The 144,179-nt window shown below is 38.3% G+C and overlaps 3 protein-coding genes and 1 pseudogene across 11 annotated transcripts; 3 read left to right on the top strand and 1 right to left on the bottom strand.

Moving 5' to 3' along the window:
* The first annotated feature begins 10,680 nt into the window (after positions 1–10,680).
* On the top strand, positions 10,681–94,056 carry CRY1 (cryptochrome circadian regulator 1). The gene is made up of 13 exons (XM_004743077.3): positions 10,681–10,838; positions 63,393–63,501; positions 76,440–76,582; positions 82,834–83,018; positions 83,399–83,487; positions 84,064–84,204; positions 84,286–84,597; positions 85,936–86,087; positions 86,323–86,525; positions 86,625–86,720; positions 92,215–92,286; positions 92,362–92,465; positions 93,417–94,056. The coding sequence occupies exons 1-12, from the start codon at positions 10,681–10,683 to the stop codon at positions 92,463–92,465; spliced, it is 1,764 nt and encodes a 587-aa protein (XP_004743134.1). The 3' UTR covers positions 93,417–94,056.
* Positions 94,057–96,175: 2,119 nt separating this feature from the next.
* Positions 96,176–110,185, top strand: MTERF2 (mitochondrial transcription termination factor 2). 8 transcript variants are annotated; one of them, XM_004743080.3, is made up of 4 exons: positions 96,176–98,105; positions 99,835–99,957; positions 100,720–100,807; positions 107,653–110,185. In XM_004743080.3, the coding sequence occupies exons 3-4, from the start codon at positions 100,740–100,742 to the stop codon at positions 108,866–108,868; spliced, it is 1,284 nt and encodes a 427-aa protein (XP_004743137.1). In that variant the 5' UTR covers positions 96,176–98,105; positions 99,835–99,957; positions 100,720–100,739; the 3' UTR covers positions 108,869–110,185. The 8 variants fall into 8 exon arrangements, with proteins under 8 accessions (XP_004743137.1, XP_044939908.1, XP_044939910.1 ...); XM_045083973.1 differs by having other exon boundaries at positions 100,725–100,807; XM_045083975.1 differs by having other exon boundaries at positions 99,848–99,957.
* Positions 110,186–111,727: 1,542 nt separating this feature from the next.
* TMEM263 (transmembrane protein 263) lies at positions 111,728–128,276 on the bottom strand. 2 transcript variants are annotated; one of them, XM_045083979.1, is made up of 4 exons: positions 127,922–128,276; positions 126,435–126,568; positions 119,173–119,239; positions 111,728–115,536 (listed from the first exon to the last, which is right to left on the bottom strand). In XM_045083979.1, the coding sequence occupies exons 2-4, from the start codon at positions 126,435–126,437 to the stop codon at positions 115,250–115,252; spliced, it is 357 nt and encodes a 118-aa protein (XP_044939914.1). In that variant the 5' UTR covers positions 126,438–126,568; positions 127,922–128,276; the 3' UTR covers positions 111,728–115,249. The 2 variants fall into 2 exon arrangements, with proteins under 2 accessions (XP_044939914.1, XP_004743133.1); XM_004743076.3 differs by lacking the exon at positions 126,435–126,568 and having other exon boundaries at positions 127,922–128,232.
* Positions 128,277–128,330: 54 nt separating this feature from the next.
* Positions 128,331–144,179, top strand: part of LOC101674556 — a 17,142-nt pseudogene continuing 1,293 nt past the window's right edge.

Genomic DNA, 144,179 nt, shown 5'->3' on the forward strand with positions numbered 1-144,179 from the left:
TATTTTTGCACCACACCCAGTGCTCCATGCAATCCGTGCCCTCTCTAATACCCACCACCTGGCTCCCCCAAACTCCCACCCCCCACCGGCTTCTAACCCCTCAGACCCTTAAACTGTCCCTGCTCCCCTTCTCCCAGGGGAATTACTTAAAAACAAGTCCTGGAAACCAGCCCCAGGTAACAAAGCCCAGATTCAAGGGTGGATCAGGCCAGGAGGAGACATCTGATCAGTGGCGGGATGCATACTGTCTCCCTAGCTACCAAGGAGTATGGGCCCCACCCTTTGGGAGCCTTTTCGGTGCCAATTCTAACCAAGGTGATAGGGTAGGTCAAATGTCTACTATAGGGTAAATTGTAATTCAATTGGTCACTTATGTGTGACCTAACATGACTGTGGAGTTTCCTCTGTGTGTTACAATCTCATTGGCCACCTGTGCATGGCTAGGCCCAACCACATGGCCTTTGCCCTTAAAAGCGAGTCCTTGAAACAGAGAAAGTTCACCCTCTCCTGTAAGAGGTATGGCCCCCAACGTTCGGTCTGATTCTTGATGCTTGGTGTGGAATAAAGCTTTGCTTGACCTTCACTTTATATCAGTCTTGCTCCTTTAATCACGGATCCATTATTGGGGGGGGGGGCATATCAAAATAAATTAAAATCTTTAAGAAAAATAAGAGGAAAAGCACTTGATGAGTACTGATGCTATTATTATTGTTACCAGTATTATTTTTTCTCATTTCAAAATGTCTCGTTTATCCTTGATAAGTCTCGTTAGCATTACCCTTCCATTTATCAGTAATTACCAGAATTTCTTTGGGGCTTACATGTGGTGTTGCAGTTACCACTGTTGTTCAAGAACAAAAATTCAGCCCAGCAAATATGAAGATCTTTCTTAAGCCATTCTGGGATTGGCAGCATCCCTCCTAGCGAGCAGAGGGGATGTCTGTGGATTTGTGCAAAAGGAGCAGAGGGGATGTCTGTGGATTTGTGCAAAACGGAGGGTTTTGATAGGACGGAGGGTGGGACCAGAAAATTATTAGCAAAAGAAAAAAAAGGATTGTTTCAGGCAAGGTCACCGTTCCTTAGGCAGAAAGCCAGGGCATTTTATAAGGTGACTACCCTCAAGCTTCCCTTGGTGGGGGCAGGGGGTTGACTGATGATCTTGGTGCTGATAAGAAAACGCATGACTCCCCTCTGTAGGTATACATTTCTGGAGGTTGAAACTGCAATTAGGTTAGGAATTAAGCCCCAGGTCTGGTGACTTGGCCTAACAGATGCTATTTTGGGCCAAATGTTTCTGTACAACATGGCAGCTCCGCAGGGGACAGAGGGCCCTGCTTGCTCACTCTTGTATTTCTGGTGCTTAGAACAGGGCCTGGAAGAGGTAGATAGGCATGAGAGAGGAGGGATAAAGCAGATTCTGGTCACCCCCAAGATTAACAGTGACACCTTCAGAGCCTGGGCTAGGGAGTGATCCCAAGTTTTTGTGTTAAAATGCCAAGGGCGATGTCCTCATTTTCCTGGGCATAAAATTGGACAGTTTTGGCTGGATTGGGTTAGATCAATAACAGTGGCCCTGCTTAAGAGGCTTGTTATTTATTATTATTTTTAAAATATTCTATCTATCTATCTGAGAGATGGGGGGGGAGCATAAAGGGAGAGAAACAGGGAGAAGGAGACGCCCACTGAGCAGAGGCGGAGCCTGAGATCATGACCCCAATGATATCATGACCCAAACTGAAGGCAGACCCTCAACTGATTGAGCTACTCAGGTGCCCTTAAGAGGCTCTTTAAATCGTCCATGGTTGACTGTTGTGAAGGTCTCCAATTAAGGGGAGTGGAGTCTGATCTACCTTTTAGAACCTTATGAAGAGGTTGGGCAAAAAGTCCATAGCTGGGAATCCAGACTCTGCAGTAGCCTAGTTAGACCTATGCAGGTCCTCCTCTGCTTATCAGCAGTTTGCTGGTATGGGTTTGGATGGGTTCATTATGGCTCGTTTCCGTTCGGGGGTGTCTCCCAGAGGCTATGGTAACTCCCAGGTAGGACACCTGCTGCTGTATCCATTGAGCTTTGGATTTGGATACGTCGAGACTTTTTTGCCAAAAAGTTTAGGGTTTGGACAGGTTGTAAGTCTTGTAAATCCTTAGAGAGGGCTTGGCCAGACTGATGGGGTGATCCCTGAATCCCTTTGGGCGTACCGTCCATGTAAGTTGTTGGGTAGGCCCACAACGGGGTTTCCATTCAAATGTAACAGAAACTGGGATTGTTGAGCCAATGGGATGCAGAAGAAAGCATCTTTAATATCCAGGACCATAAACCAGAGACTGTTAGAAGGAATGGCGCCCTGGATGACAGACAGATTTGGCACAGTTGGGCGTAGGGGTATAACAACAGCCTCATCCATGGCTCATAAGTCTTGGACTAGGCGATAACTATTTCCTTCTTTTAACTGCTAGGATGGGCGTTTTGCAGGGTGAGCTTGTGAGGAGAAGAAGTCCATGATTATGGGCTGTTTAGCTTCAGGTTTGGGAGGGTATTGTTTTTTGTGAGGGTCGTAATGGGGGTCCTTAGGTTGAACCATAATGGGTGTGGTTGACAGTCCTCTTCCAGGGATTCCCTGATCCCAGATGTTTGGGTTGACTAGGGAATCCCAGCCTTTTCGTATTTGTGTTGGAATGGGTAAAGGTGATGTTAAGAGAACCACAGCAGGTTCCAAACACAGTTTTCAGTATAAGGCCCGAAAATGACTTCAGCCCTCCATTTTTGTAAGAGGTCTCTGCCTACTATAGGGCGGGGACATTCAGGCACAGTTAGGGATCTATGGGTAAATGCTTGTCCCTCCCACATGTAGAACAGGGGATCAGTGCATTGTTGATCATAAGCCAGGCACTCCCATGATGGTGTAAGTTTTAGAGGAGTGGGTTCCAGAGAAGGAAGTCAAGACCAAATAGGTGCCCCCAGTATCAAGTAGGAACATAGCTGGGCTACCTACCACATCCATTTGCACCCTCAGCTCCAGTCCAGTGACGGACTGGATCCTTGAAGGTGGGGGGCTGGAGGAGGCCTCCTCTTTCTTAGGCAATCATCTGGAAGGCTACTGGTGGCTCTTGCTCCCTGCCTTCCCCAGATCAAGGGACAGAGAGCAGCCCAGTCCCCATGTTGCCTGTATTTGTAACAGGCAGTTGAGGGAGGATTGTGTTTATTAGGGCAGCCTTGTGCCCAATGCCCTGTTGTCATCAGCAGATGGCACCCGAATCTGAAGGGACCGTGTGAGAGACATTAGCCATCTCTGCAGAGATGCAGAGGCCAGAGTCTGGATAGACAACTGAGGGCTCCCAAAATGTGGGCCCCACTGCTTGAGGCCACATATCTTGACAGGGCTCCCAGGAAGTGAGAGGAAAACTCTAAGAATGACTAGGATGGGTTTTCTGCTGACTTGGCAGAGCATGACAGGTAAAATTAAGTTGATTTATCATTTTTAAAAAAATATTTAATTTATCTATTTGAGAGAGAGAGAGTAATAAAGAGCACTAGAGAGGGAAGGGGCAGAGGGAGAGGAAGAAGCAAGTTCCGCCCTGAGCAGGAACCCCAACCTGGGGCTTAATCCCAGGACCCAGTATCATGACCTGAGCTGAAGGCAGATGCTTAACTGACTGAGCCACCCAGGACCCCCTTAAGCTAATTTATTTTATTATTTTTTTTTATTTTTTAAAGATTTTATTTATTTATTTGACAGACAGAGATCACAAGTAGGCAGAGGGGCAGGCAGAGAGAGAAGAGGAAGCAGGCTCCCTGCTGAGCAGAGAGCCTGATGTGGGGCTCCATCCCAGGACCCTAGGATCATAAACCAAGAAGGCAGAGGCTTTAACCCACCGAGCCACCCAGGCGCCCCAAGCTAATTTATTAAAAATGATCTTTGTGAACTGAGAGTCACAACAGCTAAGTAAGAATTAGAAAGAGCTTGCTTGAGGTAAGATTAGGTTTTGAAGACTGGAGGAAATGTGAGCCTGGTGGTCAGGGTGGGCGACTGCTGGAAACTGGATACAGTTGGCTCTGCAGGTCAAGGTCCCATTGAGACCTGGGAAGGGAAAGTGACTTACAAGCTCTTCTGCTACAGGGGTTTCTGATATGCAAATTAGTCTGTCTGTGATTGTCTAATAGGGAAATGATGTCGGAAAAAGGCAAAAGTTGTGTTGATTCATTTGCAGTTTTACCCAATAGCTTAATGTTTTGTTCCACTAAGTAACAACAGCTGAATGTCAAAGTGGGTGCACACCGCTGAACACAGCGAACTGCTGAGCTGCTGAGGGATACAGTGCTGTGTAGAATACCCGTAATTCATCCTGTATTACTCTCTTCTTGTGATTTGGCCATGTCCCCTGTCTTAGAGTTGGAATCCTACCTGATTTTTATTTATGGAATTAATAGCCTCAACCTGTTCATATACCCTTTCCATGAAGTTACCTACATTTTTAAAGGTAAAGCCCTTTATTAATTACTTATTTCTTTATTGGCGATTGAACTTGTCTTTTTAATTGTACTGCTAATTTATTAGGATGGTCATTTTTTGTTAACGATGCCATTATTAAGTTGTATACATTTTAAGGGGTCTGTCTCAACTGAATGCTTTCCACAAACCTTATTGTTTTAACAGTAGCTTTTTAAAAAAATTAATATATGATGTATTATTTGCCCCAGGGGTACAGGTCTGTGAATAATCAGGCTTGCACATTTCACAGCATCTACCATAGCACATACCCTCCTCAATGTCCATAACCCAGCCACACTATCCTGCTACGCCCCTCACCTCCCAGCAACCCTCAGTTTGTTTTGTGAGATTAAGAGTCTCTTATGGTTTGTCTCCCTCCTGATCCCATCTTAACAGTAGCTCTTTGCAGTGGTGATTTTTTTTTTTTTTGATATATTGTATGGATTTTTGTGGAACTGCTTGTACTTCTTGCGCTAGCCACCAGGTGGCATGACCAGCCCCAAGCGACTTCTTTGCTTTCCAGGAATTCCGAGAGGTTGGGTCAGGGAGAGTAAGAAGCAGGCAGGGCAGTCGCTGGTCTCACACCAGCATGTATGCTTTTCTTCCTCTACCTTGTTCTTTCTTCTTCTGCCTTGAGTTAATAATACTGGTCATTTATGAGTATGTTCTCTAGAGAGTTCCTAGGGGTCCTATTTTCTATAGCTAAACTTAGTTTGTCTTAATATCTCAACCTACACCCTGGTTGAAAACTGGGTTAGTTTCTTGGTCATTTTAGAATTTTCCTGTCATCCCAACTCAGTCAACTGTGAAAAATCATTTCCTTTCCTCAGCTTACCTTCAGGGTAGAATTTAAGTTCCCAGATGTTTAAGGATCATCACATCTTTAGAAGGAAGCCTGTGACCAGGCTGTCATTCCTCGCTTGTCTACACTGCCATCTACTGAATGTGTGATCCTGTGCTGGCCTCAGGTGTTGCTGTCTCTCTAGGATGGCATCCGTTGAGATGCCCAAGTCCCCATTTGGTTGTTGGTTATAACCTTTCTTCCTTTCTTTCCTTTTCTTTCTTTCTTTTTAATTTTATTTATTTGAGATAGAGAGGGAGAAAGAGAGATCACATACAGTGGGAGAGGGAGAAGCAGACTTCCTGTTGAGCAGGGAGTCCAACTCTGGCTCCATCCCAGGACCTGAGCCGAAGGCAGATGCTTAACTGACTGAGCCACCCAGGTGCCCCAGGTTATAACCTTTCATGACATTTTGTGTAATACTGTCCCCTCTCCCAAAACCCCTTAGATGGTTTTCTATTTCAGCTAACCTTTGCAGTCCCCTGAGGAAGAAGGAACATGTAAAAAAATCTAGCTGTTCTCTTAGCCAGTTAGGAGGCTTGGCAGGGCTTTCCAGGCCCTCTCTGACCAGTGGCATCCTTCATAGGCTTTTGTTCTGGGCCCCAGTAAAATGATACGGGAACTCCATGAGGGTCAGCCTCCAGATCTCAAATGGGAAGTTGGCATAAATGTCTTCTACTCTCTGAACACCCTAAGCTCATCTAGGAATCTGGAACTAATCCTAGACAAGGATAGGTGAAATACTATCTTCTTGTTTCAGAAAGATCAGTGCATATCTGTCTAATTTTCCTTATACCCATAGCCCATGTCAGCTTAAAGAATTTTTGTATTAGTGTTGGGGAGAGAGGAGGGGAACAACAAATTCTTCCTGATTTACATCTTTATCTAACTAAGCCCTTGAATTTAGAACAAAAACACTGGACTACCTTTGTCCTCAACTTCTGCCCCTCTGAGGCAACAGGGGACTCACATCCAATGATCGGAATGGGAATGATCACAGGACAAAAAAAGATCTGTGGCGTAGAAATGTTGGCTGATATTTCACAATATCATGTTGCCACATTTGTAACTATTTACACTTTCTAAATGCATTTGGGCAACAAAAAGGGGGTAAGACCAACCAAGAAAACTGTTCACAGGTACATCTGTGTGTGGACTCAATTGGTCAACAGATTGTATCAGTCAGTGTCCAATGAGGAGACAAAAACCACACAGTAAATCCAACAAGGAATGTTTCATTAAAAATTTATTAATTATCACTGGGAATTTATAATTAATGATAATGGGGCAGGGAGGGGACCATGATGAATACCCCAGGCCTGAGGGAGAGTACCTAAAGAAGGACAAATTTGGAAGAGTGTCAGGGGTCTTTTCCAAGGGTGGGATTCAGACCTCATTGGAGAGGTGTGGTTGTAACTGAATGAGCTGAACATATACTCTACTCCTTCATTATTTGTGTTTTGGGAACATATCCTCAGATCACCTCTGCCAGATGGGGTCATGAGAGACTACAAGTCTTCACTTTAGAGGCTTACACACTTTTGTCAAGTGTGCTCATGAAATTGAAGAGGTATTGATCCAACATTGTTGGCGGTTAAAAAGTCTAACAGGACTCTTGGTAGGTGTTTTTGAATCTGTGTCAGGTTGTGCTCATAGAGGTCTAGCATTTTTACATAGTAGAAAAAGCTTAGAAATCATCTGGTCCAATCTGCTGGTTTTATAGATTAATTAATCAGTCTAAGAAAGCATAAGTGACTAGTTTGAGATCACCAACTAATTACTGGCTAGCTGAGGTAATTACCTAGTCTCTTCTTCTTAATCCCATACTCTTTCTACCCCATGATATTGGAGCCAACCAGAACTTCACACATTTCTGACAATGCTCTACCCCTTTAAACATAAATACTCACTCTGAAAAAGAAGGGGAGTGGTGATATCAATGAGGGATAATATACATAAACAAGGAGTTTGGATTCTGAAACAGTCTTGGTTTTTCATCTTGTTTAACTAGTTGTTTGTATTTCTGAGCTTTAGTGTCTTCATCAGGAAAGCAGGCATAAATTAATAAATAATAATAATAAGTTGCCTCAGAAGATTATTATGAGGGCTAATAATAACCCAATGTGCGTGGCACATAGTAGGTGCTCAATAAATCACAGTAGTTATAAAATGGTTACTCCTTCCCTGTAATCGCTACATTAAAGTAACCACCTGTGTGTCATAAAAACCCTTAGTCTTTGAGGAATGCACAGTTGACGGTACTGACATTTTTAAAATCAATCAGTACTTTTCTGTACTGAAAAGTTACACACACACCCACACACAGCTGCCTGTTAAAAAAAAATCCGTCTTTATTAAATGAACAATTGGCAAACATAAGTCCATTCTACACAAATCGATATTCTCTCTCCATTCTAATTTCATCTGATTGCTTGAAAACAATTCTTATGTCTTTAGGCATAATCTACTTACTTTAAAACTGCCTAAAATGAAACACAAAACACTGTATTTTAAAAAATACAAGAGACCCTGGAGAACGAGGCAATCCAAGTGAGGGCACAGCTCTGTGTGCACATCCTATGCATAGAGGATGGATCCTTCAGAGTAGTAATCACCCAAGGCTCATCTCCACTGATAAAAATAACAAATATTTAATACTTTATAGTGAACAAAGGGTTTCGTATATATAACTTTAAATGCTCTTAAAAAATCAAGGAAGGGATGCTATGCCTTTTTTATGACCATAGAAGCAGGGTTAGAGAAGACTATCCAGATATTGGCTCACTAGATGATTGAATTTACAGTATTGTTGTATTAGTTTGCTAGAGCTGCTATAACAAAGTACCACAAAATGAGTGACTTAGAACAACGGGAATTTATTCTCTCATCATTCTGGAGGCTGGAAATCTGAAATCAAAGTGTTGGGAGGGTCATGCCCCCTCTGAAGGTGCTAGGGAAGGATCTGTTCCAGGTCACTCTCCTAGGTTTGAATTGTTCTTGGCTTATGGTAGCATGATACCAATCTTCACATAGCATTCTCTTTGTCTGTGAGTCTGTCTCTGTGTCCAAATTTCTAAATTTGTAAGTACACTAGTCATATTGGATTAGGGCCCACCCTAATGACATCATCTTAACTCGATCATCTGCAAAGACCTTATTTCCAAGTAAGGGCACATTCACAGGTACTGGGGGTTATATGAATTTTAGAAGGACACAACTCAACCCGTAACAATTGCCATAACTTCCCTCCTTTTAACCTTGGTGGCAGAGAGCATTCATTCATTCACTAATTCTTTCAATGAACATTGCAATGCATATGCGTCAGGCTCTAAACTGGGTATTGATGATTCAGAAAACAAGCTGGACAGCCACCCTGTCCTTGAGAGGAAATCAGAGACACATTATTATGATAATAAACACCATTATTGAACACCCACTTCACTCTAGGAATCAAAGTAGGTACTTTTCATTTAATCTTCACCACATTATGTTAATGTTTCAGAGACACACCTGGAGAGAGGGGTGTACGTCCTAAATCTGCTCTGGATGACAGGGGTATTTTCACAAATTAGGTAGCACGTTCATCTGAGTCTAAAAGGATGTATAGAAATATACTAGGTAGCTCAAAGGTTGCTATGGTGAATAGCACATTCCAAAGAAGAACGTTTTATAAAGGAAAAAAAATAGCATGTTTGAAGGTTAAGAGATGTAAATTCCACCGGGGCTGAGATTTTTGTCTATTTCTCTCCTGTGCCTCGAGCACTTTGAGCAGTGCCTGGCTCATTCGGTAATCGCTTAATCAATAAAAGGGCATCACACATGTCGAAAGGAATGACCTGGCCTGATGCTTCACTGTCGCTCTGCCACACTAAGGATGAGAAATCCCGGCTGACAGCTTGAAGATACATACATAGAATTAAGGAATTCCAGGTGCCTGGCACCTGCCATGCCCTTATCCCTACTCCCCAGAGCGCGTCGGAGGGAGCCACACCACGAGGGCCGGAAGAATGGCGGGGGCCGGGGGGAGCGCGAGCTCCACACACTCCAAAGTCGGGCTCTTTAGCCAAAGCTGCACTTCAGCACAGGGCTGGACTTGAAGTCTGAGGAGCTTTCTTCTCTCCTTTCAACCCATCCCGCGCTCATTCCCCGCCGAACTCCCTCGCCGACTACTGGATGGCACCCGGCTGCATCCAGGCCTTCCCGGAACGCCACAGGAGGAATCCCAGAGCGCGCTCCAGATCGCCGGCCGCGCGCTCCAGCCCGCCGGCCGCGCGCTCCAGCCCGCCGGCCGCGCGCTCCAGCCCGCCGGCCGCTCCTTCCTTCCCTCAGGAACGCAGCGAGAGCGCACGCGCGCCATCTCAGCCGAGCGCGCGCCCGCGAGCTCCCTGCAGCCCCGTGCTCATCCGGGTCTCAGAAAGCCTCAGCCAATAGGGGATGCTCACGGCCTCCAGAGGCGGGGCTAAGGCCTCCCTCACATGGGGCCTGCGGTCACCGGGCGAGCTTGTAGGCGACCAGTCGGCAAAGAAAAAAGGCAGAGGAAGGGAGTGTAGAGTCTTAGCGAGGGTCGACGGCTTTGAGACCAAGCAGCTGCCGCCCCCTAAGAGCGACTGCCTAGCGAGCGGATTCCTCAGTCAGAGACGCTGTAGTAAACACACTTCAGAAACGTGAGGTGCCGGGGGTCACGTGGGGAGCGCGCGCTCCAATGAGGACCCGGGGGCGGGGCCGAGGCAGCTGACGCGGCGGTGGCCGTGGAGTCACCCGGGCAGCCTCGGGACCGGTCACCGGCCGGCAACCGTCCAGCGGCCTCGACCACAGCCTCCGTGCTCACTGCTCTTCCCCGGCCCGAGAGACAGCGTGGCCGACTGTGGCTGGATCCCCTCTCATCCCTCTCGGTGGCTCGCCTCAGGCGGCCCGTTTTCGCCTCCGGGGCTGCCTCGGTGGGGCGAGGTTTCCGTGACGAACCTCCTGGGGCTGCCGGGGCCGGTCGGGGCCGTCGTGGCGGCCCGGGCTCGTGGAACGTACTCACTCCCCGGGCTCCGAGGCCCTCGGAGCGATGCGCCTCGTGCCGGCGGTTGCTGCGGGCGCCGGCTCCTAAAGGGCGTCACACCCGGACTCCGCTGACGGCAGCCTCCATTCATCTCCCAGCCGCGAGTCCCGCGCCCCTTCCTCCTCCGGCCCCCTCCTCGGATTCATTTTTTCCTTTTTTCCCCCGTCCGCCGCCCTCTCCCCTCTCCTTGGGTGTGGCGGCTCCCCTGGAAGCAGAGGTGTCGGCTATGAGCCGGCCCTTCCTTCCTTGAATTTCTCGGTGGGGGAACTGGGCGAGGACACGCCGGCCGCCGCCGCGCCCCCGGGATGGGGGTGAACGCCGTGCACTGGTTCCGAAAGGGGCTCCGGCTTCACGACAACCCCGCCCTGAAGGAGTGCATTCAGGGCGCCAACACCATCCGCTGCGTCTACATCCTCGACCCCTGGTTCGCCGGCTCCTCCAATGTGGGCATCAACAGGTGGCGGTAAGTCGGGAGTCCCGTGGGAAATGGGGATTTCGGGGCTGCATGAATCAGGACTTGACCTGCAGTCGGCGAATCCGAGAACTCAGACCTGGGACCGCGGTACTCGAGCCATTTTCAGAATTAGAGGTGCCTTGAATAGGAAACGGAATTGATTTAATAGTTCTCTGGCCCGCGAGTCCCGGCAGCCTGGACCACGTCGGCCTTCGTGTGTGAGGTACGTGCCTCTGCGCTAGTGGGAACTCTTCCCCTGCGTTCGTGGGGAATTCTTAGCGGTGGAGTGAAACACCCTCCCGGTTCTCAGTGCCCGGTGGATGGGTTGATTTTTCTTGGCCTCTTTGTGGCGTTGGAAAGGATCGCGGCTTTGCGTGTTTACGTTTGTGTGTGTCTAGGTAACTCCCAGTGTGCAGAAAACCTTTCATTCAGTACAGGCGCCTCCACATCCACTTTTCTTCCACCTCGGGGTTGCCTAGGAAAAGCAAGTGAAACATCTGTTTTCTCTTTGCTCAGCTCTTCCTCTCAACTCCTCCTTGTGGCTGACTAGAGAAAATACAGTTTTTCTTTCTAGGCAAAGTATAAAGCCTTCTAGGGATCAGAGCACTGAAAAAAATTTTGGAGAAGCTTTATGATCTTTTCCTGAAATCCCAGGCTAGATGATTATTAGGCCCCCTGGTGGAAATGAAAGCATTTGTTTAACAGATAGCTTATTGAGCACTGCTGTATACCAGGCACTGCTTTTAACACCAGAGATAGCGCAGTGAATGAAACAAAAATTCTTAGCCTTTTCCAGCAACATGTTCCAGAAAGTCAGATATATAGGAGTTGCTGGTGATAAAAGGTGTAGAGAAATACAGAGCAGCGATAGGGGATATAGAATACAATACAGTGGAGGTGGGATTATCCTTGCAGTTTTTGTTTTGTTTAATTTTTAAAGATTTTTATTTGAGAGAGTGAGAGTGAGCGAGCAGGAGCCTGGGGCAGGAGCAGAGAGAGAAGCAGACTCCCCACTGAGCAGGGAGCCCAACTTGGGGCTCCATACCAGGACCCCAAGATCATGACCTGAGCTGAATGCAGCTCAACAGACTGAGCCACCTAGGTGCCCCTCCTTGCAGTTTTAAATATGGTGATTGGGGAAAACTCAGAGAAGGTAGCAGTTGAACAAACTGATGAAACAGGTAATGGATTGCGGATACCTTAGGGAAAAGGCATTTCAGGCTGGGGGAACAGTGAGGGAAAAGGCAGGGAAGTGGAAATGAGTTTAACCTTTGGAAGAAACAGCAAAAGTAATATAAAAGGAGCAAAATAGTGGTGATAGTAGGTGAGGCCAGAGATACAACAGGGCCAGACTGAAAAGAGATAAATATAAGGCAGTTGTCAAGATCTGGGCTTTTATTCAGAGCAAAGATGGAATGATTGCAGGATTATAAGCAGAGGAGTGGTGTAATCTCTGATCACAGTTCTGGATTGGGAGGAGAAGGTGGACAAGAAAGAGGAGGCTGTTGCATTCTTCCAGGTGAGAGATGGTAGTGGCTTGTACCACAGTGATAGTGGTGGATGTAGTGAGAAATAGTAAATTCTGAGTATATTTTGAAGGAAGAATCCATAATGTTGGGTTCCTGGGTGGCTCAGGTTAAACGACTGCCTTCGGCTCAGGTCATGATCTTGGAGTCCTAGGATCCAGTCCCGCATCATCATCAGGCTTCCTGCTCAGCAGGGAGTCTGCCTCTCCCTCTGACCCTACCCCCTCTCGTGTGGTCTCTTTTGGCAGATTGTATATGTGTATTAGAGAAAGAGAAGGAATTATGAATTATTTCAGAATTGTTGGTTTGGGGAACTAGGCTAAAGCTGCACATGGCAAAGAAAGTGAAGTCATTTGCAGAAGCCAATGAGAGGGTGATTGGGATTCTCTTTTGGACTCATTGAGTTTGAAATGTTTATTGTACATTCAAGTAGAGATGGCTGTTTGACAGTTGGATATATCAGGAGTTCAGGAGAGAGCTCCCGATAGGAGGTATAAATTGGAGAGTCATCAGTTTGTAGATAATATTTAAAGCCATTTATTCATTCATCCTTTCGTTGAACAAATATTTGTCATGCATCTACTACATGCCAGGCATTGTTTTAGGTTCAGGACATTCAGCATTAACAAAAATAGCTAAAAAAAAAATCCCTATCCTGTTAAATTTTAGTGGAGTCATGAGACTTTGTGAGAACATAAGGAAGTGGGTGTAGATAGAAAACAGAGCAGGTCCAAGGACAGTTATTATTACTATATTATTTTAGGATATACTAGGATACTCTAATGTGTAGAAATTGTGGAGCTGTGGAAGAATTAGCACAGGAGATTGAGAAGGAGTATCTAGTAATATGAGAAGAAAACCCAGAAGAATATGGCGTCTTAGAGGCCAAGTAAAGAAAGTATTTCCAAGAGTGTGCTTTATCTATGTCAGGTGTTGCTGATAGGTCAAGTGAGATGAGGACTAAAAATTAAGAATCTTATTTAGGATTTTGAGGTCATTTATAGTCTTGACTGGAGTGGTTTTGGTAGTGTCAGAGGCGGAGCCTTTCTGGAATGGCGAAGAGGCTGAGAGGAGAGAATTTGGGGGACAACTTCTACAGATAGCTCTTTTAGGGAGTTTTGATAGAAGGGGATCAGAAAAATGATGAGGGGCCTGGATTGGAATGTGAACTCAAGAGAGGATTTTTTTTTTCAAGATTGGCAAGATTACAGAATGTTTGTATGTTGATAGGAATGATACAGCAACTGTATATTGAAAGCACTCAGCAGAATTGATGTCATTAACATTGATTCTGGGAAAAGATAAATGTAATATATTTTAATGTATTAATAAATATCCTAAAATAATATAGTAATAATAACTTTTTCATAAAACTGTTAAAGAGGATTAGGTTAGGTAACAAATGTAAAATGCTTAAAATATGACTGTTAAGTGTTTTTTTTATTTGCTACCAAATTGAAAACCCTAGGTGAATAATATCTAATTACATGTTTGTGGTCAGTTTCTTCTAGAGTATTTGATACATTTATAAAATCTAGACTATAAGCTTCTGTAGGATAGGGGTTATATGATATCTTTATATACCCAGCAGCTCACATTGTCAAATGAGTGAAATAAAGCTTGTAGGCACAGTAGGAGTAATCCCATATTTTCCTTTTTTTAATTCCCATATTTTCCTTTTTAAAATATTATTTTTAACTACTAAGCATTGCCCTCTCTGAAAGATGGATAAAGATGTCAATAATAAATAGAGAGACTTTTTTCTTTTACTAAAGACTAAGTTATAAAAATTATTTAGTCTGTTTTTATAGCACTGAATTCCATGCTTTTTATATAGTTGTAGATCAGTTGCTGTTCATTGTATGAGATGACATCCAGAAGAAGTTATTTTATACTTAAAAAACTTTATTCATTTCCTTATTGACCATAGGATAATGTGCAGTCTCCTTAGTTGGCATTCAGGCTATCTTGTGGATTTCTACCTTCTTACCTTCATGCCATTTCCTTTAGTTAACAGAATTTCCTAGATTTTTGGATTAGATTTAACGAAGTTTATTTTACCTAAGTAAATTAACAAAACTACCTTACCTTTTTTTTGTTTTTTGCTTTTGTTTTTTTTAAGTAGGCTCCATGCCGAGCATGAAGCACAGTGCAGGGCTTGAGCTCACAACCCTGAGATCAAGATCTGAGCTGAGATCAAGAGTCAGACACCCAACCAACTGAGCCACCCAGGCACTCCCCAAAATTACCTTTCAACACTGCCATCATTTCATTTAAAAAGGATGCTTTAACATTTAAAAAAAGAAATTCCGAAGGACATTTTTGGAGAATAAAGGACAGTCCTTTGACATGAATAAATTAAGCTTTATGAAAATTCACTTTGCCTTATCAGTGAAAGTATTGTCTTGAAGATGTCACATTTGGGATTGAATGATTCAAAATGTTTCAGTTCTGGCTCAGTTGGTAGAGCATGCCACTCTGATCTCAAGGTTGTGAGTTCAAGCCCCACTTTGGGGGTGGAGCCTACTTAAGAAAGAAATTTCATTTCTATCCCTTACTTATCTATTATTAAAATTATACCACACAAAAACTTATATATGAATGTTAATAGGACTATTCTTTTAATAATTTACTGTTATTCATAATAGTGAAAGGGTAGAAACAACCCGAATGGCCATCTACTGATGAATGGTTAAAATATGTTATATCCATACAATGGAGTAATATTCAATCATAAAAAGAAATGAAGTACTGATACAACATGGATTAACTTAAAAACATGCTATTTGAAGAAGCCAGTCTCAAAATTTCACAGATGATTTGATTATATTTCTATGAAATGTCTAGAATAGGCAAATATGTAGAGACAGAAAGTAGATTGGTGGCTTCTTAGGGCTGACTGGGTAGTTAGGAGGTGGTAGCTAAGGGGCATAGGGTTTCTTTTTGAGGTGATGAAACTGTTCTAGAAGGTGATGGTTGTACAACTCTTTGAATAGACTAAAAAAAAGAATTCTACAGTTAAAAATCTACCCACCCCTTTAAGGTCCAGTCCACATGCTGCCTTTTCCATAATAAATTTTTTATCATGTTGTCTGGATTTCATAGTCTTGTGAACTCTTACGTCATTTTTTGGTATTGCTTCCTATATCACCGTTAAATACCATTAAAAAGAAGTAAATATTTCTTTAATTTGTAAATATTGATATAGTCCTTGTATATTCATTTCTCCTTCATTTAACAGATTGCAATTCTTTTTCCTGAAGAGAAGGTACCATTTCATTCAAACACAAATTTATTTTTCGTTCATATTTTTGGCAGGCACTATTTTGTTACTGGAGATACAACAGTGAATAAGAGAAGGCCCCTCCCCTTGAGATCCTTCTAGTCTAGGAGGACAAACAGGCAATAAAACAAATAGAATATGTCAGGTGGTGGTAAGTATAATGAAGGGAAATAAAGCAGAGTGTGAGAACAGAGACCTAAAGAAAGAGAGGTGACAAGGCTGTACAGATATTTGGGGAAAGAGCTCTCTCTGTGTTAACAGTGTCCTGTGCAAGTAGATATTTGATAAATATTCTTAAAATTTTTTTTGTTAAGTCTAGCATTTAGGAATGTGATAGTTACTTCATTTAACTTTGATGCTAATGTGTATCTTAAACTCGTAATTTAGAGAAATAATTTTTAGTGAAGAAATTATTTTTGACATTTAAACTTCAATGTGTTTAAAACACAGTTGACATTATCACATGTAGATTCTCTTAATTTTTAGTAACCAAATCTATAAATGTACCTACATCCTTACCCATTCTTTCCTTCTATAGTCTGATTTCAGTGGAAGAGATATTGCTTTCCTTATTCAAAACCAGTGTTTTCAGCTATACCCCATTTTAAACTCATGTTTTTAACAGCTTTATTGGGGTATAGTTGACAAAAATTGTATATATTCAAGGTGTGCTGCATGATGTTTTCTCACACACACACACAGTCACTCTCATTTTGATGATTTATTCTCTTATCCTTTCTTTAACCTCTTTTTGGTTTATTCCAGTCAGCACTTAAACATGCACAAGTCCCAGTTCTATAAGAACAAGAAAACCAACAGGGGAAGAAAACCTACCCTTGAGTATGTTCTTCTCCTGTAACTCTGTTTCTCAATTTATTTATATAGCCAGACTTAATGAATAAGATGTCTAATATTGGCTGATTTCATTTTTTAATCTTCTACTTACCCTTCTTCAATCCACTCCTAGTCTGGGTTCCACTGCATCTACTTCACCAAGGCAGTATTCATCCAAAGGATACTTTTAAATTTTTCATTCCTTGACTTTTTACCATGTTTGACACTTTTAACCATACTTTCCTCTTCTTCCCCTTGCATTGGTTAGAGGGCCCTCCTCTTGTTTTTGTTTTTTTGTTTGTTTTTTTTTTCTGCCAAGCTATTAGTGTTCTTCCTTTACTTCTCTTTTTCTGTTCAGCTCTTAAATGCCCCTCACGTCTCTGATCACCCTTTTTTTCATTTTACATAATTCCTAGGCAGTCTTATCTCTTCAGAAAGTCAGTTAGCATCTGTTTGCTCAGAATTCAAATCAGCATTTTCAGCTCATATCTCTCTCCTGATCCCCAGATATGCATCCATTATATATAGATTCCCTGTCTATTTGAATGTATTATAGGGTCACCTGGGTGGCTCAGTCATTAAGTGACTGCCATTGGCTCATGATTCCAGGGTCCTGGGATCCCACATCAGGCTCCCTGTTCAGTGGGGAGCCTGCTTCTGCTCCTACTTCTCCTGCCTATGTTTCCTCTCTCACTGTGTCTCTCTCTGTCAAATAGTTAAATAAAAATCTTTTTAAAATGTGTGTATTATATTACCTTAAACTCACCTTGTTCAAAACAGAGATCATTGGGGCACCTAGGTGGCTAAGTTGGTTAAGTATCTGAGTCTTTTGGCTCAGGTCATGATCTCAGGGTTGTGAGTTGAAGCCCTGTGTCAGGCCCCATGCTGGGTGTGGAGGAGATTTTATTCTCTCCCTCCTCCTCTGGCCCACCCCCAACCCCCTCTCTAAAAAAATTAAAAACCACAAAGATCATCTTCTCTGTTATCTCTATCTCAACAACAAAGGACTTTTCCTGTGTGTCCTATCTTCATAAATAATAACACCATTTGACCAGTTGCTCAATTATATATTCATTTAACAAATGCTGAGTTTATACTGTGTGCCAACCACTTTGTTAATTTCTATGGCTAAATGGAAGTCAGATAATTTCTCTGCCCTCAGAAGGTTTACAGTATAAAGAGGGATTTATTCAGAAAAAAATAACCACAGAAGTATATTCTTCTGTCTCCACTGTCAGTTTAGCCCATACCACCATCCTTTTGGCTAGATTATTTGAGTAGTTTATGAACCATTGTCCCCCTTGCCCTTCTCTAATTCATTCTGTATACAGCAACCAGAGTGATCCCTTGAAATTGCTTATCTGTTCATGTCCTTTACTCTTTTAAATCCTTCACTGACATTTGTTTTTCTTGGGTTAAAGTTCAAAAGCTGTAGCATAGTTTAAAATCCATGTGTAATCTAGTCCTTTGCTTCTTTTTCTAGCCTTAGAGGATTTCTTCACTGAGGCATATGAACTGAGGCTTGAAGTATGAGATGAATCTTAATAAACACAGAATAGAGGGAAGGAATTCCATCGAGGATGAGGGGCGAAAGTTTTCAGGCTAAGGAAATACCATGAGGGAAGGCACAGTATTCTGATACTGGTATAGATGTTGGTGTAACTGAGTAATATGGCGCGTGAAAAGACAAGAGGTATTGTTTAGTACTCTGGATGGTTTTGCCCGACTCAAACAGGCTTAAGCAGAAAGAGAGTTTATTGGTAAATATAATTGACCAGTCCAAGGGAACGTGGCTCCAGACAGGAGTTAGTGCTGGAGCTCAGAAGATGTTACCAGGATCAAATTTCCCTCTTTGCATCTCCAAACTTCACTCATTCTGGGTTGGCATCTCGGGCTTTCCTCTGGTGGTGAAATATAACAATGGTAGTTAAGGTAGTAAAAAGCATATGCCTCTGCCCCAGAAGTCTCAGCAAAAGTCTGTGGTACTTCAGTGGCTCTGTTTGGACCAATTTATGAACCAGTCATTGTGAGCATCAATGTGAGCTGTTGTTGTGTGCCTCATGGGTGGAATCAACTCATTTGGACTGAAGTAACTGAAATAGAATGAGTAGAAAGTAGGTAGATGCCCTAAGAGAGCAGATGCCTATTATGTAAGAACTCAGATCAGAAGATGGGCCCAAGTCAGAAAAACTTGGACTCCTGTTTGAGGAAGTATGCTTTGGCAGTTGAGTGAATGATAGAGGAAAGAGATAGTAGAGCAGTATGGAGGCTTTATCAATAGTCCACTGAAAGATAATATAGGCCTTAATTAGGGAAAAGTCTGTGAGGAAGGGGAACATGCAAGAGAGTGATTATAAAGGTGCACCGGACAGTTTAGGTGACTGTCAAAAAGGCAGTTTCAGAGAGGCAGTAGAGTGCAAGATTCACATGCTTTGTGCCTCTTTGACAATTAGCTATTAAGTTAGGGAACACAGGAATATACCATATTTAGATGAGGAAAGAATGAGTTTTGTCCAGGTCATTGCTGAATCTGAGGTACTGCAAAGATATCAACATGGGAAATGGAGAAAATAGAAGTTCAAGTTTAGGGATTATAGACATTAGAACTGGAGATGGGAATATATATAATTAATAGGTGAAGCACGACTGGTGATACTGGGTAGCGTAAGATGCATCAAAATCTTGGTGGTTACTATATTTAAGATGAATAGAAACTGGTGAAGAGGACTGAAGAGAGGTAGAAAGAAGAGCCAGGTGAGTATCATGGAAACCAAAAGTGGCAAGAATTTTTCTTCATTGTGCTGAAGATGGCAGATTAGGATGAATTCTGACAGTTATGTGGGAAGAATACTCAGTGACTTGGAAACAGATGGAAGAAATGACTGCATGTCATGAATGCTGAGTGGTAGACCCTCTGGGATATAAAGGTCCCTCCAGCAATTACATTATTCTAATTTAGGGATGTGTTCTTTTGTTCTTGATTGACTAGACTGCTTTACAACTCTGTAGCAAAGTGTAGATAAAAGTTGTGGTGCTGGACAGTCAGAATGGCTAAAATTAACAACTCAGGTGAGGATTTGGAGAAAGAAGAACCCTCTTACACTGTTGGTGGAAATGCAGACTGGTACAACTCCTCTGGAAAACAGTATGGAAGTTCCTCAAAGAGTTAAAAATAGAGCTACTGTACAACCCAGCAATTGCACGACTAGGTATTTATCCAAAGGATACAAACATAGTGATTCAAAGGGACACATGCACCCCTATATTCATAGCAGCAATGTCCATAATAACCAAAATATGGAAAGAACCCAGATGTCCATCAATAGATGAGTGGATAAAGAAGATGTGGTGTATATATACAATGGAATATTATGCAGCCATTCAAAAACCAAAATTTTGACATTTGCAATGACGTGGATGGAACACATACACATATACACACAGTGGAATATTACTCAGCCATCAAAAAGAATGAAATCTTGCCATTTGCAATGATGTGGATGGAACTAGAGGGTATGATGCTAAGCAAAATAAGTCAGAGAAAGAAAAATATGATTCCATTCTTATGTGGAATTTAAGAAACAAAACTGGTGAACATAGGGGAAGGGGAGGAAGAATAAAATCAGATGAAATCAGAGAGAGACACAAACCATAAGAAACTCAGAACTATAGGAAACGAAATGTGGTTTGTTAGAGGGGAGTTAGGTGGGGGGGTGGGGTAATTGGTGATGGGCATTAAGGAAGGCGCTTGATAACTTGGGTGTTATATGCAAGTGATGAATCACTAAATTCTACCTCTGGGGGAAGGAAATTTACGGTGCTGGGAAAATTGAACAACTACATGAAGAGGAATGAAACTGGACTACTTTTGTACACTATGCACAAAAATAAACTCAAAATGGATTTAAGACCTAACTGTGAGTGAAACTGTAAGATAACCTGGCAACAGACAGTAATTTCTTTGACATCAGCAATAGAAACATTTTTCTAAATGTGTCTTCAGGCAGGAGAAAAAAAGCAAAATTAAACTATTGGGACTACACCAAAATAAAAAGCTTTTTGTGGGGCACCTGGGTGATTCAGTGGGTTAAACCTCTGCCTTTGACTCAAGTCATGATCTCAGGGTCCTGGGATTGAGTCCTGCATTGGGCTCTCTGCTCAGGGAGCCTACTTCCCCCTCTCCCTCTGCCTGTCTCTCTGCCTACTTGTGATCTCTCTCTCTCTCTTTCTCTCTCTCTCTGCCAAATACATAAATAAAATCTTTTAAAAAGGATAAAAATAAAAAATAAAAAGCTTTTGCACGGTGATGGAAACTATAAGCAAAACAAAAAGGCAGTTTGTGAAAGAAGATATTTGCAGGTGATATATCTGATAAAGAGTTAATATCCAAAATATATGAAGAATTTGCACACTCGACACTCAACAAACAATTCAATTAAAAAAAATGGTCAGAGGACCTGAATAGGCAGTTTTCTAAAGACATACAGATGGCCAACAGGTACATGAGAAGATGCTCAACATCACTCATCATCAGGGAAATGCAAATCAAAACCACAATGTGATAACACCTCACACCTGTCAGAAAGTCTAAAATTCAAAACACAAGAAGCAAGTGTTGGTGACGGTGTGGAGAGAAAGGAACCCTTGTGCACTATTGGTTGGAATGCAAATTGGTGCAGCCACTGTGGAAAACAGTATGGAGATTCTTCAAAAACTATATGATCCAGTAATTCCACTACTGGTTATTTACCCAAAGAAAATGAAAACATTCATTCAGGGAGATGTGTGTACCTCTGTGTTTGTTGCAGGATTATTTGCAGTAGCCAAGACATGAAGCAACCCATGTGTCCATTGATAAGATAAATGGATAAAAGAGATGTGGTACACACACACAGACACACACGCACAGTGGAATTTTACTCAGCCATAAAAAATAATGAAATCTTGCCATTTGTAACAATATGGATGGACCTAGAAAGTATAATGCTAAGTGAAATAAGTCAGTCAGAGGCAGAAAAATACCATACGATTTTACTCATATGTGGAATTTAAGAAATGAACAAAGGAAAAAGAGTCCAACAAAAAAAGTAGACTTGTGTGCCTGGGTGGCTCAGTTGGTTGAGCAGCTGCTTTTGGCTCAGTTCATGGTCCGAGAGTCTCAGGATTGAGTCCCACATCAGCCTCCCAGCTCCGCAGGGAGTCCGCTTCTTCCTCTGACCTTCTTCCCACGTATGCTCTCCCTCTCTCTGAAATAAATAAATAAAATCTCAAAAAAAACCACCCCAAAACAGACTCAGTTACAGAGAACAAATTGTTGCTTGCCAGAGGGAGGTGGGTGTAGAGGTGGGTGAAATAGACAAAGGGAATTAAGAGTACACTTATGTTCATGAGCACTGAGAAATTTATAGGATTGTTGAATCATTACATTGTACACCTGAAACTGATATAACACTGTATGTTTAATTAGACTTGAAATAATTTTTTTTAAAGTTTAGATTTTAAAAACTGGTGACAGAACAAATGTTTCCTGTCCATACCAATGTAAATTATTCCTGTTCATGTCATGCAAATGAATTTTGTAGCATGAGCATTGTAAAACTCTGTATGTCCAATTCTTATTTGAACCAATTTTAACATTTTACTGGTTCCTTTATTATAATGAATTAAATAAAATCTCTGCCATATATGCATTTAATATTTTTATGAGAATCATGGTTTTACTGTTTTAGAAATTATACTTTAATTGTTATAAAAGTCTTTGGTAAGCTTTGAATGAGTAGCTTCAATGACATTTTAAGATCAGAAATCAGATTATATAGGGGGTTACTGATTTTGTGAGTGTCACTGGTGTGGAAGAGGAGGGCAGTGATTGAGGGATTGGTGAAGAGAGTTTTTATGGGAGAGGTGAGACATAAGTTGGTTGCACAGATTCCGAACTGGCTGAAGAAAGTGGATTTTGGGCACATCACCAGACTTACAGTCAAGACAGGATAATAAATAGGAAATATATCCAATGTAGAGTTCTTTGAATGACAGACTAAAGTGAGTTTAAAATATCTGGCTCTCTAGATTCTAATCCCTACTCTCCTACTGGGTAGCAGTGGTACTGGTTTTGGGTAGGTCACTTACCCTTCATTTTATTCATTTAGGAAACATTCATTAAGAGCCTGTTTTACGGGGTGCCTGGGTGGCTCAGTGGGTTAAAGCCTCTGCCTTCGGCTCAGGTCATGGTCTCAGGGTCCTGGGATCGAGCCCCACATCGGGCTCTCTGCTCGACAGAGAGCCTGCTTCCTCCTCTCTCTGCATGCCTCTCTGCCTACTTGTGATCTCTGTCAAATAAATAAAATCTTAAAAAAAAAAAAAGAGCCTGTTTTACAGGGCACTGGGGATACAAAGATGAAAGTCAAGGTTGAAGCTTTCATACCATTAAAGGACAAATGATTAGAATATAGAATGTTAAATAGGACCTCTGTAGAAATATCCAAATCTTGGGAGCACAGAGAAGAGACAGCCCTGAGGGAAGGAGAAGGAAGAATTAGGAGTAGAGTGATTAGTGTGTGTATTGGGGGAGAGGAGGTGGGAGGAAGGAGAGTATGAAATACTGGTTTGAGAGAAGAGAAGTTCTGGAGATTCTTGAGTCAGTGTCCTAATATGAAAAGGGAAGTACCAAAAAAACCTCTAATATCTGATACATTGGCAAATAGTTCTCTAGAAAAAGCATGCATAAAAAAAAAGAACATATACATAAATGTATGTTAATTTGGCAGCTTTTGATGTAAGGCGAAATTCCAGATCTCAGTTCTCCTACTCAATTCTTTTTTTCGTTTTTTCTTTCTTTCTTCTTTCTTTTCTTTTCTTTCTTTCTTTCTGCCATGAAACAACAAAATTTTATTCTTTCATAGTTCTGGAGGCCAGAAGTTCGTTCAAGTCCAAGATGTAGGCACGGTTGGTTCCTTCTGAAGGAGAATTTGTTCCATGCTTCTTTCCTGGTTTCTGGTGATGGCCAGTCTCCTATTCACTTCTTTATCCATATTTATTCCCTAGGTGATCTCGTTACAAACTTGAATACCTCATGATTTCCTATCATGCATTTCCTGCCCTGACCTCTGTCTTGAGCTCCAGGCCCACATATCCAGTGTTTTTATTGGATTCCAAATAAGTGTCTTCAGCTTGGTTTTGCCTCCATCTTCCCCACCTATCATGGTTTCTCAGTATCACAATAAATGGCAACATTCACCTTGGTGGTCTGCAGAATCATCGAGCCATCTTTTATTTCATTTCTTTTTTCCTCACAACCTCATGTCTAGTCCTTCAGCAGTTATTAGGCTTTTCCTTAAAGATAACTTTCATATCCTTTCAAATCTCACCCTTCCATTATGATCATACTATCCAAGTCACCAATATTTTTTTCAATATTTATTTACAATAGCCTCCTAACTCTCTACTTCCATTTTTATATCTGCCTTCCTGGTCTGTTCCATGTAGAAGCCAGAGGAATATTTTAAAAACCTTAATCAGATCAGGTCATTTCTATGCTCAGAATCTTCCCCTGGCTTCCAAGGTGTTTTCATTTTCTGCTTCTTCACCTGGAATATTATCTCAAACCCTATTAGCGGGGCTCATTCCTAAAGTAGGTCTCTCAGAGAGACCTTTTCTGACCATCCTATACTTCTGACCAAGTAATTTCCCCTACTGTATACCTCCCACTTTTCTCTATCTCCTTGCCCTGTTTTAATGGCATCTCTATCACTACCTAAAATTATGTATTTTTTGATTTACTTCTTTACTGTCTTGCTCCTTCAGCAAATTTCACAAAAGAGGGATTGATTCATTGTTGCTTCCTTGTTATTTGTTATTGGTTCTTCAGCCCTATAGTGGTGGTTCTCATTGGTTGGTCCAGAGATGCTTATGGGTTCCTGAAACTTTTTAGTTAAGCCCAAACTGTCTTGGTTCATACTAGTGCTAAGACATTATTTGACTTTTTAACTGCCACTCATTTGTGTATACAGTGAGTTTTCCAGATGCTGATAAGTAATGACATTATTGCTGTGATGGCTAATGGAATGCATGCAGGTATAGTCTTGCATTTTAAAATTTGCTTAGTTTCAGTTTCTCACATTAATGTTGGTAGATATTACCTATAAGACATAGCTCTTTGGGGCTATTCAGTAATTTTTAAGAATGTAAAAGGTCCTGCAACCAAAAATTAATATAGGTATTCAACATGTACCTGTAGGTTAAGTGTATAAATGAATATTGTTCTGCTGATTTCATTGATGGAGTTTCATGTTGGCTTTCATGGGTAAATTACCCATAGTCTGATACTGCCTGTTATTTTTTTTTAAGTTGATTAAAACCTTAAAGATCCTTGTGAAGCAGACTTGAGTACAACATTTCCTTAGTACATTTTTTTCTTATGATTTATTATAAGTAATTTCATAGTAAATTAGAAACTTTTTTAGTGATTCGCCTTTTATTGAGCCATTTTGAAGCATCCAGTTTAGTTTTCAATAAAACAGCTTTTGTAAAAAAATTGAAGTATACTTAACATAGTGTTACATTAGTTTCAGGTGTGCAACATAGTGATTGGACAAAAAACTGCTTTCATTTTACACTCATTTAATCAGTACATATAAAATGTAATTATGTGAGTACAGTTCAGTTTAACCGATATAAGCAGGTTTGACTCTTGATATGCCTAGAATTTTAACTGAAGCAGGAATCAGGTGTGCTGGAAAGTGATAGCTTGCTTTTTTCAACCTGAAATTCATCTTGGCTATCAGTGTTTGTCTTTGTTTTACAGAGGATTTGGAGAGATTGTATGGTTTCTGTGGTAGTAATAGGAAATATAATTATTAGTACTATAAAAGATGTAACTACAGGTTTTTAAGATTTGACATTTTCTTTTAAGATTTGACATTTTAAAACTCTCACATATATTTGTTTCAGATTGCTTATTTGTTTTAATTGGAAATTAGGGTTTCCTAGAGATGAAAGAAGGAAAATTGCTATTTTTTTTTTTTAAAGATTTTATTTATTTGACAGACAGAGTTCACAAGTAGGCAGAGAGAGAGGAGGAAGCAGGCTCTCTGCTGGGCAGAGAGCCCGATGCGGGACTCGATCCCAGAACCCTGAGATCATGACCTGAGCCAAAGGCAGTGGCTTAACCCATTGAGCCACCCAGGCACTCCCTCCCACCCCTTTTTTTTTTAGAAGTTTTTAATTTAAATTCCACTTAGTTAACACAGTATAATATAGTTTCATGTGTACAGTGTAGCAGTTCAGCACTTCATGCAACACCCAGTGCACATCACAGTAAGTGTACTTTTTAATCACCATCACCTGTTTAACCCATCCTTCTCCCTCCCCCACCTCTCCTCGAGTAACTACCAGTTTGTTCTCTATATTTAAGAGTCTGGGGATCCCTGGGTGGCTCAGTGGGTTAAGCTTCTGCCTTCAGCTCAGGTCATGGTCTTAAGGTCTTGGGATCAAGCCCCGCATTAGGCTCTCTGCTCAGTGGGGAGCCTGCTTCCCCTGCCCTCTCTGCCTGCCTCTCTGCCTACTTGTGATCTTTTTCTGTCAAATAAATAAATAAAATCTTAAAAAAAAAAAAAGAGTCTGTTTCTTGGTTTACCTCTCTCTCTCTCTTTTCCTCTTTGTTCATTTGTTTTGTTTCTTAAATTGCACTTACACCTATAAGTGAAATTGTGTGGTATTTGTCTTTCTGTGACTGATTTATTTCACTTAGCATAATACTATCTGGTTCCATCCATGTAATTACAGATGACAAGATTTCATTATTTTTTAATGGCTATATTTTTATGGTAATATTTCATTTTATACACATACATACACCCCCCCCCACATATTCCTTATCCATTCATCAGTCAACAAATATACATTTGGGTTGTTTCCATAATTTGGCTATTGTAGATAATGCTGTTATAAATGTAAACATCAGGTACCTGTATCCCTTTGAATAGTGTTTTTGTATTCTTTGCTTGATTTATTTTTAGTTAACTTTTGTATAAAATGTGTGCTGTGTGTCAAGGCTCATTTTGCTACATACGGATCTCAAGGGATTTCAGCACCATTTATTGAAAAGACTATCCTTTCTCCATTGAATTGCTCTTGCACCTTTGTCAAAAGGCAGTGTGTGTACGTGTACTCATATATATGTGAATTTATTTGTGGTCTCTCTTTTCTATTCCATTGATTTATGTCTCTGTTCTTTCACCAACACTGTACTGTCTTGAAATCAGGTAGTGTGAGTTCTCCAACTTTGTTGTTTTTTCAGAATTGTTTTATCTGTTCTTGTTTCTTGGTCTTTTCATTTAAGTTTCACAATTAATTTGTCAATATTTACAAAAGATCCTCCTAGGATTTTGATTTAAATTACATCGAATTTATAGCTCAGTTTGAAAAAATTGACAACAATATTGAGTCTTCCAATTCATGAACATAATGTATCTCACCATCTATTTAGGTCTTTGATTTTTAAAATATGGTTTATAGTTTCAGCTTGCAGAGCCTAGGAATTGTTTTGAGGCTCTCTGGTGTGTGTGTGTGTGTGTGTTTTTTTTTAATTAACATATAATGTATTATTTGCTTCAGGGTTACAGGTCTGTGAATCCTCAGTCTTAATACAATTCACAGCACCCACCATAACACATACCTTCCCCAATGTCCATCATCTATCCACCCCCCAGCAACCCTCAGTTTGTTTGAAGCTCTTTTGAGATAGTATGTGTTATGCTTAACTCCAGTCTGAGACCTTTTAAATTTTTCCCTAGAAACTATACTTTAAGCTAAACCATTGCATTTAATCTGCTTCGCTTTACTTGAGGGTATTGATGTGTGTGTGTTTGTATGTGTGTTTTGCCGAAAGAATAGCTCCATTAGATTATACCTTTTGCTTTAGAGCTGAGTTCTGCACTGTGTTAACTTGTGTTAAAGTTCTGCAATAGGGTTCTTTCCATGTTGACTGAGAATTACTCTTTTCTCATGGGGGCATATTCTCAGATTTCCAGTGTGAAGCTTTTATAGCATGGGACTCTGGAGCTATAATTTGAAAATGAAAGTCTTTCATGGTTATTTGAATCTTTAAAAAAGTTAGTCACCTTTATTTCCCCAGGGGCATTTATGTCTCCTCAGGCTAAAAATGATAAGGGTTCCTGTGAATTTTGGCCCTGTTATTGGTAGTTGGTGGAAATGGGACTAGTGAATTATTAGAGTTTCACCCTGGGATTTTTGTGTACCTTTTCAGGATCTTAACCATTTTTTATTTTATTTTCAGTTCTGCTGAGACTTTGTTGATAGAAGTAAACAGCTCTATCGAGTTATAGTTAGGACCACTGAATTTTTCCATTGGTATTTTGTCCCAGTAGTCTAGAAGGGACCAAAATGTCAAGCCCTGATAATTCTTCCCTCTTCTGCAGAATTCCTGCAGTTCTGCAGTAGTTAATAGGAATTTCTTCTAGTCCCAGTAGTTGTGTGTATTTCTTTACAACACTGATGCCAATAAAATGTTATTTCTATGACTGCTAGTGGCTTAATTATTAAGTGATGTGCCTTAATGACATGTTACAGTTTCTTGAATAGGGCCAAAATGATCATTTTTTTAAAAAGATTTTATTTTTTGTTTATTTGACAGAGAGATCACAAGTAGGCAGAGAGGCAGACAGAGAGAGAGGAAGAAGCGGGCTTCCTGCTGAGCAGAGAGCCCGATGTCGGGCTCAATCCCAGGACCCTGAGATCATGACCTGAGCTGAAGGCAGAGGCTTAACCCACAGAGCCACCCAGGCTATCCCAAAATGATCATTTTCAATGTTGAAGATATATAACAGGATTTCTAAAGATTAAACTATAGTACAGCTGGCTTTGATAGTAAACTTTGAATCTTTTCTAGCACTTGCTGATTTTGCTCATTTGTTTAGAGAAAGAAATTAACAACATAGTAGTAGCCACATTAACAGAAAGTGTGTATGTTTTGTATAGCAATAGAATTTGAAGAAATACCTTCTGAGTCCAAATGCAACTAAAAAATGAATTAGGAATCCATTTGTCATTGTTTCTCAAATTGAAGCATTCAACTGTCAGCTTTTTGTGGGGATTCATTGAATTGTTTTCTGAATGCTTAAAGAAGTTACCCATCACTTAAGTAAGGTAAGGAGACCTTGATAAAGTATTGCAAACAATAGCATCCCTCTTAGTGGTAAGAAACTATTATTATTGCTATTATTAATTGGGAGTCTTTAAACTTTGAATAAATTTTCTCTGAGTTTACCTGAAATTAGTGATATGTGTGTGTGTATATATATATATATATATATATATATATATATATATATATATATGCCGAGTTGTCATGAAAGCTATGGATGTGAATAATTTAATAAAAAGTGATAAAAAAAGGGGCACCTGGTTGGCTCAGTGGGTTAAAGCCTCTGCCTTCAGCTCAGGTCATGATCTCAGGGTCCTGGGATTGAGCCCCACATCAGGCTCTCTGCTCAGCAGGGAGCCTGCTTCCCTTCCTTTCTCTCTGACTGCTTCTCTGCCTACTTGTGATCTGTCTGTCAAATAAGTGAATAAAATCTTTAAAAAAAAAAAAAAGTGATAAAAATTAAAAGGTCCTGGTTTGTGTTCAGACAGACCTGGGTTTAACTCCTGACTTCATTTATGTTAACAATCTGTGTAACTTGGGTAGGGTATTTAACTTTTATGAGATTATTTCTTAATATTTTATATGGAGATAAAACTAACCATCTCATGGCGTTCTTTGAGGATTAAATTAGGTAAAGTAAAATACTTAGCACTATGTCTAGGGAATTATACTCAGTGAAAAGAAGTATTATTTAAATATGTAGGGACATCTGGGTGGCTCAGTCGGTTAAGCATCTGCCTTTGTGGCTCAGGTCATGGTTCCAGGGTCCTGGGATGGAGTACCACCCCTGCTCAGCTGGGAGCCTGCTTCTCCCTCTCCCTATACCTTTCCCCACTGCTCATGTGCTCACTCTCTCTCTCTCAAGTTAATAAAATCTTAAAAAAATAAATATTGTAAATGCATGTAATATTAGTAGTACTTTGTTCTTGTATATCACATGTAATAAAAGATGGAGTTTAGACCTAGTAACTCTGATCCAGATTAAACTTGATCTCATATTGTCTTTGGTCTGCATGATACCAACCTATTTATAACACAGTATTTATTAAAAACATATTTTATTTATAGACCAAGATTGGGTAAACTAATGGATTCCTCTGATATCTCTTGATAAGCTTGTAGTTAATAAAGCCTCCAGGTCTTATAGTCTGATTTGCTGCAAGGCTCTGTTTACTTGTTGAGGATATTTCTGAACCTAATTATAGGCCCTTACCTCTGTAGATTCATCCTGTTTTCAACCCAGTATTCATCTATTTGGTATACTTCTGAATTCCATCATGTAAATTCATTGTTATTTCTGTCAGACATATATTGTCTACTAATTTGATATATATTTTATGTCAATATCTAAATTAGAGAATCTAATCGGTTGCTTTGGAAGTCATCTAGTCCATTTTTTCAAATTATAATTCATACCTCATTTTTTATTATGAAATTAATTTTGTGGGTTGTAGTCTACACTAGAAGTAATGATAGAGAATAGAAAATATCAGGGGGTGCTATGTTGTAAGGGTGAGTTACTTTATGAAACTCGTTTTAGTTACACTAACACATACAGGATTAGTTGTTCTTAATCATGTTTATTATTGTGGATCACTGTTAAAAAGTTGGAAAGTCACTGATTTAGACTACTTACCAGTTGGAGAAAATGGTCCAGTGAGATTAATTGACTTCTCCTCAGCCACATCTGTGCTGATAATGTCCTAACATAAAGCATGATTATTACATTCAAAATCCTTCCAGCTTCTTTACATAATTTAAAATAATGATGAAGTTGTCAAGAGATATATGAATACAGACCACTTCATGGTATTTCATATTAGTGTCCTCACTTCAGCTTAACATTAAGTCATTCAAAAGTACTCTATTGAACATAGTTCATATAATTAAGAATCTTATCAGTCAATTTAGAATTTTTAGTCTTGTCCACAAAAACCATTATTAACTTTGTCGTATATCTATCAGAGTAATAATTCTGTCAGGGAATGAAGAGGTTATCTTGATATGAAGTTATCAATGATTGTATTTTTGTTTGTAGAACAGGCTTTGTTTTCTAGGTCTTTCTAAACTTTATGTTTAAGTAACCCTTTCTGTTATTTTCCAGGGGTGAATAATCAAACTTACTAGCTTATACTTAAGGAATCTTCCCTATGCATACATACCTTTGAAAAAAAAATTAGAGTTGGGGTGTCTGGCTAGCTCAGTTGGTGAAATGTATGACTATTGATCTTGGGATTGTGGGTTTAAGACTCAGGTTGGGTGTAGAGATTACTCAAAAATAAAATATTTAAAACAATTAAGTAAGAAAGTCAATCAGTCAATCAATCAGGTTTATTTTCTCAACTCTGGTCCTCAGACTCTTTTCTCAATTTGAGCTTCTTCATTATGTCTTTGCTGTTATATTACTTTTGCCAGGATTTATCTCTTAGATTTCTGCTTTCTCTTTAGATTTGTACATTCCTATATAGTCTTTTTGGGGTATATGTGTATGTGTGTATTTAGTAGGGGCTTGTGAAATAGGACATTCTGCTTTTTCTCTGTCATCTATTACTATTATTATCCTGAGTATAGACTTCAGCTCATTAGTTTTCTTGTCATGAGTGTGATTTTTAAAAAAGGATTGTGTTGTCATCTTTAGCGTTTTTTTCCCTTAATTTTTGGCTTTAACATTCTTTGTAAACATAACTTTGTAATTCTTTATACTTGCCCTTTTTTTGGGAAGCGTCTTTCTTAATATCATTTTCAGTCTTGCCCATTCAGTTCAGATTTTTTGGGTCTTGTCTACAAAAGGATCACTAAGTATTGCCCAGTACTTCCTACAGTATATTATGGTGTTTATATAACTATTTACCGTGCTATATTATAAACACTTGGAGAGCACCTAATTCCTTGATTCTAAGTATGTATTTGAGTTGGATGAGGAAATTCATAAATATCAGTGGTTTGCACATTTCTGTAGTTTGAAGGGTTGGAAGTAGAACCCACAACGTCTATTACTAAACATGTATTCCTCCTAAAATAGGAATAACTTGGTATCTGTGTGGAAAAAAATAAATCTGGGTCCCTACTTTGAACCAAACCATAAAAATCAATTGTAGATTGAATATGAAAGGTATATCAATGATGCTTTTATTTTTATTTTTATTAAATTTTATTTATTTATTTGACAGAGATCACAGGTAGGCAGAGAGGCAGGCAGAGAGAGAGGAAGGGAAGCAGGCTCCCTGCTGAGCAGAGAGCCCGATGTGGGATTCCATTCCAGGACCCTTGGATCTTGACCCGAGCCGAAGGCAGAGGCTTTAACCCACTGAGCAACCCAGGAGCCCTCAATGATGCTTTTATTAAAGAATAAAATGTAGGAAAGAATCTTCATGAGATAAGGAGGTGAAGATTTCTTAAGCATTAGGATGCATGCTCTCATATGCACACACAAGTATTACAGTAAGGGAAAATAGATTAATTTCATTAAAATTAAGAAACTTCTGTTCAGGGATGGCTGGGTAGCTCATTCAGTTAAGTGTCTTCCTTTAGCTCAGGTCATGATCTCAGGATTCTGGAATCAAGTCCCATATCAGGCTCCTTGCTGAGTGGGGAGCCTGCTCCTCCCTCTGCCTGCCAGAGGGTGTGCGCTCTCTTAAAATCTTTAAAAAAGGAAACATGTTCATTAAAAATAGCAATAAAAGAGTAAAGGCAAGCCAATGAAAAACCAAAAAGGAAACATGCTCATCAAAAATAGCAATAAAAGAGTAAAGGCTAACCAATGAAAAACCAGTAGGAGGAGATATTTGAAGACATGTAACTGACAAGGGAGTTGTATCAAGAATGTATAAAGAACTAAAGTCAGTAAGAAAAATACAGGTAACTCTAGAAAAATGAGTGGGAATTGGAATAGGCATTTCACAGAAGAGGATATTCAAAAAGCATAATTTGGAAAGCCCTAAAGACATGGTAAAAATTGCCCAGCCAAATTGAATATCTGAAAAATATAATTTAAATTAATCATAAGTTAAAAATACTACTGTGTACCTCTGTTGATTGGCTAAAATGAAAAGATCTGGCAGTACAAAGTATTGATGAAATTGTGGAACAACTGAAACTTTCATACACTGCAACTAGGAATTTTAACAGTTAACACTTTGGGAAACTATAGAGCTGTTTGTCAAATATAAACTTTACTAGTAACTCGGCCATTTTATTCCTAAGCATATACTTAATAGAAATTCATGAACGTTCGTAGATGAGTGCACATTATATTCATAGCAACACTATTTATAGTAATTCCAAACTAGAAGGAAATGTCCATTAACAGTAAAGTAGATAAATTGTGGTATAATATATATTGGAATACCATAAAAAAGGAACTAACAGTAGCTGTACACAATGGCATGGATAAAATCTACAAATATGTTTAATGAAAAAAGTCAAAGGTAAAACAATATATATACCGTATAATTCCATAAACTAAAGTCCAAAACTAGGCAGAACTGATTTATGGAATTAGAAATGAAGAAAGGTGGTTTTCTTTGCAATTTTGGAAGGTGAGAAAGCATTTGTCTAGAGTGTTGTTTGTGCTCTATTTTATGACATAAAAGTGATTAATCAAGGATGTTCACTTTTTTTAAAAAGGATTTTATTTATTTGACAGGGTGAGCGCAAGAGAGAAACAGAGAGCTAGCACAAGCAGGGGGATAGCAGTCAGTTCATGAATTTCTGTTGAGTGTATCCTGTGGGGCTTGATCCTAGAACCCTGGGATCATGACCTACGCCAAAGGCAGACACTTAACCAATGAAGCTACCCAGGAGCCCCAAGGATGTTCACTTTATAATAATTCACTGTGAAGTAACTTATGATTGGTATGCTTTATTGTATACTTAGTATATTTTAATTTTAAAAGTGAAAAGAAGTATTTGGCACATTTCCATTAATAGTTAATACTTTTTCTTTGCTGTGTTTATTTCTAACCACGTTAAATATAGTTTAAAGCGTCAAAAAAATGTTAAAACTCTTTAGAAAAATCAGATAGTAGTCCTTGTTGTTCCTTTTCCAACCATCTTTTTTGTCTTGTTCCCAAAAGCCTACCAGTTGAAAATTTTATTTGAATTATAGTATATTGAATCTATGTACGAATTAGGGGAAATTGACATCTTTATCCCATTGGACCTTCTTAATTCATCTTATATCTTCATTTATTTTGGTTAAAGTTAAAATTTCATCAAAAGTCATTTTTTTCCATAAAAATGTTTTGCACTTGTTACATTTATTCCTGGGTACTTCATGTTTTTTAATGCTACTGGATATATGGTATCTTTAAAAAATAATGATTTGTTAGGAGAATATGGATATGATTTTGTATTCATCAATGTATTATTCTAACTTCTCTATAGTCTCTTGAATTTCTATGTATACATCATATCATCTGTGAATAATGGCAGTTTTGTTTCCCCCCTTCCATTCCATATACCTTCTATTTATTAGTTTGGTTTTTGTTTGGCTGATTGGTGTTTGTCTTACTCACTAGCTAGGACCTCTAAAAAGTGTTGAATGGAAGTGGTCATAGTAGGTTTCCTTGTCTTAATCCAACTTTTAAAAGGAAATATTTAAATATTTCTCCATTGAGTATGCTTTTTTGCTTACATTTTTATTAGATAAATTTTTGTCACGGTAAGAAACTTAAGAAAAATGGTTTCTAGCTTTCTAAGAATATTTTCATATATGTGGTTAAATTTTATTGAATGCCATAAATGTAATATACTGCATGACTTTTAAAGTGATTAAAAATGAGATGTATACTTAATTTTTCAAAGTCTAAGGTAAATCGTTACTTTTGCCTTCCTCCTACATAGTACAAGGGGCTTAGAACATTTAAATTTCATTATTCCCTTCCATAATTAAACTTCAGTGTTTTAATTCTATCATTTTTATAAAAGATTTTATTTATTTATTTGACAGAGAGACAGATCACAAGTAGGCAGAGAGGCAGGCAGGGGGAGAGAGGGAAGCAGGCTCCCTGCTGAGCAGAGAGCCCGATGTGGGACTCGATCCCAGGACCCTGAGATCATGACCTGAGCTGAAAGCAGAGGCTTTAGCCCACTGAGCCACCCAGGGACCATAATTCTATCATTTAAAAAAAAACAATTCCAGGGGCACCTGGGTGGCTCAGTGGGTTAAAGCCTCTGCTTTCAGCTCAGGTCATGATCCCAGGGTCTTGGGATCAGGCCCCGCATCAAGCTCTCTGCTCGGCAGGGAGCCTGCTTCCTCCTCTCTCTCTGCCTGCCTCTCTGCCTGCTTGTGGTCTCTATCTGTCAAATAAATAAATAAAATTTTTAAAAAAAGCCATTCCACTAGCTATTATTATAATATTGTTTTGTTAAGTTTCAGTTCATTTATATTTACCCATGTATTCACTACTTTTTCTGTTTTTCTTATATACTAGATAATTGATCATCTGGAATCAATTTACTTTGACCTGAAACATACCATTTTGAATTTCCTTTAGTGAGATCTTTTAGAGATAAACCCTTTCATCTTTTATCAAAATACATCTATATGTTTATCTCAGTACCTGTAAGATGTTTTCATGGATATAAAATTTTAGGTTGCTTTCCTCCCCCAGCTTACTGAATATAGAATACTGTCTTTTAGTTATCATTGTTGTTGAACACTGTTGGCTCCTTTGAAGGTAATCTGTCATCTGCCCCTTTAGATGTTTAGATGTTTTGAGGATTTTTATATTTGAAAAAAAATATTTTTCAGAACTTCCTGAAGCCCAGGATAAGGGTGCCTTTCTCCATAAAGAATTTGTACTTCTTAGTGGCATTAGAGTCACCACCACTTAAGGGACAATTTAAATTTATGGTTTGAAGTTTCTTAGACCACCCTTGATCCTTTTTGTTTGGGCTGCAGATCTGCCCTAGGACCAGTCAGTGCTTATAATTTAGAATCTTTTCTTTTTATTTTTCCCCCTCCTTTTTTGCTTGAATGCCAAAGCTTCCTCACCACAAGGCATGTGAGAGAGGGTTTTATTTCTAGTTTATTCATTCCCAAAGGAAGTGTGTAGCATTTTGGCTTAATGTTTTGGGTGTCTTCTTTTAGACTTTGTGCCTTTGGCTGATCCTATGTTTTGACTTGTGTACCCCTTGTTTCATGAGGTGATCAAAACTGCTGTTCAGATTCCTTGGGGTTAGCAAATTCTTTTAGGGTAAAAGCTGATGTGTGTTCTACTTAACTTGGTTTGGTAATTCCTTATTGTCTTGTCTCAGCTCTTAGCTGCTTTAAGGAGTTTTATATATATTAATTAATATTTTTATTTGTTATTAATGGGAACATTGATCTAAATAATCTAGACCATTTCTTGAAATTGAAACCTTATTTTTTTGTGATTTAAATGTCAGTGGTACCTGTATTTATTTAGTCTTTTTCATTCTTCATATTACTTGTATGTGTCTTTTCCCTTTTCATTTTGATGAATTTCATCAGAAGTTGATTAATTTTTTCTTAATTGAAGTATAGTGGACACACAATGTTATTTTAGTTTCAGGTATACAACAATGATTTAACAAGTCTTATACATTATTCTATGCTCACCACAAGTGTAGCTACCATGTTGCACCATACAATGCTATTACAATACCACTGACTGTGATCCGTATATGGTCCCTTTTATCCATATGACAGAGATTCATTTTATCATCTTTTCAGAGAACCAACTTTTGTTGTTATTGATTGTCTCTATTGTAGGTTTGTTTTCAATTTCATTACTCTATTTTTTTTATTCTTTTGTCTATTTCTTCTTTTCATGCTATCTTTAATATTAAGGGGGGAATATATAAATCTGTATTCTGATTTGTTTATAGACACCTATATTCCATTAATGGTAACTTATTGGGGTGTGTGCCTAGACTATTTATTTATAGCCCTTTTCCCCCCAACATAAGCTTTTAGCTGTATAAAAGTACCTTTAATTTCTATTGTAGTTGTAGCCCACAGTTCTCTTTAATGTGGTATATTCATTATCATTCAGCTCAAAATATTTTCTAAGTATTATTATAATTTGTTTCTTTTGGTTATTTAGAGATGTTTTTTCTTATTATTTACTTACGACATTTATAACACTTATATTCTTAACAGAAAATTTTTCTAATTATCTCTTTAGGTTTAATTTTTGGCTCAAATACATCAATATAAAACAATATGCTCTGTAATATTTAAATTTCTTGAAATTAGTTTAGACTTTTTAATTTATTTTTTAAAAGATTTATTTATTATTTATTTGACAGACAGAGAAATCACAAGTAGGGAGAGAGGCAGGCAGAGAGATGGGGAAGCAGGCTCCCTGCTGAGCAGAGAGCTGGACGCGGCCTGGATCCCGAGGCCCTGAGACCACTACCTGAGCCGAAGGCAGAGGCCTAACCCACTGAGACACCCAGTCGCCCTAGACTTTTTTTTTTAAAAGATTTTATTTATTTATTTGACAGAGAGGGAGCACAAGTAGGCAGAGAGGCAGGCAGAGAGAGAGAGAGAGGAGGAAGCAGGCTCCCTGCTGAGCAGAGAGCTTGATGTGGGACTCGATTCCAGGACCCTGAGATCATGACCTGAGCCGAAGGCAGTGGCTTAACCCACTGAGCCACCCAGGCGCCCCACCCTAGACTTTTTAAAATGTTCCCTTATATGATCAGTTTTTTTAAAAAAATGTATATAATTTTCTATCATTGTCAACTACTATTTTTAGATGGAGTTGGTTTTTCATTAAGTCACAGTTGTTAATGTGTTGTCCAAATCTTCTATACTTGTCTTTGATATGCTTGTTATCTCAGATATATTAAAAAAAAAAAAAGTGTTGGGGCACCTGGGTGGCTCAATGGTTAAGCCTCTGCCTTCGGCTCAGGTCGTGGTCTCAGGGTCCTGGGATCGAGCCCCACATCGGGATGTCTGCTCAGTGCTGGGCTTGCTTCCCCTCCACCCCCACCTGCCTCTATGCCTACTTGTGATTTCTCTCTCTTTCTCTCTCTCAAATAAAAATATATAAAATCTAAAAAAAAAAAGTGTTGAAATGCCCCCAGTTTAACCATGATCTCTCTTTGAAGTTTTGTTACTTTTTACTTTATACATTTTTAAGTTATTATAATAAATATATGTCCTAATAAATTGATGCTCTTAGTTTTTATCATTATGAAATATGATGGATATAGGTGTAAAATATATATTATTAGATAATTGTATTTTGTTGGTAAAGTGGAGTGTGTATCATTATGAAAAGTGTCTTATAGTATTTTCCCTTAAAGTTCGTTATGTTTGTAATTAATACAGCCATAGCAGTTTTCTTTGATATTTTCATGTTGAACTTTTTCTATCCTTTTGTTTTCAGTCTAGAACTTTTGTTTTAGATGTCTGCTAAAAACAACATATATTTGGCTTTTGGGTTAATTGGTCTGACAGTGTTATTTTTTAATTGAAGCTTATTTACATTTGTTGTAATTACCAAGGTATTTGGATTTCTATCCACTGTCGTCTTTTTTTTTTTTTCCTGTCCTGCCTGTTTTCTTTCTTTATCTTCCCTTCTTTAGAATTAATTGCTTTAACTTTTTTCATTTCTTTCTACTAGCTTTAAATGATCACATAATTTTAACTGTTCTTTTAGTATTTATCCTAGAAATTACTGCAGGCACACTGATCAATGTCTCAAGTTAATCAACAACTCTGCCCCTTTTTAGATAATACAAAGCCCTTAAAACACTTAAAATTTTAAAGTTCAATTGGTTTCCTGACTCATATACTAATTATCGCTCTCTTTTTAGCTTTGAAGTAGGCTCCACGCCTAGCATTGAGCCCAATGTGGGGCATGAACTCCGACCCTGAAATCAGGACCTGAGCTGAGATCAAGAGTCAGACGCTCAACCAGCTGAGCTACCCTGGCATCCCTTCTTTTTTGCTTTTAAAAAATCCAAAATACGTTATTCTTTGCTGTTTTATAAGGCTAGTGTTTTTTGCCTACATATTTACCACTTTCTGTGTTCTTTATTTCTTCTAGCATCTCAAATTTTGCACTTTGAATCTCTTTCTTTTAACATTAAGAATACTTTTTTGAATGCTCTATAGTGAAGGACAGCTAGTGGCAGACTCATTTTGTTTGTCTAAAGATGCTTTCTTTTTGTCCTTATTTACACTGGGTATAGAATTCTAGGTTGACAATTATTTTCTTTGAGCATATTAGAGATGTAAGAGTCAGCTGCCATGCCTGCTAGTACTTTATTGAGGATAATTTTTGTTTGTTTAATTTTAAATCTTTTCTTTCTCTGATATATCTTCAGTTTTTCAATAATGGATCTTGGTGTTTTACATTTATTTCTCTTGATTTGTAAGGCTTCTTGGACCTGTGAGTTAGTATCTTTAATCAGTTGTGAAAATTCTTCAGCTGCTACTTTTCAAATAGTGCTCCTATACATTCTCCTTTTGTATACTGGTTAGATGTTTTCAGTGCATTCTTAATTTCTTACTTCTCCATACTTTACATTTTTTTGCTTCTCTGTTTCATTTTGTAAAATTTCTTTATATCAGCTTTCCATTACATAATTCTTTTTAATTGTATCATTATGTTTTATCTCAGTTATATTTTTTAAAATTTTTTAAAAATTTATTTGACAGACAGAGATCACAAGTAGGCAGAGGGGAAGCAGGCTTCCTGCTGAGAAGAGATCCCAGTGCGTGGCTTGATCCCAGGACCCTGAGATCATGACCTGAGCTGAAGGCAGAGGCTTAACCCACTGAGCCGCCCAGGTGCCCCACTCAGTTATATTTTTTATAGAGTTTCTTTTCATTCTTTTTCATATATCTGGAAAAAAATTTTACTCCTATTTTTTATTCCTTAAACTTACTGTTTTATTTTTGGTTCTTGCTTGCTTGCTTTTGTTTATTTTTTTTAGCTTTAAACGTATTGATTAAATCATATTGGCTCTGCTTTCAAAATGTATCCAAGCTCATGATTATATATTATCTCCACCAAAGCCACTGCATAGAATGTTGCAATAGTTTCCTTTTAGAGTTTCCTTGTTCTTCCTTTTCTTCCCTTTAACCTGTTATAATCATAATCATAAGTAAGATTAATTCTGTAGTGACATCTCAGAGTAAAAGGTGATGTCCATATAATACTTTGTAAGATATTATGTGAACTGGAACTTAATAACTTTCTAACCTAATTTCTTAGCACTCTACCTTTCACTAAGCTGTAGCCATACTAGTCTCTTGAGTATTCTTCTAAAGATTCTGTGCATATTCATCTGAATTATCCATATGCTATTCCCTCTGCACAGAATGTTTTTCTTCCATTGTGGCCTGTTCCCTCACTTTACTTCAGGTCTCTGCATGGATGTTCCATTATCACTGAGGATTTATGTGACAGTCTTATGTGAAATACCAGTCTCCATTCCTTTATTCTACATAATCACCTTTTCTTCTTTAATCTTATATTATTCAGTTATTACTTTCTAACTCACTCCTTTATTATTCTGTCTGCATCCCTCCCTCTCTAAAATATAAGCTATACAGTAAATGATAGGAATGTCTTTTTTAAAAGAAATGATGTAACTATGCCCGTAAAACCTAGTACAGTTTGTAGTGCATAATAGGTTCTTAAAAAATATTTATTGAAGGAAAAATGATTACATGGCATCATTCAAGGGTGATTGTTCATTGTGGTGAGAGTGGGTACTGTCATTCTGAGAAAGAGTCAAAAATACAAGTATAATGATAATACTGTGGTTTACTGTCTTTAAAAAAATTATTTATTTATTTGAGAGAGAGAGATCATGAGCAGTTGGGGGGGTAGAGGGAGAAGCAGACTCCCCACAGAGCAGGAAGCCCTATGTGGGACTTGATCCCAGGACCCTGGGATCATGACCTGAGCTAAAGGCAGACACTCAACCGACTGAGTGACCCAGGAGCCCTGTGGTTTACTTTCTGCGAGTTTCTTGATTTCTTCTTCTTTTCTCCCTCCCGCCAATTTCTTTTGGTTACTATTGGGAAAAACCACTGGCAAATTTGAGATAATTGTGCAATTTAGGTCATAGATCAGAAAAATCATTATAACTTGCAGCATTTTTAAATATTTTTCAAAAAATTTCTGTCAGTCTAACTACAGAAAACCATTATATATAGCTTTCTAAGATAGTTTGCCTTTTATAAATGTTTAACAGATTTTATTTAATTCCCTGTAAGTCCCCTAAAGCCCCAAAATAGCTCTTACCTGATTTTGCTGGTCCTTTTGAATTAAAAATGCAGTGCTTTCTAAAAATAGACAAAAATTAGTATGATGCCTAGATTAAGAAATACTTTTATGTGATTTTTAAAAAAATGAGGGTGGGGTAAATTACATATATGTGAACTAGTGTAATTCAGTTCCATAAAGTAAATGATACTGCTGTTAAAGATCATCCTATACTGCCATTATAAAGTACAATGCTGTGACAGTAAAAGACCCATATATACCAAACATCTTTGTGAAACCTCATGGTCCTCCTTTAACAGGTTTGACTATCTTACATTTCCTCAATGACATGAAGTTTGTTTTTTTTTTTTTTTTTTTTTTTTTTTTTTTAGATTTTATTTATTTATTTGACAGAGAGAGATCACAGTAGGAGAGAGGAAGGGAAGAGATCACAGAGAGAGGAAGGGAAGCAGGCCCCCTGCTGAGCAGAGAGCCCGATGTGGGACTCGATCCCAGGACCCTGAGATCATGACCCGAGCCGAAGGCAGCAGCTTAACCCACTGAGCCACCCAGGCGCCCCAATGACATGAAGTTTTAAAATACTTTTAATAACTGTTTATTTTTATACCTTATTTACATTAAATTTGTGAGGCCTTAAGGAATATATATTCATATTATTATTATTATATCTCAAGAAAATGCTCAAATGTTAAAGAATGAGTGATTGAAAGTGCTTCTGGTATGCTTTTCTTTATTTTAATAGTCACTGGTAATGTACTATGTAGTATCAAAATGGTATAGACCATCCTACCAGAGGACCAGAAAAATAGAAGAGGTTAATACAAACTGAAATGTGACTTTTTACCTAAATAAGATGGTGTAGTTTGCACAGTTCATTTTTCTGTTGCTATTTTTATTTAGAATATGATTTTTTTTTATGACTATGTAATACGTGTATGGTCAGGGAACTTTTTTTATGTACAAACAGATGCAGTTAGAGTTTGTGGTCAATGACAGGTCCAGATCCTCTTTTTGGAATTTAAGCAAGGTTTCCCCCCACCCTCATTCATTGAAAACTCTGCTATATTAGTAACTGTCTTTTTTTTTTTTTTATTAGTAACTGTCTTAATTGGATATTTTTAATTCTTCCATTTTTCTTCTTTTCTTTAGAGCACTTACATTGACCTCCCATTAGTGCTCTTCATCCAAGTATCTGTCCTTTCTTCCCCTTACAATCCACCTTTCCTTGGCTTCATTCTTCCTGCCTTCTAACTTTCTAATTGACATCTAGAAATCCATCTGTCCTAAGTTTGGTTAGTTTGTCCTTTCAAAGTCTGGTTGTTTCTTCCATGCCATTCTTTCAGAGACCTGTCTTAAAAAGGCCTATCCTTTCTGCCAGCCTTTCTTTCTTATTCTGTCTCCCTCGTGTGTGTGTGTGTGTACACACCATCTGCTTTCCTACAGTTCTTTTTCCTAACCTCCTTCCCCTTGCCATCTTCTGCCTCACCCCCCTCATACTTTCCCCTATATCCTCCTAGTTTTCCCAGCTTCTCTTACTATTTTTCCTATCCCCCCACCCCTTGTATCTATCTCATCCCCTTGAGTCCATTCCTTTTTTCTTATCTCCTCACTTCCTTGAGGTTTTACTTCTACAGCACCTTTTCTTTTTACTTCTATTCATCTGTCATTTCATCCAAACATCTAGTCTGACAGCTGTTAATAACATTTATAAAATGAATCCCAAGTTTATGTCTAACTGTCAAGATATCTTTCCTGAATATCAGGGTTACTTTAATCATTTGATAATTAACAAGTCCACTTGTATAGCTAATAGACATCTCAAACTAAATATATGTAGAACTGAACATCTGAGCATTTCTGCTTCTGGAAATGGCTGATTAGGTTGTCTTAGGCCAACTTGAGTGCTAAAAACCTGTAGGAAACCTGAAAAGAATCTCTTTGAGGTCATTGGAGAGTTACAAAGATGTTAAGAATTGGTAGAACTAAGATCTAGAAGAAAAGAAAAATGAAGACAGTTGAACCTGGCATTTGATGCTACTTTTTCCTTAATGCAGAAGTCAGTTTTTAAAATTAAAATTGTGACTAAAACTCCAGTTTTATGGGGCCAGGACAGAGCCTACCAAGGAATAAAGGCCCTGGAAAATTCTCAACGTCGGCTTGGGACTCTTGAAGGGCAGTATTCTAAGAGCAGAGCTTGAATACAACAGCCTGTTGAAGCACTGAAATCCAGCATTAAATCAACTCAATCATTGATTGATTAATGGTATTAGAGTTTATTTTAAAAGTTGTACTAGCAAAAGTTAATAGTTAATAATTCTATAAAGGAGACTAATTTTTTTTTTTTTTTACTTGAGAGAGAGTGTATACACATGCACACAAGCAAGGGGTGGGAAAGGGCAGAGGAAGAGGCAGGGGAAAAAGCAGACTCCCCACTGAGCACAGCCTGATGCAGGGCTCCATCACAGACCCTGAGATCATGATGTGAGCTGAAAGTCAGACACTTAACAGACTGAGGCATCTACGCATACCTATAGTTTTTTAGATGCAGAATGCTTGGCATGCAGTCAAAAATAACCAGGCATCCTGAAAGACAAGAAATGACTGAAACCATGAAGAAATGAAAGAAGAAAATAACTAGAAGCGAACCTATAAGAAATCCAGATATTAGAGTTATTAATCATGGACTTTTAAACAATTATGATTAACATTTTCATGCAATTGGATAAAAGAGCTATGAAAATAATCACATAGGAATATTAGAAATGAAACAATAAATAGCTTAAATTGATAACTCAATAGATTTAACAGAAGATTAGATGTAGCTGAGGAAAGAATTAGTAAACTGAAAGGTAGTTCAGAAGAAAACCAGATTCTGAAGCAGACACATGAGGACAGAAAATATACAAGAGTGTGAAAGACATATGGGACATGGCAAAGAGGTCTAGCATATTTGTATTGAAATTCCAGAAGGTGGGGCGCCTGGGTGGCTCAGTGGGTTAAGCCTCTGCCTTCAGCTCAGGTCATGATCTCAGGGTCCTGGGATCGAGCCCCGCATCAGGCTCTCTGTTTGGCGGGGGGCCTGCTTCTCTCTCTTTCTCTCCCTGCCTCTCTGCCTACTTGTGATCTCTGTTTGTCAAAAAAATAAATAAAATCTTTAAAAACAACAACAAAAAAAGTGAGACTATGTGACTTCTGAGGCCAGGTCATAATTGGTTGAAAGGGTTGACTTAAAAAAAAAAAAAAATGAAATGAAATTCCAGAAGGTGAGGAGAGAAGATCATCCAGGAGTAGTAGATCAAATGTGAAGAATATTCTAGAAGGGATTTGTCAGGCAAAAGAAAAAGAGTCTATATTAAAGTACAGAAGAATTGGGCATCTGGGTGTCTCATTCAGTTAAGTGTCTGCCTTGGGCTTAGGTCATGATTCTGGAGTCCTGGAATTGAGCCTCACCTCTGGCTCCCTCAGCTGGGAATCTGCTTCTCTCTTTCCCTCTGCTCCTTGTGATGATAGTTCTCTCTTTCTGCTCACTCTGTCTCAAATAAATAAATAAAATCTTAAAAAAAAATACAGAAGAGTAATAGAAACTGTTAGTATATGGATACTGAATGAATACCAACTGTTCAAAGCAATAATATCTTCTGTATATGCATCTGTGTTAAATAGAGTTAAATGGAATCAGTGTATTCTAAGATCTTTATACTGTTAAGAGAATCAATAAAAATACTAATGTATACTAGACTTTAATAAATTAGAGATGTATATTTTGATTTATAGGTAACCTCTAAAAGAAGTTATAACTAACAGTCTAGGAGTAGAGGAAAAATAGCATAGTAAAAAAATAATTTAAAAGAAGGCAAGAAAGGAGGCATAGAACAAGTGAAACAAATATTGAGAAGGTAAATTTAAAACCTATGTATATCAGTAATTCTATTAATTATAAATGGACCACATTTTCTAATTAACAAAGATTGTTTGTACTTAAAAAACTAGGAGATTTTGAGCTATGAAATTTCTGTTTTTATAGGTCAAAGACAATATAGTATTTGCAATTTTATGTGGTTCGACCTAAAATATGATGCTTATAAGAAACACACCTTAAATGAGGAGATTAAGATGGGCTGAAGTTAAAAAAGCATGGAAAAAGATATCCCTGTGCATACACTAGTAGAAACAACGTGGTATGGTTTTACTAATATCAGATAAAGTAAAATTTAAAGCAAAGAGGCATTATTATTCGAGATACAGAGGGACATTTCATGGTTATTAAAATGGTCAGTCCTGAAGGAAGATATAAGAGGTCTAAATTTTATATGTGAAACATAGCTCCAAAATGCAAAAGCCAAAACTGATAGAACTAAAAAGAGAGGTGCCTAGGTGGCTCAGTCAGTTGAGCTTCTGCCTTTGGCTCAATCCTGGGATCAAGTCCCATGTCGATCTCTCTGCTCAGCAGGGAGTCTGCTTCTCCCTCTGCCCCTCTCCATGTTCCTTCTATCTCACTCACTCACTCACTCACTCACTCTTAAATAAATACAATTTAAAAAAACACTTTAAAACAAAAGAAAACTGGGGCACCTGGTTGGCTTAGTCGTTAAGTGTCTGCCTTTGGCTCAGGTCATGATCCCAGGGTCCTGGGATCAAGCCCCACATCGGGCTCTCTGCTCAGCAGGAAGCCTGCTTCTCCCTCACCCACTCCCCCTGCTTGTGTTCCCTCTCTCACTGTGTCTCTCTCTGTCAAATAAATAAACAAAATCTTTTTTTTTTTAAGATTTTGTTTATTTATTTGTAAGACCGAGAGCACAAGCAGAGGGAGAAGCAGGCAGAGGGTGAAGCAGGCTCCCCGCTGAGCAGGGAGCCGGATGTGGGACTCAGTCCCAGGGCCCTGAGATCATGAACCGAGCTGAAGGCAGACCCTCAACCTCAGTCCCACATCGGGCTCCTTGCTCCGCAGGGAGCCTGCTTCTCCCTCTGACTCTGCCTTCCACTCTGTCTGCCTGTGCTCGCTCTCGCTCGCTCTCTCTCTGACAAACAAATAAATAAAAATCTTTAAAAAAAAAAAAAAAAAGAAGTAAATGTGTAGATGGAACTGTTAAAGTGGTTACTACCATGGTGGAGAGGTGGAAATAATACTGATAGGGGAAAAGAACTTTCCAAACATATTTATTTCAGGATATGTTGTTCTGATTCATCTATTATTGTTTTGATTTGTTTTTTATTTTGAAGTAATTTTAGACTTAGAGTTGCAACACTAATACAGAGAGTTACCATATACCTTCACCATGCATTTCTTAATTTTTTAAAAGATTTTATCTATTTATTTATTTATTTGAGATAGAGAGAGAAAGAGAAACCGCGCACATGCGGGGGTGAGGGTGGGGGAGTTGCAGAAGGAGAGGGAGAAGCAGGCTCTCCATTGAGCAGGGAGCCCAGTGCGAGCCTCAATCCCAGGACCCTGGAATCATGATCTGAGTTGAAGGCAGATGCTTAACTGACAGAGCCACCCAGAGGCCCCCAGCATCTCTTAATCTTTTTTTTTTTTTAAAGATTTTATTTATTTATTTGAAAGAGATAGAGCTAAAGCATGAGTGGTTTTGGAGTGGGAGAAGCAGGCTCCCAGTGAGCAGGGGGCCCGACATGGGGCTGGATCTCATGACTCTGGGATTATGACCTGAGCCAAAGGCAGGTGCTTTAACCAACTGAGCTACCCAGGTGCCCCCAGCATCTCTTAATCTTAAATAACCTTACATAACCATGGTACAATTATCAGAATTAAGACATTGGTATTGGTATTTGTATATTACTGTTAACTAAACTATGGACTATTTGGGGATGCCTGGGTGGCTCAGTTGTTGTATGGTGTATTAATAATAATATATATGTATGTCTTGTTCTCATTCAGCTTGGAGGCTCTGAGGACTAGAAATCTGGATTTATTTTTTGTGTCCTATGTAGGTGCTCAGATGTTGGTTGTATAAATGAAAGACTATACTTCAGAATATGTGATTCTACATTTTATGTAGAATTATTAGATTGCTAATAATTAACTCTCAAATATCTCTAAAAAGCATAAAAGTTAATGTGAATCTAAATTAGTCTCTTTACCAAATAAGAAATGGTGATCTATTTTGGATTCATTTAGTTTTACTTGATACATTTCTTTAAATAGAGAAAAAATTCTGTGTGTATTTACATAGCATGCGTCAGGAAAAAGACATTTATTACTTTCAACAGTGAAATCAAGTCTATATGAGATAACGTGTTTGAGGTCCGTGGCTCATAACTCACTTATTAGTAATTAAATCAAACTGATCCCTTTTTTGGTTATTGTCACTGAAAACTTAGGATTCTCAAATTTCGGTTGAATTGTTTCTTCCTACTTCCTTCCTACTTCTCCCTTTTTCTGACCCTCTTACCATACTAACCTCTACTCCTTCTCTGTTTGTCCATTTTTGCTTCTCTACCCCATCATTCTTGGCATTTTTGTGTCATGCACTTATACTTTTATTGTGTGTCCTTCTTTTTCCTATATGTCATAGCATCATTACCCCATTTAACTGCTCTTCCTCCCTCCTTTCCTTTCAGTCATTCTATCCGTCCTTCCTTTTGGGAATATACACATTTATCCCTTGCTTCTATCTATCTAGACTTTATCCCATCCTTTTTCTTTTTCCTTTTCTCTCTAGTCTTCTCTCTGTCCTTCTGTCATTTCATCTGTTCATTCCTAATGAAGGTCCTTTCTTCCATTTTTTTTACTTTATCTAATCTTATGACTGTTTGTGTTCTGATGACTTCCAATATTATATCTTCAGCACATACTTGGACTGAAAACTTGGACTCTAGATTTAGTAATCCCACTTCCTTTGCTATTTCAGTTTGTCTTATCATTTTCACCATTAGTACCATTCTTATCTATGCCACCATCATGTCTCCTCTGCAGAAGTATAGTAGCCTCCTAAGTGGTCTCCTATTTCTGCTCTTTGTCTGATGCCTACTTTATACCTACAAGTCCAAGTGATTATTTTAAAAGTTAACTCACAACCTCTGCTTAAAACCGTTCAAAGGATTTCTATCTTATGCAGAGTAAAAGTCAAAAGAGTCTATGTGATTTGACACTTAGTGCATCCTTAACATCATTTATTGTTTTCTTCTTATTTTCCCTCACCGATTGGCCTCCAAGCATGTTTTTTGTTCCTCAAACACAAGACCTCATGGGTCTGGACCTTAACCCCCTAAGAGTATTCTCTTTTCTCATATATCTGTAGACATCATTTACTCTCTTAAGTGTTTCTCTCTGCACACATGATGTCTTCGTTCTTTCATATAAAAATATATATGAAATACATATATTTGACCATTGGCCAAACCGTAGATAGACCCATGTGACATGTAGTAGGTCATACTTTTAGAAAAAAATATTTTTTCAGCATTATTAGTTTTTTCTTTTCACATATGAATACTGAAATTTTATTAAGTAAAAAGTGAAATACCAATTTTTTCATCTTTACTGAGCTATAACTGTGGCATAAGGCTAATCTTTTTCTGAAGGAGAGAAATTTCAAATAGTACTGCTAGGACATAGAAAAGAATTATATGTAGATCTGGGACAGCATGCTTTTGACCTCATGTTGGACAGATTTTATTTAGTTGTATGTAAATCCTTTAAAACCCACAGGTACATTTGATACTTAATTTTGTTCTAACGTGGTAAAGTCACAATGCAGTGGTTTCTAAAATTAGACAGGAATAATAAGAGTTCTAAATTATAAATAGCTTTGTGTGATATTTGAAGCCAGAGAGGCCTAAGTTACGTAGATTGCATTAGTATAAATTGATTCTAAGAATTAAGTGATTTTTTTACACTTTTAAGCCCTACTATTAATGCAAACAATATTTCTGTGTATTTCTTTTATATTGATAGTATTGATACTCCTATCATCTATAAATAATCATGCTTTTGTTTCTTCCCTTCCCCTTCTTTATATCTTTTATCTCTTGCTCTGTTATTTCACTGCTTAGGTCTGCTACCTACAAGTTGAATAGAAGTGGTGATAGCTGGCATCTTTGTCTTCTCCCCAACTTAAAAGCAGTGTTTTCAACAATATGATGTTTTCTGTATATTTTTGGGTGCCCTCTTTCACGTTAGGGAAGTTACCTTCTAGCCCTAGTTAATTGAGGTTGAATTGAAATTAGTGGCTACTCTTTCTGCATTTGTTCAATTAGTAACATGATTTTTTTTCTTTTATTCTGTGAATGAGGTAAATAGCATTAACTAATTTTTAATATTAAATTAATCATCTTTTAGTATTAAATTAACCCCTGAGCACCTGGGTGGCTCATTGGGTTAAAGCCTCTGACTTTGGCTCGGGTCCTGATCTCGGGTTCCTGGGGTCGAGCCCTGCATCAGGCTCTCTGCTAAGAGGGGAGCCTGCTTCCTCCTCTCTATCTCTTTGCCTGCCTCTCTGCCTGTCAAATAAATAAATAAAAATCTCTAAATAAAAAAAATTAATCACCTTTCTGAAGATTTATGATGTATAATTTTTTTATATTTTGCTCGATTTGGTTTGCTGATATGATGTTTAGTATCCTTGTGAATGAGTTAGTTTGTAATTTTCCATTTGTACTGTCTTTGTCTAATTTTGGTGTTAAGGTAAATTTAACCTCATAAGATGAGTTGAGGAGTGTACCTTTTTTATATATCCTCTGTATGAGATTAGCATCCTCTATATAATTAGAGTTTATGTAGCCTTGAAAGTTTGGTCAAATTTATCTGTAAAGCTTATTGGCTCTTGTGTCTTGATTTTAAGATTTTTAACCACTGATTTAGTTTCTTTAATGGCTATAGGACTATTCATGTTTTGGTTTTGCTCTTGAGTTAGTTTTAGTGAGGAATTTATCCATTTCATCTATGTTTTCAAATTTATTGGCATGAAATTGTTGATATTGTCTTATTTTCTGTTTAATCCTGGCAGTATTTTTTATTCTTAATAAAAATGTTTATCTGAGGAGGCATCTGGGTGCTATATAGTCAGTTCAACCACCAACTCTTGGTTTTGGTTCAGGTTGTGATCTCTGGGTTGTGAGGTAGAGCCCGGCATCAGGCTCTGCACTCCTCACAAGTCTGCTTAAGACTCTCTCTCCTTCCGCCCACACTCCGAGATCTCTGTCTCAAATCAATCAGTCAATCAATCAATCTTAAAAATGTGTATGGGATTATATCTCCTTTTTATTATTATTGCTTATTTTGCCTCTTCCCCCTTTCCCCATAATTATCTTTCAAATAATAAATTTTGGCTTTGTTTTATTAAGTATTTGTATTCTGTTTCTCCTAATTACTGTTCTTTATCATTTCCTTCTTTCTGGGTTTTTGCTTTTGTTTTTGGATTTATTCTGTTTTTCTAACTCAGTTTCCAGTCTTATAATAAAGCATTTAAGCTTGTATATTTTTTTCTAATACCTCTTTTTTGTTTTGCATTCTTCACATTTGAGATATGTTTTCTTCATTATCATTCAGTTGTGGGTATTTTCCAAAATCCATTATGATATTCTTTGTCCCATTAATTGTTTAGAAAAGTGCTTTTTAAATTTTAAGATATAAAAATACCAGTTCTTTCAAATTTGTTAAGTACAGTGTTATGATTTAGTATAGGGTCTATTTTCATAAATGTGCCTTGTAAACTTGAATACATATTCTTTGCTTATTGGGTATAGCTGTATTTTGGCTGCTTTATATACTATATCTTTGTTTTTTATTTTGTATAGTTTCAGTTGGATGTGTCTAGATGTAGAGTGTCTGTCTCGGTCTCTTGACTCTCCCTCTTTATATATCTGCCCATTTCTGTGTGTTCTTTATTTCTATCTTTACTTTTCCTGCCACCTCTTTTCTGCTCTTCATCTCCTACCCCATGTCCCTCTCGTTTTTACCCTGCTTGGGATTCGTGACCTCCTTGAATTGGTACTTTGTAGCAGTTCCAGAAGTTCTTAGTCATCTTAAGGCCCCTCATTCTGTGATTCAGATTAAATTCTGGTTTCCTTGGATATTTTGATTGATTGATTAATTTTTGGTGGAATTTTTTTGTGGAAATTGAGGCATGGGTTTGAATCCAGAGAGGATTTATAATTTCTATTAACAGTTATCCCAGATCACAACCAATCTAGGACCACTTGATTTTTTTATTTTTTATTTTTTAAAGATTTAATTTATTTATTTGACAGAGACACAATGAGAGAAGGAGCATAAGCAGGGGAAGTGGGAGAGGGAGAAGCAAGTTCCCGCCAAGCAGGAAGCCCCATACGGGGCTCCATCCCAGGACCCTGGGATCATGACCTAAGCTGAAGGCAGCCGCTTAGCGGCTGAGCCACCCAGGTGCCCCCTGAGACCACTTTAAATGCAATGATTTGCTTGAGGTATTTAGGACCACTTAAATTCCATGAATTGGGTATTGAGATTATGCTTTTGTGGGGCAGGTTGGGCACAAGGGTTTTTTTAAAATAAATTTTTGAAAATAACTTCAGATTTGTAGAAAACATTCAAAGATAGTATAGAAAGATCCTCTGTACTCTGTACCCAGTCTCCCCTAATATTAACATCTTACACACTATCTTTTTTTTTTCCATTTTTAATTTAAATTCACTTTATTAACATATAATGTATTATTGGTTTCAGAAGTACAGGTCTGTGATTCATTGGTCTTACTCAGTGTTCATTACATCACATGCCCTTCTTAATGTCGGTTACCCAGCTTCCCTATCTCTCCCCCCACCTTCCCTCTAGCAACCCTGTTTGTTTCTTATGATTAAGAGTCTCTTAATGTTTTGTCTCTCTCTCTGGTTTCGTCTTGTTTTATTTTTTTGTCTCTTCCCCTATGATCCTCTGTTTTGTTTCTTAAATTCCACGTATCAGTGAGGTCATATGATAATTGTCTTTGTCTGATTGGCTTATTTTACTTAGCATAATACCTTCTAGTTCCGTCTGCATCATTGCAAATGGCAAGATTTCATTTTTTGATGGCTGCATAACACACACACACCCCACATCTTCTTTATCCATTCATCTGTTGATGGACATCTAGACTTTTTCCATAGTTTGGCTGTTGTGAACATTGCTGCTATAAACATTTGGGAGCAAGTGCCCCTTTGGATCACCACATTAATATCTTTAGGGTAAATACCTCGTAGTGCAATTGCTGGGTCATAGGGTAGCTCTATTTTCAACTTTTTGAGGAACCTCCATATTGTTTTCCAGAGTGTTTGCACCAGCTTGCATGCCCACTAGCAGTGTTGGGGTTGGGGTTCCCCTTTCTCCACATCCTCACCAATGTCTGTTGTTTTCTGACTTGTTAATTTTAGCCATTCTGACAGATGTGAGGATGTATCTCATTGTGGTTTTGATTTGTATTTCCCTGATAGCAAGTGGTATCGAGCACTTTTTCATGTGTCTGTTGGCCATTTGGATATCTTCTTTAGAGAAATGTCTGTTCATGACTTCTGCACATTTCTTGATTGGATTATTTGTTCTTTGGGTGTTGAGTTTGATGAGTACTTTTTTTTTCTTTTTAAGATTTGTATTTGTTTGAGAGAGACAGAGGAAGAGAGAGCACATGAGTGGGGAGGAGAGGGAGAAGCAGACTCCTGCCAAGCAGGGAACCTGATGCTGGACTCTATCCCAGGACCCTGAGATCATGACCTGAGCTGAAGGCAGAGGCTTTAACCCACTGAGCCACACAGGTGCCCCCCTGATAAGTTCTTTTTTTTTTTTTTCCTAATATTTTATTTATTTATTTGACAGGCAGAGATCACAAGTAGGCAGAGAAGCAGGTGGGGGGGCGAGGGGAAGCAGGCTTCCTGCTGAGCAGAGAGCCCAATGCAGGGCTTGATCCCAGGACCCTGAGATCATGACCTGAGCTGAAGGCAGAGACTTTAACCCACTGAGCCACACAGGTGCCCCCCCCCATAAGTTCTTTATAGATTTTGGATACTATCCCTTTATCTGATATGTCATTTGCGAGTATCTTCTCCCATTCTGTTGGTTATCTTTTGGTTTTGTTGACTATTTCCTTTGCTGTACAGAAGCTTTTTATCTTGATGAAGTCCCAGTAGTTCATTTTTGCCTTTGTTTCTCTTGCTTTTGGAGAGGTGTAGTAAGAAGTTGCTGCTGCCAAGGTCGAAGAGGTTGCTGCCAGTATTCTTCTCAAGGATTTTGATGAATCCCTGTCTCACATTTAGGTCTTTCATCCATTTTGAGTCTATTTTTGTGTATTGTGTAAGGAAATGGTCCAGTTTCATTCTTCTGCATGTGACTGTCCACTTTTCCCAAAACCATTTATTGAGGAAACTTGTCGTTTTTCCATTGGATATTCTTTCCTGCTTCATCTTACACCCTATCTTATAAGCATTAACTAACCTCCAGACTTCATTCAGATATCCACTAATTTTTCTTTTCTGTTACAGGATCCCATCCAGATTACCAAATTGCATTTGTCTCCTTAGTCTCCTCTGTCTGTGACAGCTTCTCAAATTTTCCTTGTTTTTAATAGCCTTTTTGATTTTGAGTATGTTTATGTATTTTGTAGACTGGCCCTCAATTTAGATTTGGTGTTTTTCTCATGATTAGACTGGGATATAGGTTTTATGAAAAATCCATAGTGGTAAAGTGTTCTTCTCATCACACCATGTCAGGATGTACGGGTTATCAACACGTTGTGATGTTTACTCTGATTATGTGGTTAAGGTGGTGTTTGCTGGGTTTCTCCAGTGTAAAGTTACTATTTTATCCCTTTCCATTCAGGAAGGGAGATTTTATTTTCTTTCAATCCAGACTGAGTAAAGATAGGAAAGTTTCCTTTTTGCTCTATGCTGTGACTTGAGATATAAGCCTTATTTATTTATGAATTGTGGGTGGAACTTTCTGAAGCCCAGGCTTCATAGTAAGGGCCTATTATTAGCTTCCTCATTTTGGATGGACCTTGGGCAGCTTTATCTCCTGTCCTTCTCAGCTTGGATTAAACTCAAGGTTTCCAGTGCTCTATAGAAATCTCAAGGCTAAAGCAGACCTTAGTAACCTTCTTACCCTCTTATGATTCCTAACTTTTGGGGAAGTCCAGTGAATTATGTTTAAAAGCTTTCTTTTGTTGTAGCTGTTAGTTTGTTGTTAGGTATTTCTGTTAGGGTAGTTTAATTGAGTGTACTGTCAGCAATAGAAGTTGGTAGGTTTCCTTGATATTGATTATGAACATATTTTGAAATGTTAATACTGGGTTGAGGGGATAAACATCTTGGTATTAGGAAGTATGATACTTGTAGTCATTTTCCCAACATCCGCCCCCCCAGACACATACATACAGTTCTTAAGAATTCCTTGATTTAAAGATACTGTTTTCTCTGCTTTGATTGTCCTTTCCTATATTATCAACAACCTGTTGATTCCAAACTCTGCTCAAATGTTTTCTTACACATGCCCTCTCATCCGTCTTATGTCCCCTTTTCCCTGCTCCCGCCCACAGAGTTAGTTCTAATGTGCTGCTATAATACACCATTAAGAAATTCACCATGTGGGGCACCTGGGTGGCTCAGTGGGTTAAGCCGCTGCCTTCGGCTCAGGTCATGATCTCAGGGTCCTGGGATCGAGTCCCGCATCGGGCTCTCTGCTCAGCAGGGAGCCTGCTTCCTCCTCTCTCTCTCTCTCTCTCTGCCTGCTTGTGATCTCTGTCTGTCAAATAAATAAATAAAATCTTTAAAAAAAAAAAAAAGAAATTCACCATGTGGTACATAGATACCAATATTTGGTTTATGTATTATGGTAGATGTTATTCTGTTTACCGTTCTTTGGTGTCTCTTCCTGCAGGAAGTTTATTTTGTACTTTCAGCTTTCTTGAAGTCTAGCTTGGCCATGTGACCTGCTTTGACCAATTAAATGTGAGAGAAATGCCTTGATCTGCAATCGATGTATAGCATGAGTGAGAAATAACTTTACTTTTTTTAAAGATATATTTATTTGTTTGACACACAGAGAGAGATTGAGTGCACAAGGAGAGGGAGCAGCAGGCAGCCCAATGTGGGACTCAATCCCAGACCCCTGGGATCATGACCTGAGCTGAAGGCAGATGCTTAACCAGCTGAGCTACCCAGGTGTCCCATATTACATTTGCTTGTCCATCATCTTGAAGACAAAAAAAAAAAAACCTCTTTTCTGGCCATCTTTTTTTTTTTTTTTTTTAAGGTTTTATTTATTTATTTATTTTACAGAGAGAGAGAGAGAGAGAGGGATCACAAGTAGGCAGAAAGACCAACAGGTAGAGGGAGAGGGGGAAGCAGGCTCCCTGCTGAGCAGAAAGCCTGATGCAGGGCTTGATCCCAGGACCCCGGACCATGACCTGAGCCGAAGGCAGAGGCTTAACCCACTGGGCCACCCAGGCGCTCGTGGCCATCTTTTTTATGTCTTTAAAACTGTCAGACTAGTTTCCCTAAAACATTTTAGATTATTATATACCCTGTAGGAAAGTGGCATTATATAGTACAAAGAACATGGGTTTAGGATCAGACATATCCAAATTAAAATTTTTATTGTTTAGCTGAGTTACTTCAGAATATGTCCTTAATGAGTTTTAGATTCATCATTTTTTAAATGAGATAGTTTATTGTAAAGTTACTGGAAATATATGTAAAGTACCTAGTACAGACATTCAGAGAATGTTCATTCTGGTACTATTGGCACAAGTCTTAAAAATCCCTTTCTAGGGACGCCTGGGTGGCTCAGTTGGTTAAGCAGCTGCCTTCGGCTCAGGTCATGATCCCAGCGTCCTGGGATCGAGTCCCACATCGGGCTCCTTGCTCCGCAGGGAGCCTGCTTCTCCCTCTGACTCTGCCTTCCACTCTGTCTGCCTGTGCTCGATCTTGCTCGCTTTCTCTCTGACAAATAAATAAATAAAATCTTTAAAAAAAAAAAAAAAATCCCTTTCTACTAGTTAAGGAATCAATCCCATTTGCAGTTGTACCAAAATCAATAAGATACCTGGGAATAAAGCTAACCAAAGAGGCAAAAAGCCTGTACTCTGAAAACTGTAAAACACTAATGAAAGAAACTGAAGATGACACAAAGGAATGGAAAGACATTCTATGCTCATGGAATGGAAGAACAAATACTGTTAAAATATCTACACTACCAAAGCAATAATGCAATCCCTATCAAAATACCAACAGCATTTTTCACAGAACTAGAACAAACAATCTTAAAATTTGTGTGGAAACATAAAAGACCCTTAATAGCCAAAGCAACCTTGAAAAAGAAAAACAAAGCCAGAGACATCACAGTGCTGGAATTCAAGTTATATTACAAAGCTGTACTAATTAAAACAGTGTGGTACTGGGATAAAAATAGATATGTAGATCAGTGGAACAGATAGAAAAATCAGAAATGAGGGGCACCTGGGTGGCTCAGTTGGTTGAGCATCCGCCTTTGGCTCAGGTCACAGTCCCAGAGTCCTGGGATCGAGTCCCGCATCAGGCTCCCGGCTCCATGGGGAGTCTGCTTCTCCCTCTGACCTTCTCGCCTCTCATGCTCTCTCTCACTGTCTCTCAAATAAATAAATAAAAATCTTTAAAAAAAAAAAAAGAAAATTCAGAAATGAACATTTAGTCTTTGACAGCAGGAAAGAATATCCAACAGGAAAAAGACCATCTCTTCAACAAATGGTGTTGGGAAAACTGGACAGCAACATGCAAAAGAATGAAACTGCAACACTTTCTTATACAGTACACAAAAATAAATTCAAAATGGATTAAAGACCTAAATGTGATACGTGAAACCATAACGGCCCCAGAGGAGCATATGCAGTATCAACCTCTTTAATATTGGCTATAGCAACTTTCTAGATATGTCTCCTGAGGCAAAGGAAATAGAAGCAAAAAATAAACAATTGGGATTTTATCAAAATAAAAAGCTTCTGCAAAGCAGTCAACAAAATAAAAAAATCACCTTGTGGAATGGGAGAAGATAATGGTAAATGACATATCTGATAAAGGGTTGGTATCCAAAATATAGAAGGAACTTATAACACTCAACACCCAAAACCAAATAATCCAGTTAAAAATGGGTAGAAGACACGAACAGAAATTTTTCCAAAGACAACTTCCAGATGGCCAACAGACACATGAGAAGATGCTCAGTATCACTCATTATCAGGGAACTGCAAATCAAAACTATAAGGAGATACCCCCTCACAACTGTCAGAATGGCTAAAGTCAAAAACACAGGAAACAGCAAGTATTGATGGGGATGTGGAGAAAAGGGGACCCTCTTGCACTCTTAGTGGAAATGCAAACTGGTGCAGCCATTGTGAAAAATAGTACTACCTCAAAATTAAAACTAGAACTACCCTAAAATTCAGCAATTGCACTACTAGGTATTTATCCAGAAAATACAAAAATACTGATTTGAAGGGATACATGCACTTAGATGTTTATAGCAGCATTATCTATATTAGCCAAATTTGGAAGCAGCCCAAGTGCCCATTGACTGATGAATGGATAAAGAAGAAGTGGTATACACACATGTGCATTCATGCATACACACACAATGAAATATTACTCAGCCTTAAAAAGAACAAAATCTTGCCATTTGCAACAGCATGGATGGAGTGAAAGTATTATGCTAATTGAAATAGAGAAAGACAAATACCATATGATTTCACTCATATGTGTAATTGAAGAAACAAAGCAAATAAGCAAAGGGGGGGAAGAGAGAGGCAAACCCAGAAACTTTTTTTTTTAAGAAACAATTCTTAACTATAGAGAACAAACTGTTACCAGAAGTGGGGGGGAATGGGGGGATGAGTTAACTAGGTGATACGGATTAAGGAGTGCACTTGTGATAAGCCCTGGGTGTTGTATGGAAGTGTTGAGTCACTATATTGTATACCTGAAACTAATGTATGTTAACTAAGTAGAATTTAAATTAAAACTTGAAAGAAATCCCTTTCTCTTGCCTTCATGAATTTGGTATTTATGAATATTTATTTGGTTGTTTGCTAGATAAATATTTTTTGAACTTCTGCTATATGTTATGCATGTCTAGGCACTGGAAAGTGGTAAACGAGATCTAGTCCATCTTTTTTTTTTTTTTTTGGTCAGAGATTGAGAGAGAGAAAAGAGAGCATGTGCATAAGCAGGGGGAATGACAGGCAGAGGGAGAGAGATCAAGTCCCAGTCTTTAAGGAGGTTATAGTCTAAGGGCCAGTAATTCTCCCTCCCTATCTACAGCTATTAAAATCATACTAATATTGGAAGGCTTCTCCTTTACAATCAGCATCTTTGAAATTTTGGCCTAAATTTTCCATCATCTCAAAAAGAGAAATCCAGAAATGACTTCTCCCTCTTGATTTTTTAAAGCTATATTAACATTATCCATACAGATCTCTTACCATATAAGTTGCATTCTACCTGGAAGGTTCTGTTATAGTCTCATACATCATGTATATTTTTAAATTTCTTTTCTAGATTTTCGGCTCCTTGCGTATTGGACACTCCTGTTACTTGTATCTCTCAAATCAGTGAAATTATGTGAATAATGAATAATATCACTCTTTAGAGGTATTGTAGGAATTTGTGGGTACATTTTTGCTTATCACAATGATTAGAGGGCTCTAGTGGAATTAGTGAAGAGAGACTAAGAATGAAAGACTTGTAGTGCTCAGGATAGTCTCTCAAGATAAATTGTTGTCTTGAGTCCCAGTAACTTTCAAATATTCTACCAGAGGGTTCTTGTAAGTGAAAAACTTCCAATTCTCTGAATCTGAGCTTAAATCCATTTTTATATATAAATGCTAGGTATTTCTTATGAAATATATATGTATATTCTTATGAAAGATATATACTGAGTTTTCCTATAACATATTTATCACCTTTGTAAATCAAGGAAAAATTATACTTTGTTTTGTCCAGAATTTTACTAAGTCTTGCTCAACATTACCAAAAGTCATGTCACCAAAGGCAGTACCACTCATGGTGTTTGAGTCACCATTAATACAAATATATCAGTCTGTTTTTGTAGCTATTGAATTTTTAAAATTTTTTTAAAAAACTATTTTATTTAATTATTTGATAGGGATCACAAGTAGTCAGGGAAGCAGGCAGAGAGAGAGGAGGAATCAGGGTCCCCGCCGAGCAGAGCGCCCAACGCAGGGCTCGATCCCAGGACCCCGGGATCATGACCCGAGCTGAAGGCAGAGGCCCCAACCCACTGAGCCACCCAAGCGCCCCTGTAGCTATTGAATTTTTAAAACGATTCTGGATGTAGATGTAGGCATCGAATTAATTAACTGTTTTGTCATACTCAGATATTTACATTTGGAAATACATGTTATTTCTTTTTAAAATATAAATGACCTTCCTGACATTTCTACCATATATTACAGTAAAGCATTATATTAATGCTTTAAATTTATACACATAAATATGCTACTTTTATCTATAAATTTCTTTTTAAATTTTGATTTAAATTTCAGAATTTAGAAGGAGGCACTGCAAAATATTTATTATAAAAAACAACGTTGTGGGGCACCTGGATAGCTCAGATAGTTAAGTGTCATGATCCCAGGGACCTGGAATCAAGCCCTGCGTCGGGCTCTCTGTTTCTCTCTTTCCTTCTGTCTCTCCAGGCCTGTGCTCGCTCTCTCTCTCTCTCTCTCTCTCTCTCACTCGCTCTTGCTCACCCTCTATCTCAAATAAATAAAAATATTTTTTTTTTAAAAAGCAACATTGTGTCATGTTATACATTCACTGATTTATAACCATTAGAGCTTGGCAAAGTAAATTTACTTTAAAAATATACATTTAATTTTTATTGAACATTAAACTATTCTCTCTCTCTCTCTCTTTTAAGATTTTATGTATTTGAAAAAGAGAGAACATGAGCAGAATGGATGGACAGAGGGAGAGGGAGGGTAGAGCCCAATGACATTGGGCTCCTTTCCAGGACCCCAGGGTCATGACCTGAGCCATCCAAAGGGAGACGCTTAACCAAATGAGCCTTTTTAGAGAAAATGTGTATCACAAAATATTCTGACAATTAGAATAATGATTAAGTTAGATGAAAACACCAAAAATTTGTTATAAACTAGAAAAAAGTATATGTAGACTTTATTCAATTTATAGAGAGACAAAGTGCTATTTATAATTTTAAAATTTTTTAATAAAATGCCATTGACTTGGGTTAATGACTAACATTCTTTACATACTTTCTTTATTATAATTAATATGTCCAGGACTTTAATTTTTAAAATTTGACTCGTTTCATGCAGAGGACAAAAGATTTTTTTTTACATGTGTTTTTAATTATTTTAATTTATAGTCTTTAAATTTGTTCTTCAGGATCAGTGGTGAATTTTTTTTTAAGAGTTTATTTATTTATTTGACAGAAATCACAAGTAGGCAGAGAGGCAGGCAGAGAGAGAGAGCGGGAAGCAGGCTCCCCGCTGAGCAGAGAGCCCGATGTAGGGCTTGATCCCACCAGGACCCTGGGATCATGACCTGAGCTGAAGGCAGAGGCTTTAACCCGGCTTTGACTGAGCCACCCAGGCACCCCAGTGGTGAATTGTTTTGATTTAGATATTCTAAGTGTATTTTTCATCTTTGAGCATATGATAAGATATATTTTATAAACTAAAGTGCAGAACCAGATGGTTTTATTCTGGTATGATACGTGTTAATTTGCATGCCTTGTTTTCAACAACTGTGGGATTGTGTTGTATCTCATCATTGCCTTTTTTAGACTATTTTATAGACAGAACTAGAAATTCTGGTTATATAAAGCTATTCTAGCACAGGCTGGAAAGTAGGTCATTGTGACGGGGAGTATACCAAACCACCCACTGGTTGCTATAGTAATGACCTACTTTAAGAAACTATTTCTGTTGATTCATGTTGAAATCATCGTTGGAAATGGTATAAGGAAACTCAATGCATGTAATTTTTTTCTAATAACAATAAGTTAGTTATCTCTGGAGGTTTTTTTTTTTTAAGTCTTTAATATGTTTAAAGTGAAGAAGTATATTTGCTTACTTAGTACTCTTTCTATTTATTTTGAAGTGATGCAATTAGTAATTCAATTAAATAACAGGAAAACTGTGCTTCTACATAGGTAATACAATTATGCAAAGAGATGTGAATTTTACTACTGTGTGGCCTTTAAAAAGTAACCTGTTGCATGTAGTTAATAGTATTATTAACTGAGCCTCCAAATGGGTATAGTAATATGCCATATTAAGAGAAGATCTGAAAATATGTTCTTGTTAAAAATGTACTCTCCAGGGGTGCTTGGGTGGATTATCCTTCCAGGACATTTTAGTTTGGGGTTTTTGTTTTTTTTTTTTTCAAAGTTATGTAAAGCTTTATTCTTTTTTTTAATTAATTAATTTGTTTATTTTCAGCATAACAGTATTCATTGTTTTTGCACCACACCCAGTGCTCCATGCAATCCGTGCCCTCTCTAATACCCACCACCTGTTTCCCCCAACCTCCCACCCCACCGCCCCTTCAAAAACCTCAGATTGTTTTTCAGAGTCCATAGTCTCTCATGGTTCACCTCCCTTTCCAATTTCCCCCAACTGTTTAAATTTAAGAAAACTTAGAGTTGCTAGTTCATTTAATCTCTTAATTTTTATCTACTACAGTGTCTAAAAACTCTTGCCAAGCAAATACGTAAAACTAGATGTTTCCTAATAAACATTTATCACCATCAATATGATAAATTATTCATAGTTATGGATAATTTTGTAAAATTCAAGTACTTTTGTATTGGTATAACATTAACAATCCCCCTGCGCCCCCCCCCCAGCCCAAAGTATTTGCATGTTTGTAGCGAGAGGTTGGGGTAGGGGTCAGTGTTAGGGTGGTGGCTCGAAACCCAAGCAGAATAGTGATGAGGTGAAATATAAATGTGAAAATAGAAAGGTTTGTTTTCCTATTTGTTTAAAGACAATTGTGCACCTACCTAAAGGTGATACAATGGGAGATGCCTGGGTGGTTCCTTCCGTTAAGTGTCTTGTCTTTGGTTCAGGTCATGATCCCAGGGTTTTGGGATTGAGTTCTGCGTTGGGCTCCTTGCTCACTGCCTGTTTCTCCCTTTGCCTGCTGCTCCGCCCCTACTTGTGCTTTCACTCGCTGCTCTCTGGCAAATAAAGAAATAGAATCTTTAAAAAAATAAATAAATAAAGGTGATATAATGGGAGTCCTCCTGAGTCCCCACACCCATAGAGATGATGACTCCTAAATGGAAAGAATATCAAACTTGACTAGGTGTACTGATGTCAGTAATAACTGCAACTATAAAAATTAACAAAACTTTCTTGATGAATTTATGGGATCAGAATAAGGAAATGATCTGAACTGAATAGCCTCCTAGAATAATGATGTTTGGTAGAACTTTCTGCAGCAGTAGAGATGTTCACCTATGCTGTCCAGTATGGTAACTAATTGGCACACATGTGACTGTTGAGAGGCCTTGAAATACAGCAAGTATGACTGATAAACTGAATTGTTAATTTTGGCTATATGTGCATAGTGGCTACCATATTGGACAGTGCATTTCTGACTTCTCACAAGGAAACACAATCACTATTCTCAGAGAACATATGACTTGTGGAAAAGGCAGACAAATATTTAACCTTAAGATCAGATACATAAAAGAAGCACAGTAAAGAGGAAAAAATCTGTCCAGCTGAAGGGAAGGGAATCTAGATGAAATGTTAGAGAAATTAGCATGAGGCAGATAGTGAGGTTGGATTTTCTAGGGATGACCTCTCTTTTAGAAATGCTCTTGGAGACTGCTCCATTTCTTCACAATAAAGATGCACAGTGAGCAGTCTTCTGGTACTGCCTCAGAATTTTCCAACATAACTATCATGGGTAAGCCTTCTTAGTACTTATTTCATTGAGAAAAGTCCACCTGTCTCATGAAATATTTCTTTTTTAATTAACCTGACATTCTCTGCACTCAGAGTTATGCCACATACTTTCATGTGTATTTATTATCAGTTTCCTTAATTAGATAAGAAACTTGAAAATAGGCATGTTTTCTCTCTCATAGATGATTATAGTATCCTTTAGTACTCAAATTCTTAAATTATTCACTTGCTCAGAGTGATTAAATAGGATATTTCCATTTTTTTATTAGAAAAGTGTTCTAGATTTTTCAAGGAGGTTTTTCTGTTTGAACTTGAGTTCATTTCATCAATAAAATCAATTCATTTAATTTATATAATTTTGATGCTTACAAATTAAATATTGCTACCATTCATTTACTATTAATTAATGGAAGTTAGTGATTTAATTTAGGAATTTCATTAAAATACTGAGAAACTTGTTTGTTATTAAAAAATGGTAAGTATGATTTCTGGAAAGAGTAATTTACAGACCAGTTAGAAATAAGATAATAAGAGGCAATAAAATTATGGGGCTAGCATGTCAATTTTTAGAATGACATGATTTTGTAATACTTTGTATCTTCTAAATATACATGTTTAAAAATTTTAATATTTTTCTCTGTAGATTTTTGCTTCAGTGTCTTGAAGACCTTGATGCCAATCTACGAAAATTAAACTCTCGTTTGTTTGTCATTCGTGGACAGCCAGCAGATGTGTTTCCCAGACTTTTTAAGGTAATCTGAAAAATCTTTGCTTAAAATAATAATCTTTTTTCAGAGAAGACACATATTTGCTGAGTAAGGTATTTGAGGTAATTTAAAGTATGTGAAATACAAGTATTTTTAAATAAAAATTTCTTTTTTTAATTTAATAAAAGTTCTATATGGTAGAATCAAGACTGCAAAAAAAGTAGTTTGCAATGAAAACTTAAATCTTTCTTCTGCCTTAAATTGCTAGTCCCCCCCCCCCAGAAGCAACAATTACTACCTGTTTCTTGTATATGCATTACAAATATTTTTTGCATTAGTAAGAATATATATGTGCATGTATCAATGTGTATGTATTTAACACATTATATATAACATATATATATATTATAATACCTGTAGATCCATCTATATATATAAATTTGCATTTTTGTGTATGTTACCATCCCCCCTTTTAATAATAAAGGTAAGTGCACTATATTCTACACCATCTGTGTCATGCTTTAGTTGCATGGCCATGTATTTTAGAGGTTGTTTCCTACTGCTCCCTCAGTCTTTTAAATGGCTTCGTAGTATTCCATTGTGTAGGTATGCTATGATTTTGTTAACAAGCTTTCTACTGAACATTTGGTCATTTTCCACAGGCCTTTGCTAATACAGATAATGCTGTCAGTGAACATCCCTGTCCAAATACAAATATCTTTGCTCACATGTGCTAGCACATTTGGGGGATAATTCTTAGAAGAGGACTTTTTGGGTCCAAAGGCTATAATGAACAACAAGCTACTAATAATACAAAACTGGAGTTTTGTGGGGTTTTTTTAAAACTTGGTAGAATCTTAAATCTCCTAATCTTATGTCTCCCTTTTTTTTTTCCCAATTGAAAAAATTAGTCCTGGAGAGGTTAAAAGAGTTGACTAAGGTCATATAGCTAGCACATGGAAGTGCTCAGACCAGAAGCTGATTCCTGGTTTTGTCTTTTTTATCCATCTCTTTCTCTTTCCTACTGTTAGAATTCCTAATGTATATCTGATTTTTTTTTTTGCAGCTATTTGATTCATCAAATTTTTTTTATAGTAATGTTCCTATTTCTAATGCAGAAGAGAATAGTTCCTTTCCTTGAATGAAAATGTTCCCAGTGCTGGGAGCCAAATAACACTACCTAATCTTTTTCACTGGTATTAATGTTCAGGATTTCACTAATGCAACAGTTTTGGCTAGTGAAGATTTACTTTATTAAAGTATGTTTTACTACTATGGCTACTTAGAGTCAGAATTTAACTTTAGGTGCATGTAGGAATTCTGAGTAGAAAGCACATTAGAAACAATGGTGTAATAGTTTATCAATAACTAATGAGTGTAAAAGTGTGTGTATCTCTGAATCTATGTGGTATAAATAAAATGAAGCCTAAGAGAACTTTAGTTGCTTTAAAATAACAAAACTTAAACAACAAGTGTTTTAAGAATATGGAGAAAAAGGAACCCTCTTACACTGTTGGTGGGAATGCAAACTGGTGCAGCCAGCTATGGTAAACTATATGGAAATTCCTCAAAAGTAAAACTAGAACTATCCTATAATCCATTAATTGCACTACTGGGTATTTACACAAAAAATATAAAGCACTAATTCAAAGGCATATATGCACCCCTACATATATAGCAGCATTTTTTACAATAGCCGAAGTATGGAAGAGCCTAAGTGTCCATTGATAGATGAATGGATGGAGAGGTTGTGGTGTCTGTATACAGTGGAATATTATTCAGTCATAAAAAAAGAATGAAATTTTGCCATTTCCAACAACATGGATGGAGCTGGTGAGTATAATGCTAATAAGCAAAGCAAGTGAAAGAGAGACAAATACCAAATGATGTCATTCATATGTGGAATTTAAGAAACAAAATGAATGAGCAAAGGAAAAAAGAGAAAGAGAGGGATCAAAAACAGACTCTTAACTATAGAGAACAAACTTATGGTTACCAGAGGAGGCCTGGGGTAAGGGCATGGGTGAAATAAGTGATGGGGATTAAGGAGTGCCCTTGTGATGAGCACTGGTAATGTTTAGAATTGTTGAATCACTATATTGTACTCCTGAAACTAATGTAACAGGTATGTTAACTGTAATGGAATTATGACAAAAAAATACAATCACAAAACTTGTAATTACTTGTTTTAAAAAACAATTGTTTTAAGTCAGCAAATCTTTTATGTTCTTTGTTTCGAGCTTTCTTTTACCTAAATTAACATTATTGGATTAAACTACCTTCTGCATTTAGGTGCTGTCCCAGTCTTTGTCAGTTAGGCAGAGAAGCAGTGATTTCCACATGGGCCATAAAATACAGATGCATGTAACACATAAAGCATATCAAGTGCTTACCATTTTATTCTGATTTTCCCTTGGGCTACGTACTGTGTAAAATACCACTTATGAAAACTTCCTTTCAGATTCTATACTATGTCTAGAGCCACGGAGGGAATTAATTCCTTTTTTTTATTACGTTGGTGTTTTTATTTTTACTTTTTGTCAAGAGGTGCTATATGCATGTGTTTAAAAAAAAGCCTAAAAGGATCTACAATAAAAAGCAGGTCTCCTCCCCACCCCTTCAGCCTCACGCCCCTTTTCCTCTAAGGGAAAAGATTCTTTTGTCGGTAACCCGCTGACTGATTTACATTAATGTCTCTGGTTATCTTATTGTAGTACAGAAAATAGAATTTTTAATACGTGGGTAATCCTGTTTCCCACTTGGAAGGTGAAACTGTTTTAAACCCGATAACAGTGCTTTCGTTGATTGGAGTGGTGAGAGTGGTTCCAGTACTGATAGTCTAGTATATATCTTCTCCTTTCCATAGGACTTCCTTATTCTATTTATATTGAGTAGATTTAGAGATGGGGTCAGAGCATTTTTACTTTTTTTGTAAGCACATATTTATATATATATGTCTGATAAACTGTTGTTTCTTCTGATGTGTTTTGTTTTATTTTTAAAGATTTTATTTATTTATTTATTAGAGAGAGAGAGAAAGAGTGCACAAGCAGGCAGAGAGGCAGGCAGAGTCAGAGAGAGAAGCAGGCTCTCCACTGAGCAAGGAGCCCGATGTGGGACTCGATCCCACGACCCCGGGATCATGACCTGAGCCGAAGGCAGCGGCTTAACCAACTGAGCCACCCAGGCGCCCTGATGTGTTTTCTGCTTAGAATTTTTCCCAGTTAAATTCTGAGCTTAATATAAGACTTTTTTTTTAAACTTCTTTTTATGTTCTAAACAAATGATAAACTTAGCAGACACTAATGTATGCAAAACTTGGATACACTATTAATCATATGAATCTTACATAAATTATTATTATTATGCAGTTAAATCTTGCAGCTTCCACATATGGTAAGCTACCAAGACCATGTACATTCTAGGCCCAGAAGAACCTTTTTATGAAGAGTTTAAACATTAAAACTTTCTCATTATATCCAAGAAACAAGGACTAAAGTCTTTATGGATGGACTCCCTGAAGTGTAACAAAATATTCTCTAAAGCCACCAATATTTTACATGCATAAAATTTGTATTATGCTTTTTTAGTTATTTTGGATTCTTGCCTTAAAATTTTATAGCACATGTTAGTTTGAATAAGAGAATTTGTTCAACAGATATTGATTGATTGAGTGACTACCATGTACAAGGCAGAGTTCAAGGTGGTGGAGTTATACTAGTGAACCAAATAGAAGACATTCCTACCTTGGCAGAGCTTATATGATAGTGGGAAGGAGGCAGATAATAAACAAGTAAATATGCAGCATCATGCGGTGGTAGGTGCTAAAATGAAGTGTGGGATATTAAATTCCAAGGGGAGGTAAGGGTAATAACTTTATATGGAATCATGGAAGGCTTCACTTCTAAGATGACATATGAGCAAACATGTGAAGACCTGAGCCATGCAAGTATCTGGGGTGTGATATGTGAATTCACAACATTTTGCACCTTGTTCCATCAAAAGGTTGAGTTTAAATCTGGGTTGGCCATATAACTCATTTTGACCAACTGACAAGAAAGTCATTGAGTCCCAATCCTAAGGTTCAAGCAACTTTGAAGCTTCTGCCTTTGCCCTTTTGGAATGCTTCTTGTGTCATGCAGGGAATGGGGAAACCATGTAGAGATAGAAGACCACTCAGTAGCCTGTACCAAGATCTGAGATGTGGGAGAGAGATTCTCTCAGATCCTCTAGGTCTGGCCAGGCTGTCAACTGATTGCAAACTCTACTCAAATAAAAAAAAATTAATAAACAGTTTGAAATAAAAAAGACTGAAAAAGATATACTTTGGAAAGAGTAAGCATAAGGAAGTAGAATTCAAGACAGAATTACCAGAGATTAAGAGTAATCTTACAAGAAAATATAAATATTATAAATGTATATGTGCCAACTAACAGCATAAAAATATGTGAATCTCAAACTGATAAACTGTTATTGATAGAATATACAAAAATTAATAAAGATACAGGTGATATGAATTGCTATCAACCAATTTGGATATAACAATATTTGCAGAACACTACACCCCCAAACTATACATTTTTTTTATTAATGTATAACGTATTATTAGCCCCAGGGGTACAGGTCTATGAATTGCCAGGTTTACACACTTCACAGCACTCACCGTTGCACATACCCTCCCCAATGTCCATAAACCCCCCACCCTCTCCTTACCACCCCCTCTGCCGGCAGCTCTCAGTTTGTTTTGTGATATTAAGAGTCTCTTATGGTTTGTCTCCCTCCCGATCCCATCTTGTTTCATTTATTCTTTTCCTATCCCCCAAACCCCCATGTTGCATCTCCACTTCCTCATATCAGGGAGATCATATGATATTTGTCTTTCTCTGATGTACTTATTTTGCTAAGCATAATATCCTCTAGTTCCATCCACGTCATCGCAAATGGCAAGATTTCATTTCTTTTGATGGCTGCGTAGTATTCCGTGTGTGTGTGTGTGTGTGTGTGTGTATGTGTGTGTGTGTGTATGTATATATACATACACACACATATATCTCATATATCTCACATCTTCTTTATCCATTCATCTGTTGATGAACATCTAGGTTCTTTCCATAGTTTGGCTATTGTGGACATTGCTGCTATAAACATTCAGGTGCATGTGCAGCAATAAACATTCGGATCACTACATTTGTATCTTTAGGATAAATACCCAGTAGTGCAATTTCTGGGTCATAGGGTAGCTCTATTTTCAACTTTTTGAGGAACCTCCATGCTGTTTTCCAGAGTGGCTGCACCAGCTTGCGTTCCCACCAAGAGTGTAGGAGGGTTCCCCTTTCTCCGCATCCTTGTCAGAATCTGTCATTTCCTGACTTGTTAATTTTAGCCATTCTGACTTGTGTAAGGTGGTATCTCCTTGTGGTTTTGATTTGTATTTCCCTGATGCCAAGTGATGTAGAGCACTTTTTCATACACATTTTTTTTAACACATATAAAATATTCACCAAGATAGACTGTATGTTCAGCCACATAAGTTATCAATAAATTTCAGAGGCACCTGGAAGGTTCAGTTGGTTAAGCAGCTGCCTTCAGCTCAAGTCATGATCCCAGGGTCCTGGGGTCGAGCCCCACATCAGGCTCCCTGGTTGGTGGAGAGCCTGCTTCTCCCTCTCCCTCTGCCTGCTGCTCTGCTTACTTGGGCTCTCTCTCTCTATCTCTCTGTCAAATAAATAAATAAATCTTTAAAAAATTTTTTTCAAGTTACGGACATCTTACAGAATATTTCCTTTAACTTCAATAGAATTAAAATGAATAGCAAGAGAATTACAAGTATTTATAACTGGTAGTGGAAACTATACAAAAATTTATGGGATTCACAACATACTTCTGTTAAAAAATAGTATTAATATTAGGGTAATTTCTTTAAAATACTAATATTCAACTTGCCATTAAAAAAAAATTTATGGGATTCAGCTACAACAGTGCTTAGAGGAAAATTAATAGCTTTCAGTACTTTGTTAGAGCTTTTTAAAAAGTAGAACAAGTCAAACCTATAAGTAAGCAGAAGAAAAAAAAATAAACAAGAATAGAAATCAACGAAACAAGGCAGACAAACAATAGAGAAAATGAATTGTGATAATCAGTTTATTGTCTCAGCTCTAATCCACCCGTCTTTAGTCCTGCTTTGTGAGAGTGAAGCTGGATGCTGTCGACATTTCTCCTTTGTCAGCTGGCTTGATACTAGGTTTTGTTGAGAGATGTTCGTGGTGGTTCTCTGCAAAGTCATAGTAGGAAAGAAGGGGCTTTACATATTGGTAGCCTTGTGCTTTTTGCTTTTTTCTTGGCACATTAGCTGGGAATTGAGCTTGTGGGAGACCTAAGCCTCTCTTTTGGATAAGCCCCAGCCTAACCACACCTTCTGGCAAATTTCTCTGTCCCTTGATAGGCCACTTGCACAGACCAGTTCCAGTTTACCTACCTGCAGGAAGTTTCTTAGCCACCTGGGGTGCTGTTCCTATGAACCAGTCTGGCCTTGCCCTTTGGCAAGTTCCTTCTCTACAGGGAAGGTTTTGTGTTACCCTGGCAGGAGAACCCATGCATTGAGGTGTGAATCTCAGTAGAGGATTCTTTTCTTCTAAGTTCTTAATTTCATTGTTTTCTTATTTTCCCTCCGTTTAGTGGTGGTAGCAGCATTCTGCAATTGCTAATTTTGGACACCTTAGACGACAGAAGCCACATATGTAATTCTAAATTTTTTACTGAAAAAAGTAAAAAGAAACAGATGAAGTTAATTTTAATAATATATTTTATTTTAAAAAATACATATTTTTATTTAATGCAGTATATAAAAATATTTTCCTTTCAATATAAAATTATTAAAATTTTAAGCTATTTTAACCTCTTTTTAATACGAAGTCTTTGAAATCCAGTGTATATTTTATTCTTACAGCACATCTTTATTCTAACTAGCTACATTTCAAGTGCTCAGAAACCACTTCTGTGGCTAGTGACTACCATACTGGATAGTGTAGCCCAGCATCAGTTTACCTATCCAATCTCTCACCTGAGTCTGTGAGGCCCTGTACTTAAAAGATGAACCCAGTCTGCCTCTCCTGTTCATTCCCGGTTTTGCTTGGTTTTACATTTGGAGGGGAGTTCTTAAGTACAGGACCTTGTCTTCCCCCATCCCCTAGCCTCACAAAACAGTCTTTTAAGTACCTGAGATCTAGACACTCCCAAGCTGAGCCCCACTTCTCACCTTCGGCTGGCCACTTGAGTACAAGACTGAAGCTTCACTGCAAATTCGACTCTGGAAAAGAATTTTCCTGCAAGTTTCTGGTGGAGGGGGGCACTACACATTCCCTCCTCAGGAAGGGTCGAGCCTCACCTAGGAAGTGGATTCCAGCTGCTCAATAAGAGACACTTTAGCCTTTGGGATCAAACCAGGAATCTAAATCTAATTATCAAACTGATGGCCAACCCCCAAGATAATTGGTTTTTCTGAAAAACTAGTTTCTTCACCTGATCTTAGCCAAAAGGCCAAGAAACGATATCTGAAAAACTAGTTTTTTCATCCAAGTCCATCCCTCCATTAACTCAACAATTCTGACTCCTGCTGATCCCAAGTTTTTTAATGCTGAATATTAACATTGAGCATTAATCATCTTGTCAAGCAAAGGGCCTTTTCTACAACCTAGTCCATCTCGTTTCTGGTGCTACCTGAGCTGGACAGAATTCTAGCTCATGGTTGCTAGAAAAGTTAAGCCTAGGCCTCTGATCACAGGAGCAGATGGCCTCGGTCCTGCTCAGTCTAGGCCTAAATAAAAGAAATCTCATTATTGCAACTCATTTTCTAGTTTCCTTTCTCACATCCTGTACACAGGTAGTATTTTCAATGTGAATCCAAAGCTTGTCTGGGTCTCTGAAAAGATTTTTTTTTTCCTTTTAGGTCCTTTACATTGTGATAATGCTGTATTTAAAGAGAATATTTAAATGCTAATAATTCTTTACATTAGATTTTACCTGTTCAGATTGCTGATGCGGTTTCTGTTTCCTGACTGAACCCTGATTGATTCAGTCAGCAAAGCCAAAAGCTGGGTCTTCGAAAAGATTTGATAAACTGCTAGCAATATTGATTCACACCTCAATGCATGGGTTCTCCTGCCAGGGTAAAAAGGGGAAAAATCACTTTTATCCAGAATAAAAAGCGGGATATTACTAGAGAGTCTCCAAATTTTTAAAAGCATAATAAAGGATGTTATAAATATCATGCTAATAAATTATTCAACTAAAATGAAAATTTTCTTAAGTACAAGTTATAGGGGCGCCTGGGTGACTCAGTGGGTTAAGCCGCTGCCTTCGGCTCAGGTCATGATCTCAGGGTCCTGGGATCGAGTCTCGCTTCGGGCTCTCTGCTCAGCAGGGAGCCTGCTTCCCTATCTCTCTCTCTCTCTCTCTGGCTGCCTCTCCGTCTACTTGTGATTTCTCTCTGTCAAATTAATAAATAAAAAAAAAATCTTAAAAAAAAAAGTACAAGTTATAAAATTCTCAGAAGAAAAGAAAAATGTGAATAGCCCTATATCTCTTAAAGAAACTGAATTTATGATTGAAAACCTTCCCATAAATAAAACTCCAGGCCCAAGAAGGCTTTGGTTGTGAATTCTATCACATATTTGAGAGAAAAATCATACCAGTTTTATAACACTTTTCAGAAAACATAGGAAAATGTTGGGAACACTTCCCCAAAACACTTATTTTATGAGGCCAACTTAACTCTAATACCATACTCTACTAGCAAAACTGCTGAAGAAATTTTAAGGAAAAAAGAATAGCCACATGTCCCCCCAGAAGCAGCCTCAGATACGCTTAACAATATATTAACAAATTGAAATAAGCAATATTTAGTTTAGCCCAGGAATACCAAGTTGGTTCAACATTATAAAAATCAACTAAGGTGAACCTTCCTGTTAACAGAATATAGGTAAAGCTATTACAGTTATCTCAATAGATGAAGAAAGAGCATTGGTCATAATTCAACATCAATTTATGATTTAAAAAACTTTAACCAAACTAGCAATAGAAAACTGGTAAATGTTAATTTGATAAAAGTTGTTAATTTAAAACATAGCTAATGTCATTCTTTTTTTTTTTTTTAAGATTTTATTTATTTGACAGAGAGAAATCACAAGTAGGCAGAGAGGCAGGCAGAGAGAGAGAGAGAAGGAAGCAGGCTTCCCGCGGAGCAGAAAGCCTGACATGGGGCTCGATCCCAGGACCCCAGTATCATGACTGGAGCCGAAGGCAGAGGCTTTAACCCACTGAGCCACCCAGGCGCCCCGCTAATGTCATTCTTAATGGCAAAATAGTGACTGCTTTCCACCTAAAATCAGGAGAAAAGCAAGGATATAAACTTTAATCACTAACTGAAAGTCTTGCCAGCGTAATTGGGGAAAAAAAAGAGTAGATAATTAGCGTATCAGCTTACCAGAATTCCCATGTTCTCTATCATAGCATTCTGTTTTTTTCTGATGGTTATTTTATATTTACTTTTTATTTCTTTATTTATTAAAAGATTTTATTTATTTGACAGAAAAAGAGAGATAATGAGAGCAGGTACGCAAGCAGTGAGAGTGGGAGAGGGAAAGCAGACTTCCTGCTGAGCAGGGGACCTGACTTGGGGCTCAATCCCAGGACCCTGGGATCATGACGCAAGCTGAGCCACCCACGCACCCCGTGTATTTACTTTTTAAATTTACCTCTGTGTTGCTAGTTTTCTTCAGTAAGCTCTAAGAGAGAGGGACCTAGCATTATATCTGGCCTGTAATAAAGATTATAATATTTGATGTATAAATGAATTTAATTAATGTTTGAGGAACTTTCTTTTCCCTAGCTTCCCCCCCCACCCCTTGTAGAGAGATATTCACTAATTTATCCCCAGGGAAGAAGTGAAAGATTTCACGGGGGAATGCAGTAGAAGGAGCTAGGTGAGTGTAGCTCAGATTGTATGAGTATAGCTCAGATTATGCCTTTTCTTCTCACTTGCTGAGAGCACACATCCTGTTCTCTTCTCCTATGCAATAAATCCATACTGCAGGAGATGGGCTGCTTATCTTGGGTAGGTAAATCTGTTTAATTTAGGGGTAAAATATTAGCAGGCTTACCTGCCCATAACCCTGAAATTTTTCTGCAGTTACCTTTACTAGTAATGTGGTCTGTATCTTGATCTTTAGGTGTCTGACTTGTGTTTCCTTCTTTTTCAAAAATGTTATTGACTTAAACTCTATCTTAAACTCTAAAAACTAAAAAATTATTTATAAAAAAATCGGAATTGCAAACTACTATTTAGGAAAAAAAGTTTTAACATATATGGCAGCTCTTACAAGTCCATAAGAGAAGAATTTAGTGTGATAGAAAACCAAGCAAACATAGCCTGCAACTCACAGAAAAAGAAAATACAAATAGCTAGTAATAATAGCTGTCATTCATTGAATTTAACTGTGTTCTATGTCCTTAAGAATTTACAGGCATTATCTTATTTAATCTTTCAGCCCTGTAACATAATGATTTCTTTTTTTTCATTTTACTATAACAAACGCATAGTGTTTATTATGTGCTAGGTGCTCTCTAAGCACATTACTCACATTCTACTCAGTTTATAGATGAAGAAGCAGACATGAAGAGTTTAGCCATTTATGAAAATAGTTGAGCCAGTCTTTGAACTCAGGAGGTCTTACTTTAGATCCTTTGTTTTTTAACTACTACTCTATACTGTTTCACTATAAAACAAATATAATGCTTTCCTAGTCTTATTTTATTTCTAAATTTCAAAAAACAGTACACGATCATACTAACAAATGTGAACAATGCAACAGTGTGTAAAATAAAAAATAATTACCAAAAATAATTTGAGCTCCTAAATTTAAAGGTAACAGCTATTGACAGTTTGGTATGCATTCTTCAAGATGTTCAAGAAAGGAAATTTTTAAAAATGAGTGCTGTTTTTCTGTGTATACCATATGTATGTGTTACTGGTTTTTAAAAAACCTTTAACATACTACTGGTAAGTATATGGGGAGCAAGCACTTTGGTATACTACTGATGAGAGTATGAATTAGTACAATATATCTGGTGGAAAATTTGACAGTGTCTTTCGAAATTTTAAATATGCTTATCTGTTGTTTTTTAAGGAACTGTTTCTAGGAAAAATAGATCAAATGCCCAAAAATGTTTAAGATGTATGCATAAAGATAAGGATATACACTGCAAGGTTTATAGTAGTATTTTTTTAACCCACTGTTGGGAACAGCCTTTGTCTAAACTGTACAGGTTTGGAGAATTAGTGTGTTACCATATAGTGAAATAAATAATAGTAGACTTACAGTTTATTTTTTTTTCTTGTAAGATACATCAGAATAGATTTTAGATTAAAAAAGTTACTACCCCCTTAGGAAATCACAGTTCCCTGAAGTCATAGTCTCTACATTGAAAATCACTATAAGGAGATGTATACAGAATTTATCGATATAGCACCTGAAACTCAATAAATATCTGACATTATTACTATCTCTATTTCTCCACAGCTAACATTTTTTGGTAATCTGAAATAAAAACATTATAAATAAAAACAGAGTACCTCCACAAAGCAACATATACCATATTAACTATCAGAGGTTTGTGAAAGATCATGTGGGTGGCTCAGTTAAGCATCTGCCTTCAGCTCAGGTCACGATCTCAGGGTCCTGGAATTGAACCCTCCATTGTATCAGGTTCCCTGCTCATTGGGGAGTCTTCTTCTCCCTGTGCTCCCCACCGACTCATGCTCTTTCTTTCTCTCAAATAAATAAATCTTAAAAAAAAAAAAAAAGTTTGTGAAAGACCAATTCTTAGAATCAGCAGATACAAATTCAGCAGACATAAATATCCTCCAGGTATTCTGGTTCTTTGTGAACTTGGGCAGGTTCCTAAACTTTTTTTTTTTTTTTTTAAGATTTTAGTTATTTATTTGACAGAAATACAGAGAGTGAGCAACAGAGGGAGAGGAAGAAGCAGACTCCCCACTGAGCAGGGAACCTGATGCAGGACTCTATCCCAGGACCCTGGGATCATGACTTGAGCCGAAGGCAAATGCTTAACTGACTGAGCCACCAGGCGCCCAAGTCCCTAAATTTTTTTTTTTTTAAGATTTTATTTATTTATTTGACAGAGAAATCACAAGTAAGCAGAGAGGAGGCAGGCAGAAAGAGGGGGAAGCAGGCTCCCTGCTGAGCAGAGAGCCCGATGCAGGGCTCGATCCCAGGACCCCGAGATCATGACCCGAGCCGAAGGCAGAGGCTTAACCCACTGAGCCACCCAGGCGCCCCCCAAGTCCCTAAATTTTTAAAATAACTTTCTCTGCCAAATGGAGGTATCAGCCAAAGTGCCAAACTGGGGGTTATTTTGAAGACCAAATGAGAACATGTAAGTGTAAATTATTTGAAAAATAAAGTGCTATGCAAACAAATTTAGGAAGCTGGTTTTAAGCATATGGCTAGTTAGATTGTTTGCTGACTAGTGCAATGCCTAAAATCTACTGAGTATACATTTCTTAGTTACATAATTCTGAATTTATAAATTGTGTAGTTTCAGGGCACCTGCGTGGCTCAGTGGGTTAAAGCCCTTGTCTTCGGCTTAGGTCAGGGTCCCAGGGTCCTGGGATCAAGCCCTGAATCAGGCTCTCTGCTGGGTGGGGACCCTGTTTCCCCCCCCAACCCCTGCCCCCATGCCTGCCTCTCTGCCTACTTGTGATCTCTCTCTGTCAAGTAAATAAAAATCTTAAAAAAAAAATAAATAAATTGTGTAGTTTCTTCCTGCATATTTGAAGTTTGATTTATGTACATTTATTTTATATGTAGGGTTTAAGCTTTTCACTTTTTCCCCGAATGTATTGTTATAGTAGAAAAATAATTATGAAAATTTATGTACATTTTTGTTCCTTTTTTGTATTTTAGGAATGGAACATTACTAAACTTTCAATTGAGTATGATTCTGAGCCTTTTGGAAAGGAACGAGATGCAGCTATTAAGAAACTGGCTACTGAAGCTGGAGTGGAAGTGATTGTACGAATTTCACATACATTATATGACCTGGACAAGTAAGTTTTTTTCTTTTATTTTTATGGTATAATACGCATAGTATTTGTTGTCTCAACCATTTTTAAGTGTACAGTTCAGGGGTGTTAAGTACATGGACAAGGGTGCACCTGGATGACTCTGTTGGTTAAGTGTCCAACTCTTGTCTTGATCTCAGGGTTATGAACCCAAACCCTACGTTAGGCTCACCCTGGGCATTTAAAAAAAAAGTACACGGACAAGTAAGTTTTAACCTGTGGGATTTCAGTTTTTTTAAATGGAAGTAACAACATATACATAATACAGTTGTGGGAGAATTAAATAAATATGTCAGACCCTTAGCATTTTATTTAACTGCTCTGATTTTTTACTTAGTGACAGATGCCAAAATTACAGATGTGTGAGTGCATAAGACAAAAATACTTCGAGTCTCAGTTTCAAACTGTTAAGAGTATCACTAAATTTACCTTGATTGTCCTAACTCAGCCTGTGGTCTTGCCTTTCTGAGCTCTTAGCAATATTAATTTCATAGTTTATATGACATGAAACCATGAAGTGCTGTGATATATTTAGTATGATTGTCTGAAGTTTTTTTATTTCATATGTGTTAGTCTTGTCTATCTGGATTTTAAGTCCAGTTGCAAATTGTATGTAATACTACTTTGTGTAGCCATAGTCCTCCGAACAACAGCGTACTATCTTATTTCTTAAAATGTATTTCTTGAAATACCATCTCTTGGTGATGCTTTGTCCAAAAAAGATTATAGTTTAAATTTAGGAGTTATTATATGCTTTGAGTTTTGAGGGTTCACAAGATTTATTAATGTAGTAACGTTTGCCTTTTAAATTGTTTTGCTTTTAGTTATTTCCTCATTTTATCAAGTTTGTAAAGCTAATTCTATAAGCTATATGACAAACTAGTTAATTTTATTCTATTTTTCCAAATGTATGAAAAACTGTGGGTTGATTTCAGGCAGTGGTCTTATTTCCTATTAAGTCAAAGTCATATATCTCTTGAAAATAAACTTGCCTTCTAGTTTACCAGTTTTCTTAACTTTAGGAAGCTGATATCAAGAAGGAAGTATATTTGGGGTAGGTTTGGGGGTGGAACTTTACCTTTTCCCCTTCTAACTTCCTGGCTGGTCTAATAATTAAATTGACTTAAGACAGACTAACAGGAGAAAAATAAATTTAATTCATATATTCAAAAAAAGAATCATATATCCAGGTTATGAGACTCAAAGAAGTAAGCAAAGCAGGCAACTTTTAAATCTCTTAGACAAAGAAACAATAAGCGAAGAAATGCCAAGACACTTAAGTAAGTTTGAGTTTAGGGTAGCACATGTCTGAAGTTTATATAGCCTTCTCAGGCCTGAATTCCCTGTCTCTGATGATAAGGATACCTTTTATTCTCCAGGTTCTAGGAGAGTGCCCTTCACATAGGGAACTTATTTCTTGCTTTCAGGGGGACAGAGCAGGCTCAGAGTGTCCTTCTTATACTGACTGTTTCTTAAGTAACTTTAATTCAAAGTAATCAGTATGCCAAAGTGATAATATTTTCGAGTGGCCTGTCTCAAACCCCATGAGAGACAAAATAGGTAAGAGCAGTTGCATCCGAGTGGGAGATTTAGTGCTATGCATATAATTGGATTGTTTAGTTAAAGGATTGAATAGTGAGTATTTACTATATATAATTCATCATATAAAAATGTAACATACAGAAAACATTTTTCTCAGGTTTTTATTTTGCTTAAGTCATGTAATTAGCAGTGTCACTAATATCACTGCAGTTTCACTATCCATAAGTTTCATTATGCCCCTGTGTATAAACTCAAAGTATTACACTAAAACAAAATTACTAAAAGCAGAGAGAATAGTTCTTGTGGTATCACAGTTACATAGAGATTATAATTTATATGTAATTATATGTATTATAGTGAAAAATGTACTTTAAAAAAAATTTTCATCATGATAAAAGTGTACTCTTTAATCTCCATCACCTATTTACCCCATATCCTGCTTCACCTCCCCTCTGGTAACCATCAGTTTGTTCTCTGTAGTTAAGTGTCTGTTTCTTGATTTGTCTTTCTTTGCCCCCTTGCTTGTTTGTTTTGTTTTTTACATTCCACATATGAAGTCATTTGGTATTTGTCTTTCTCAGACTAATGTATTCCACTTAGCATCATATTCTCTAACTTTATCTATATTTGTTGTTGCAAATGGCAAGATTTCATTTGTTTTTTATTTTTTAATATTTTTTATTTTTATTTTTTTTAAGATTTTATTTATTTATTTGACAGAGAGAGATCACAAGTAGGCAGAGAGAGAGAGAGGAGGAAGCAGGCTCCCCGCCAAGCAGAGAGCCTGATGCGGGACTCGATCCCAGGATCCCAAGATCATGACCTGAGCCAAAGGCAGCGGCCCAACCCACTGAGCCACCCAGGCGCCCTCATTCTTTTTTTTTTAAATGATTTTATTTAGTTAGTTGACAGGGAGATAGATCACAAGTAGGCAGAGAGGCCGGTGGGTGGAGGGGGGTGGGGGAGCGGGAAGCAGGCTCCCTCCTGAGCAGAGAGCCTGATACAGGGCTCCATCCCAGGACCCTGAGATCATGACCTGAGCAGAAGGCAGAGGCTTAACCCACTAAGCCGCCCACGCACCCTGATTTCATTCTTTTTTATGGCTGAGTAATATTCCAGTGTGTGTGTGTGTACATATATGTATGTACATATGTGGGTATATACATACATACATACAAACCACATTGTCTTTATCCATTCATCTATCAGTGGATATTTGGACTGCTTTCGTAGCTTGACTGTTTTAAATAATGCTGCTATAAACATAGGGATGCATGTATCCCTTTTGAATGAGTGTTTTTCTATTTTGGGAGTAAAAACACAGTAGTGCAATTACTGGATCTTAGGGTAATTCTAACTTTTTGAGGACCCTCCATACCATTTTACACAGTGATTGCACCAATTTGCATTCCCACCAACAGTGTAAGAAGGTTCCCTTTTCTCTACATCCTCACGAACATTTGTTGTTTCTTGTGTTTGTTTTTTTTATTAAAGATTTTATTTATTTATTGGACAGACAGATCACAAGTAGGTGGAGAGGCAGGCAGAGAGAGAGGAGGAAGCAGGCTCCCTGCTGAGTAGAGAGCCTGATACAGGGCTCGATCCCAGGACCCTGGGATCATGACCTGAGCAGAAGGCAGAGGCTTAACCCGCTGAGCCACCTAGGCACCCTGATTTCATTCTTTTTAATGGCTGAGTAATGTTCCAGTGTGTGTGTGTGTGTGTACATATATACATGTACATATGTGTGTGTGTATACACACATACATACAAAACACATTGTCTTTATCCATTCATCTATCAATGAATACTTGGACTGCTTCCGTAGTTTGACTGTTGTAAATAATGCTGCTATAAACATAGGGATGCATGTGTCCTTTTGAATGAGTGTTTTTGTATTTTGTATTTTGTATTATTTGCATCCAGTAGTGCAATTACTGGATCTTAGGGTAATTCTAACTTTTTGAAGACCCTCCATACCATTTTACACAGTGATTGCACCAATTTGCATTCCCACCAACAGTGCAAGAAGGTTCCCTTTTCTCTACATCCTCACAAACATTTGTTGGTTTTTGTGTTTTTAATTTTAGTCATTCTGACGATATGCAGTGATATCTCATTATAGTTTGATTTACATTTCCCTGATGATGAGTGATACTGAGCATCTTTTCATGTGTTTCTTGGCCATCTGGATGTTTTCTTTGGAAAAATATTCATGTGTTCTGCCCATTGTTTTCTTTTTAAAGATTTTATTTATTTATTTGACAGAGATCACAAGTAGGCAGAGGCTGGCAGAGAGAGAGAGAGGGAGGCAGGGGCCCTACTGAGCAGAGAGCCTGATGCAGGGCTCGATCCCAAGACCCTGGGATCATGACCTGAGCCAAAGGCAGAGGCTTTAACCCACTGAGCCACCCAGGCACCCCAATTCTGCCCATTTTTAATTGGATTATTTTTGGGGTGTTTAGTTTTATAAGTTCTTTATAGATTTTGGATACAAACCCTTTATCAAATATGTCATTTGCAAATGTCTTCTCTCATTCAGTAGGTTGACTTTTAGTTTTGTTGATTGTTTCCTTCTTTGCAGAAGCTTTTTATTTTGATGTAGTCCCAGTAGCTTATTTTTGCCTTTATTTCCCTTGCCTGAGGAGACATAGCTAAAAAAATGTTGCTACAGCTGATGTCAGAGAAACTTACTGCCTGTGCTCTCTTCAAGGATTGTTATGGTTTCAGGTCTCACATTTAGGTCTTTAATCTGTTTTAAGTTTATTTTTGCATATGGTGCAAGAAATTGGTCCAGTTTCATTTCTTTTGCATATAGCTGTACAGTTTCTTAACACCATTTGTTGAAGAGACTTTCTCCCATTGTATATTCATTCTTCCTTTGTTGATAATTAACTGACCAAATGTAATTGTGGGTTTATTTCTGGGTTTTCTGTTCTGTTCCACTGACCTATATGTCTCTTTTTATGCTAGTACCATGCTGTTTTAATTACTACCACTTTATAATGTAATTTGAAATTTGGAATTGTGATACCTCCAGTAATGTTTTTTCTTTTTCAAGATTGCTTTGGCTCTCCAAGGTCTTTTGTGGTTCCATGTAAACTTTAGAATTTTCTGTTCTAGCTCTGGGAAAATTGCTATTGATTTTTTTTTTAAGATTTTATTTATTTATTTGACAGAGGTCACAAGTAGGCAGAGAGGCAGATAGAGAGAGAGGAGGAAGCAGGCTCCTTGATGAGCAGAGAGCCTGAGGTGGGGCTTGATCCCAGGATCCTGGGATCATGACCTGGGCCAAAGGCAGCGGCTTTAACCCACTGAGCCCCCCACGCACCCCAATGCTATTGATATTTTGATAGGGGTTACACTAAATGTGTATATTGCTTTGAGTAGTGTATAAATTTTTTAATATATTTTGTGTTAATTTTTTTAGGTTTATTTATTTATGTAATCTCTACACCCAACGTGGAACTTCCCCTCCCCCAACATCAAGAATTGCACATTCTTTTGACTGAGCCAGCCAGGCAACCCATCAGTATTTGTTCTTTCAGCCATAAGTATGGAGTGTCTTTCCATTTCTTTGTGTTATCTTGAATTTCTTTTGTCAGTGTTTTATAGTTTTTAGAGTACAAGTCTTTCACCTCTTTGGTTAAGTTTATTCCTAGGTATTTTATTTTTTTGGTGCAACTGTAAATGAGATTGTTTTCTTAATTTCACTTCCAAATTCATCTATGAGGCCAGTATCAGCCTGGTACCAAGCCAGATAAAGACACCATAAAAAAAGAGAACTATAGGTCAGTATCTCTCGTGAATGTAGATATGAAGATCTTCACAAAATACTAGCAAACTGATTCCAACAGTACATTGAAAAGGAGGAGGGAAATATAAAGTATGTCCATAAGATACATATACTGACATATTTAACAAAGGCATAATGAGCACAACAGAAAGTTGCAAGTGATTATCACTATAGTATATAGCATAGAGTATATAGTATGTAGAATCCTAATTAATAAGACTTGCTTTATTGCTTCTCATTATAATACTGGTCTGGTTTGTTTTTTACCGATGATTAAGAGATTCTTTAAACTGTGTTATAATGTGTTTTTACCTTTTCACATATATTATTTTTATGTTATTGTCTTCAGGCTAACTTAACCACTTGTTTTTTCACTCATGGTGCTTAATAATACCCTTTGTCTTAAAGGTTTTGTTATTTGCATGCTGTATATTTTTGACACATAGCAGATGTCTAGAAAATGAAGAGAATAACTTTTAGATTCACTAGCTATTTCAATAAGTTTCCTGGTCATATGAGAAGCTTATATCCTCCTGGAAGTCTTAAGTAATTAACTTTGTGTTTTTTGGTGTTTTTTTTTTTTAAAAGATTTTATTTATTTATTTGACAGACAGAGATCACAAGTAAGCAGAGAGGCAGGCAGAGAGAGAGAGAAGAGGAAGCAGGCTCCCTGCAGAGCAGAAAGCCTGACGTGGGGCTCGATCCCAGAACCCTGGGATCATGACCTGAGCTGAAGGCAGAGGCTTTAACCCACTGAGCCACCCAGGCACCCCTTAACTTTGTGTTTTGATTTTAAGCATTTTCAGAAGTTATCAATCAAAATATATTACTATTTTTTAATATTAGCTGCATTTTACTAACTATTTTTTTTATTTGCATTTTACTAAATTTGTAATAGGATCATAGAACTCAATGGTGGACAGCCACCTCTTACTTATAAAAGATTCCAGACTCTCATCAGCAAAATGGAACCACTAGAGATGCCAGTAGAGACAATTACTTCTGAAGTGATAGAAAAGTGTACAACTCCTCTGTCTGATGACCATGATGAGAAATATGGAGTCCCTTCACTAGAAGAACTAGGTAGGTGTAAATGAAGCTTGAGAATCAATAAACCACTGAGAAAATCTCACTTCTGATTTGATATGTAAAGTATTTTGCATTAAGAGGGAAACAAAGGAGAAAAAAATCTTAATCTCTTATACTAAGAAGTGATAAATCTATATATTATGTGTTCTATAAATGTTATGTATCTGTTAATAACCTTAAAATGTTTGTCCTAAAGAACAGAGACGATATTATGTCCTTATATGTGAAGACCTATCTAGGGCCATAAGTTCATATTTATGCTACTGTCATAATTTTTCTGTGAAGTAGTTTTACCAATTATTGTGGTTCATAAAAAATTATTTTAGTTCCAGAAGAATATCTTTTTCTTTTTTCTGTTTGTTTTTTTTTTTTAGGTTTTGATACAGATGGCTTGCCCTCTGCAGTATGGCCAGGCGGAGAAACTGAAGCACTTACACGTTTGGAAAGGCATTTGGAAAGAAAAGTATGATAATAGAGATCATGCTTGTATTTCCAAACTGACAATTAAAAAATAATTTCACTCTTTTTAAAAACAAAAAATTGACTATTGAAAAGAAGAATTGAGAGAAATAGTTAAAATGACATAAACCTAATTGTTTGAAGATTAATAACCATCTCCTCATTTAAATATTTTTTTCTTCCTCCACTGACTGTTTCCTCTTTAGCTACTACCAATGCCACCTCTTATATTCTTCCTATGTAAGCTGGTATCTGATGACTGTATCTTTGAAGCTAAGATAAAGTTCTTCTATTTCACCTTGAGCTCAGTGTCAGGAAGACAGGTCAAAAGTGCTCTTAGCTTGGGGTTAGGAATTTGAGGTTAATTTATTTCATATGAGTATGTGTTACCCAAGGATGGCTGAAACAAAAGAAAGCTCACTTTTATTCTGTTGTGTTTCTTATTAAAACATGTCTGTGACTGGGGTAATAAAATTTTATTCCCCAAGAACTATGTAACTTAAAAAAAACAGGTCAGTTTTAAACACTCTTTTTAAATGGAAAAGCCAGTTAACTAGCATAATTCTCTTTGTGTTTTCAGGCTTGGGTGGCAAACTTTGAAAGACCTCGAATGAATGCAAATTCCCTGCTCGCTAGCCCTACTGGACTCAGTCCTTATCTCCGATTTGGTTGTTTGTCATGTCGACTGTTTTACTTCAAACTAACAGATCTATACAAAAAGGTATTACCTAAAACTGAAGCTTATTTTTCAAAATACTTCTTTAAAAATTGGTGTTACTACTTCTTTGCTTTTTAACTTTAGGTAAAGAAGAACAGTTCCCCTCCACTGTCCCTTTATGGGCAACTGTTATGGCGTGAATTTTTCTATACAGCAGCAACAAATAACCCACGCTTTGATAAAATGGAAGGAAATCCCATCTGTGTTCAGATTCCTTGGGATAAAAATCCTGAGGCTTTAGCAAAATGGGCGGAAGGCCGGACAGGTTTTCCATGGATTGATGCCATCATGACACAGCTTCGTCAGGAGGGTTGGATTCACCATTTAGCCAGACATGCAGTGGCTTGCTTCCTGACCCGAGGTGACCTGTGGATTAGTTGGGAAGAAGGAATGAAGGTGAGTATTCTTCTAACTAATGTAGCACTGTCTTATTTTGAGTCTATACCTTACTAAAACAATTCCTAGAAGTTGTCTGTTACTTAGATTCATTTATAGTCTAATTTTTTCCAGCAGGTAAAGAATTTAATTCCCTAATACAGGCACACTGTTGGAGAGCAGAAATGGTGTAATCAGGAGAAATGGTGATAACTGGTTTGATTAACCTCAAGTCATTTCAGAGACTGAACCAGCCTAGCCATCAAGGGAACTATAAAATTTAACACTCTGGACTCATTGGATTACATATTTATAGGTGATCATTTCTGTTACAAAAGAGGATTTACCCAAGAATTCTTAGAAATAGTGAATTTACATTATAAAATTTAAAATATCACTTCAATATCATAACTTTTTAATGATTTGTTTTGTAAAGTGAAGCATAGTATTATTTTGAGACATCATCTTGTGGTTATATATAACAGGACTTGTTTTATCTATCTGCCTATATCATAGATGTCCCCTATCCAAGGACCATTTCTTTTTTTTTTTTTTTTAAAGATTTTATTTATTTATTTGACAGAGAGAAATCACAAGTAGACGGAGAGGCAGGCAGAGAGAAAGAGAGGGAAGCAGGCTCCCCGCAGAGCAGAGAGCCCGATGTGGGACTCGATCCCAGGACCCTGAGATCATGACCCGAGCTGAAGGCAGCGGCTTAACCCACTGAGCCACCCAGGCGCCCCCAAGGACCATTTCTGATCCTTTTTTTTTTCTTTTGTGTCTCTGGTATTTCCTAATACAAAGTTTTACATGAAGTAAATGTCTAGTACAGACTTAATGAATTTATAAAAAGGTGTTTAAAGTCTAATTCCCTTTTGGTCAAGGAATTCCAAATTTAAACGCTATAATGCTAGTGCTTTTTTTTTTTATCTTTTGCTTTTTCACTAGTGCATTTTAAGTCATTTTTATTTGGGTGCTCCCTATATGTAGGGGAGTGTACCAAGCTTCTCAGTTTTTGTTAGTGATTTATTTGATAACATCTTTGCTTTCTTGAAAATGTTTACTGCTTTTTTTCTTCCATTTTTTAATTGAATCAGTGACTTGACTGATTATTTTACCCTCCCCCATAATACTGCAAAGACTAGAAAGAAAAATTCACTTACATTACTGATATTTTTCTTTCCCTGAAATAACTCATTATAGAACAGAATATTAACAAGGAGCCCACGTTGGAATGTTTAGTTTTACGGTTCTGTGCTAGATTTTCTTTGCCTTGACTTTTGATCTACAGAGACCTGGAAAATGCTTGCTTTGAGAATTATATGTGTACAAACTAATTGGTTACTGTTACTTCTGAAGGTATTTGAAGAATTATTGCTTGATGCAGATTGGAGCATAAATGCTGGAAGTTGGATGTGGCTGTCTTGTAGTTCCTTTTTCCAACAGTTTTTTCACTGCTATTGCCCTGTTGGTTTTGGTAGGAGAACAGATCCCAATGGAGACTATATCAGGTAAATCAAGGGTGATTATTATTCAGTTTGGAATAACTAATCCAGGAAGAGCTTTTCATGTTTAAGCAACACTTAAGGTGTTCCCTACTCATGATGGGCAGCAGAGATGAGGAGATGGGTAAATAAATCATTAAATGGTTTTGGCTTGATTTTGGTCATTCATAGCTAATAATTAGTTTTTTATAATTTGCTTGTAGTTCATTTTATTTATAATTTTTCTTCCTTCTCCCAAAAGACGTTATTTGCCTGTCCTAAGAGGTTTCCCTGCAAAATACATCTATGATCCCTGGAATGCACCAGAAGGTATCCAAAAGGTAGCCAAATGTTTGATAGGAGTTAATTATCCTAAACCAATGGTAAATCATGCTGAGGCAAGCCGTTTAAATATTGAAAGGATGAAGCAGATCTATCAGCAGCTTTCACGATATAGAGGACTAGGTATGTTAGTAACTTTGGTTTGTTTCTTCGGAGGTGTTTATGTATCTATCCTTGAGTTTGATCTTGGCCATAGTTTAATAGGAAATTTTTTCCCTTTAGGTCTTCTTGCATCAGTGCCTTCTAATCCTAATGGGAATGGAGGCCTGTTGGGGTATTCTCCTGGAGAAAATATTCCAGGTTGTAGCAGCAGTGGAAGTAAGTGAAAAGGAAATTTCTATACTTTGCAACATAGAGAGATTAATAATCAAATATATTTTTTATTAAATCTCACTATAATATTTTTCTCCATACATGTACACACACACACACACACACACACACACACACACACACACATCCCTGTCATTCCATTAGTGACATTTTGGAGATGGAAACCATCATTACATGTAGTAGAATTTAGCTCAAGGTAAAGATCTTACAAACTGAATGAGGAGGACAGTTTTTTTTTAGATCTTGTTTTTTTGACAGAGATCACAGGTAGGCAGAGAGGCAGGTGGTGGGGATGGGGCAGGCTTCTTGCTGAGCAGAAAGTCCGATGTAGGGCTTGATCCCAAGACCCCAGGGTCATGACCCCAGCCGAAGGCAGAAGCTTTAACCCACTGAGCCACCCAGGCACCCCGAGGAGGACAATTTTAAGGGTAGAATGAAACTCAGATATCCCTTCTGAAGGCTCTTTTTTTTTTTCTTTTTTTTTTTTTTACTTTTTTACTTTTATGTATAAGGTAAATAGTTAAGGTTTAGTGGTCCTATGAATATGGCCAAAAGGTTTATCATACACATGCATAGGGCCTTTAGCTTTCTGCACATGAGTTTTTCCTTCCAGTCTTATTTGTAGTGGTTTTCCATATGATATATACTTAGTTGCCACATATATTCTTAATGTGTGATATTAATAATGTCAAGGAGCCAGTATTGGAAATTTGAATCATTGTATCAGTTTTTAAGGGTTCTAACCAAAAATAGCATGAGGCTAATTAATTTGATTAATTAATTAATTAAATGCCTCAAGGCATTTGAGGAATACTTTTTTTTCCCCAAAAAAAGTCACATGTTTAAAATTGATATTAAGAACAAACCCTTTAAAAAATTGAGCCTTTCTGATTCAGAAATACTCTGTATCCTTTTGAGAGCATATACTTTTTTTTCTTTAACAATTAGATTAAGGAGAAAGGAGCAAAGCACTCACATTTTGACTATTTACTTTATGCCCAATACAAGGGGATTTTTGCCACATTCTGAAGTATATCCTTTTATGCCCTCTACTTACCCTGTTTGTAGACTTTTATAGTGTCTCACAAGGTATATCAAAGGGCAAGATTATTTATAACTTGTACATAGATGACTTGAAGTACTTCTGTTCTTATAATAAAGCAAACCATAATCTATTTATGATAGTAATACATTTTATTTTTTATTTTTTTCTATTAAAAATACCTGTTCAGCATTATTAGTCAGTAGGGAAATGCAAATCAAAACCACTCAGAGACTTCCCACTTAGGGTAACCAACTGTCAGTGATTACCTGGAATTGAGGGGTTTCCTGAGACATGAGACTTGCAGTGCTAACACTTGAAAAATCCCTATCAAACTGGGATGACTTATTTACCCTGTACCCACTCGAGTGCCTAAAAAATGACAGACAATAACAAGAGTTGCGGAGGATGTGAAGAGCCTGGAACCCTCATATGTTGTGAGGGGTGGTCTGTAAAATGGTACAGCCACTTTGGAAACAGGTTGGCAGTTTCTTAAACTTAACATAAAAGTTTATGTTATAAACTTAACATAAAACCCAGAAATTCCATTCCTAAATATCTGTCCAAAAGAAATGAAAACATATCTACACAAAGACAAGGATCATGAGGATGTTTATGATGGCTTTATTTATAATAGTCAAAATGTGGTACATCCATGCAATGGAATACTAATCCGTAAGAAGGAATAAAATGCTGGTGCTTGCTGCAACATGGATAGACCTCAAAAATACTATGTTAAGTTACAGAATCCAGACATAAAAGACCACATATTGTACAATTCCATTTGTATGAATTATTCAGAAAAGGCATGTCTTTAAAATAAAGTAAGTTAATGGTTACCTTAGGTTTAGGGTAGGAATGAGAATGAATGCAAATGGGCATGAAAGTGTTCTAAATCTGGATTGTGCTGATGATGACACAACTCTGTAAATTTACTAAAAATTATTGAACTGTATACTTAAAACAGCTGAATTTTATGTTATGTAATTGTACCTCAAAACTGCTTTAAAAAAAAAAAAACTATTGGGACGCCTGGGTGGCTCAGTTGGTTGGACGACCGCCTTCGGCTCAGGTCATGATCCTGGAGTCCCGGAATCGAGTCCCGCATCGGACTCCCAGCTCCATGGGGAGTCTGCTTCTCTCTCTGACCTTCTCCTCATTCATGCTCTGTCTCACGGTCTCTCTCTCAAGTAAATAAATAAAATCTTAAAAAAAAAAAAACAAAAAACTATTCACCATATACAGTTTAGGAAATTCAGAAAAATAGAAAAGAAGAAAAATAAAAATCACCCACAATTCCATCTAGCAGAGATAGTCACTATTAAAATTTCAGCATATTTCCTTTGAACATCTTTTCTATGCAGTTTTCTCCCCACAGTACTTTAAGTTAGAATTTTTTAAAGTTTTTTTTTTATTTATTTGACAGCATGCATAAGCAGGGGGAGGGGTAGAGGGAGAAGCATCTCCCACTGAGCAGGGAGCCCTATGTGGGGCTCCATCCCAGGACTCTGAGATCATGACCCGTGCTAAAGGCAGACACTTAACCAACCTAGGTACCCAGGCACCCCTAGTTAGAATTTTATGAGTGAAAAACCCTTTTGGTGCTGTTGGCAGTATAACATAAGAAGAGTCTGTTCATATAAACTTTTGCCCTTAGAAAAATGTGGGATTTTTTAAAACAAATATGGGGTGTTTTTTTTTAAAGTTTTCATTCTAAGACTCCTATCTCATATAATCTTGGCATTTGAAATTTAACTACTGTAGTGTCCCTAAAGACATGATGAATATGGGATTTCTGATTTTTCTAAGCAGCTAAGCTAGTCATTAGCCAATTGATTTGGCAAAGCTCTTTTCTCTGCTCATTGTCTCTTGTACTGTTATTCTTGTGAAAATATAATTTACTGCATATTTTAGAAGATTTTTTTCTTTGACAGAGAGCACTGTAAGGGGAGCAGCAGGCAGAGGGAGAGGGAGAAGCAGGCTTGCAGAGCAGAGAGTCCAATGCGGGGCTCCATCCCAGGACCCTGAGATCATGACCTGAGCTGAAGGCAGACACTTAACAACTGAGCCACCCAGGCGCCCCAGTTTACTGCACTTTTATGGGGAAGTTACAGGCAGTTGAGATATTCGTGAATTTAGGGCACAGGAAGATTTTAGGTGCCTGCTTATCATTTAACTCTCTAAAGGAATAAGATGCTATCTTAAGGAAATTCTGTATGTATTTATTGAGCTTATTAATCCCTCCCCCATCTTCAAAAGTAATCATTCTCCTGATTTCTAATTCTATTTTTTCCCATTTTTGAACTTCATAAAAATATTATAGTTTGTGCTCTTTTCCGTGTCTGGCTGCTTTCACTCAGTATTTTTTTGTTTATGAGATTATTCTCATTTATCTTAGAACAGGAAGAGGAATAAAATTGATGGAGCTGAGAAAATGAGGTGACTAGTCTGTTATTTAGAGCCTACCTCTGTGACTCTTCCAATAAAATTGACTTTTCCTTCCTCAGTGTCCTCACTGTATGCTATAACAACTTCCATCCCAGGACCATTATATTACTTATTTGTACTTAGTGATTTTATGTATCTATCACCTTCTTCTTGGACTGTGAGCCCCTTGAAGATAAGACCTCATGTTTTTATAATATTTCTATCCCTAGTACCTAGTATAATCTCTAGCATAAAGGAGCACTCAACAATTTAGCACTCAACTAAATACAATAATTGAAAATGTATTTTTTGAAGTTTCCTTTTGTTTGTTTCCTTTGTTTTTTTAAAAAAATTTAGAGAGAGAGTGTGTGCATGAGTAGGGGGAAGGACAGAGGGAGATGAGAATCCCAGGCAGACTCCCTGCTGAGTGGGGAGCCTAATGCAGGACTAGGTCCCAAGATCATGAACCGAACTGAAACCAAGAGTCCAATACTCAACCAGCAGAACCACCTAGGTGCCCTATTGAAGTTTTCTTGATTGCAAAATATATGTAACATAAAACTTAGCATTTAACCGTTTTAAATGTACAATTCAGTGGAATTAAGTACATTCACATTGTTTGGGTGAAGTTTTAAATAATCTTGTGCAATAATGGAAGACAACAATTATCACTATTAGGGGACACTCTGCTGATGGTGAAACCAGGAGTAACACCATTCAGTGGTGAATGTGCTGTAGTCCAGAATCTGACCTTCAACAAGTCCAAGAACAGAGTGTTTTTAGTATAATTAGAAGTGGCAGACTAGAGGTTTAAAAGTGAGTTAAGCATCCGACTCTTGATTTTGGCTCAGGTCATGATCTCAGGATCATGAGACTGAGCCCTGCATCAGGCGCCAACTGGTTGTGGAGCCTACTTAGGACTCTCTCTCTTCCTCTGCACCATCACCAAATACAAACATACACACACTCACACACAAACACATGTACACACATACACACCATCCATGTGATATAAAATAGCAGGGATGTGTGGGTGGCTCAGGCAGTTAAGCATATGCCTTTGGCTCAGGTCATGATCCCAGGGTCCTAAGATTGAGTCTTGCATAGGGCTCCCTGCTGAGAGCAGCTCCTTGCTGCTCTCCTTACTTATGCTCTCTCTCTCTCTCTCTCTTTCTCTGACAAATAAATAAAATGTTTAAAATATATATATCAACAGGGAGCACTAGTTTATTATTTATTATCTATCACTTTCTGGTGATAGAAGCCCTCATCCCTCATCAGGGCATTCACTTTCCCAATTCTGAGTACCTAAAAAGCTGAATTCTTTATCCAGAGGAACTCGATGAGCATGAAATTACAATAAAAACATAAGTAGATTGTCTTAGACCATAAGGCGACTTCTGTGTAGGGGCTAGAATGTTCACATTTGTCCATTATTTGGACATACTGACATTATCTGGACATATTGTTTCTCTAGAACCTACTTTCTGTGCCAACCCCCTCTCCTATAACATTGTTTCTTTTTGGAAGGATTAATGTAATTGCTTAGGCTAGGTAACTGCCACATTGTGTTTCCTCCTCTTTGTGTGATTTGAATTGTTTAATTCTCATCTGGAAGGCCCTTATTCACTTATCTCCAAGGACATATATTTTGGACAGGCACTGAGGGAAGAATGTGGAATAAAGGGACAAGAGGTAAAGGAGGATGTATATTTCACTGTTGCTCTATATTTTGCTTCCATGGTCAAGTGTCTAATTGTTACTCAGTAAAGAAATGTTTTTTAGAAAATGATTATCAGTGATTTTGCCTTTGAACCAAAAGTCAACATTTATATGACCCTAAGTTTAAATTTTCCTGATTTGGACTTGTGACTTTGTTCTTATGAAGGATTGAGGTTTAGTCCTAAAAAGCATAAATGACCTTAATACAGTTACTAAAAACTAGATTTGTAGTCTTAATACATAAGATTTGGGGTTTAAGTAATTTTACTGTGTTTTAAATACTAACAGGTTGCTCTCAAGGGAGTGGTATTTTACATTACGCTCATGGAGACAATCAACAAGCTCACCTATTAAAGCAAGGTAAGAATGAAGCATTTGAACATTCTGTTCTTTTCACCTTCCTATCTTAAACATAATTGTTTTGTAAATATGTAGGAAGAAGCTCCATGAGCACTGGTCTCAGTAGTGGGAAACGTCCTAGTGAGGAAGAGGACACGCAGAGTATCGGTTCTAAGGTCCAGCGACAGAGCACTAATTAGGTAAATACTTTGGACCTTTATTTCTTCCTTTAGTGTAGTGTGTAATCGATATAAATAAGACAATTTCTGAAATGGAGCTTATCACATTTTTCAAACTAGAGAAACTGAGCCTTAAATTTTTCAGTGATTATTATAAAATTAGTTAATTCTTAGACAAGAGAAGTGCATCTCTACTGGAAAAATTGCAGCACTTAGTTTTAAGATCATCCTAATTGATGATACTTAAATTTGAAAAAGTAATGATGTTGTGCTCAAGTTTTTTCTCAGAAAAAGACATCTTTTTAATTCCTTACTATACGACCTTGAGTCTAAAACAATTAAAGTGACTTTTTATTTTAGTGGTATTATTAATCCCTTTATGAACTTTTCTCCAAATCTTTTCCTCTTAAATGTTTATAACTTTCTTTTATCTGTTCTGATACTTCTGAAGTCTAAATTCTTCCCAGTTCTGGAATAGTTTGATTTTTTAAATATTGGTCCTTTTTAGAGGTATCAAAAGGCCATGGCTATATTCAGTTGAATTGGATGTGGGATACTATTTTTTGATTTAAGTTTATTTGAAGAGTATCTATAATAGTACATTTACCAGGTTTTAAGGATGTTTAACAGTTATCTTAAACTGTTGGCATTTTTTAAATTACTGCTAACTATATTTATCATGTTAACCATTGATTAACATACAGAATTGTTGAATCAGTATGATGTACACCAGAAACTTAATATAATATTGTCTGTCAGTTATACTTCAGTAATAATATATATATGAACAGCAATAATAAAAAGTAAAATAAAAAATATAAAATTTTTTTTAAAATTGCTTTAGTTTTTAGCACCAGCCCTAATTAGACTGTACATTGCTTGAAAATAAGATCAGTAAACACTCATCAAATTTTTATCATTTAATTCCTTGCAATCAAACTTTACCCCATTTTTTCCCCCCTTAAATCACAGAAAACATTCAGGAGGAATACTGTTGCAGCTGAAATTGGTGGGGAGTTCACTACTTTTTTCAGTTAAATTATTTTAAAATGTTCTTCATTGATGGAAAGCAGTTACATTTTGAAATGCATTGTTTCTAATGACATTTCTGTAGTTTTAAACTTTTTAATGAACTTCATGTAGGACAAATGGTAATTTGTATATAAAGAACTTGGTAATAATTTTGCTTAATGTAAATATAAATAGTCACAATATAGACCCATCAATATATTTTTGATAATTTTTCATGTATGGTAAAGGTTAAAGTGGCAAACTGATATTCTGATATACAAACTGAAGTTTTGAGAGTCAATGTGGGAAAATAGGAGGGTTTTAGACTTTCTTAAAAGACTTTGTTAAAATTTTAGGACAAAATTTTCTTGACATCATTGTTTGATCTAACTTTACATTCTTTGATAATGTTTTAGAAAATGTGCACAATCAAAATTGGTACTTATAACCTCTGTTAACACAGACAATATATGTTTTAAATCTTCATGTATGCCTGTTTTGACCCAAATCTGTGGAAGTATCATGTGTTAAGTTCTCCTTGTCTCCTTTTGTTCATTTATAGCTAAGTGACCTTGTTATTAAAGTATATGCATATATGGAATCTTGTGTCCTTGGTGGTGGTTGTTTTTTCTTTTTAAGTTTTTGTTTTAGGTAAGGGGGAGAGCATTGTTATATGAGATGTGATTACAAATCAGAGACAGTCTGTAAACCACATGTAACCATTCTGAATTAAGGATCAGGTTCCACTTATTTTAGTAATGCAGTATTTTTCACAATTATTCCAAATAAGATTACCAACTTCCAAATGCTTTATACTTTTTATAATACCTATCTGCAAGAAAGATGCAAAACCAAAGTGGTTATTTCAGGTAATGGGGCTTATAACTATGCGTTAGTCACTATAATTAATAATGTGGGCTCTGGAGTCAAAGACCTGGCTCTGCCACTCGTTTGAGATCTTGGACAAGTTATTAACCTTATAGGGGTAAGAGTAGTATCTGCTTCATACTACATATGAAATCCTCATAACAGTGCCTGGCATGTGGCAGTGAGTCGATAAATGTTAGCTGCAAGGCTGCTGTGCTTTATAGATCCCTGGATCGTGCAGTGCATAGTCTGCCTAACTGTATGCTACAGCTGCAGTTAGCTGTTGTTATTCTCATTACTATTATTATCCCATTCCTGTCTCTTGTAGGCTAGTTTTTCCCTTTTGGAATTATAACCAGTGTTATTTTTTTTTCTTTTTCCCAGTCTTTAGTTGTGATAGATGTTCAGGGTGATAATTATATTTAAAAGTAACTTAATAATTTGAGTCTAAAATCCAAAAACAGTAACATATTTTTACATGATACACATATAAAAGCAACTTGAATAATGAATTAACACTGAGTGATAAGTTCCATTACTTAGAAAAGAAAAAAATATGCATTATCTATCTTCTTTTGCCACTGTTAATAAGGAGTGATATCTTGATATCTTTCATGATGCTTGTATTTACCAGTCAGTCTATCCTTTGGACCTGATTGTACTGTACAGCATTGAGAAACTCATAGATCTGGGACCATCATCATGATGGGGACCATCATCATGATGGGGACCATCATCTGGGGAATAGAAGATTCAGGGTTTTTTGTGTTGGTTTTGTTTTGTTTTGTTTTGTTTTTTAAAAAGGCTTCATACCCAGTGTGGGGCTTGAACTTATGGGCCTGAAATCAAGACCTGAGCAGAGATCAAGAGTCGAACCCCTAACAGACTGAGCCACCCAGGTACCCCTAAAAGATTCAGTTTTAGGGGCATCTGGGTGGCTCAATGGGTTAAGCCTCTGCCTTCAGCTCAGGTCATGATCTCAGTGTCCTGGGATCAGGCCCTACATTGCATCAGGCTCTCTGCTCAGCAGGGAGCCTACCCCCCCCCCCGCCTACTTGTGATGTCTCTCTCTGTCAAATAAATAAAATCTTAAGAAAAAAAAAGATTTAGTTTTACTGTGAATAAATATTTTAGTAAAAGAACATTGTTTCAGCATAGACACTGATATTTTACTCTGACATGTAGGGGGATTTTGGCTTTTAGGGGGCTTTTTGGGAGGCTTTTTCACTTTGGTCTAAATTGTAACTGAAAAGAATCACTGAAAGGGAAAGACCAGTATCACCATATTTCAATTGAGCAGATGTTTGAATACAGTGTTTTCTCCCAACCAAAGGGTTAGTATTCTGAAAACGCAGCTGGTGGTTGAGGGATTTAAGGTCTTATATTTCAGGAAATATATCTTGAAATCGTATTAACAAAACCTGTTCTGTTCTGACAACTTGGAAAAATTGAGTTGAGGAAAGCAAACTTTTTTGAAAGAACCTTTGTGAAGTTTTTATGTTTTTATATTCACTTGAAATAAATTAGAAAAATTGGGATATAAAAGACTGATAACAGTATGTTTTTAAGGCCTCTTTTAAGTACTAGAAACTTCAGGATCTTCCCACAATTTCAACATGTTTGTAATTTTCTTTTTTTTTTTTTTTTAAGATTTTATTTATTTATTTGACAGAGAGAGATCACAAGTAAGCGGAGAGGCAGGCAGAGAGAGAGGAAGGGAAACAGGCTCCCTGCTGAGCAGAGAGCCCGATGCGGGACTCGATCCCAGGACTCTGAGATCATGACCTGAGCTGAAGGCAGCGGCTTAACCCACTGAGCCACCCAGGTGCCCCTGTTTGTAATTTTCTTATAGGTAATATCCATAATACTGGCTTCTTTTCTCCATTTCTCCATCCAAGGGTTTTTTTTCCTGATTGCATGGTCCTAGAAAATCACTAAATATTGGGATGTAAAAAACTAGGTCACATGTATTAATACAGTTGGCATAGCTGAATCGATCAGTTTCAAGTTTTGATTACAATGTACAGGATCATATATTTTACTATTTCTTACACAATTATGTGGAGCCCAGGTTCAAGCTAAGCTGTCAGCACCCTAGTGTACGTGTCTGCTCCCTTCCTCCTAACCACAGCATGCAGTTCTAAAGTACTTGAGTTTACATTCCTCAACTGCCTTCTCTTCTCATATCCTACTCTAATTCCTTTTTCCTAAATGCAGTGAAACATTTTGGCTAATCCAGGCCCCAGATCCTTGTATTGTAGGAAAAAGTGTTCAATAAAGCCATGAATAATAGGATTTTTATACAAAGATAACTCAGGAGAAGGGTTATTGACTAGCATCCCAGACCTCATATACATTAGCTACTCATTTCATTCTAGAATGTCCTGGAGATCCAAGTTGATCTTGAAATAAAGAGCTAGGATTCTTGCTACTACTTCATGTAATTAAAATGCAAATGTCAGGCCATCTCAAAAAGCCTGTTGAGCACAGACTGACTATTAAGGCTAGACTCCAATTAACATTTCCTGGGTTTCTGTAATGTGCCAAATATTGTTCAGAGGAAAAAAATCTATAAATTTCCACAAGGGGTTCACAAAGAGGGGGCAGTCTGGAAGAATTACAGTGGTGTGTGTTCAAGCCATGTTAGAACTGTGCACATTGTATGCTATGAAACATATGAAGGGAGAGATCTCCAGCCTGGGAAAATCCTAGCTTTCCCGACTCCCAGCTCTACCCAGGAATATAGGACAACTAGGCAGGGTGGCGGCACCTATCTTTGGAAACATTTAACTCTAGTTGGGATTAATCATGTTATCCGTTGTTAATGTCTTTGTCCTTCACTGTCCTACATGTAAACTCCCGTCAAGAGAGGGAATGTACTTTATTCCCCCTTGTCTTGTCCACCGCTGTCTTCTCATTGCTGTTTCACATGCTTGGAACTTAATAGGCATACCATCAATATTTGTTGATTGATAGATAAATGTAAGAATAAATGGGATAGACATTGAGACTGGCTTTAAGGAGAAAGCAGTTTATGAGGCTGACATCAGAGATAATTAGAATGTAAACCACTGGGCAGTTTATCAGAAAAGGCAAGTATTTAGACGGAAGTTGGGGGTGGTTTAAAAACCTAACACAGTTGCTGACTACTGGGGGCGGGTGGAAAGGGCAGCAAGAAGGCTAGATATGTTCGCAAAGGTTTATTGTTTTGGAACTACACTTTTTTTCTTTTGTAAATTAGTTCTTTACCCATCGAATTCTTTTGGGAGCTCTGAATGGCTATAGCTTAAAGATACAGCGGCTTCTGAGTTACTTTTACATTTTTTTCTTATGAGCTAGTGACCCCAAGGGACAAAAGGACCGGAACTCCCAAGTTTTCTAAATGCTGGTAAGGAAAGGGTGTGGAAATGCCAGGCGCGTAATTGCGGCACCTGGCTCCGTTGCCAGGCTAGCTGATTCCCACGCTGGCCGGCCTCCGTCGCGCAGCCCCGCCTAACGTGAGGGTCGCGCAGCCTGCGTCCCGCATCTTGATTGGCTGCGTTGGGGCTGCGTCTGCGGGCTCACGGGTCTCCTGTGCCCTGATTGGCTGCGGGTAGAAAGGCTGGGGCCTGGGACCACACTGCTGAGGGGACTTTGCGGCCCTGTTGGGACACTAGTCTCGGGACCCTGACCCCTGTTCCCAGGCCAAGGGAAGACGGCGGGCCACGGGAAACCACGGCGGGGGGAGGGAGGAAGGACGGAACCAGGGACCCGGGACTCACTGCGTCTTACACGGGTGGACAGGTGAGTCGCACCCCTTTCTCCGCTCCCCCGGGGTGGGCCTCACCAGCAACACAGCGGCCGACCGGCAGGGGTTGGGGACTCCCCGCAGTTCTCTCAGCATGCCCGGCCTGGGCGGATGCCCAGGCGTCGTAGGTCAGAGGTTCTGGAAAAGCGCAGGCGCCACAGGATTGATATGTGGTTTTCGATCATTCCCCGAGATTTTCTTCATTTTGGTCCTCATTTTTACTTGTTTATACACATTGCGGTTAATTTGAAACTCTCAGCAGATCGTGCATGTTATAAAGTAGAGCTTATTTGAATGTTGTAGAGCGTAGTGTGTAAAGTATGAATATTGCGCATATTGTTGAAGTGAACTTAACACTTCAAGAATGCTTAAGAAACAGGAGTTTCTTGTGTTGTGATTTAACAAACATTTGCCAAGTGTATTGCTGTGTAGGACCAGGGTAAGCGCTGTACTCTGCAGCCAAGTTGTTGGGTTTGAAACCAAGGTCTGCTGCCCCTTGTTAGCTGAGCAGACCTTGGGGCGGTTACTTTACCTGGATCAGTGTCTTCAACTTTAAAGTGGATCATTGTGGTGACTTTTCTGAGTACTCTGTAAGTGGTTTATGATATTAACTCAGTTTAGTCTGAACAGGTACCCAGGATGTAGTGTCCCCATTTTCCCGACACTCCTGCTGAGGCACGGAGAAGCGATGTGACTTTCCCAAGTCCCAACATAACCAGTGACCAGGAATTAAGCCCATGCAGACCACAGTTTTACACACTACCTTAGGTTGCCTCATGAACTGGATTTGTTCATTCAGTTTCAGTTGACAAATACTGATTTTGTTCCTCTGTGGACCAAGTTCTTTGCTTGCTGGGTACAGGGGACAGAGAAGGACTCAGACTCTGCCCTCCCAGCGCTTGCAATCTAGTACAGGTTGTTTATAGCTGGACTGCAGGGTGCCCGTGAATCCCAGTAAAATCTTTTCCAAAACATTGTGAGTACAGGTCTTTTCTTTTTTGTTCTTTTTGGAAAGAGAGTCTGGGGCTCTCACCAGGTCCTCTAGTGGGTCTGAGACTGAAAGTTATGAAGAAACATTTTAGCAGAAGAGCTGGAATCTGACGTAATGCCTGACAACACAGCATGACCTTAAAAAAGAGAAAAAGAAAAACCATTGGTTGAATGGATGAAGAACTTTACAGGAGTTCAAGTGCTACAGTAGGGTTAAGAGGAAGGTGCTGTGGAAGAACACACGCAAAGGTCCTCCTTGTCCAGCAGTGCCTCCTAGAGTCAGCAGTGCCCCTGAAGTGAATAGTAGGGAAGCAATTCATTGGAACATAGTGGTGACAAATCTCTGCCCTCCTGGAGGGTGAGACAGAAACAACACATGAACAGATGCAGCTATGACAGGTGGCAAAGAGAAGCAGTCCATGGTGCCATGAGAGCCTGTAATAGGGACAAGTGGCTTCATCTATTCAAGACAGGGAAGTTTCCCAGAGAGAGCAGCACTCAGTCCTAGGAGTTAGACAGGGGCACTCTGGGCATGGGGAACTGCCCTCAGCCTTCAAAGACCCTGTGGTGGGAACAGGCAGAGCACCAGGGACTGAAAAGAACTGGTGTGGCTGGTGGGGTTAGGGGTGTTTGAAGGGGAGGGGCACAGATTTGGGTGGTGACAGAGCCCAGACAGAGGCTTTTTAGACCATGGTGTAAGGCGTTTTTATTTTGTTTTATGTCTTTGTCCTAAAGTGCCATTGAAAAGTTTATTGCAGGGAGGTGACAAGATCACATTTTGAGAAGAAGTTGGAAAGAAGCCCAAGTGATTAACTGAAGCCCTGGATAAGGACAGGATCCCTGAGGAGAAACTGTAAGGTAAGAGGAGGAGAGGGGTCTAGAATCAAGCCTTGAAAATGAGCCTGCAAAGAAGAGAGATAAAAGGAAGTGAGAGGGTAGCAAGGGGGGCGGGGGGGAGAGAACTGAGAGTGGGAAGTCTTGGAAATCCGGAGAGAGAGTATTTCCTGGAGAAAGTGGTTGACTATGCTGAAAGCTTACAGAGGTCAAAAGAGGAAGGAAGAGAGCCCATTGGCTCTAATCACATGGAAATTGTCTTTATTGGGATCTATATAAGTAGGAGGAGAGGAATTGGAGAGAAGCATCTGCAAGAATTAACTGAGGATGGGGCACCTGGGTGGCTCAGTCGATTGAGTGTCTGCCTTTGGCTCGGGTCATGGTTTCGGGGTCCTGCAATCAGGCCCCTCATCAGTTCCCTGCCCTGCAGGGATCCTGCTTCCCCCTCTCCCTCTGCCTGTTGCTCTTCCCACTTGTGCTCTCTCTGTTGAGTAAATAAAATCTTAAAAAAAAAAAATTCACTCAAGGTAAGAGAAAATAGGGTTTTAGCTAGGGTGGCAGTGAGAAGAGCCATTGAGCTGAAGGATGGGAGCCCCAGAGATGAGGATAGAGCTGAAGGAGTGAGTATATGAGAAAGAGGGGCTCTGGAGGTTTTCAGGCCAGAGAGGTAGGAATCAGTACAGAAGCAGAGATTACCCTGGATGCTGAAGGATGTAATTGTAGGAAAGGGGAGACAGCAGAAGGTTCACGTTTGGTGTGATGAGTTGCTCTCCTTTCTTTGTACAGAGTAGAGGCGGGAGCATGGAATGAGTGGATCAGGGGTCAGGGGATGCTGGAGGTCCAAGCTGAGGAGCTTTGACATCATTGTGCAGAGGTATGCAAGAGTACACTGACCCAGAGATTTTTTTTTTAGAATGGTCTGGCAGAGGGAGCCAAGTTTGCAGCAAAGAAATTAGCCTCCTTGGTCATTCAGGGAATTGCAAATATGGGGAGAGTGAGGATAGAGGCTGGATAGAATCAAAAGCTACATTTAATGTGTAGTAAAGGAGGCCTCACAGACCATGGGGAAAGAAAGGATTGTTCAAAGACAGTGCTTAGAGATAGCTAAACTATTGATAATGTGTAGACTTTCAGCTCACAGTAGAAATTTCAAGTGAATTAAAGGAGCTAACTTTTTAAAATAAAAAATATAAAAGGATATATGGATGAATTTTTATCTGATCATGTAGTGCATAAAAGCAGTAAGAATCAAGAAAAGGGAAACTACTATGACCCTTGACCACTTAAAATTAACCACTTTATTCTGATACATGCTATACTATGTAATAACCTTGAAGACATTATGCCAAGTGAAAAAAAACCAAACGCAATAGGACAGATACTGTATGACAGTCACATGAAGTACCAAGAACAGGCAGATTCCTAGAGACAGAAAGTAGAAGTTACCAACGGCTGAGAGGAGGAGGGAATGGGGAATTATTGTTTAAGGGGATCAGAATTTCTGTTTGGGGCAATGAAAAATTTCTGGAAATAGTAGTAGAGGTTGTACGACATTGTGAATATAGTTAATAACACTGAATTGTATACTTAAAATGGTTAAAATGGTAAAAATTTATAGCTTATCACAGTAAAAAATGTAACCACTTTGGTAATGCTGGAATTTTTATACCATCAACAACTGAAAGTGAATTAGAGAAAAACCAAAAACATATTTTTTTAATATATGAAGAGTTTATGTAAGTCCATTCTTAAAAAACAGAAAATTGCAGTTTAAAAAGGCAGGAGTAGTTAATACACAAAAGAAAATAAGGATGGCCAAAATAAGTCATTAAGCTCAGCCTCATTAGTAGAAGAAAATGAATTTAATATTTTCATTTTTCACATATAAAAATTCAAACAGACGATGGGGCGCCTGGGTGGCTCAGTTGGTTAAGCGGCTGCCTTCAGCTCAGGTCATGATCCCAGGGTCCTGGGATTGAGTTCTGCATCGGGCTTCCTACTCAGCAGAGAGCCTGCTTCTCTCTTTCCCTCTGCCTACTTGTGCTTTCTCTCTGTCTCTCTGTCAAATAAATAAAGTCCTTAAAAAAAAATTAAAACTGATGAATCGGTTATAGTGCCTGTGACAAGATTAACAGATATTTTTTCTGGAACAGTAAATTAACAACCTAGCTTTTCAAATGTTCCCTTATCTTCTTTTCAGTAATTCTCCTAGGGATTCACGAATGAGTGAAATGAAATGAAATGTAGATAGATAGGCAGCAGATAACTAGTATTACAAACAGCCCAAATACTCCATGCTAGGGAAGAAATTACAGAATTATGGTGTATCAGTCCCCACTATCATGTACTCATTTTAAATGTTTATAGAGTGTTTTTGATACTTAGAGTGCATATAATAAATCAATTGTATATGTAATTTGTGTTGTTTGTAGAAGAGTCACAACATTAGTGCTCTTCACTTTCACGGTTAACTGTGTTTGCTCATCAGAGACTAAAAAAGAGCAAAACAGCTTTAATTGTGAGGCAACTCCCTGAGCACATAATATTTCACCCTGGTGTGAGCAGGAAATGTGAGACAGGCTGCTTTACCCAATCTGTCATTTTGTATAGCATAACCCACACTAGGCCACATAACTTTATCTGGTGCTTAACCAAACACCAGGATTTGTTCCAGTGCTGAGGATCCCCTTGCTGTGCTGGCCTCACTGGAAGACATCATGTCAGTCTTTAGTGTAGTACCTGCTGAGGACATTTTCAAGAAAAATTCTGTGTCCTTACCATTTCAAATTGTAGGCTGAGCTTAAGATCTAGTTCTCATATACAAGGTAGCCTTGCTTTATGTATTTAAAAATGATAACAAAAGGGACAAGAATCAGAAAAAAACAGACATGTATGTCAGATAATGAACAATTGTGAAGGACTTTTCTACTTCCCTGTTTTTTTTTTCCACTCCAGTAATATTTTTTCTTTTATTAATTTTTTAAAATTAACATATAATGTATTATAAGCCCCAGGGGTATAGGTCCGTGAATCATCCCAGGCTTACACACTCACCATAGCACATACTCTCCCCAATGTCCATAACCCAACCACCCTTTACATACCCGCCTCGCCCCTGCAACCCTCAGTTTGTGAGACTGAGAGTCTCTTACGGTTTGTCTCCCTCCCTGTCCCATCTTGTTTCATTTTTTCCTTTCTTACTCCCCAAACCCCCCCACGTTGCCTCTCAACTTCCTCATATCAGCGAGATCATATGATAATTGTCTTTCTCCGATTGACTTATTTCACTCAGCATAATACCTTCTAGTTCCATCCACATCATTGCAAATGGCAAGATTTCATTTCTTTGATGGCTGCGTAATATTCCATTGTAGATATATACCACATTTTCTTTATCCATTCATCTGTTGATGGACATATAGGTTCTTTCCATAGTTTGGCTATTGTGGACTTTGCTGCTATAAACATTTGGGTGCGTGTGTCCCTTCAGATCACATTTGTATCTTTGGGTTAAATACCCAGTAGTGTGATTGCTGGGTCATAGGGTAGCTCTATTTTCAACTTTTTGAGGAACCTGCATGCTGTTTTCCAGAGTGGCCACACCAGTTTGCATTCCCACCAAGAGTGTAGGAGGGTTCCCCTTTCTCCGTATCTTCGCCAACATCTGTCATTTCCTGACTTGTTAATTTTAGTCATTCTGACTGGTGTGAGGTGGTATCTCATTATGGTTTTGATTTGTATTTCCCTGATGCTGAGTGATGTTGAACACTTTTTCATGTGTCTGTTGGCCATCTGGATGTCTTCTTTGCAGAAATGTCTGTTCATGTCTTCTGCCCATTCCTTGATTGGATTATTTATTTTTGGGGTGTTGAGTTTGATAAGTTCTTTATAGATTTTGGATACTAGCCCTTTATCTGTTATGTCGTTTGCAAATGTCTTCTCCCATTCTGTCAGCTGTCTTTTGGTTTCGTGGACCATTTCCTTTGCTGTGCAAAAGCTTTTGATCTTGATGAAGTCCCAATAGTTCATTTTTGCCCTTGCTTCCCTTGCCTTTGGCAATGTTCCTAGGAAGAAGTTGCTGTGACTGAGGTCGAAAGGTTGCTGCTTGTGTTCTCCTCAAGGATTTTGATGGATTCCTCTTTCACGTTGAGGTCTTTCCCATTTTGAGTCTATTTTTGTATGTGATCTAAGGAACTGGTCCAGTTTCATTTTTCTGCATATGGCTGTCTAATTTTCCCAACACCATCTGTGGAAGAGACTGTCTTTTTCCCATTGGACATTTCTTTCCTGCTTTGTCAAAGATTAGTTGACCATAGAGTTGAGGATTTATTTCTGGGCTCTCTATTCTGTTCCATTGATCTGTGTGTCTGTTTGTGCCAGTACCATACTGTCTTGATGATGACAGCTTTGTAATAGAGCTTGGAGTCTGGAATCGTGATGCCACCAACTCTGGCTTGTTTTTTCAACATTTCTCTGGCTATTCAGGGTTTTTTCTGCTTCCATATAAATTTTAGGATTATTTGCTCCATTTCTTTGAAAAAAATGGATGGGATTTTGATAGGGATTGCATTAAACATGTAGATTGCTTTAGGTAGCATAGAGATTTTCACAGTACTTATTCTTCCAATCCATGAGCATGGAACATTTTTCCATTTCTTTGTGTCTTCCTCAGTTTCTTTCATGAGTACTTTATAGTTTTCTGAGTACGGATTCTTTTTCTCTTTGTAAACAAAGAGAAACCTAAACAAAGAGATACCTATTCCTAGGTATCTTGTGGTTTTGGGTGCAATGTAAATGGGATTGACTCCTTAATTTCTCTTTCTTCTGTCTTGCTGTTGGTGTATAGAAATGCAACTGATTTCTGTGCATTGATTTTATATTCTGACACTTAACTGAATTCCTTTACAAGTTCTAGCAGATTTGGAGTGGAGTCTTCTGGGTTTTCCACATAAAGTATCATATCATCTGCAGAGAGTGATAGTTTGACTCCACTCCCTTATTCTTTTCAGAATTTGGCAAATTTGCTTTAGTGAAAATGTATTGCTTTTTTTTTAATATATATATTTTTAAGATTTTATTTATTCATTTGACAGAGAGAGAGATCACAAGTAGACAGAGAGGCAGGCAGAGAGAGAGGGAAGCAGGCTCCCCACTGAGCAGAGAGCTTGATGTGGGACTCGATCCTAGGACCCTGAGATCATGACCTAAGCCGAAGGCAGTGGCTTAACCCACTGAGCCACCCAGGCGCCCCATGTATTGCTTTTATAAACAGTTATTTGAGACAACCAAAGCATTTAAAATAGTTTTCACAATTTTTACGTACTCTTTATAATGTACTTCTGTCTAAAATATAATTTTAGTCATATTAATCATATTAGTACAAGAATTTTAGCCCCAGGTATTTCCTAGTAATGGCAACTGTTTATTGAGTGCTACTATGTACCAGGTTTATGCAAAGTATTGGACTCAAAGTATCCCTGTAAAATTTATGCACTTTCTTTTCCTTTTAAGCATGGTACTGTTGGTAGTCATCCTTATTGAACATTTACTGTGGTGCTCTTCTGATCACTACTTGTTCACTTAATTAATCTGAGGCTAGGGGCGCCTCAGTGGGTTAAAGCCTCTGCCTTCAGCTCAGGTCATGATCTCAGGGTCCTGGGATCGAGCCCTGCATTGGGCTCTCTGCTCAGCAGGAAGCCTGCTTCCCTTCCTCTCTCTTTGCCTGCTTCTCTGCCTACTTGTGATCTCTGTCAAATAAATAAATAAAATCTTAAGAAAAAAAAATTAATCTGAGGCTAAGAAAGTTTCCCACGATAACCCCATAAATTAGAACCAGGACTGAGCATGGACATTTTGGCCACAGAGCCCACAGTTCTTCTAGCATGTGGTGCAGTTGTGAGGCCCAAGTTTGTGAGGCTCCAGATTAGATCTGTATGTACCCAATTCATTATGTAGTATCTCCTGCTTCCAATTAAAATCCATGGTCCTCTTAGAAATTTTAAAATAGCTTAATATTTATATCTTGGCTATCAGGAATCATCTAAAGGAAAGTGGTATTAGGAATTATATGAAAAATACTCTCGTTGAACCACCAGAAGTAAAATAGAAACTATGCTTACAATTATTTGGGACACCATGGGGACTAACAATAAGCTATTATTACAAATGGTAAAACAAACTGAGAACATTGTTACTTGTTATTTTTCCTTTGAGAATAGTGATTTATTTGCATTAGTTAGAACAGGCTTGGAAGTGAAAAGTCCTTGGTATATTGTATATATGAGATATATATATATATCTATATATAGATATATATATATATGGCATTATTAAGTGCAGAGATTGGATTATGGCTTTTTTTCAACTTTCCTTCAAACCTTCAAATAATAAGGGAATGCTGTTGACTAGCTAAACTGTTCATGCTTTTGTGGCAGGGATGCAACACTTAACACTCTTAGCAACTGTAAGTTAGAACAGGGCACCTGGGTGGCTCAGTTGTTAAGTGGTGGCCTTTGGCTCAGGTCATGATCTCAGAGTCCTGGGATTGTCTCTCTCATCCAGCTCCCTGCTCTCCCTCTCCCTCTGTCCCTTCCCCCCCACTTTGTGTGCGCTGTCTCTCAAATAAATAAATATGACCTTTAAAAGTTAAAACAACAAAGTAGGCATGTTTACATTACCAGAGATAACAGAAAAATAGTGCCAGAGTCCATAAGGCATCACCCACAGTATAGCCATCCCTCGGGACCTAAAGCTGTCACATGGGGACAGCTGGTTAGACTGTTGTAAAAGTATGGTCCCCATTCCACTTAATTTGATTGCCCATTGCTCTACTGGGCCAGTCACGCAGCATTCCTCGCTTTGTCTGGCTAAGACTTGGTTTAATTTTGGATTCATAAAAAGGATTTTTACATAATTCTCTTAAAACAAGTTCATACTTATTAACTCCTTTTAAATAAAACAGATTGACTTTGGATAATAATTACTCAGCAGAAATATTTACTCTAAAATATAGTATTAGAGATGACTCCCCTCCCCAATAAGTATTTGCTTCAGCTAAACATAAACTTGAAAATTTAAAATGTTAAAAAAAAAAAAAAAAAAGAAGGAAAACCTTGCGTGTGTGTGTTTGTAGAAGTAAAACATTTCTGGGGCACCTTGGTGGCTCAGTGGGTTAAGCCACTGCCTTCGGCTCAGGTCATGATCTCGGAGTCCTGGGATCGAACCCCGCATCGGGCTCTCTACTCAGCAGGGAGCCTGCTTCCTCCTCTCTCTCTGCCTGCTTGTGATCTCCCTCTGTCAAATAAATAAAGAAAATCTTTAAAAAAAAAAAAGAAGTAACACATTTCTCTCAAAGAAAAACATAACAGTTGTAGGAGAGGAAATTTGTGTCAGAGTAACATTTGAGGTCTTTGAATCTTTGAACTCTTAAAATGTAAAATGGAAATTACTTCACAAGGTTGTGGCAAAGCTCACATAGACAGTGTGTTTATAATGTATGAGACGTCTAAGTTGTGAAGAGGTATATTAGTTACTTTATAAATTATTTAAGAGGAATATTTAATATTCCACAAAAAGTTTGAGACTAACTTGGCAAAATTCAGTTTTCCTGTCTAATTTAAATCCACATAATTTTGTGCCTACTGCTTAGAACCCACATTTGTGTTTGCATTCTTAAAGTCAACACCCCTTATGTTAAAACCTATGTTTTCACTGTTACAGGTACAATGAGTACATTCTGAGTCCCAGGACGGTGGGAATTAGCCAACGGACTGCAGACATGCTGTGGAAGCTGCTGCTAAGATCCCAGCCCTGCAGGCTGTGTTCATTCAGAAAGATGCCATTGGCTTCAAAATCCAGATCCCCTTTAGCATGCTTCGTCTATACAACTGATCATCAATCAAACCAAGAAAATAAAAGAACAGTGGAAAAGCTCTACAAATTTTCAGTGGACGTCAGGAAAATTCGCAGATTAAAAGGATGGGTACTTTTTGAGAAGGAAACCTATGTTGAAGAAATTGCAGGCGTTTTACAACAACTAGGTGCCGATGAAGCTGCTATAGCCAGCATTTTGGAACGCTGCCCAGAAGCAATAGTCTGCAGTCCAGCCACTTTGAACACCCAGAGAGAACTCTGGCAGTTGGTTTGCAAAAACGAGCAAGAGTTAGTCAAGTTAATAGAACAGTTTCCAGAATCTTTCTTTACCATTAAAGACCAGGAAACCCAGAGGCTGAACATTCAGTTCTTTCAAGAGTTGGGACTCAAAAATGTGGTCATTAGCAGATTTTTGACAACTGCATCTAATGTTTTTCATAATCCTATTGAGAAAAATAAGCAAATGATAAGTATTCTCCAGGAGAGTTACCTAAATTTAGGTGGCTCTGAGGCCAACATGAAAGTTTGGTTACTCAAATTGTTAAGTCAGAATCCATTTATTTTGCTAAATTCTTCTGCAGCTATCAAGGAAACATTAGAATTTCTCCAGGAGCAAGGTTTTGCAAACTCTGAAATTCTCCAGCTTCTATCCAAACTCAAAGGATTTCTTTTTCAGCTTTGCCCAGGAAGTATACAGAACAGCATGTCCTTCTCTAAAAATACTTTTAAATGCACAGATCATGACCTGAAGCAATTAGTTTTGAAATGTCCTGCCATTTTATATTATTCCGTTCCAGTTTTGGAAGAGAGAATTCAGGGATTACTAGAAGAAGGCATTTCCATAGCTCAGATAAAAGAGACACCAATGGTACTTGAATTAACTCCACAGATAGTACAGTACAGGATAAGGAAACTGAATTCTCTAGGCTATAGGATAAAGGATGGACATCTAGGAAATCTAAATGGAACAAAAAAAGAGTTTGAGGCTAACTTTGGCAAAATTCAGGCCAAGAAGGGAAGGCCATTATTTAACCCTGTGGCACCATTAAATGTTGAAGAGTAACTTGCCGACTGCTGTGGCTTTCCAGCATTGCAGAATGAAGCTAAGTAGCGAAGACTTGAGTGATTCAGGCAGTTTATAGGCACTAGTAATTTGAAGAAACTATTTAGCTTGAGTCTTAAGTTACCTTTAAGTATATAATCTCTGACATATTTTCTATATTTTAAACTATAAGCTGCATTTATTTTAAATAAAGTTGGTAATTTCTACCTTGAACTATTTCAGAAAACTCCTGTACTAGTAAACGGCCCAACAGAGTGATAACTTTATAAGTGAATCATTTCTAAGAAATTGCCAAGTATACTCCCTTAATTCAAAGGGTATGGGTATGTTTTTATTTATATAGCACATTTCATCTGGGACACAGACCCAGTGTTCTTCCTCTCTACCAGCTCTGAAACATCATTCTACTGTGGTCTGAAACCTGTAGCTTCAAATTAGGTGAAATTAGCAAACTTCTAATACATTTTTTTTAGATAAAAGCTGATTTCATCTCTTGGTTGGGATAAATGCGTGTCTTTGAGAATGAAGTATTTCTCATTCGAAAAGAATAGAGCTTACTTGTGTGTTTAGTTTAAAATTGACCATCTCCTCTCATAGAACTTTGATGTGCATCAATACTTTCCCCATTTTATAGATGAGGAAACAAGCTTAGAGAGGCCTGCCAAGTGATAGAGTCCAGATTTACTGTGATCTGACTTCTGTTCAAACCTGTGACTAGAGAAAGGATTGCTTAGGAGTTGGCATTACGAAAAGCCATACGCACAGTAGGTTGGGTGTCAACTCGGATTCAGTTCAGGTTCTGATCTCATGGCTCCAGGCTCAGCAGGAAGTCTGTTTGGATATATTCTTCTTCTGTCCTCTCCCCATCTTGTGCTCTCTTTCTCAAATGTCTTTTTTAAAAGAAAAGAAAAACCATACCCTTACCTGACATGACAAAGGAGTACCAACAACAAACTTAGGAATTTTTTGTAAAACTCCTTAAATATGAAGTGATCTAATTTATATACATTTGAATTAAGCAGCTTTTTTAGAAAACTGAAAATCCAGGTCTGGCTCTGAAAGGGAAAATGTGTGATGGTTGGTACCGGTTTTAATAGCATTCCAAATTTCTGTTTCTAAGTCTTATTCCAAGATAAACATTATCCAGATAAAGACTGGCTCACCTCCAGCTGCGGATTTTGAATTTTGTAACAAATAACACCACCAAACAGTTGACTCTAACACTCCCACCATCTGTGTCCTGTGTGTGCATGGCCTTTTTTTAAGTAATGAAAACCCAATTAAAAATACACACCATGTCTTTATTCACTTAGCAAATGCAAGTAACCCTCAGTGTTCAAATCTGTTTGGTTCCCTGGGGTAGTGAACAATAGTCTCATGTAGCACCTACTAAGTGCTGGGCATGTTGTGCTTTAGAACGCTTAGAGCTGAGAACCACCATTTACTGTTCTACAAATGAGGAGATGCAGGCACAGACAGGGTGTCACTTACCCAAAGTTAAACAGGAATGTTTGTTCAAGAAAAAGAATGGCAGCAACAGTTGGGGCAGGAGTGTCCCCGTCCATCTAAGGAATGGGATCGCATTCTAAGTGTGATGGGAAACCTTCAGAAAGAGTTTAGTTTGCTTGTCGTCCTGACCTCATTATCAGTGGTATGCTTATCTTCCACTCTCAGAAGTGTCCTAGTTTGGAACATTTATATGGTTACCTTAGTTTTATTTTACATTGAGATGCCTACTAGCTGAGCAGAGATGTCAAACGGGCAAATGGCAAAGTCTGGAACCGTGAGGTCAGAACTAGAGATACTCTGGGATCATCTACGTATCTATGATGGTATTTAAAGCTAAGACTCTAAATGAGATTGCCCAGAAATAAATTATAGATTTTGTAGTAGTGACTGGCCACGACCGGAAGGAATTGACCAAAAGAGGTCCTGAGGAAAGAGGGCGTGGCCAATAATATTGAATGCCATAGAGTGGTCAACTAAGATACAGATAAGTGACCAATGGATTTGGCCAAAAAGAAATCACTCGTTGGCCCTATCAGGAGTGACTGGTGCAATGAGAAAGGTAAGAAGGCACCTGGGGGGGGGGGGTGTGTTCGTGAGGACAGAAGATGACTAAGGCAGAGACTATAAAAGTTTTTCAAAAATGTGGCAAAGGGAAGCAGGAAAATGAAGGTTGTAAGATTAGGCATACTTTTTCTTTAAAGAAAGTAAGGCGCCTGTTTGGCTCAGTAGGTTAAGCCTCTGCCTTGGGGTCATGATCTCAGAGTCCTGGGATCAAGCCTTGCAACCTGGCTCTCTGCTCAGCGGGGAGCCTGCTTCTACCTCTCTCTCTGCCTACCTCTCTGCCTACTTGTGATTTCTCTCTGTCAAATAAATAAATAAAACATTAAAAAAAAGAAAAGAAAAGAAAACACCAGATGTTTATATGCTCATGGATATGACCCAGGAGAAAGAGATGGAAAAACGTGAAAGAAGTGAAAGCGGGACTGACTTAGGATCAGAACAGGGACTGCAGTCCGGGGGACAGATGCGGGCACGTGATGGATAAGTGGTGTGAGAGGAGAGTCGTGTCAGGTTGTCTCTTTTCACAAAGGGCAGTAGAATGGGAGGGAGTAGTGTCAGAGGGCCGGAAAGAAAAGGAATGAAATGGTTGTTTTGAGGAGTAAGAAAACGAACATAACGAGGGTATATAAGAAAGTATGGCAGGGTTCAGTGGCCATTCATTTGTAAAAAGCCTATAGTCCGGTCCAGGCGTGGAAAACCAGAGGCATTTATGGTTACAGAAATACATTTGTAGCTTACTCTCACCTGACAAGATTTAATTTTTAGAAAATACACATTCATGACCAAACATGTAATCTACTGACTTTATTTAGACCAAATCCTGTTCCATTAGTTTTTAGCCCTTGAACCTTTTTCTTTTTCCCTAATATGAAATCTTCAATGTCCACAATATAGCAAGGAGAGACATCCTTACATAAAACACTAGTCAAATTTTATTTCCTCCAGGAAGAAAAGGCTCTAATAACAAAATTATTTCCCTTAAACAGTTCATAATTACACTAAATTCATTTCGATGACAAATGTAATTAGCTGCCAAAATAAGTATGATTACCTATAAGACTTCCAGAGAACTCAAGTTAGCCTGGTAGATGAAGCGTACAGTCAGCACTGACTACCAACAGCAGAATGAAGTACTAGTTACTGAGTAGCCCCATTTCTGTTTCTGGGTATTAACTGGAGAAGGGATTTACTTGAATTCAAAAGTGATAATGGGAAAACTGCTAACACTGAAAGCCTGTTTCGTATTTGTAAAAAGAGATACTTCCGCGGTACTGATGAAATCAGATGATGTATGGACAACACCTGGCAGGTAAGTAGATAGCTAGTATGTACCAATTTTCTACGTTCCTCCAACTGGTTCCCATCTCTCTGAATCACTTCTGTCCAGTGAGGGTGCAAGTTGGTTCCATAGTTACTTAGGACAGAGTAAAATGCTCCCTACTAACTACATCAGATCCCAAATTGTTAACAAGAATCAGCTGTGGAGGATACTGAACTACAGGCCTGGGCCCCACCTGCAGAGATTCAGAAAGTTGGGATAAAACCTAAAAATCTGTATTTTTAATCTTCATCAGAGTTGACTAAAATGTATTTGCATTTCACTGTCTTGGTATCAAAATACATATTCAAAGATGTTTTGTCATGTTTGTGCATTAGTATCAAAAAAACTGACTACTTTCTGAACTATGGAACTAAAAATTTTAATACTGTCTTGTTTTTCCTTTAAATTTCCTTTATTTCCTTAGATCTTTATGAAACATTTCATCTTTTGCAGATCATAGTGTTTATTGACAGATTTATGTATTCTTTTCCCATTCCTTTATACAAAAAAATTTTTATTCAATCACCAATCATCTTCATCTGACATTTCACTAAGTACAGGATTCATAATGCAACATTATTAGATCAGGCATTCAAGTGGGTCACACAAGTTCATCCTCACTGTGCCAAATACCCACTCAAAAGATACACTGAATAACAGATGCCTCCAACTGTATGTATCAACCTTAGTTTCTTGAAGTGAACCAGTACTGTTTCACAGGTCAAACTGCCAGTCTACGCAAATACACTGGAGAAGACTCAAGTGTACAACTGTATGTGTCATCTAATGGCCAGTTCACTGCAACAAGAACCTCTGTAACTTAAATGTTCCTTTGTACACTTCTCTGCCATCCTTGCAAAAGCCTCTCCTGAATAAAGTTATAGTTCAGAGCTAAAATGTACCAGAAGGCTTTTCTGTGGCAGAAATCACAACCATTTTTCCTCAAGCAATTTTAAAGACAAGGTTGAAAATAAATATGCAAGCACACAGTAAACTAAAGTCTGTGTTTAGAAATTCAGGTACAAAGCACAGTAGAACCTATGACTATAGAAGATAAATTAGAAATATAAACTAGCAATGAAGCAATCATTTCTTTCAAATAGCAGGAAATAAGTTCTCCAATACCATTATTTAGATCACTGTTTAGTGTTCATCAATTAACTCTGGAGTCACTTTTAAAAATCCCTTTTGCCGATTATGACATTTGACCAGATACACCACCCAAAATACCTTAAGTCATAGAGCATGAAATAAATGACCATTTATGATGAATTTTCAGTTTTGTATATAATGGTAGGTTCAAGAACCTTTGCAGGTTTGCTTAAGATCCCTCCTGGTGTTTATGAAAGCTTTTAAAAAAGTTATGTTCTTATCCATTTGTTGTTCCACACTATTAATGTAAAGCTCTTAGTGGTTCAGAAAGACATTTAAGCCTTGGATGCTAGAGTGATCTGTTTTACCTTCTCAAGGATGTATTCTGACTGACTTACTCCAGAGCATCACCTCCTTTGCTACACAAACACACACTTCTGCAAAATGGAGGCAAATTTCCAGACTTAAGTATAAAGAAAACTAAGATTTTTCAAACCTGGATTATAACCCTCAGTTAAGAGGAATACCAAATATATGTGCCACTTTTAAAAATTTTTCATGAAATGGAATATGTAAAAAATGAATTCCAGCTAAGTCATATTCCTTGAGAATGAATGGGACATGATGAGACCTGTTAAGGAGACATGACGCACTTTATCATCCACAATCAAAAACTTCAATTCCCTGCCTGGGGTTGACTTGGAAATGGTACAAAGTCTATGACTTCTTTAAGGATTGATTGTAATACAACGTTTTAAAAGCCTATAAACCACTGACAGCACTTGTATACATATCTTACATTCAAAACTAATCTGTGGAGCCCATTTCATTCAATTTCAGTCAGCTCCCCCATATTTGTGGCTGCTTTTACTGTGTTTTTAAAAAGGGGTACTGCTAACATTTTAAGCCATCCTAAAGATAAAACTGATGTGAAGATTTTTTTATATGTGGGATGCTTTAGGTGATTCTTAAGAATTTAAAATTATCTGTTCCTCCTTAATGTGAAACTTCCAAGAGAGCTTATGACCAGCAAAGAAATATTCCTTAGGCACTGTGAGGTGTATTAAAGATGGAGCATGAAACCAGACTGAAATGTAACGTTCGGCTGGTAACTACACTGACAGTTAACAAAACGCCTACAAGCACTACCTTAGCTGCTGAGAGCAAGAAATGCCTTTAACCCACCACTCCTGAGATTTTTAAGAGGGAAAGCTAATTTCACAATTTTAAAAAGAATCCATAGATAGTTCCAAGAACTGCACATGGTTAGGGTATTAAAAAAGATGTTTCATAAGGCATCAATGATTAAATTAATGTAATGCATATCTAACAAAAGATGATAAACACTCAGTATCATAAAACCATTTACCTCTTCTTGTAAATTTCTCTAATTCCTGCTACTTTTACCAGCTTAAATAAGAAAAGAATGCCTCTTGGCCTAACCAACTATGGTTATAAAAAAAACTAAGACATCTGAAACTATTAGGCACGTCAAAGGTACAGTTTATGTAGTTCAAGGTTCCCTTCTTAAGGGGCAAATGAGTTACCTGGCACATTATACATATGGAACTGTAAAGATCATCAACTAAATTCAACTTTCACATTTTTTAGTTAAACTGAAAGACTTATAGTAAATATCAAATATACCATATCTTCAGTTACAACTGAATAAGAGTAACATTTTACCAGATAAAAAGCTGGAATTTAAGTATGAGAAACCTTCATACACTGTGCTAGTATTGGTCTCTTCTTTTTAGACAAAAGCCAGTCATCAATACTTTCAACACAGCAGTTTAGAAGATAAACGTCCGAACAGGTGACTTCGTTGTAGTCCATAATTTAGCAATTCAATGCCACTGGCATCATAATGCTGTGGAGAGCAAGTGTATCTCCATATTTTAGTCAGATTTGTCTTTCTTCTTTCCTGTTAAGGGCACTTTGTTTACAACAGCAGACCCAACAGCTGTAACACCTCCAGCCACAGCAGACACGCCCCCTTTCACCAGCCCTATTCCCATGGAAGGCACAGTTGTAACAGCTGTTTTGGTCACCTCCAGACTCTTCCCACCAATCCAAGCCACACCACCAATGGTGGCACCAACAGCCCCCTTTGTAACACTGAAGATACCACCAGTCACACGGGACAACATGCCTGGTTGCTGCTGTGGGTGATCTTTCATTGAACCTGGTAAGAAAAAACATGAAGACAGCCAATTGTAAGTCTTTACAAGAGCAGTTCAAATCATTAAGTATCCTAAGATTTCCTAACAATCAGGAGGTTGTTTTGATAAGACGAACCACAAAAATCCAAACCTGATCAAGACACTAAAAACCTCTTCCCTCAAAACTATAGTTGTACATGGTTTTAAAACATCTTGGTCCAATGCTAAGTCTTAGTATCTATGAGAAAAAATGCTTTTGGGACTAGATAACTTTCATCAAATAGAATCTAAACTTAAATGTTTCCTTGATTTATAGTTTTGTTGCTGTTAATAAAAATCTTTATATCCTAAAAGGACATGAAAATATAGGAAGACAAATATATTTAGCCGTCGTTTCCTTGACAGAATTCAATCATCTCTGAAACAACCTTCTTCATTTAAAGCAGTGGTTTTCAAGGTATGGCCTGGGACCCCTGGGTATCCACAAGACTATTTCAGGGGCTCCACAGGATAAAAATGATTTTCATAATAATACTAACACATGATTTATCTTTTCACCTTCATTCTTTCACATTCATTCACAAGTCTACAGAATTTTCCAGAATCTAAATGATGTGCAGACTAACAAAAGATGAAACACAGAGCAGCTGTGAGAAACTAGCTCTCTTTTATTAACCCTAACATTAATGAGATCGTAAAAATTTAAAAACAAGGTCACCCAACCTGTTAAATTTTTTTTTTTTTTTTTTTTTGCTTTGGAAAATAGCTGCCTTTCAAAAACTATGTTAATCACCTTAATACGTAATAGGTCCAAGAGGGTTTTTCATATTAATTTCTCAGTTTTTATTATTTATATGGCAAATATCAATGAAGACACAAGCTTTTTGGGGTCCTCAATTTTTAAAAGTGGAAAAGCCAAAAAGTTTAAGGAACACTAATTTAAATATATGTGGGTGTCTGCTCTATTTGCATTTTGATAATGTATTTAAAGAGCTAATGCTATGTAAAAATAGAATGATTATTTATATCTTAGAATCATGTTACTTACCTAAAATCATTTTTTACAGTGTTGAGAAACTACAGCTATACTTAATACTTTCACCACACCAGTAATTCTTACAGGAGAGAGCATGTCATTTAAATATCTAGTCTGTAAAAACTCCTTTACTCTAGAAAAGGTAATATCAATATGAAAAATTCAGATTTATTTAAGTCTTTATTTTGTTTTCTGGTTTGTTTCATTTTGAATAGTAATTCAAATAAGCACATATATCAAACTTAGGCATAAAATAACAGGAAGATTTCATAAAAATTTGCTTGTTATCAACCTCAAACAAACACAGGTCTTTTCTCCTTTGTAATCTAATGATTTAGGCAGCAACAAGACATAAGCAACAGTGTTTATATTTTTCTAAACTTTGTGGAAAAACACTTGGTCATGAAACAGTTCAGACTTTTATTTTTATTTTTAAAAGATTTTATTTATTTATTTGAGAGAGAGACAGTGAGAGTGAGCATAAGAGAGCAGAAGACCAGAGGGAGAAGCAAACTCCCCATGTCGCTGCGAGCCTGATGTGAGACTCAATCCTGGGACTCCAGGATCATGACCTGAGCCAAAGGCAGTTGCTTAACCAACTGAGCCACTCGGCACCCAACAGTTCAGACTTTAATTACAGAAAAGGTACAACTCACACAAAGAAAAGTAAATTCTTGGGAACTTGGGCACAACTAGGACTACCAAAGCTACTAACTCCAAGCAGAATATCTCAGAGAAGACAACAATAAGGAACTGGTAATATTCGATGGGAGAAAAAAATTCTAGAAATCGAGCTTTTCTAACACAGCACAAATTTACCTTAAAGATTTTCATTCCATTGTTTGGAGGTTTTACAAGTATGAAAAGATCACTGGCTCATCAAAATAGCTCAGATAAAGATATAGCAATGGCTAAATTTATAAAAACCAAATTCTTAATTGAAGCTATTTGAATAATAAGCATAGTTACTATAAATTTTTAACTAGGGGTGCCTGGGTGACTCAGTTAAGCCTTTGGTTCATGTCATGATCCCATGGTGCTAGGATCGAGCCCCACATCAGGCTCTCTGCTTAGCAGGGAGTCTGCTTCTGCCTCTGCGCCCACCCACCCCTGCAAGCTTGAGCGTGCACATGCACTCTCTCTGAAATAAAATTATTTGTTTAAATAAAATTGAAGAGCTGAAATAAAAGGATATGGAAAAGCATCTGAGTATGTTAATTATAAAATTATGATGAAAAGGCATAATTGGTAATTCTTTTGTAATCAAGGTCACTAACACCAGGAAAAGGAAAAAAATCCTGATTTGAGAATAGAACAGATAACTTCCTCATGCTGAATACCTTCATTAGTATTACCCTGCTATGCCAAATTTGGTGCACATGCATTTAATGAAGATGATTTTTCTTAGTCAAAGTAGATAAATATTAATGCTGTTGACACTCTTTAATTAGTGTGCTCTTAATTACCACCATATAAATTATCTGCTCTGCAGACTACTCTGGTTTAGCAGGTTCCTATACAAAGATATTACCAAAGCTTTCTCTTCCGTGACAAGCATGCTCCTGAGCAGTCTTTCTCTCTTTCCTGACTTTATCCCTACAAAGTCCTTACTGACTTTCTCATTAAGCCCTAACTTTTCAACACGCTAGAGTTCTAGACCTAAAATATAAGTCAAGAAAACAGCTGAACTAATAATTTTCCAGGATATTCTTCCACCAAACTAAAATTAATCACCTAGTTACCACCATCTTCTTTTAGGGTTAAGTACAAACTTTTCATTGTATTTTCCTAACAATTTCATTTTTGTCTACCAGCCTGGACAGTGGGTAACTGAGAAGAAAATAAAATACCCAATCACAACTTCCAGTCTCCCCTCTCCCCAGAGATACTAGTCTGCCTGCAACTCCAGTATGGTCTGCTGGCCATTTCATCGCTTTGTCCTCACTTTGATTCTCTATCTGACTGATTAGGACTGTCCTGTACAAACATACAGTTGTCGAAGGAAATTACTATTTGGTTTAAGTTTTAAAATGTTCTACACCAAAACCATAAACAGAAAATGCCTGCGGTCATTTTCTATATATAGCCAAGACATTCACATACGCAGTTAGCATTTCCAACGATTTTTGAAGTCCTAAGTAAGAAAAGGACTCGTGATGTCACAATTTTCAAGCTAAAAGAGAATTTAAATTAAGCAGACCCTAAGACTATGTATTACTATAAGAAGAAGAACTACCAATGATAAATAACAGCTTAATAACCAATCTCAAGTGGCTCTTGAATTGAGTTTTTGTATGCATTACGTGAAAAATTAAACATGGTCCATCCTTCCTCTGCACCCCATACCCATTCTTTACAAATGAAAGAATACTCTTAACTTGTGAAATGGTCTTAATAAAAGAGTAGCAACAGATCTTCTATAATACAACTGTTGCATGGTGTCCCCATTCAGCAATATATGTGCTTTCATCTTACAAGCTAAAAGTGTTTATCTTCAATTACTTTTGGAACATCTTCACTGATAAGATAAACAGACTGTTACTTTAAATTTAATAAAAACAATCAGAATTTTAATTTAGTAGGACCCTTGTTTTCATTTTTAGTATGTCAGATGCATACTTACCTTCTGGTGGTTCATCACTAAGGTATGATGGGAGTTCTTGATTTTTATCTGCCTGATTCATGATCTCCTAAAAAACACATACACATTTCATTGTAACCTCAACCTGTGAGATGACCTCTTAGCAAATGCTAAATTAAGACTTAATCAACTTTATTCAGATAAACATTTTAAAACACTTGTCACAAAACTACATTTTTCTCCTAGTTTGTGGTGTTTAAGAAATACTTTTACTTACAATAGTAGACAATATGAATCTTATCTCAAACACCGACCAAAGAGTAACAAGCATAGTACAAGCTTTCCTATGTTGTTACTACTGCTTACTAATTGTAAGAAAGTTGGAAAATCAGGGCTGGTAGACAAAAATCTTAAGTGCTTCCTCCTACAGAGTACTGGTTAACTTAACTGTAATTTATTTTATATCAGACTTAGAGAAAACCTGTATTATGACTAAAAAACATGTTTTATCTGAAAATTTTCTAAAAATTATGATGTCCTTTTATAAAGATGACATCATCAATCTGAATCATTAAGAGATGGATTTTGATTACTTTTTATTGTTTTTAGAGCTCTTACAAACACAGGTAGCAAAAGAACCCAAAATGTATGAAAAAATACATATGTGATTACCTCCTTAGTACAAGTAGTAAAGGAACCTAAGAAATAAAATAAGCTACACTGGGATGCAAAAAACATAAACTTTCTTTTCCCAATTTCCTTTACTGTCTTGAAATATTTGTTTTTAAATTCACTTGACTAAGAAAAGATTAAAACAAGACTGGAATACTAGTACTCCAATACTACAAGTATTAGAATCCTACTTAAATTTAAAACAAAATATGCAGAAATCCTGGACCGAATATGCATGTTCCTTCCTAATGAAAAACTCCCATGGAGCCACGTTCTTCCCTACTGAACTGTTAATTCCAAAAGAAGATACTGTTTAGCTCGTTCCCTACTATGTTCCCAGGATCTGTATACCGTACACATACAAATCCAGATTATCTAGCTGATCAACCAATCAAGAGATGTTACTATATCATGTACAGAAATATAGAGAAAGCATATACACACATCTTACATATGTTAACTGGACTTTAAAAACAGGTGTGATGAGGAGGGGGCGCCTTGCTGGCTCAGTCTGTAGAGCATGTGACTCTTGACCGCAGGGTCATGAGTTCAAGCCCCACACTGGTCATAAAGCTTATTTAAAAAACAGGTGTGACAGCAATTGCCTACATTTCAAAAGTGCCTTTCTGTATATATCCCACAAATCCCAACTAAAAGACTTACCTTTTCCTAATTCAGAATCTCTTTAAAAGGTTAATTTTGCCACGTATATCTTGTAATTTAAAAGACCACCATTTTTTTTTAAGATTTTATTTATTTATTTGTCAGAAAGAGAGAGAGAAAGCACACAAGCAGGCAGAGGGGCAGGCAGAGGTAGAGAGAGAGGCAGGCTCCCCACTGAGCAAGGAGCCCGATTTGGGACTCAATCCCAGGACCCTGGGATCATGACCTGAGCCAAAGGCAGCGGCTTAACCCACTGAGCCACCCAGGTGTCCCAAAGACCACCATTTTAAAAGATGGGTGCTGCTTCATAAAAGACAAATGCAAATTCATTTATATAATATGAACTGACTTTATCCTTCTATGGGTAGGCAAAGGAGGGCCATGACAGTAACACTGTCAGAGCTGTGCTTTAAGAAGCTAACAGAAGCAAGAACAGATGAAGAAGGTGGGGTGCCTGCATCGCTCAGTTGGTGAAGTGGCTAACTCTTGATTTCCGCTCAGGTCATGGTCTTGGGGGGCCTGGGATCGAGCCCTGCGTCTGGCTCTGCGCTCAGTGCGTCTGCTTGAGATCTTCTCTCTCCTCCAACCCTCCTCCCTGCCACCCACCTCACGCCTGCTCTCCTTCTAAAATTAAAAAAAAAAAAAAAAAAAAAGAACAGATGAAGGACAGAGAGATTAAACACAGTAAGTGGCTACTTTAGAAGTTCAGTGAGATAGAGGAAACAGTTTAAGCCCTGCCGGGTTTTCCTGTATAAATAAATGGGCAAAAATCTAGGAATCACCCTTGATTTCCCTTTTTTTTTCTTTTACAATCCTATCTAATCATCGGTAAATTCTGCTGCCTAAATAAATACAGAATACAACCACTTCTCATCACCTCTACTGCTAAACTATCATTTCTCTTACTTGGGCTGCTACAAAGTTATCTTAACTGGCCTCTGAGCCTCAACCTTTGCTGTTCCTCAGGTCTAGCATGTCACACTCTGCTTAAACCCCTACAACTGCTTCCTGTTTTGTTCAGAATAAAATCCAGAGCTGAGGCCTGACATCTAACACTCTGATGTTAACATTCTGCCTCTCTCTCATACCAGTCTACCAACCTGGGTTTCCCTGCTCACCCTTCTACTGAAAGGCTCTTCCCCAAGTGTTCATGGCTTGCTTCCTTACTTCCCTTCAGCTCTTTATGTGAATGTCCCCTAACAGAGATCTTCCCAGATCACTAGATTTGCACCCTCCTACTCCCTTCCCTATCATTTTCACCTAACCCTGATCAATTTTCTTCATTGCTCATACTTCACTTTACATATAATATATTTATATATAAACACATAGGTTTACTTTGTGTCTCCTATAATTAGAATGTAAGCTCCATGAGAACAAGGCTTGGTTTTGCTGCATCCCCAGAGCCTTTTTCAATGCCAGATGCACAGCAGACAAATAACTGAATTTTTTGTATGAAGCAGAACAGAGCTTGGATATTAATATGAGATACAAGGAAAACGTAGGATGGAAAATTTCTAGTGTGAGCATAAAGACAAGGGGCAGCGGACAAGAAACCACTTCTGAGAAAAGATGAAGGACTTTTTAACATTTTTATTTTATTGTGCTAAGAATACTTAACATGACATCTACCCTCTAAAATAGAAGTGTACATTACTGTTAACTACACATGTGATGAAAGGGCTTTTTTTGAACAGCTGGATTTCAAATGCCTTTGGGGCATCTACATGACATGTTTAGGAGGCAAATGGATTTAAGGAGTCTGAAACTCAGCTTGAAGTCTGAGTTAGAGTTGATGCCCTGTAAGTGGTATGAAGTGATAGTGACAAATGTGGGGGGATGGGAGATATGAGCAAGGAAAAGAATGAAGGGAGAAATAGACTGATAACCTTAACTGGACCGCTCGTATTTAAGAGCTGAGTGAAAGAGAAGCCAGCAAAAGCAAACAAAATACAAAATACATCTGAAAAATGTACAAATGTACAAATGACTACAGCCTCAGAGAAGGCAAGAGATGAATTTATAAGCTTCCTAGAGACACACAATGCAGACATTAAGATAATTTATGAAGACCAAATACTATGTAGAAATGCTAATGTTATATTCAGAGAATATAAAATGCATACATTATATAACCCAATTTTTTTAATGCATATGAAAAGACTTTAAAAACGAAATATACCAAAATGTTGACAAAGACTGCCACTAGGAGGTAGAAATATATAGCAAGAGAAGAGACAGAGAGAGAGACCATGCTACACAGAGAAAAAAATCTCTTATGTATGTAAATCTATATGTAGTTATGTATGTAAATCTATATGTAGTCATATAATATAATATATATACATATATATAATATATATACAAATATATTAATATATATTATATATATGTATATATAATATATATACAAATATGTATTTAACATCTATATTTTCCGTTTCTACCATAAACATGTATTGCTTTCATACCTAAAGAAAATTATATATTTTTAAGCCTTAAAATCAGTGATTCATTAAAGGGTAATTCTGAAGATTTAGCAGTTCATCTACCTAGTTCTTATCCTAGTTTTTTTTAGGTTTTTATCCTCAAATCAAGGTTATCTGAAAAAAACAAAAACAAAACTTAAATCACAAAATGCTGATATGAAGAAAATGACATTGGGTTTAATTCTCAGTTATGTCCTTAGTAAGCAAACCCTGACAAAGAGCCTTATGCAGGCTATTTAGTACACTATACTGCACTGTAAAGAAATTACCTACTACATCACTCGATAGCTCTGATAAGAAGCTCCACATAAGAAGTTTCTTCAACGGTATTCAGAAAAACTTTTGTTTCCGCAACAGATTCAGAAAACTTTCTTCTTTCTGAGAGCTGTGCACTTTCCTTAAAAGAAAGATGTCTCTTTTCTCCCTTTTCTCTTTGGCTTCCAGGAAGCTTACAGGTAAAATCACAACTTACCTGGGCAGGTGCCTGATGCCTGCCTAGTTGTCCTAATTTCCCCCAACTCCATGCCTCAAGATCCCAGCTCTCACTGCTATTCTCCCTGGTTGGTTTGCAATTTGAGTATCTTATTTACAATCTTATCATTCTGTTAGAATATGTTTTTGTTGTAAGCGGACACACAGTATTTGTGGACTAAGTGGGATAAAATTATCATCTGTATTATGTTTATTTTAAGCAACACGAGGAAAGATACATAGCAATATATGGTCTAAATTTTTGGTTAAAAAAAAAAAGAATACTTTAAGCTAGAATTGTGCTTTCCAAATGTTTTTAAGAGAAAGCAGTAGTACACCAGAGGCTTCAAGAACCACAGTAGAGAGATAATGCATGCATTTTACTACACAGTAATTTAAAATACTTTTTGTGTTTACATATACACTAATTAAAAAGACTACTGAAAAGTGCTTGGGAGTTTTTTAGAATAACCAGACTCTCAAGAAATTTCCTTATTGCTTAGAATTTCTTCAGGATATACTCTCAGATTTACCACCTCTCTCTTCCCAGCCCACAACACTCCCACCCCCATTCCCCATGAATTTATTCTGCTCTTCAGTTAGATGTACTTTTGGCAGAAGAGTTTGAAATGTAGGAATCTAGATACTATTATACAGAAATATTCACAGATACATTTAATATTGTTAGTGATAGTTGCCAAAAGGATTATCAATAAGCAGAAAAAAAGAAAATGTGGAGTCCTGCCAGGCTAGAAGCAGGGCTACCAAGAACAGAGGAACTTGCCATTAGAGGGCTCTGAAGTCCTAAGAGGCCACAGGGATTGATTTTTGTTTTGATGATATATTTTTTAATGTCTGAGTTTCTTGTACATCACTGGTGTTTAAAGCAAGTACGAAGTATTAAAATTCCTCCAGAACTCATAGTGTATTAAAAATTGTGTAAAAGTGCAAGTATTTGGAATATTGTTGTTTTCTGAATTCCTAATTTGATCATAAGGCATCAAATACCTTGTAGAAAATATTTTTGCTAAAATCCTTAACTATCTGTAATGCCACCTGCACTTTCTACTCAGATAAATCACTCTCAGCCCCTTCCCAGATATATGTGCCGAACTTTGAGTGATATTACCTTTTTACAGGTACTATCACTTTATCACTAAGGAGAATTATTTTTTATATTACCACCTTGAACATTGTCATCACTACAGCCGTCTTATTTCTTTTAAATTGTGAATTCTAAAAACAAACACACTTCTAATCTCTTAAAACTGGAAAAGATAATCTGCTTTTAAAATTTAAAAGTATACACATGGAGACTAGTAACAAATGGCAGGAAAAGTGTCAAAATGACCATTTAAATGTTACCCTTAAACAAAATTATTTCATTCTATGCAAACCATCTGCCCTAAACTCACTGAATTATTAGTTCAATATATAGGTGGGTCCCTACTATGTGCCAGCCACCGTGTCAGGCTCTGAGATTTCAGCATGATTCAGCACACATAAGACTTCTCTAAACCAATTTACCCAAAAGGGACACATTTTCTTGGCATTTATTAATTTATTTCATGCAAAACTCCAAAAATTATCTGCTCTCTAGGAACTCATAATATACGTAAGTTTCTATTTTCTAAGGAAGGCAATTAAACAGAAAACAGCCTTTATGGAGAACCTGGGTGGCTCAGTTGGTTAAGTGTCTATCTTTGGCTCAAGTCATGATCCCAGCTTCCTGGGATTGAGCCCCGCCCTCATCGGGCTCCCTGCTCTGCAGGAGCCTGCTTCTCCCTCTCCCACTCCCCCTGCTTTTGTTCCCTCCCTTGACGTCTCTCTCTCTCTGTCATATAAATAAAATCTTTTTAAAAATTTTTTAAATAAAAACTAAAAACAGAAAACAGCCTTTAGATCAGGACAAATAACTGAACTACTTCTATGGACATGAATCAGTTTTACCACTTGGTCCTAACATGTGAACAAATTTAGAATACCAACTAAAACTGGTTGTAAGTGTATCTTTTTAAGAAATGGTGAAATGTGAAAGACTTCTTTGCTGTAGACTAAGATTCGCCAGTAGTTACTTTAGGCATTTTAGGCCAAGGAGAAATAATTCTTGTCCTGTACAACGGTATCATAGACACAGCAGCTGGCAAATATATAATGAGCAAGGATTAATAACAACACTATTCCCTAGAGGGTAATTTCTTCCAATAATAGAAATAAGTAAACAAATGCCTCTTAGGAGCCCCCCCCCCTTTTTTTAAGGAAAACAGATGAATCAGTGTTGTTTGTAGAGATCTACATTTGATACATCAAGTTTTCATTAATGGTGAAAACAGTATACAAATTTGCCTATGGCTAAACACCCCCTTTGTGTACTAAAGGAAGTTAAACAGCACATTATATGAAGCACATTATAAACACATTATATGAAGCCTAACTACAAAATACACTACACAACAGTTTACCTTCAAAGCCATTTCAAAAACCTATTAAATAGTACATGCCAATTTCCCATAAGAAAAAGATTATAAATGAATTAGCTAAACTCTTCTACACATTCTATATATAGGAACTTTGCCACATCCTCACTCCCGTTTTTAGCTTCTTTGCCAAATAACTACTAAGTTTCAAAATACGTTTATACAGAACTTTAACAGACATACACCAACAGGCAGTGTATATTAAAACACCAGCTTACTGTGTTTAGGCTTCTCTAGTTAACCAACTATCCTGAACAGGCTGCTTTTATACACAGCCCGCCCATTAAATCAACAGAAAGCAGGCTACAAGAAATGCACTGAATCTGGCAGGGAAGAAAAAGTAATCTGTCAGTAAAGCTTTTAAGGGACCACCTTAGGGACAGCAACAACTGACAGTATCAAAATGACAACTTTTTAAGTGCGGCCTTTAAGTGAAACATTAAGCAGAATTACAATAAGCTAAGATAACCAGTATACCAGTAATCTTCACCAAATTATACCTCATTAGTTCAACAGATATTTGTGTCCCTACCATGTCACCAGACACTGTGTTAGGCACGGAGGTTGTAACTAGAACAAGCAGGTGAAGGCCCCACTCTGAAGGAGTTTATATGTAATCCAGTGAGCTATCTTCAGGAAGTAGCAAAAACAGCAAGTACTCAATGACTGAAACAAAGACAGGTAAAGATTTTCCTTTAGTTAAACACACACACACAGAAATTTTCTATCTATCCTTAAACTTTTCTAACAATATTCTCTATATATAGACATATTTTTATTGAACTTGGTTTCTGGTACATCTGCCATAACACAGACTAAAGAAATGAAAGCGTGGGGCAGGGGGGGGCGGTCCAAACAGAGTCCAAATGAGTTTATTGAACATTACTTCCCTAGTTCTTTGCAAAAGCAGGCATGGCCACACACACGCAAACACAGACCTGTTGATGTGGTATCAGTATTCCTGGGAGCCCTCTAGAGTACCCACACCAGTGTATGTTCTAAAGATTAAACAATCGCCTATAGCAAATAAAGCATTTTCATCTGGAATTAGCGCAGTGTTCCCAAGAGCCTAATAAGTAAAATAAGGACTCTCCACTTTAGGCGTTTCTAAACCTTTCCCATTGGCCCCTTCTCCCCCCACTGATCTCTTTAGTCACAGCAAGTCTTTTTCTTTTTTTCTTTAGCAGAGGGAGTGACGTGGCAGGAGAGGCAGAAAATGACCCTGGAGAAGCCGTGACTAGGGCCAAGCGCAGCACCTCCTCCCTCTGCTCCACGTTGTATATCCAGCACAGCACCACTCCCACAGGGTTCCAGAAATCTCACGTCTTCTCATATACAAAAGACGATCTATTTAGGCGGGGATCTAACTGGAAGTGGGAGCTTGGGGACCAGTCTCGAAGCTGCGTGTGCACACCCGGCACGGTTTTGCTTTAGACTCGGGAGGCAGTGATGGCACTGACGGGTGCTCCAGCGGTCCCCAGCCACCCCTGGTGCCGGCAGCGCCTCTCTCTATTCCACACTTTCAGCTTTAGGTTAGGCGTGAGAGTAGAGCCCTTTCTACGTGGGAAGAGCACGGGGGCCCCAGGCTCGTTTGCCTGAACCCACGAGAGCGGTTTATCAACAGGTCAGGAGTTAGTGTGGTGGGGAAGCCCAGCACACTGCCGCATCCCTCTCCTCTCCCAAGCTGCTGACGCCCTCCCACCCCACCCCCATCCCCCCAGGCTGACACCCAAGGAGCGGAGAAGTGAAGCGGAGGCTTCCAAGGAGAGTCCCCGGCCACAAACCACCGATGGGGAGCCCAGGACACGTAAAGAATAACAACCCAGCCCGCGAACCTCCGTCCGCCCCCAACATCACCCCGCCCCTCCCCCTTTCCCGCTCAGTCCCCCCAAAAGGCTCCGCTCGGGGAAGCCAGGCCCGGGGGTGGTGAGGTGCAGGAGAGCTAACGGAAGAAGGCGACAGAGAGGAGGACAGGAAGCCAGGACGGCGCCCCCCGCCCTCCCAGCCCCACTTACTCACCTCCGGGGTCGAGGGTCGGCGCCTGGCGCTGGGGCTGGCGGAGGGAGCCGGCTGCACGGGAGAGCGCTGCGGGAGCTTGAGCGACTGGCACAGCCCCGGGCAGCTGCGGGTTCGGGAGGCGCTTCCTCAGGCTTTGGAGCCAGAAGACTCCGTTGGCGACGACGGCAGTAGCGGCCTCTGGCTGCGGACGTGGCGCCGGACGCGACCCGCCCCCTCCGCCGCCTCCTCAGCTCCCGCCTCCTCCCGCGGCTCCGGCTCCGACGCGCAGGCGCACCCCAGGCCCCTCCCGCGCCCACCCGGCACACGCCCACCCGTTTCTCGAACTGCCTTGCCCTCCCAGCAGCCCCCTGCCGGCTGCCTCCGAACGTGCGCACGCGCGGCGCCCCTGCGGCCTGCTCCCGCCCCTTGGCCCCCTGGGTACCTCCGCGGGAACCCCTGGCCCGCCTGCGCGCGCGCCTTGTCCAGGCGGGGGGGGCCTCCCGCCCCCTTTCCTCCACCGTCCAATCAGATCGGGCGAGGGGAGCGGAGCCCCGGGAACGCGCTGGCGGCGGGCCTCAGGGTTCAAGCGCTCGCCCCGCGGCTCAGTGAAGCTTTCGTTCAGCTGCGAGTAACGGTCGGTCGGAATTGAGAACCTTTCCCCTAGGGACGGTGGGATGGCGTCCAGTTTTTCGGGCTCTTAGCCCCCGGGCTTCAATCTTCGTCCCTCCCCTCCTGCTCTTCAGAATAGTGACGAGCTAGGCCTTCTGTCAGCCCTTCACTGTGAGGCTCTTGACGCGCGCCCTGACTGTCCAGGTGACAGCGGTGGCGACAGGGACGTTGGGGTCGCTATTATAAAGCCGCCCTGGCCCGGACTTGGCAGGAAGAACCGCTGCGGTTGGTGCTGGTCGCCGGCCTCCTGCAGTGTTGCGGGCTCGCCGGGCGCTCCCGGGCGGAGAGTGGGTGTCTGCTGGTGGAGAGAGAAGGGAGTCGGAAGTTGGAGCCCGGGCGCGGCGCCCTTCCCTCGCCGCCGGCTGACTCGCGCGTGCCTCTTCTCGCCTCCCCGCCGCGGCAGAAGCTCTGCCTGCCGTTCTGGACGGTGTGGAGACGCGTGTAGCGCTGGGACGACGCTGTCTGCCCCTGAGCTCTGGGCGGTGGGAGGCGTCTCACTCTTACTGCAGGCGTCGTGGCGACGCCGGGAGGCGAGGGGCGCAGAGGCCGCTCGCGTGGGAGGATGGGACCCGCTCGCCTTTCTCTGCCCCTCCTCCCACACCGTAACGCGAAGAGGAGAGGAAGTCCATCGTAGGTCTTTTGAGAGTATCAAGAGGTGGTGGGTGTGAAAGGGCTCTCCAAAATGTGGATTCCTGTACAAGTCCGAGATCTTCCTTGTAGGTCCGGGCGGCGAGACGGAACGCACGCGAAGCAGCCAGTCAATAACCTCCCACAATGTTTTGTTTTGGTTTCTCCCCCCCCGCCCCCGATTGCAAAATACAGTGATGCAGCCGAATACTAACTGTTGACCAGGCTCAGAAAGGGACACGCTAACCCAAGAGAGCAGCCTGGAAGAAGCTAACTTTGACCCAGGTCGTAAAGGTAGTGAACTAAATATAGTTTATGGTTTCAGCCGAGTCATTGATTTATCAAAGCAGTAAATCGGATCTACTTAGACTATTGATCTAAGATTATGAGGACATTTTAGTTTCCCAGAACTTAAAGGGGAAATTAAATAATATTGTCACTTAAAAAAATATAATTTGGACAGGGCGGGCTGGGGGTGCCTAGGTGGCTCAGTCAGGTAAGTGTGGGATACTTGATTTTGGCTCAGGTCAGGATCTCATGATCCAGCCCCTGCCACAGTGGGCATGGAGCCTGCCTAGAATTCTCTCTCTGTCTCTGTCCCTCCTCCCTTCCCTTTCTAAAACAAATTACAAAAATAAATAAAAATATGATTTGGATGATTAGCAGGCTCTGAGGATTGTGGTATTTACCCAAAATGTGAAGAGCTGAGTACCTACTCTATTACTATCACAGAAACCTCTGTCCCTAATCCCTAACTTTTTCAGGGTAAACACTAGGCAGAATTACAAGTGGACAATTACACTGTGCTTCCCTTGCACTTCTTTCTCTCTGCAAGAGAATTTAATCATTATTAAAGTATAAATGATTAATAAAACTGAGGTCTCTCCTGGGAGATTACATTTTTACAGTTATTTAAGTCTTAATCCACAGCAGTGGTTAAAAACCACCACATAAACCAACCATGATGGAGGGAAGCTCTTTGGGTTGTTGTGAGTCCGCTAGAACCTTGTAAAACTACCAGTATAGATAGTCATGTATTTTTTGTAAGGCTGACACCATCATTTCTTACTGCGTCGGTTTTCAAACTTGTAAAAGTGAATAGCACAACTTGGTGCTCACCTACCACTAGATCTAAAATGAAAATATTATGATCATGATGAAATGGATTCTACAGAGAATTCTCTCTTGATTTGGAGTACTGTGGTATGGCAGAAGGAGTCTCAAGAACTCAGGCCCACTTCATTTTATAGACTGAATCCACTCAGGTCTTTTCTCCTGTTCTGTGAAATCTCATTCTCAGATTATTTAAATGAAACCATTTCTAGATGTTATTTTGAAAGACTATTGTCTTAAAATGATGAGTCCTTGGAGCCTTCAGGCAATAACTTTCTTTTAATCAAACAAATTCTTAAGGCAACCTTTATCAGTTATCCAGTTTCTTAGATCACTGTTTTCCTCTGGTTGGTTACACACAGATAGCCTTCTGCATTATTGAAAAACTAGAAATTAGGTGTGATATTGCATGCTTAACAAGAGGGGGCATTCAAAAAGTAAGGGCCAGAAAGAAGCAAGCTGTACACCAGAAACATGAAAGCAAAAAAAATAATAATAATTTATAGACATTGAAGTTGAAAGGGATCCCAATCCAACTTTCTATCCATCACATGAATCTGCCTCCTAGCATAGGCATAATAATAGTTTTCATCATTGAGTTGTTGACCACTCTTGTCAGTGCTTCTATGTAAATTCACTTAAATGACAAATTACTTGGTGTAAGGTCCACATATTTTCCTATGTTAATCATATTTTTATGAATGTATTGCATTATCCTGGCATTTTGAAATGAGCTGGACAGTTAACAGCTTTATATAGATTATCACCCAATGTAAATTATTTTGCTTTTCTATTCTAACTTTCTTACTGTTCTTTGACTTTCCTGAACAATTACCTGGACTATTCTTGGTTTTCCTTTCTGTGCCCCAGTGGCTTTCTTAACCTTTTGTGTGATAGAACTAAGGTTTTTTGGCAGAAGTTGTGTTTTTGTTTTTGTTTTTGTTTTTTAAAGATTTTATTTGTCAGAGCAAGAGAGAGCACAAGCAGGGGGAGTGGCAGGTAGAGGGAAAAGCAGGCTCCCTACTGAGTAAGGAGCCTGATGCAGTACTTGATTCCAGGACTCTGGAATCATGACTTGAGCTAAAGGCAGACACTTAACCAACTGAGCCACCAGGTACCCCTTGACACAAGTTTTTAGTGCATATCTCATTCCTCCCAATAATCCAATGAAGCAAGTACTGTCATCCCCATATTCATATGAGGAAACTGATACATAGAGAAGTTAAATAATTTATCCAAGGGCCCACAGCCCTGAGCAGATCCTGGAATAAAACATGTTTTTGTTTTTGTTTTTTTCCTCACTCTAGGGCCTTAGTTCTCAACCACCAAATTCTGAGAGAAAAAAATAGTCCCTGACATCAAGAGGATGACCTGGTGCTATCAGCCCAGGTCTTGGTGTTGCTAGGAGCTGGCCTGGCATAGCTAGGCCTTGATGTCTCCTATGGAACATAAACTGTTTCAGAGAATGTCAACATCAGAAAAGGCCACTGTATAACCATGATGGATCAGGACAAAAATAAGACTATTCCATAACCATTTCTGGACATAGACAGAAACATGAACCTATCCAAGCCACCAAATAGAAAACGCAAACTGAAAATATCAAATGATGTGAGTGACTGTTACCAGCTACAGCTTTAGCCTCGTCCTAGTCTTTCCACTTTCCACAAAAGATTAAGATACCCAACCATAGACTTACCACTGCTTCCTGACAGCATACAGTTTAAAGTTCCCCAAATGAGCTAACACAAATCCAAATCTTAATCTTAAGTCCTTCCTCTTACTGAGATGCCTCACTGCTGCCCATAGTGTGTGCTCTCCCTCACTGAAATGAGTAATAAGGTGGTGCCTCAGTGGGTTAAGACTCTGCCTTCAGCTTAGGTCATGATCTCAAGGTCCTGGGATCAAGTCCCGCATTGGGATCTCTGCTCAACAGGGAGCCTGCTTCCTCCTCTCTCTCTCTGCCTGCTTGTGATCTCTCTCTGTCAGATGAATAAATAAAATCTTAAAAAAAAAAAAGAAATGAGTAATAAGTGTATGTTGTTAAACCACTGATGTGTTCCTGGTGATCCCTGGCTAGAGAGCACTGATAGTTCTTTCTGGACTGTCCTATACAATGCATACCTACAGAGCAGAAAGCACGCTACTTACACATCTCTGCCAAAGAAAGTGGGAATTCTTCTCCTATCTCTAGCCATAAGATTGTCAGCTAAACGCTGTCCTTCACTTTTGTAGATTCTATATAGAGTGTTTGATAGATGGAATCATACCGAAAAACAATGAAAAGAAAAGAAAATGTTGGAATAATTGAACATTATTTTGCAAGAAGAAAAGAACAACCTGTCAACCCATAGTACTTGCTTCATGGATTATTGGGAGGAATGAGATATGCGCTAAAAACAAAATAACTGAAAATGGGTCATAAATCTAAACACTTTCAGAAGAAAACAGGAGAAAATCTTTGTGATCCTAGGTTAGGCAAAAAATTTCTTACACCACCCAAAGTTCCATTAAAAGATTAATTTAGAATAATGTCTGCTCTTTGGATATCAGTGTTTAGAAAATGAAAAGTAACATACTGAGAGAAAATATTTGCAAAACATATCTGATAAATGACAGTATCCAGAATACATGAAGAACTCCTACAACTCAATAAAAAGACCAGTTTTTAAAACATTGGGGGTACTTGGGACACCTGGGTGGCTCAGTTAAGCATATGACTTCAGCTTAGTTCATGATCTCAAGATCTGGAGATTGAACCTTATGTCAGGCTCCCCACTCAGCAGGGAGTGTCCCTGCTCCCTCTGCTCTTCCCCTTGCCTTCATGCTCTCTCAAATAAATCTTTATTTTTAAGATTTTTATTTATTTGATAGAGATCACAAGTAGGCAGAGAGAGACGGGGAAGCAGGCTCCCCGCTGAGCAGAGAGCCCAATGTGGGGCTCAATCCCAGGACCCTGAGATCATGACCTGAGCCGAAGGCAGAGGCTTAAACCACTGAGCCACCCAGGCGCCCCAAATAAAATCTTTTTAAAAAATTGGGGTAGTTGAATGATCACCACAGGAGATAAATGGATGGCAAAAGAAATCATTAGTCATTAGGGAAATGCAAATCACATTGAAATACTACTCTTTGGTCAAAATAAAAATAATTCCAGGGGCACCTGGGTGGCTCAGTGGGTTAAGCCTCTGCCTTTGGCTCAGTTCGTGATCTCAGGGTCCTGGGATCAAGCCTTGCATCAGGCTCTCAGCTCAGCGGAGAGTCTGCTTCCCCCGTCTCTGCCTGCCTCTCTGCCTACTTGTGATCTCTCTCTCTGTCAAATAAATAAGATCTTTAAAAAATAATAATTCCAAGTGCTGTTGAGGTTATGGAGCAACTAGAACTCCCAGACATTGTGGGTGGGACTGTAGGAAATAGTAGAGTGACACTTGAGTAAAATTTGGTAGTTTTTTTTTCTAAGATTTTGTTTATTTATTTGATAGCAGGGAGCCTGATGGGGCTTGATCACAATATGACTGGGCCAAAGGCAGCCGCTTAACCGACTGAGCCACCCAGGTGCCCCAATCAGGCAGTTTCTTATAAAGTTAAACATAAGCTTACTATATGGCCCAGCAATACCATTCCTAGATATTTACCCAAGAGAAATGAAAATATGTTTACACAAAAACTTGGATGTACTTTTTATAATAACCAAAGACTGGAAACAATCCAAGTGCCTTTTAATTGCTGAATGGATAAGCAAATACTGGTTTGTATATACAGTGGAATGTATTCACAGTAAAAGGAACAAACTACTGATATAACAACATGATCTCAAGTGTATTCTTCCAAGTGAAAGATGCAAATTCAAATATCTATATACTGGTGTTTCCATGTATATGACATTCTGTAAAAGTCAAAACTATATGGAAAGAAAACAGATTAGTAGTTGCATGGGAGTTGGGAAGTGTTGACTATAGAGGGGCTTGAGGGACTTTTTAGGGTGAAGGAACTTTTCGGTATCTTGAATGTGATGTGGGTTACACATTGTATCTTTCAAAACTCAAGAGTTTTGGGGCACCTGGGTGGCTCAGTTATGCACTTGCCTTCGATTCATGATCCCAGGGTCCGGGGATTGAGCCCCACAGCAGGCTCCTTGCTCAGCAGGGAGCTTGCTTCTCCCTCTCTCTCTGCCTGCCACTCCCCCTGCTTTTGCGCTCGCTCGCTCTCTCTCTGTCTGTCAAATAAATAAATTAATTAATTAAATCTTCTAAAAAATCACCCTCAAAGAGTTTTGAAGAAATCTTAGAAGCAATTTTATTGCATGTCAATTATATTTCAATAAGCCTGATTTTAGAAAAATGTTGAAATGGAAGAAAAGTTGAGATGAGGTAGGGCCACGGGGCACTATGAATACAAAGACAACAGTAGCTTACCTGATAATAAATTCTAAATCTTAAAAAGATAAATTATTAGTGCATAATCCACATTATGAAACAACTTGTCCTTTTTTTCTTGTAGAGTAAGTTCATAGTACGTTGAAATGTTTTTGTAGAGGGGTGCCTGGGTGGCTTAGTCAGTTAAGCATCTGACTCTTGATTTTGGCTCAGGTCATGATCTCAGGGTCCTGGAATCAAAACTTGTGTCAGGCTCCCCACTCAGTGGGGAGTCAGCTTGTCTTCCTCTCCCTCTGTCCCTCCCCCATACTTGTGCTCAAGCTCTCTTTCTCTCATATAAATAAATCTTTAAAAAAAGGGGGGGGGAACTATTTGGTTTATAATAGAGTAACTTAAAGCTGCAGTTGAAAGTCACTGCCAACTAATTATGAATCAGAAATTAAGATAAAACATCTCTGAAACTAAGAACTGTGGGAAAATATATTTGGATTTCAAAAACTCTGATTTACAGCTTTGCAGGAAGATGTTTATTGCAAAATGAGTTTCCTAGTGCTGTACTGTAGAGGTAAAGGCATTTGAGAGCCTACCAGGGCCACTAGTGGCAAAAGTAGGTAAAAACGTAGAAGCAAATTGAGCATCTTTGAACTCGGCTTGTGTCACTGATGGGATGTTCATGAAGTGGGCATGCTACGAAATGCTCCCCTTTAGGAGCATATGTGGCTGCTCTCCTTTGGACCTAGGAAAAGGGAATAAAGATGAGAATATTTGCTTATCCATTCACCAATTAAAAGGCACTTAGAGTGTTTCCATTTGGGGGCTCTTATAAATTGTGTGTCCAGGTTTTTGTGTGAACATCCTTTCATTTCTCTTGGGTAAGTATCTCGTTGAAGGAAGATTTCAAATGTGCTAATACTTTTATAACCTCTAACATGTTATGTGGAGATCTAGCAGAGATACAGGTGGATTAATCTGAGATTAATTTCTCAGTCCATGCTAATGGCCCATCCTGGATGTCACCCACTAGTGTGCAGAAGGCCTCCTTTTAATGGACTTTCTCATTTCCCTTTTCTACAGTGGCAGTGGTGGCCAGGGTCTTCATTCTGCTTAAGTCCTCCAGGTGCCTTCTAAGAAGCAGTTAAAGAAGACTGCACAGTACCTGGAAACCTTCCAGGCTGCAGAATTCCCTCATAGTTCCCTCGGTGAATATGAAACTTCTATCAGATTGCCATAGAGTTGTCTGCTTAAAGGGTCTCAATGTGCCAGGTTGGTTTATCCACCAACTCTTCCAGCATCAGTAGCTACTGTTGACTTTGCTTTCCTGAAGTATCTTGACAGCGATTCAAGAAATTTTTCCTGAAGGATAAAAATTTTGGAGTCAAGCACTTCATATCCAGTATGTCTTTGGGGTCAACCAGTTGTACTTTCATATCTTTCATAAAGTCCTTTTTAATTTGTGTATTCCTAGTGAGGGATTCCATATCATCAGATTTCCCTGGCATCGCTTCTTTCTGCTCAGCTATAGTGAATTTTAAAGAAAAATCTCCTTCTGACTTAGCCTCATTTTTTTTATCCCTGAATTCAAGTTCCTCTTTGGCATTTGTCAGTTCCTTTTCCTGTTCTGCAGTTCTGTCTGAGTTTCCTAACCCAGAACTGGGACAGAGAGTCTATAATTGCTTAAAGATTCTTTTATTTCTTCAGTCAATTGATCTTCTTTTCTTCTTGCAGCCACTGAAGTTTTGTCTGGCTCTTCTCTCCTTATATGACTTAGAATTTTTTCAAGCCCAGTGTAGTCTGCATTTTTTTGCAGTCTCCCCGCCCCAGCCCCTCCATGGTCAGAAGAGACAGCACAGGCTACAATGTCTACACTAAAGGTAGTGTTTTCTCTTCCCAATAGTTCCAAAAATGGGGGAATTCAATTATTGAAAAGAAAATAACAAATTTTTTTAAAGATTTTATTTATTTATTTATTTTAGAGAGAGAGAGTGAGAGCAAGTGAGGAGAGGGAGGGGGAAGGGAGAGGGAGAAAGAATCTGAAGCAGACTCTATACCGAGTGCAGAACCCAATGCAGGGCTGGATCTCAGGACCCTGAGCTGAAACCAAGAGTCAGATGCTTAATCCACTGAGCTACCCAATCACCCCAGAAAACAATTTTAATAAAATTTATGGTGGGGTTGAAATAAAGTGGATACTTTAATAGGCTATCTTGATCTTAGCAAAGAACCATTTTATTGTAGGAAATTGGTTTTTAGAAAGGGATCATTTTGTTGTGAGAAAGAGAAACCCATTTGAGCTAGAGTTAAACAGAGGTGGAATTGGGAAGATGATTGTGTAGACATCTTATGGAAGGCAAGGACAGTAAGTGTAACCAGATCTCATGAAGGTCTGTAACCCTGAACTGGTAGGCTCTCTATGATTGAGGAAAATAATAAAAGTTATCTTTCCATATCCCTTACCAGATTAGCTTCAAACCAGCTTTCCTGCTAGAATTATTGGGACTCAAGTCTGCCTAGAGAAAACAACTTATTTAAAAACAACCCTGTTTAAATCTGGTTTCTACCCCTGGTTCCACCCTCTAGAGTAGTAGAATGCTAAGTATCCTATAGCTTGATTCTGCTGCAGGCCCTGCCCTTCCTATGGGCTGTTTGGCTTTGGTTTCTCTTTGAATAGTTTCTCTTATTAGTTGAGGGAACTGCTGTAGCCTTTGTTTCTTGTAACCAGAAGAATCTAACAAAAACATTGGGTGTTTCTTACATACCATCCATGTGTTTAGCACTAGAAGATAGGTGATACAAATCTTATCCCCAAGTAGTTCATTCTTAAGGCAAGACATAGGCATTTATAAATCATTGAAGAATAATACAAATAAATGTCAAATGAGTGGTCTGACAGTGAGGACTGAATGAATACAGAAAAGAGAGATCTGGATGTAGCCTGCAGAGAGCTTCTAAGATAAGGAGGTGGGAGGAAGTTATTTCTTAGTAAGTAGTAAGTGCCTACTTTCACGAGGACTTGAGCTGGATACTTTTAAGTAGACAGAGTGGAATGATTACTATTTTCCACTCACATCCAGTATAAATATTAGACCCACAAAGGGAACTAGTAGTAAAAACTTCACCTTGGGACAAAGCACCCAAAATGGTAGCAGAGTTTACCTGACAGAAGCCTTTTCAATGATAAAGAGTTAAATGGCAATGGGTGAAGATGAGCAAGGTAGAGCTTTAAGAAAAATGCACAGTAGAGCAGCATAGGGTCTTTATTGTCATCGGTAATAGGTTAAAAGAACCTGTATGTTTACCCTGGGATGGGGGACTTACTGAGTTAACATTTTCTATTTGACCCAGAGCACAGTATGGTTGTCTGGGATTTGTGTGATCTTCAGTAAGAGAGCCTCTCAATTAAGCCTGTGTTTGGGAACTACTTCCTATGATTTAGGCAATACTGAATGCATTATAAAGGGTATGGTTTCTCTTTTACAGCTGAAGATAAAGAAAAACCCGAGGATATCTAGGATCTTAAATCCTCTATAACCAGGGAAGACAGATTTCTCCTAACATGAAATACTAATATCAAACAATATGCAAAGGCAAATGAATTCCAAGAGAGGAAACCCTGTTTTTGAGCAACTTTTGAAATCTGTCATATATACTCACATAGAATTTGAGGGAAATAACCACAAATCCTTCACCAAAGTGTGAAGGAGCCAACATTAATCTCTCCCTAGGTCTAAAAAACTGCCAAGCTAAAATTTGTTATCACTGACTCCTTGACCTACTTTCCTTCTTTGCTTTGAGGGCACATCCTTACATGGGGTCTAATCATTTATTTGCCAAGAGATTAATTAGCTTTTCAGAGCCTCTGTGCTAGTTAATACTCCCAAAATAGACCACTAGTCCCACAGCCCATTGCTTCCTAGGAAGATGGATTATAGGAGTGACAAAATTTGAGCAAACTATATCTGTCAGTGCCGCTATGCTTATGAAAGATGTGACCTCCAACCCTTTCAGCTCAATTGTTCTCTAGTGTGTTGTTTTAATTATGCTCCCCCTTCCTTCAAGATTCCTGGAGCCTTGAGTAGATAAACCTAAGTTTCAAGGTGATGTGACTAGCAATATGATATGGTGAATCAAAGTCCAGGTGCTATAACAGACTTGGGTTTTAATCATGACTCTGCTTCTTTGATCAGGTTACCTGTCTGGGCTTCTTTTCCCTGATCTCTAAAATGTAGACTGATTGATAGTCCTCATCTCCTAGGATTGTGATGATGCTCAAGGAACAATGTATTAAACTGCTTACCCACAGAGTAAATATTCCATATATAGGAGCTGCTTGTATTGTGATGGACAGTTGAAGGCACAACATCTTCTGCCTTCAAGCTATTGAGGCTTGAGGGCACATTGGATCCACCGGGGCTGTCAGAGCTTCAGGGGAGCTAAGAAACATGGATGTCTTTGACTAAATTGTTGATCAATGTAGCAGAATCTGAATTTTTCCTACTATACCCAAATGTGAAAACATATAGCCCTCTATTCGTATAACTTGCCTTGATGCTCTGATTCCCTCTGGTGGCAGAGGAAAAATCATAAATTGCCAGCTCTTATAGGTAACTCAGTCTCTTTCCATAATAAAGAGTCAATTTAGAGTCTACTTAGCCTCCTTAGGGATAAATGCTTAGTTTTTCAGGGTGGTCTTCCCCACCATACCCCTTCACAAAGGGGCTGCGTGTTGTACATGATGACCTCATGGCAAGGTAGAAGAGGTAGCTGCTCTGTGAATGGGTTCTTGGGCTCTCTACTAAGTCTTCACTGGTGTTTTAGGCTCCATACAAATCTCATGTTTTAGTGCCTTCTCATCTTGATTCCGAAACATTAAGTCGCAGGGCTCAACTCAGGCTTCAGATATCTTAATCAAAAGTAACCCCCTAGGGGCGCCTGGGTGGTTCAGTAAACCTGTGTCTTCTGCTCAGTAATCTCAGGTCCTGGGATTGAGTCCCGCATTGGGCTCTCTGCTCAGCAGGGAGCCTGCTCCCCCCACCAACCCACCTGCCTCTCTACCTTCTTGTGATCTCTGTCAAAGAAAGAAAGAAAGAGAAGTAACCTCCTAGATTGAGTAACTTTAGTTACTCCTCTAGTTCTTGTATCGTGGCTTTAAATATTATGTATAGGCCAGTTACTCCTAAAGTAATACCTCTAGTCCAGACCTCTCCCTTGAACTCCAGGCTTGTATATATAAGTGCTTGTCTATAGAAGTCTGCAGTTAAGAAGTCTGCAAATAAGACTAGGCATGACTGAAAGCACAGTTAGGGGCATAGAGATTAGAAATGAGAAAAGAAAAGGCTAGAGCAAATGGCAAATAATAGAAGACAGGCAAAATAATTAATTCTCCCCTAAGAAGAAAAGCAGAACAGCAGAACATAAAAATACTTAAAAGCAAAATTTTAAAATATATTTTTTCTGGGAAAAAAACCTGAAATCTACATTTTAACTGATACATAATAATTTAGGGAAAATTTGCTCAATAATGCCCAACACAATATTTTATTAAAACCATTGGACATTAAAGATAAAGAATATGACTTCAAGAAGAAAAGAGCATAAAATACTCATGATCTTGGGTTAGAAAAAGTACAACACCAAAATCACTTCCAGAAAAGATAAAATTGATAAACTAGACGTCATCAAAATAGAACTTTTGCACTTCATGATACACCATTGGAATAGAAAGACAAACCTCAGAGAAAATATTCGCAGATCTTATATCTGATACAGGAGTTGTATCCAGAATATAGAAAGACCTTAATAATAAAAAAGACAACACAATTAAAAAACCCAATGAGCAAAATATTTTATTTTATTTTTTTAAAGATTTTATTTATTTGACAGAGTGAGAGATCACAAGCAGGCAGGGAGGCAGGCAGAGAGAGAGGGTGGGAAACGGGCTCTCCACTGAGGAGAGAGCCTGATGCGGGGCTTGATCCCAGGACCCTGAGATCATGACCTGAACTGAAGGCAGAGGCTTAACCCACTGAGCCACCCAGGCGCCCTGAACAAAATATTTTAATAAGCATTTTACCTGTAAAAGATATATGAATGACTAATAAATACCTGAAAAGATGTGTAAAATCACTAGTCATTAGGGAAATGAAAATCAAATCTATTGAGATACCACTTCACACCCACAAAAACGGCTATTATTAAAAGATAGGCTACAATCTATGGTGATTTTACTATAGTCCTAGAGAAACTAGAACCCTCAGACATGGCTGGTGGGGGTATAAAATGGTACAACCATTTTGGAAAACAGTTTGGCAGTTTTTTAAAAAGGTAAACAAACTTACATATGACCTAGCATTTCCACTGCTAGGTATCTGCCCAAGAGAAATAAAAAGCAAATATTTTCACAGAGACTTGTACACAGAGGTTCCTATGATTGGCAATAGCCTAAGTGTAGAAATGACCAGAATGTTCATCAGCTGGTGAATAGATAAAATATAGTAGTCAATTCTCATTATTCATGGGTTCCGCATACACAGATTTCCCTGCTTGCTAAAACCTATTTGTAACCTCAAAACCACTCGGAATTTCCAGGCCATTCTTGGATATGCACATGTGCAAAGTGGCAGAAAATTTGAGCCACCCAACAAACATGTTCCCGCTGAGGTCAGACAAGGTGACATTCTGCCTTCTCGTTTCAGTCCTGTTCCTATACACAGTTGTCCTTTTGCAGTCTATTTAATGCCATGTTTTTCACATTTTTTTTTTGGTGCTTTTTGTTGGTGATTTTGTTTAAAAAGGCATCCAAGCCTAGGGCTGAAGTGCTGGCTAGCATTCCTAAGCACAAGAAGGTTGTGATGCGCCTTGTGGAGAAGAAGACGTGTTAGAGAAGCTTCATTTAGGCATAAGCTATAGTGCTGTTTTCCATGAGTTCAGTGTTTTTTTTTTTTTTTTTAAGATTTTATTTTATTTATTTATTCGACAGAGAGAGAGCAAAAGAGCACAAGCCAGGAGACAGAGGGAGAGGGAGAAGCAGGCTCTCTGCTGAGCAGGGAGCCCAATGCAGGGCTCAATCCCAGGACCATGGGATCATGACCTGAGCCAAAGGCAGCTGCTTAACCAGCTGAGCCACTTAGGTGCCCCCATGAATTCAATATTAATGAATCAACACTAAATAGTAAATATGGTGTCTTTAGACAGAAACACGTACAAAACAAAGTTATATATTATTAGTTGATGAAAATGACACGTTGCACGAACCTAACCCTGCATTTCCCCTAAGGTCAATAATTCAGTATTCGCTAAATTCAGTGTTTGGAATGATTTTGTAGAACATAACTACCAGGAATAATGAGAATAGGCTCTGTATCCATACAATGGAGTACTGTTCAGCAGTTAAAAAGGACCAAACCACTGATCGATGCAACAACATACATGAACCTCAAAGACACGCTATGTATGTAGGAAGAATGGGAAATTGAGACCCAAAGGAACATGACAATTCATAATATACAATTAGATAATTTTATTATTATTATTATTTAAAGATTTTATTTATTTATTTATTTGACAGAGATCACAAGTAGGCAGAGAGGCAGGCAGAGAGAGAGGAGGAAGCAGAGTCCCTGCTGAGCAGAGAGCCCGATGCAGGACTCGAGCCCAGGACCCTGGGATCATGACCTGAGCCAAAGGCAGAGGCTTTAACCCACTGAGCCACCCAGGCACCCCGGATAATTTTATTATTGAGCAAAAAAATACCGCAATGTAGACAAGTTACTCACAAGTGGCTACAAAGCTACAGTGGATTTTTAGTTCTATTTATCTGGAATTAAACCTAAAGTTGTTATACAGCATTCTTTTTTTTTTTTTTTTTTTTTTTTTTTTTTTTTTTTTTTGGTCCTGCGAGGAGCCTGACGCAGGACCCTGGGATCGTGGCCTGAACCAAAGGCGGTTGCTTAACGGACTGAGCCACCCAGCTGCCCTCCCCCCCATCTTATTTTTAATAGATAAAGCAATTTTTTCAATTTGTGTTACTCGATATATTGAGCTTACTCTGACATCATCTTTTTACAATTCTTTATCAGGCTTACTCTGACGTCCTGATTTTCATAATCAATCAGATTTACTTTCATATTCTGTTCTTCATAGCTTTTATCAGCACCTCCTCTGGCTGCCTCTGCTAATGCATCTGGTACATACAAGCCATTACATGCTTCAACATTCCTCAATAACATTTCCCACTTGTGAAAGAATCCAGATGCAAAAGACTACACATTACATGATCTCATTTCTGTGACTTTTCCAGAAAAGGCAAATCCCTTTTGATTTTTTAAAATTTTTTCAAAGATTTTATTTTTGAGTAATCTCTATACCCAACCTTGGGCTCAAACCCACAAGCCTGAGATTGTGCTCTATTGACTGACCCATCCAGGTGCCCTGGAAAATCTCTTTTTAAAACTGGGATATAATTGGCATGTACTGTTGTGTTAGTTTTAGGTGTACAACATGATGTTTCAATAGATGTATAGATTGTGAAGTGATCACCACAAGAAGTTTAGTTAACATCCATCACCATGCATGGTTACATTTTTTTCTTATGAGAATTTTTAAGACCCACTCTCCTAGCAACTTTCCAGTGTACAGTACAGTATTGTGAAGCCTGCTGTACCTTAAATCACAGGACTTACTTGTAACTGGAGGTTTGTGCCTTGTACCACCTTCATCCATTTCTCTTGCCCCCTCATGCTCCACCTCTGGCAACCACTAATCTGTTCTCTGTATCTGAGTGGCATTTTGTAAAACACTTGTTTGTTTCTTTAGATTTCACATGTAAATGAGATCATAAGGTATTTGTCTTTTTCTTTATGACGTATTTCACTTATACTGCCCTCAAGTTGCATCCACATTTTTCCAAATGACGGAATTTCCCTTTTTATGAGCAGTTTTCCATTGTATATGTATGCCACATTTTCCTTATCCATTGATGGACACTTAGGTTGTTTCCGTGTCTTGGCTATTGGAAATAATGCTATACTGAATAAATGGGGGTGCAGATATCTTTTTGACAGTGATTTTGTTTTCTTTGAATCCATAATGGGGTTGCTGAATCACATATTAGTTCTATTAATTTTTTGAAGAACTTCTATAGTCTTTTCCATCGTGGCTGTACTAATTTATATTCCCACTAACAGCGCCCGGGGGTTCCTTTTTTTCCACATTATTGCCAATACTTGTTAGTTCTTGCCTTTCTGATATAGCCATTTTAGCAGGCATGAGGCGATTATCTCATTGTGGTTTTTATTTGCATTTCCCTGATGATTAATGATATTGAGTGTCTTTTCATGTACCTGTTGGCCATCTGTATGCCTTATTTTTGAAAAATGTCTCTTTCAGATCTTCTGCCAATTTAAAAAACCAGGTTGTGCCTTTCTGCCTGTGGACACTGCCAGGTAAGCATGTTAAAATCTCCCTCCCACCGCCATCATGTGTCAGTCAGAGTCTCC

This window comes from Mustela putorius, unplaced genomic scaffold (genome assembly GCF_011764305.1).
Source record: "Mustela putorius furo isolate JIRA1106 unplaced genomic scaffold, ASM1176430v1.1 tig00000738_pilon_pilon_pilon, whole genome shotgun sequence".
In the NCBI taxonomy this organism is placed as follows: domain Eukaryota; kingdom Metazoa; phylum Chordata; class Mammalia; order Carnivora; family Mustelidae; genus Mustela; species Mustela putorius.

Coding starts and splice junctions, on each gene's coding strand:
- CRY1 (XM_004743077.3), top strand. CDS start 10,681: ATGGGGGTGAACGCCGTGCACTGGTTCCGAAAGGGGCTCCGGCTTCAC. Junction 63,502..76,439: donor TGTTTCCCAGACTTTTTAAG/GTAATCTGAAAA, acceptor TTTGTATTTTAG/GAATGGAACATTACTAAACT. Junction 83,019..83,398: donor CCCTTCACTAGAAGAACTAG/GTAGGTGTAAAT, acceptor TTTTTTTTTTAG/GTTTTGATACAGATGGCTTG.
- MTERF2 (XM_004743080.3), top strand. CDS start 100,740: ATGAGTGGATCAGGGGTCAGGGGATGCTGGAGGTCCAAGCTGAGGAGC. Junction 100,808..107,652: donor TTTGACATCATTGTGCAGAG/GTATGCAAGAGT, acceptor TCACTGTTACAG/GTACAATGAGTACATTCTGA.
- TMEM263 (XM_045083979.1), bottom strand. Junction 115,537..119,172: donor TAGTGATGAACCACCAGAAG/GTAAGTATGCAT, acceptor TTTTCTTACCAG/GTTCAATGAAAGATCACCCA.